The 125,140-nt window shown below is 44.9% G+C and overlaps 2 protein-coding genes across 7 annotated transcripts in view; one reads left to right on the top strand and one right to left on the bottom strand.

Annotated features, from left to right (window-relative positions):
- The first annotated feature begins 14,289 nt into the window (after window positions 1-14,289).
- On the top strand, window positions 14,290-111,315 carry ARHGAP17 (Rho GTPase activating protein 17). Of its 6 annotated transcripts, XR_009214163.1 has the most exons (22): window positions 14,297-14,452; window positions 50,819-50,858; window positions 52,522-52,626; window positions 59,264-59,337; window positions 61,071-61,182; window positions 61,416-61,492; window positions 65,558-65,669; window positions 69,931-69,999; window positions 70,158-70,239; window positions 75,171-75,298; window positions 76,861-76,972; window positions 77,537-77,618; window positions 80,440-80,520; window positions 82,330-82,443; window positions 86,083-86,174; window positions 87,805-87,961; window positions 90,352-90,585; window positions 94,294-94,463; window positions 98,545-99,165; window positions 100,300-100,347; window positions 102,219-102,267; window positions 110,458-110,583. XR_009214163.1 is itself a non-coding variant. In XM_032157159.2 (21 exons), exons 1-20 carry the CDS (start codon window positions 14,400-14,402, stop codon window positions 102,224-102,226), a joined length of 2,523 nt encoding a protein of 840 aa, XP_032013050.1. In that variant the 5' UTR covers window positions 14,297-14,399; the 3' UTR covers window positions 102,227-102,267; window positions 110,458-110,583. The 6 variants fall into 6 exon arrangements, 5 of the variants coding, with proteins under 5 accessions (XP_032013045.1, XP_032013051.1, XP_032013050.1 ...); XM_032157159.2 differs by lacking the exon at window positions 100,300-100,347; XM_058440839.1 differs by lacking the exon at window positions 102,219-102,267 and having other exon boundaries at window positions 110,458-110,486.
- A 7,502-nt stretch (window positions 111,316-118,817) lies between these two features.
- SLC5A11 (solute carrier family 5 member 11) overlaps window positions 118,818-125,140 on the bottom strand; it is a 65,466-nt gene continuing 59,143 nt past the window's right edge. The window contains exons 13-18 of the mRNA XM_058440277.1: window positions 123,627-123,734; window positions 123,214-123,364; window positions 122,245-122,413; window positions 121,285-121,500; window positions 119,917-120,088; window positions 118,818-119,087 (exon numbers count right to left, since the gene is read on the bottom strand). Of these exons, the coding sequence (XP_058296260.1) occupies window positions 118,882-119,087; window positions 119,917-120,088; window positions 121,285-121,500; window positions 122,245-122,413; window positions 123,214-123,364; window positions 123,627-123,734 (1,022 nt within the window). The 3' untranslated portion in view covers window positions 118,818-118,881. The remainder of the gene's footprint in view (window positions 119,088-119,916; window positions 120,089-121,284; window positions 121,501-122,244; window positions 122,414-123,213; window positions 123,365-123,626; window positions 123,735-125,140) is intronic.

Raw genomic sequence — 125,140 nt, 5'->3', positions numbered from 1 at the left:
AAGAAGAAGAAGAAGAAGAAGAAGAAGAAGAAGAAGAAGAAGAAGAAGAAGAAGAAGAAAGAAGAAGAAGAAGAAAGAAGGAAGAAGAAAGAAGAAAGAAGGAAGAAGAAAGAAGAAAGAAGAAGAAACCACCTGGAATCCCACTAAATTGAAATATGGTACACTGTCAGCACAAGTGGCTACACTTCAGGCAGTAAGCACTGAATGGCTATCTGAGTCCATTTTGGCTTCTATAACAAAATATCATAAACTAAGTGACTTATAAACAAAAGAATGGCTGGGCACAGTGGCTAATACCTATAATCCCAGTACTTTGGGAGACTAAGGTGGGAAGATCACTTTAGCTCAGGAATTTAAGACCAGTCTGGGCAATGTGGTGAAACCCCATCTCTACAAAAAATTTTAAAAACTAGCTGGGTATGGTGGAGTGTGCCTGTAGTCCCAGCCTTGGGACTGGGCTGAGATGGGGAGGATCACTTGAGTCCAGGAGTTCAAGACTGCAGTGAACTATGATTGCACCACTGCACTCTAGCCTGGGTGACAGAGAGAGACCCTGTCTCAAAAAATAAATACATACATACATACATAAAAATAAACCACGGAAATTTATTTATCATGGTTCTGGAGGCTGGCAAGTCCAAGGTCAAGGCAGATTCTGTGTCTGGTGAGGGCCTGCTTTCTGACTCATAGATGATGCTGTCTTGCTGTATCCTCACTTGGTCAAAGGAGCGAGGTGTCTCTCTCGGGTCTGTCTTATAAGGACACTAATCACATTCGTGATAACTCTGCCCTCGTGGCCTGATCGCTTCACAAGAGCCCCACATCCTAATATGCTGGGAGTTAAAATTTCAGCATTTGAGTTTCAGGGAGACAGAAACATTCAGACCACAGCAATGCCCTCACCAACAAATGACTCCATCTCCATATTTATAGCAAACTCTTGGGCTATTGTCTAAGAATTGTTCCCTTTGTGCTCATAAAGAACTCTGGGAATCTCTTGCCTCATAAATACTGAAAATATAAACCGAGGTAATAGATAACTCATGTTTTTAAAATGATCGGGCATGGTGGCTTATGCCTATATAATCTCAGCACTTTGTGAGGCCAAGGCAGGAGGATCGCTTGAAGTCAGGAGTTCGAGACCAGTCTGGCCAACATGGCAGTCTCTACTAAGAATACAAAAATTAGCTGGCTACCTGGGAGGCTGAGGCATGAGAATCGCTTGAACACAGGAAGTGGAGGTTGCAGTGAGCTGAGATTGTATCACTGCACTCCAGCCTGGGTGACAGAGTGAGACTCTGTCTCAATTAAAAAAAAAAAAAAGATATCTCTACATCTACATATACTAAGGCCACAATATAAGGCCTCACTATGGCACTCCATATACACTTGGAAGTCCTACACATTACTGGTAGTGATCAGGGTACTTATTTCACATCTCAGAATCCACAGTGCCTCATGGGCTCTTGGAGAAGGCATTAATAGAACCTTCCACTTCTCTGATATCCCCAAGCAGCAGGCTCGAGAGGCATATGTGCTCCTGGAAGAACTCTTATTTAAGTTACAAAGTGGAAAATGCACATCATCCTTTCACACCTCCACTCCTCTTTCCCTATCACCACAGTTATTGATTAGTCACACCCCAGTGGGGACCTACAATCCCTATACCAGTGCCACACAGGGCCCTCAATTGCCTGTATTGGCCATCCTGGGGGACATCTATAAAGCTCATGTTTTTGATGACTACTTCACTCTGCGGTCCTCTTTCTCGTAGTTAGGTGCTAAACCCAGGAGGTGGAGGCTGCAGTGAGCTGAGATCGTGCCCCACTCCACTCCAGCCTGGGTGACAGAGGGAGCCTCTGTCTCAAAATAAATAAATAAATAAATAAATAAAATAAAAATAAAACATTTCTAATGCAAACTTTGTTGAACGCATCACCTTGCTATGATTAGGCTTATGGGTTTAAAGTTATTTGGGTAATAGTCTGTTTGGGGTTTGCAAGAAGTGACACATGGCTGGAGGGTGGTCTATGAGTAGAAAGCAAGCCTCTAAAGGCAAGGCCTCAAATACCTTGTTAAAGTTTGGACTCCAGGCAGTGGGAACTCCTGAAATAATTTAAAGTAGGTAAGCAACGTTATCAGATTTTCATGCCAGAAAGTCCACCCTCATGGTGGTGTGGGGAATGGATTCAAGGGAGGCCAAGAGTGGAACCAGCAAGGTCAGTAAGGAGTCAATTGCCCCAGTCCATATAAGGACAGGAAGGAATGGACCACAGACATGGGGCCAGGGAAAAGAGGAACAAAATGTGATATATTCATTGGTTCATTGGATATGAAGGGGGTGTGAAAGAGAGAGAGAGAGACAGCACTTTGTTAGGCCGAGGAAGGCAGTTCACCTGAAGTCAGGAGTTCGAGACCAGCCTGGCTAACATGGTGAAACCCCATTTCTACTAAAAATACAAAAAAAATAGCCAGCTGTGGTGGTGCACAGCTGTAATCCCAGCTACTCAGGAGGCTGAGGCATGAAAACTGCTTGAACCCGGGAGGTGGAGATTGCAGTGAGCCAAAGTTGCGCCACTGCACTCCAGCCCAGGTGACAAAGTGAGACTCTGTCTCAAAAATACAAGGGAGAGAGAAAGAGAGAGATCAGTCATGGTTCTGAGGCCTCTTCCTTGGGTTATAAGAAGGCTATAATGGAAGATATTGAGTTTCTTTTACTTTTCTATTATTATTATTATTTGAACAGGGTCTCACTCTGCAGCCTCTACCTCCTGGGCTTAGGAAATCCTCCCATTTCAGCCTCTGGACACACACACATGAGTGTGCCTAGCTGAGACTACATGCATGTGCCAACACGTCTAGCTGATTTAAAAAAAATTATTGTTTTTGAGTTAGAGTCTAGCTCTGTCACCCAGGCTGGATGGAGTGCCATGGCATAATCCTGGCTCACTGCAACCTCTGCCCCCTGGACTCAAGCTATTCTCTTGCCTCAGCCTCCCAAGTATCTGAAATTACAGGTATGCACCACTATGCCGGGCTAATTTTTTGTATTTTTTAGTAGAGATGGGGTTTCACCACGTTGGCCAGGCTTATCTTGAACTCCTGAACTCAAGTGATCCACCCACCTCGGCTTCCTGAAGTGCTGGGATTAAGGGCATGAGCCACTGTGCCTGGCTAATTTTTTTGTAGAGACAGGGTTTCCCTATGCTGCCCAGGCTGGTCTCCAACTCCTGGGCTCAAGCAATCCTCCTCCCCAAAATGCTGGGATTACAGGCACGATGCTTCTTCTTTTTTTTTTTTTTTTTTTTGAGACGGAGTCTTGCTCTGTTGGCCAGGCTGGAGTGCAGCGGGGTGATCTCGGCTCACTGCAACTTCTGCCTCCCGGGTTCATGCCATCCTCCTGCCTCAGCCTCCCGAGTAGCTGAGACTACAGGCGCCTGCCGCCACGCCCAGCTAATTTATTGTATTTTTAGTAGAGACGGGGTTTCACCGTGTTAGCCAGGATGGTCTTGATCTCCTGACTTCGTGATCCACCCGCCTCGGCCTCCCAAAGTGCTGGGATTACAGGTGTGAGCCACCATGCCTGGTGATGCTTCTTCTTAGATATGTTGACTTTGAGATGCTTATGGACACCCTGATAAATGTGTTCAGCAGACAATTAGATAAACCAGTGTGGCATCAGGAGAATGAGGTGGTTAGACATAGACATTCAGATGTCATTGGCATACCAGTGAAAGCAGAATCATGGGAGTGGATGAGCTGGCCCTGAGACTGCAGGGAGAATGAGAAGATCCTGTTAGTTAAAGATGGTACCTTGGAGTATATTTACAGTTAAGAGGTGTCAGAAGAAGCAACCACAAAAGAGACTGAGAAAGAAGGGTCTGGTGTGAGGAAGGGAACCTGGGGAGAGTGGTATCACTAAAAATGAAGAAGGCAGAAAGAATTTAAAGAATGAGGCCGGGTGCGGTGGCTTATGCCTATAATCCCAGCACTTTGGGAGGCCGAAGCAGGCGGATCACGAGGTCAGGAGATCGAGACCATCCTAGCCAACATGGTGAAACCCCTGTCTCTACTAAAAATACAAAAAAATTAGCTGGGCTAGTGGCACGTGCCTGTAATCTCAGCTACTTGGGAGGCTGAGGCAGCAGAATCGCTTGAACCCAGGAGGCAGAAGTTGCAGTGAGCCGAGATCATGCCACTGCACTCCAGCCTGGGCAACAGAGTGAGACTCCATCTCAACAACAACAACAAAAAATTTAAAGAATGAGTATATGGAACATGTGGTTAACACTTATCAGACTTAAGTGAACCAAAGACAAAAATATATATACATTGGATTTTGCCATGAGAAGATTCCTGGGGCATAAATGAGACAAGATTTTGTAGAACTTTCAAAAAGAAGTCAATACAAAATGAGACAATTATAAAGAGTAAAGAATTCTTTCAGAAGATAGAAAGATAGAGAGATACGGTGGTTGGTTGCTGGAGGAGCTGAAAGGAGAATGTGATGTATCAGGAGAAACAGCCATGCTCGTGTGTGTAGGGATAGAGACAGATGAAAGACAAAGCAGAATGGGAGATCAGTAGAATGAGGTCTTTGAAGAAGTCTGAATAGATAATGTCCAGGGGACTGTTAGCCTTCAACTGCAAAGCTGGATCCCTTTCCTCTGAAACAAAAGGGAAGGAGGAGAGATGAATGAAGAGAGGATGGTGGGATACAGGAAGGGGTTATGGGGGTCTTGACTGCTGGTCTCTAACGTCTTCGAGAGGGTAGAAGGCATGATCATGCCTGAGGAAAGTGATAAAGATTTGGAGAGGCCCTCGAGGAAATAAACAAGGGAGTTGCCTATGAACATTTCCTAGGATTTGGGGCACAAACAACTTAAATGCTGACAAATAGGAGCTGGTTAAATAAATTACAGTATATGCATAGGATGAACATCTGCTTTTAGAAAGAATAAGATGGCCTGGGTCAGGTGTGGTGGCTCACGCCTGTAATCCCAGCACTTTGGGAGGCCAAGGAAGGCAGATCACGAGGTCAGGAGATCGAGACCATCCTAGCTAACACGGTGAAACCCCGTCTCTACTAAAAATACGAAAAAAAAAAATTAGCCGGCCTTGGTGGTGGGTGCCTGTAATCCCAGCTACCCAAGAGGCTGAGGCAGGAGAATGGTGTGAACCCGGGAGGCAGAGCTTGCAGTGAGCCAAGATCGTGCCACTGCACTCCAGTCTGGGTGACAGAGCAAGACTCCATCTAAAAAAAGAAAAAAAAGAAAAAATAAGATGGCCTGGTGTGGTGGCTATGCTTGTAATCCCAACACTTTGGGAGGCTGAGACAGGAGGAATACTTGAACCTGGTAGTTCGAGGTTGCCATAGGCTATGATGTGCCACTACACTCCAGTCTGGATGACAGAGACCGACCCTGTCTCTAAAAAAAAAAAATGATGATGAAATCATTTACATTTGAAAATCTGGAAAGATGTCCAAGATGTAGTGAGATATACATATGTGTGTGTGTGTGTGTGTGTACATATGTGTGTGTATACATAATACATACATAATAAAATAAGAATAAATAGAAAGCAAATCAGAGAATAATACACTGACATATATACAAATATGCACTTTTTAAATATACATACACACATATATACACACATATATACACATATATATACATACATATATATATATATATATATTTTTTTTTTTTTCCCAGAAAGCAGCTGGCACAGTGGCTGATGCCTGTAATCCCAGCACTTTGAGGGGCCCGAGGTGGGAGGATTGCTTGAGTTCAGAAGTATGAGACCAGCCTAGGCAACATAGGGAGACCTCATCTCTTCAAAAAAATAAAAAAATTAGCAGGGCGTGGTGGCACATGCCTGTGGTCCCATCTACTTGGGAGGTTGAGGTGGGAGGATCGCTTGGGCCTGCAATGTTGAGCCTGCGGTGAGCCATGATTGCGTCACTGCAATCTAGCCTGGTCGACACAGTGAAACTCTGTCTCAAAATAATAATGACGATGACAATAAAATAAGAATAAATAGAAAGCAAATCAGAGAATAATACACTGACATATATACAAATATGCACTTTTTTTAAAGATAAAAAAACAAAACAAGTAAACAATAAGGTGGTTTTCTAGGCAATGGAAAGGAGAGTGAGACGTAGCCAAAAAAGGGAACTTTAATTTTTAAAATGTTATACAACTTGTACTTTTGTGCTGTTCATCTTTTTTCTTACATAAGGAGTATACACCTATGGTGTTTCTAATATTTGATCCTTAACACAAATATATATATATTTTTTTCTTTTTTTTTGAGACAGGGTCTTGCTCTGTCGCCCAGGCTGGCGTGCAGTGGCATGATCACAGCCCACTGCAGCCTCGACCTCCTGGACTCAAGGGATCCTCTGCCTCAGCCTCTGGAGTAGCTGGGACTACAGGCACACGTCACCACGCACAGCTAATTTTTTAAATTATTATTTGTAGAGACGAGATCTCACTGTGTTGCCCAGGCTGGTCTTGAACTCCTAGGGTCAAGGAATCCTTCTGCCTCAGCCTCCCGAAGTAATGCTGGGATTACGGGCATGAGCCACTGTGCCTGGCCACAAATTAATATTTTAATTAACCAACATACACACAAATACCTGTTTCTTGCAAAAAAATAAAAGCATTATAAACCCTACCTGAAGTATCCTTTGACCACAACCTCCAATGTCACCAATACCCACTTTCACAAGAAGTAATCACAGTTTTAAGTTGGGTGAATACATTTACAGCCCTTCAAAGACACTTAAAATCATTACGAATATTTTTATTAAATTTAAAGAAGCTGAGTGCAATGGCTCACACCTGTAATCCCAGCATTTTGGGAGGCCAAGGCAGGTGGATCACTTGAGGCCAGGAGTTCAAGACCAGCCTGGCCAAAATGGCGAAACCTCATTTCTACTAAAAATACAAAAATTAGCTGGGCATGGTGGTGGGCGCCTGTAATCCCAGCTACTCAGGAGGCTGAGGTGAGAGAATTGCTTGACCCTGGGAGGTGGAGGTTGCAGTGAGCTGAGATCTCGCCACTGCACGCCAGCCTGGGTGATAGAGTAAGACCCTGTCTCAAAAAAAAAAAAAAAAAAAAAAAAAAAAAAAAAAATTAAAGAAAGCAAAACTGAGAACAAATAAATGACTATTTCCTAAAGGCGACTTAATGATAAAGTAGGTACACAGCATGGCTTGATCTTTCATAGTCTCTGAGAATCATCCATTGCTTTGACAGCCTTTCAGCCCAGCTCCTGCACTCTGGCCAGGTGAAGTCAGCAGAGGTGCACATGTGGGCAAAACCTCTGCAGCAGCATTTTACAGAACTTGCCCTGACCCACCCGGTCCTAGTCCAGTCAGCCTCATAAGAGACACAGCAGAGGAGCAGGGATTGGGTATGAAAGCTGGTGTGTTTCCTAAACTTTGTTGTATATTTTTATTTATTTATTTGCGATGAAGTCTCACTTTGTTGCCCCGGCTGGAGTGCAGTGGTACGATCTTCGCTCACTGCAACCTCTGCCTCCCAGGCTCAAGTGATTCTCCCGCCTCAGCCTCCTGAGTAGCTGGGATTACAGACGCCCACCACTATGCCCGCATAACTTTTTTTTTTTTTTTTGTAAGTAGAGATGGGGTTTCAGCATGTTGGCCAGGCTGGTCTGGAACTCCTGACCTCGAGTGATCCGCCCACCTCAGCCTTCCAAAGTGCTGGGATTACAGGTGTGAGTCAACGCACTGGCCCATATTCAGTTTTTCATTTAATGATTTCACCTGCAAGCTCGCTTCCTGGCTTGCATTTTTCATTCGATTTGCAGAAGAAACTAGATTTACCTCCAATACTGTAACTTTTTTTTTTTTTTGAAACAGTCTCGCGCTGTCATCCAGGCTGGAGTATATTATGGTCATCATAGCTCACTGCAGCCTTGAACTCCTGGGCTTAAGCAATTCTCCCTCCTCAGCTTCCAAAGTAGCTGGGGCTACAGATGCATGCTACCATGCCTGGCTAATTTTTTAAATTTTCTATAGAGAGACAAGGTCTTCCTATGTTGCCTAGGCTGGTCGTGAACATCTGGGCTCAAGTGTGACCCGCCTGCCTCGGCCTCCCAAAGTGCTGGTATCAAAGGCATGAGCCACCTTACCTGGCATATTAATCTCTTGTAATGCCTGAGATATATATATATATATATAATTTTTTTTTTGAGACGGAGTCTTCTCACTCTGTTGTCCAGGCTGGAGTGCAGTGGTGTGATCTCAGCTCACTGGAACCTCCGCCCCCCTCCGGAGTTCAAGTGGTTCTCTTGCCTCAGCCTCCCGAGTAGCTGGGATTACAGGTGCCTGCCACCACGCCCGGCTAATTTTTGTATTTTTCGTAGAGATGGGGGTTTCACCATCTTGGCCAGGCTGGTCTTGAACTCCTGACCTCGTGATCCACCTGCCTCAGCCTCCCAAAGTGCTGGGATTACAGGCATGAGCCACTGTGCCTGGTCTGTTTTTTTTGTTGTTGTTGTTGTTGTTGTTGCTGTTGTTTTGTTTTTTTTTTCCCCCTGGATGTTTCTACTATTTTTTTCATTGTCCTGTTTTAGTTTACCCATATGCATTTTTAAAATTGATATTCTCTCCTTCAGGTTTCTGACTGCCTGCCTCAAAAGCTCAGTTTTATTCATTTATTAGTGAGATTTTCTCTCTAAGAATGTAATTTACTACTTTTGGCTTTGATGAAAAGGTTTTTTCCCCTAAGTAACCTGTCTAAGATATTTTGTTTCTCCTTCAGCTGCTGAATTTCTGAATGCATTTATTTATGTTCTTTTCTTTCTAGCTCTGAGGTGGCATCAATGGAATCAGACCGTCTCTGATTGTCTCCTTGGAGGGATCTAATGGTTGCATCCTTTTCCTGCAGTGATTTTCTTAGCTCTTCAATATCTTGGAGCAATTTAGAAGACTTACTTGATAGAGCAGACTCACTTGCGTGAGGAGATTCTGCGGCATGTGAAGAAAGTGCTTCTCTGGGGAGCTGGGGTAAAATATCCAGCTGTGGGAAGAGACTGTCCTTGCCGTCGCAGAGCTGCGTGATGCTGTGCTGCATGTGTGCTAACTCCTGCCCCAGGTTTTTGAGTTGAGTTTCATTCCCTTCGTTTTTTTGGATCAGGTCACTACAGTTCATCTGAAGTTTAAAATCATTATCACTGTCAGTTAAAAGCTTTGCCTGAAGGTGACGAAGTTCTTCTTGGAGTTGGGCTGCCCCATGCTGCACCCACTGTGGTCACCAGCTGCTCTTTCCATTTTCTCTTTCTTTCTCTCTCTTTCTTTCTTTCTTTCTTTCTTTCTTTCTTTCTTTCTTTCTTTCTTTCTTCTTTCTTTCTTTCTTTCTTTCTTTCTTTCTTTCTTTCTTTCTTTCTTCCTTCCTTCCTTCCTTCCTTCCTTCCTTCCTTCCTTCCTTTCTTTCTCTTTTCTTTCTTTCTTTCTTTCTTTCTTTCTTTCTTTCTTTCTTTCTTTCTTTCTTTCTTTCTTTCTTTCTTTTTTTTTTTTTTTTCCTGAGATGGAGTTTCACTTTTGTCGCTCAGGCTGGAGTGTAATGGTGCGATCTCAGCTTACTGCAACCTCCGCCTCCCAGGTTCAAGCGATTCTCCTGCCTCAGCCTCCCCAGTAGCTGGGACTACAGGCACCTGCCACCAGGCCCAGCTAATTTCTTTTTGTATTTTTAGTAGAGATGGGGTTTTGCCATGTTGGCCAGGCTGGTCTCAAACCCCTGACCTCAGGTGATCTGCCCGCCTCGGCCTCCCAAAGCACTGGGATTACAGGCATGAGCTACCGTGCCCGGCCCACACTTCCATTTTCTTAACTGGCTGTTTTAATTCATTAGGTCCTTGTGGAAGCTCCTCAAACGGATTACCATTAACACCTCCAATCTCATGACCAGTGCTGGATGCTTACAAAATTGTCACTAAAGTCTGACATTTCTGACTTAATGCATCTGTTTCAATGTCTTTTTCTAGAATGAGACATGATGACTTCTGAAAAATGTCTTCAAATTTCTCCTAACCACTACTAGTGGACAGTTTTTTATTTTCCTCTTGCAGCTTATGGGGACCTGTTTCATTATCAGCAATAATATCCATTGTTTGGTGATCTTCCTTTTTGAGACAGCTATTTTCTTGAGCCACCTTATTCCAAACAGCCTATATTTGTTCTCTGTCCAAAGCAGGTGCTTGCAGTTGCTGCTGAAGGTGAGCAACGCCCTGGGTGTCAGAGGCTGAAGCTGTTCTAGCTTGAAGGCCCTGCACCTCCATATCTTCCTGACCCACTGCATTGATGGACAGCTGATCCATCTGTTTAAAGTCATATTATTTTTACTTATAAATTTATTGTCCAATTCTTTCTTTCCCCCTCTGGTCCTTGATTCAAGATTAATCTCCAATTCTTGCTCTTTCATTCCTTTCACTAATCTTTCAGTTTCAGATTTAAATAAACTATGCGTTTCACTTCTGTTTTCTATATTGGAACACTCAAGTTCTGTTGCTTGAAAAATGGCTCAGAGTCTTTGAATGTCTTGTCCTGTTTCATGCAGCTGGGTTTTGATTCTTTTCCTATTGTGTTTTTCAAATTCCTAATTTCTTCACCTTTTACTGAAAAGAGCTGGGTGTAGGTGATACTCATTTGCTTGTGCTGGTTTTAAAAATCATCCATTTCCTATTTTTTTCTCCTCTTTTAAAGACTGAAGCAGTTGCATCTTACTCTGTGTTTGCTCTTCAATTATGGTTATTTATTTATTTATTTTTGAGACAGAATCTTGCTCTGTTGGCCAGGCTGGAGCGTAGTAGCACAATCACTGCAACCTCTGCCTCCTCGGTTCAAACAATTCTCCTGCCTCAGCCTCTTGAGTAGCTGGGATTACAGGCACCCACCACCACACCCGGCTAATTTTTGTATTTTTAGTGGAGACAGGTTTTGCCATGTTGGCCAGGCTGGTCTCGAACTCTTGACCCCAGGTGATCTACTCGCCTCGGCCTCCCAAAGTGCTGGGATTACAGGCGGGAGCCGCTGTGCCCGGCCTCTTCAGTTGTTGTTGTTGTTGTTTGACGGATCCTTGTTCTGTCGCCCAGGCTGGAGTACAGTGGTGCGATCTTGGCTCACTGCAACCTCCATCTCCTGGGTTCAAGCGATTCTCCTGCCTCAGCCTCCAGAGTAGCTGGGACTACAGGCACTTTCCACTGCACCTGGCTAATTTTATTTTTAATAGAGACAGGGTTTCACCATGTTGGCCAGGCCGGTTTTGAACTCCTGGCCTCAAGTGATTTCGGCCTCCCAAAGTTCAAGTGATTTCTTGAACTCCTGGCCTCAAGTGATTTCAGCCTCCCAAAGTGCTGGGATTACATGCATAAGCCACCATGCCCGACCTTCAATTATATTTTGATGATACTTTATTCCTTCCTCAAGATTACCTTTGATTATTTTCAGTTGAAATACCTCCAATTCTAGTACCATAATAATATCTACCATTCTAGGCCCAGCCACAGGGGCAGTTCGACTTTATTGTCCTCTGAGTCATTTCAATTCTTCTATCAGATTTTTTTTTCTTTCATGGATGCAAGACATCTGTCTTTTTCCTCTATGGTTTGCTATGAAATTTCTTTCTTTCTTTCTTAAGGTTTTAGTATAATAATTCATCTGGAAGCTCTGAACTTGCTTTAAGTTTTTTTTTTTAAATTGCTTTCTCTCTTATAAGTTGTGTCAATTGCTTCTGCTCTTCTCAACTAGATGACAAAATCAAATCAGTCTCTGATTGTCTTCTTGGAGGGATCTAATGGTTGCATCTTTTTCCTGCAGCGATTTTCTTAGCTCTTCAATCCCTTGGAGCAAATTTAGGAGCACTTTTTCTTTAGTTTCTTTATGGTCAGTGTCCATCTAATTTTTTTTTTTTTTTTTGAGACAGTAACCTTGTCACCTTGACTGGACCACCCTGTCACCTTGGCTGGACCACCCTGCAGAGGCCAGACCTCAGTTCACTGCAACCTCTGCCTCCCAGGTTCAAGCGATTGTCTTGCCTCAGCTTCCCCAGTAGCTGGGATTACAGGCGCCCGCCACCACACCTGGCTAATTTTTGTATTTTTAGTAAAGACGAGGTTTCACCATGTTGACCAGGCTGGTCTTGAACTCCTGACCTCAGGTGATCCACCCACCTCGACCTCCCAAAGTGCTGGGATTACAGGTGTGACCCATTGCACCCAGCCTCAATATTCTTTTTGAGTGCTGATATTTCAGAGTCTTTCTCTTGGCTGAGTTTAATTACACACTTTTGCTCTAGCTGTAAGGCAGAGCGCTCCAGGTTAGCTTCAGTGGACAATCTTTTCATGGTTTTCTCAGAGTTGTTTCTTCCAACAGCCTCTTTTCAGCTAGGGGTCTCACTCTGTCACCCAGGCAAGAGTGCAATGGTGTGATAATAGCTCACTGCAGACTCAAATTCCTGGGCTCAAATGATCCTCTCGCCTCAGCCTTTCAACTAGTCGGGAGTACAGGTGCATGCCACTGCTTCTGGCCTTTTTTTTTTTTTTTAATTTTTCGTAGAGATGAGGTTTTAGTATGTTGTCCAGGCTAGTCTCATACTCATTAGCTCAAGTGATCTTCCCATCTTGACCTCCCAAAGTGCTGGGATTACAGGTGTGAGCCACTGCACCTGGCCCCAGAAGATAATTTTTCATTTGTCTTTTACTCTATATTCAAATTCTTCAATTTCTTGGTAGACTCTATTTTTTCAATTTGTAGAGCTTGCATGAATAGTGTTTTCCTTCTCTTGAAGTTTAGAGAGATCAGGTACTCTAATTCCTGAACCACCTTGCTGTAACAAATTTTCCAGCTCTTCAATCTTTTCTTCCTAATTGCTTAGATTTTCTTGATGCTTACAACTTGTTTCCCTCAATTTCTGTTGATGAACATTCTGTAATACTGATAATTCAAGTTGATGGTCATCAGTATCCTGACTTCTTTTTTGTTCGAGTTCCTTGATGATATTAATATTTGGTGTTTGTAGTTCGTAGATTTCATTTTCATCAAAACTAGTTGTTCCTCCTATTTTATAAGTCTGAGCAATACACTTCCAATGGCCAACTGGAGGCTCAAGTTTTAGAACTTCATTGGACTGTTTATTTCTTGTTATGATGAAATTATGTCATAAAAACCCATGTAAGCATCCTGGAACAGTGAAGCATGATGGGTACCACATGGAATGGAGGGGATGCAGTGTGGATGGGAACCTCCAGCCTTCCCCCAATGTGCTGACTCCAGGGCTGGCTGCCGGTCCTGCAACCGATCCTGTAGTGCTTGCTTTCTTGTTTTAGGAAGGCTTATTTCTACCCCTTTCTGTCGTAATTAATGTTGATAACTTTTAGTTTGCTGCTGTATCTGAAGCTCTGATGCTTCCTAGGTCTCTCCTAGGTCACTACAAAGATCTTGAAGTCCCTCATTCTCTGATATTAAGAATTCCAAACTGGCATCAGTCTCCTTTATCCCATAGTTAGGGAGCTCTTCCCTTTTTCTATGACATTTAGGAGCACATTTGAGATGTGGCTGATAAAAGAAGCCACATTGCTGCCCATCCACTGCAAGGAAGGGGCTTACCTGGAGCCAAGGCCACCAAACCAGGAAGACATGAGTGTGTGAGCACGTGTGTTAAGGAAAACGCACATTGACTTTCTTTTTATTTTTTTTTTTTCGAGACAGGGTCTCACTCGGTTGCCCAGGCTGGAGTGCAGTGGTGCCATCTCGGCTCACTGCAACCTCTGCCTTTCGGGTAAAAGCGGTTCTCCTGTTTCAGCCTCCTGCGTAGCTGGGATTACAGGCGCCCACCACCACGCCCAGCTAAATTTGTATTTTTAGTAGAGACAGGGTTTCACCGTGTTGGCCAGGCTGCTCTCGAACTCCCGACCTCAAGTGATCTGCCCCCTCGGCCTCCCAAAGTACTGAGATTACAACGTTGAACCACTGCGCCCTGCTAGAAACAGCTTTTCATACGTTGAAATAAACGAGAGAGTGACCGGGCAGCGTTGGGGTCGGGGAGGCCAGGCAGAGGAGGCCTAGTAGTCTTCTCGCCCGGGGCCTTCTAGCTCTTTGCCCGTGTCAGGTAGGGCACTGTTAACCTCGGCTCGGCTCGACTCGGCTCTACTCCGGCTCAGCTCAGCTCCGCTCGGCCAGACCTAGAGGGCGGGCGGGCGGCGCCACTGGAAGTGACGCGGAGAGGGCGGGGCCGCCGGCCCGGGGAGCCACCGCCACCGCCGCCGCCGCCGCCGCTTGGGCCGGGAAGCGATGTAGTAGCTGCCAGGCTGTCCCCCGCCCTGCCCGGCCCGAGCCCCGCGGGCCGCCGCCGCCACCGCCACCATGAAGAAGCAGTTCAACCGCATGAAGCAGCTGGCTAACCAGACCGTGGGCAGGCGAGTGCGCCGGGCCGCACGGGGGTCGCGCCGGGGCTGGGGGCGGAGGGCGGGGGGCGGGACGGCTCCTCCTCGGTCCGGCGGCTCTGAGCTGGGCCGCAGCTCCGCCCGAGACCAGCGGGGCACGGGCCCGGGGGCTGCGCCGCGCTGAGGCCAGAGCGCCGCGCTCCAGGCGGTCCGCCTGTCTCTCAGCGCCGCCGGGCCCCCGAGACCTGCAGGGGAGGGCCGCCGCCTCATCCGCCACACCGCGGGGTCCCCTGCCTATTGTCCCTGCCCCAGGAGCATCGCCCTCGGGGAGCAGACCCGGTCCTTCTCCTCCCCGGGGGCCGAGCCAGCCCGGATCGCTGCCCAGGGCTCAACAACGATGACTTCTGTCCCTAACGCTGTGCCGAGCGCTGTGCTGTGGGGAGCGGCAGTCCCGGGCTTTCCCGGTGCTCCCGCTGTTTGCGAGTCCTTCTCCTGTAAGTGCATGGCGGCAAGAAATGGCTAGAGGGACATGAAAGCCAGCCGGATTTGCTCAGTGAGTTCAGAACGCCCTTTGAGGGAATTCGGAGGTGGTGCTGTCTCAAAACCAGGGCTCCTAGGAACTGGACTGCTGCTGCCAGTTCTTGACATTTAGAAATTTGGAATTGGCAGAAAAGGATTATGGAGACGCCTTGCGCCAATTTAAAAAGTTTCACCTTAGGTTTGGAAACAAATACTTCTTTATCTTCCTTTGCCACGGCTGAAGTGCTTAACAAGAAACGTTATTGATTATTAAATGGCAGGCTAGACCAGAGTTGGTAGATCAGGTTGTCAGAACAAGAAATGATTTGTGGTTTTTGAGAGTTTCTGGAGGTGACTGTCGTGTGCTGTATTATCTGGGGCTAATATTTCAAGGTCTTTCAGGGCAGCTGGCTGTACTGTACCGATTTAGTGTTTATTCAGCAAAGAGATATGAAAGTATGAATTTTTCACAGCTCTTCTTTTGATTTTCTGTTTTTAACAGTTAAGGGGAGTTTGGTTTGGCTGAAGCACGTGGGACACTTCTTTTTTTTGAGTGTATGAAAATACTTTTACTTCCTCTCGAGTTTTCTAAATTTGCTTTTTACTGTTTCATTTCCTCCATCTTTTTGCTTAGTTTCCTTGTTTAATTTTTTCGATTCCCTACCGTATTATTGTGGTGAGAATTAACTCTTATTTTCAGGGTTAATCGCTGCCCCTAAAGCCCAGACAAACCTACTTTTCTGTTATTTGCAGGAAAATTAAAGAAATAATGCTGAGAGGAAGGTAGACGTGTGGTAATGGCGGCTGATGTTTCAAGGAACAATTTACAAGCACATGATAATTTCTTGTGAGTTTCGTACCCTTGTTAGTGTTCTGAGCAACGTGCATTGTGGAACTAGTATTTAGTAAGTGCCAAGATACATTTGTCAGATAGTCAGTTTGGCTTGTTTTTACATTGTTCGTGACAGGTAAGGGACTTTCACTCTTTTTATACAAAGTTCTGAGACTTAAGTCTACCAAGCTCTTTAGGGTCTCTTTGGCTCCTGGGTCATCTTAGAGGCTTCTCCCTTCATACTTTTTTTTTTTTTTTTTTTTTGAGACAGGGTCTCCCTTTGTCACCCAAGCTGGGGTGCAGTGGTGCGATCTTGGCTCATTGCAGCCTTGACTTCCCTGGGCTCAAGCGACCCTCCTGCCTCAGCCACGCATGTGGTTGGAATTACAGGTGGGCACCACCACATCCGCTAATTTTTGTATTTTTGTAGAGTGGGGTTTTGCCATGTTGTCTAGGGTGGTCTCGAACTCCTGGCCTCAAGTGATTTGCCTGCCTTGGCCTCCCAAAGTTCTGGGACTACAAGCATGAGCCACCTTGCCTGGCGTCTTCACATTTTAAAATTCTGACCATGCTTGCCTACCTTCAGTTTCCACAGGAGGGGTTGCTTTCTTACCTGCTAGCATCTACTTGGAACACCTGGAAGCCTCTCCCACCACACCTTTTCTCCAGGCACCTCTTGCTCATTCTTCAGCCTTCTGGGAAAGGTCTCTCTGCCTGTGAAAGGCCTTCTATGATGCTTCAGCATAGATTGGATGCCTCTCCTGGGTGTTCTCATAATCCTGTGTGGCACTTGCTTTTCTGTGCTGTGACTGCCTCTTGTGTGTGTTCTCCATCAGATTAAATACCTCGAGAGTCCTTGCTGTGTCTCCTTTGATTCCCAGGGTCTGCTGTGGTTCCTACCCCATGGCCAGGGTGCAACAGACATTGTTAATTCCGGTATTTGAGTTCTTACTAGATCGCCCTGGTGGTGTGGGCCCAAGTATGGGAAAACGTGAAGTGGATAGAGTAGATGGTGATTCATGCTGGAGCTGTAATTCTGGGCCTGACCTTTGACTGTCTTTAAAAATCTTTATTGCTAGATGCCAGTGGAAGCTGAAGCTATTACAGAACTATTAAGGGTGTGGCAATTATGCACCCAAAGTCAGAACATCTGTTTTTAACTGGGAAACCTGTTGCTTCCTTGCTGTTGATTTCCTAGATATTTGTGTGTGTGTGTGTGTGTGTGTGTGTGTGTGTGTGTTTTCTGCTTAAGTAATCAGAAAGGACTAAGGAAGATAAACGGAGGCCTGAGAGTGCCTAGAATTGTTACTGCGTGGAAGTAGGTGGTTGGTTGGCCCCAGAATCAGGATTTTGGGTGTTTTTAGGTCAAGATGAAGGCTACAAAGCAAAGGGGTTTTTTGTTTTTGCCCCTGTGATCTAGGTGGAGAAGGAAGTTATATATGTGAATGTCATGCCTATCGTGTTTTGGTTTATCAATTTGTGGAATTCTAGGTGGTGTCTTGAAATGAGATATTCTCCTCAGAAGGGAGACCTTTGAGTACTTTCACTGTAAGGTTCCAGGGGAGGGACTTGTAGAGAATTAGTAATGCCTGGAAGGAATGAGTTCTCATGATGCAGTTTGTTTATGATGGGTGGGTAAGTCTATTTGAGAAGATGGCCTGAAACTCACAGGGGCAAGGCTTATGAGGTGTTCTCATGGTGTGAATGTCCCAAAGAAGAGAAGTAGGATGGTTCTTTTAGTCCACCTGCCTTTTGTTGATTCATGCATTCAACAGACACTTGTTGAGCCTACACTGTGTCCTGTTATCCAAGGTATTAAAGAATCAAAGGTGAATATGGGCATGGTTTCTGCCCTGAGGGAGCTCAGGAGATACGTGGAAGAGGTAGCAAGCAAAAAATAATTATATACATGCGATAAGTGCTTAAGAGGGATGGCTAATGCACAGAGCAAAACCCAGCTGTCATTGGATTGAGGGAGGTAACAAAAGCTTCCCGGAGGAGAAGATTTGAGCACCTTTCTCTGCCTTCCTTTTCAAGCCCTTATTTCAAATATCTCTTGTATTGATTAGGTCTCTTTTGGTTGTAAGAAAACCCAATTCATAGTAAAGACGGGAATTGATTGGTTCATAAGTGACCAAAAGAGCCTCTAATAAGTAGTGTGGCTGCAGATTTGGCTTCTTCTGGGGGTTCCACTCTTTTTTTTTTTTTTTGAGACGGAGTCTGGCTCTGTCACCCAGGTTGGAGTGTAGTGGCACAGCTCACTGCAAGCCTCCACCTCCCAGGTTCAAGCAATTCTCCCATCTCAGCCTCCCAAGTAGCTGGGACTACAGGCCTGTACCACCATGCCCGACTGATTTTTGTATTTTCAGTAGAGATGGGGTTTTGCCATGTTGGCCAGGCTGATCTTGAACTCCTGCCCTCAGGTGATCCACCCACCTTGGCCTCCCAAAGTGCTGGGATTACAGGCATGAGCCACTGCGCCCGGCCTCAGTTCCACTCTTTAGGTAGGCACTGTGTCCACGGGGAGACTCCCACATCTTCCAAGTCTCAGAGGGAAAGAATACTCATCTGCAGTCACTGTGGCCCAAGTCCCAGGATTGGCTCTGAATGCTTCTGGGTCACATGCCTTTCCCCAGAAATGGACTGGAGTCAGCGCACCCAAACCATATGGACTGAGAGTGGATGGTAATGGGTGGTAATCAGGCAAGAAATAAAGGTCATGGTGTGTCTTTTGTAGTCCTGCTAAAAAGAGAGATGTTTTGTTTCTTGAAAACCCTTAGATGCAGATAATCACCGATGGTGTTTTCGGGGAGATGGTGTCTTGAGTAGAGGAAGGAGTACACTGGGATGAAGACCTTGAAGTTACAGAAGTGTCAAGGAGAAAAGAAATTTGAGAGACAACTAGGAGAGCATAGTACCGAGGCTCTGATAGGGAGTGTCTCCTTGGGTATTGATTTCCTCCCTGACTGAAGTTTCCCTTGGAGGTCTGAATGCTTTCACAGATAGTTGTTTTGATAATCCAAGGTAATAAACCCAAATGCCTAGAGGGCGAGGCCAGTAAAATGAACCAGTGACTTGGGCCATGTGAAGGCCTCAGGGGACCTGGAGGACTGTGTCCCACCAGAGGGGCTGCCGTGGTAATGTAGGCCCAGTGTGGACCACTTTTGGAGTTTTCCTGAAATCTGCATTTTAACTAGCTGGCATTTAATCCAAATTAAACTACGGGGACACTATATGCAGCTGAACAAAATATTTCTGTGGATCACCCAACTGCTTGTCTAGAAGGACTCAGAAATTGACAGTCCCTCTTTTTCGTTTATTTCCCTGTACCTTACCCTGATGTTTTCAGTTCTTTGGATTTGTTGAAAAACAGCTCATCCTTTCTTTACTAAAATCTTGAAAAGGTCTGATAGTAACAGTCTATAACATTTCTATGGTGGTTTAGTTTACAGAGTGCTGTACTAAACCACCTGGCTTGGATCTCGTCTCCTGACAATGATAACTTCTCTCTTACAAAGATGGAAACCTGGCCGGGTGGGGTGGGGTGGTTCATGCCTGTAATCCTGACACTTTGAGAACCCGAGGTGGGAGGATCACTTGAGCCCAGGAATTTCAAACCAGCCTGAGCAACATGGTGAAACCCGATCTCTACAAAAAATACAGTAAACTAGCCAGGAGTGGTGGTGTGTGCCTGTCTCCGCTGCTTGGGAGGCTGAGGTGGGAGGATCAACTGAGCCTGGAAAGTCGAGGCTGCAGTGAGCTGAGATCACGCCACTGCACTCCAGTCTGGGTGACAGAGCAAGACCCTGTCTCAAAAAAAAAAAAAAAAAAAGAAAAAAAAGAGGAGGAAACCTAAGTGTGCACAGCTACTGAGTAGTGGCTGAGGCATGGCTTGGGTCCAGGGCGTCTGCCTCTGGTTCCCATGTGCTTTTGAGTACAGGAACTGGGCTGCCTCTTCACCAGGGAAGGACTAGTGTTTATTAATGTTTGTTCAACATCTTCTGTGCTTATGAAGCTGCTGGGCTTGGTGCTTTGCATACATTTATTTCATTGCATTCTCATAGCAACCCTCTGAGGTGATGTTACTTATTTCTGATTTAATGATGAGGAAGCCGGAGATCAAAGAGGTCATCAAGCTCGCAAGAGACAGAGCCGTGGACCCAAACCCAGGTTTCTGATTCTGCAGCAGCTATAAATTCTGATGACAGAAATCTAATGACCTCTAGGAGTCTTCCACTCCTAGGAGGTATGTAGAATGGACCACTCACTAGGTAGTTGGATCCACTACCAGCAATGTGAATTCTCACACTGAGTCAAAATGTGTTTCTACCTACTGATCCCAGAACAATCTCCTGCTGCTGAATTGAATGAATCTCATCTCTCTTCCCCGAGTCAGCCCTTCCTGTATTTGATGATCACAAACCTTATCCTTACATTGCCAGCAGTAACATTCTGCATCCCTCACCCACTCCACTGTGTCCTTTTCCTCCCACTGATCTTCACTCTGCTTTTCCTTTTCCATTTTTTTTTTTTTTTTTTTGACAGAGTCTCGCTCTGCCACCCAGACTGGAGTGCAGTGGTACAATCTCGACTCACTGCAACCTCCACCTCCTGGGTTCAAGCGATTCTCCTGCCTCAGCCTCCCGAGTAGCTGGGATTACAGGCATGAGCCACCACGCCCAGCTAATTTTTGTATTTTTTAGTAGAGGTGGAGTTTTGCCATGTTGGCCAGGCTGGTCTTGAACCCTTGACCTCAGGTGATCCACTCACCTTGGCCTCCCAAAGTGCTGGGATTACATGTGTGAGTCACCGCGCCTGCCCACTCTGCCTTTTCTAGGGGAACTCTGAACAGTATTTCTGAGAAGGGATAGGTAATGTGTGCTTTGCTTCAATCTGAGTGGATTCCATCAACCTCTCCATAGAGCAGGGTGGAAAGAGGTCCTCTGTCGTTGCAGCAGCTTCTCAATCTCGTCTTTTATGGCCCTTATTATGTAGTTTACATGTTAAGAAATCCAGAAGTATTTATAGTTGAATGAAAATCCATTCTTCACTGGGGGAAAAAAAATGAACTCTAAAACCATAAAAATGATGAACCAGTAGGAAATTTTCATCTGTAAATTTGAACCATAAAAGGATATGTTCATTTAGCATCATTTTTATATGTGTAAGCGGCATGTTACGCTATTATGGAATTGCCGTTGTGGCAGAGTGGACGAGGCAAAACCTTCCAAGTTTGATTATGGCCTAGGGTGCTGCAGTCAGTACGTGCACCGTGCATTTTTGTCAGACCACAGGATGTTTCACCTTTATCATTCTATTTCAGTTTCTCAAGTGTAGGTAGATGTTGTAGTAACTAGTGAAGTACAAATCCATGTAAAAATGTTAAACTCTCATCTTTTCGCTGTGTTTGTATTTTCTTAAAGGTAGGGATTAAAAGTGTAATAGGCCTACAGTCCTTTATCTGGAATCATTGGGCCAGATAAGTTTTAGAATTCAGAGTTTTTCAGATTTTTCTAAAAGTAATAATACACATGTATTGTTGTTATATAATACTTCCAGTGGGGTCTGGGACAAAATCCCATAACCAAACATTATTATCAGTATAGCAAAATATATATACATATATTCCCACTGAATGGATATGCATAAAGATTATACATAGTTTAACATCAGTTCAGGTCAACTTTTGTTGCCAAATAAGTTACCAAAAAAGGCTTTTTTTTTAGAACTTTTTGGATTACAAAATGGTGATAGGGATTGTGGACTTGTCTTACTTTTAGTTATGTACCTATTGAGAGTCTGTTAAATTTTTTTACTGTAAATAATTTTTCCCATATTCCCAAAGGTTGGAAACCACAATCACATAAGCAGGGGTCACAAACCCAAGTGCCAGGATGGGTAAAATAAATAAGTGAAATAGGAGGTGGGTCTAGGACAGTAGGGAATGGGGGGACTGCAGTGAACTGGTGAGTACATGTTCATTCAAAGGGGAAAGCTGCTCTTCAGTTCTAGCCACTTGTTGCCATGGTGAATGTGGGAGTAGTGAAGCCACATCTTCCATTTTTGATGATAGTCCAGAATGTTGATTTTCATGTGAAGTTTCTTGATACTTAAATGTTGGCAACTAAAAAGAAAAAAACCCACTGTTGGCCAAAGAAAACATCTGCAAGCATTATCTGGCTGTGGGCTGCCTGCTTTCATTTATAGTTTAGAGACTAATGCTTGTGGTATGAAAAGTTGTCAGTGAGCCGGGTGCAGTGGCCCATGCTTGTAATCTCAGCATTTTGGGAGGCTGAGGTGGGAGGATCACTTGAGACCAGGAGTTTGAGACCAGCCTGAGCAACATAGCAAGATCCTGTCTCTACACACACAAAAAAGTTTAGCCAGGCATGGTAGCATGTGCATGTAGTCCCCAGCTACTTGGGAGGCTCAGGTGGGAGGATTGCTTGAGCCTGGGAGGTCGAGGCTGCAGTGAACTGTGATCCTGCCACTGTGCTCCAGCCTGGGTGATGGAGTGAGACCCTGTCTCTAAATAAATAAGTAAGTAATTTGTCAATGGCATTCATAATGAACTACTTTCTTGAGATATGGATGGGTACATTTGCTTTATTATTATTCATTATACTTTACATACATGCTGTATGTTTTTTGCACATAAAATATTTCATAATAAAAATCTAAAGAAGTTGATAAGCACTTTATTTTAGAACTGCCTTATTTTCTAGCCATTAGGAAATTTTCATCTGTAAATTTGAAACTTTAAACTTACTTATCTTGGAAAAGGGACTGAAAGCCCCACTTCAAAAATAGGAGCCCTCTTTTTAAAAAGTAGGAGTTAAAGGAGGTTAGATTGTAATGTTCATTCCTTTCCAGGGCCATAGTGATCTGAAGTAACATTGGGTATCCACTGTTATATTGCGACAGGGAAATGTCCTTGGTCTCCTTTCTTCTCAGACCATTCCCCTGGGTGATCTCAGCCCCATAACTGTCACCTCATGGTGACAGTTTTATGCCTCCAGCCCTGGGGTCTCTTTATCCCTAGAATGATGCTATCATCTCTCTCTCGAACATCTCTGCTGACATGGCCTGATAAAATTGAACCCATGAACTTCTTCCTCAAGTTGGCTTCATTTCCCTCTATCTTCTGATCCATGAGTCACCAGACTTTGGCCTGCAGGGTAAATCCAGCCCACCGCTTGCTTTGTGAAAAAGTTTACTGGAACACAGCCACTCACTACAGTAGCAGGGTTGAATAGTTGCAACAGTGACCCATATGGCCTGCAACGCCTATGGTATTTATCCTCTGGCACTTCATAAGAAGCGTGTGACTCCTGCCCTAGGGCATTAAATGCCCTCACACCCTCCCTAGTCACCTGTCAGTCCCATTCTTTCTCCTCCATCATCTCAGTCAGGTGAGGAGACTGGAAATTCTGCCTCTTTGATTATCTGTTTTTTTTTTTTTTTTTTCCGAGACGGAGTCCCTCTCTGTCACCTAGTCTGGAGTGCAGTGGCATGATCTCGGCTCACTGCAACCTCTGTCTCCCGGGTTCAAGCGATTCTCCTGTCTCAGCCTCCTGAGTAGCTGGGACTACAGGCGCACACCACCACGTCCGACTAATTTTTTATTTATTTATTTTTTAATTTTTTAATTTTTAGTAGAGACGGGGTTTCACCATGTTGGTCAGGCTGGTCTGGAACTAACCTTGATTATCTTTTGACTTCATCTTTGCTTCCCAGAGGCCATCCTTCCTGTTACCTTAATTAGGTGCTCATTATTTTTCACTTGGAGTCAAATTTGTCTTCCAGTTGGCTTTGCTGCCTTGAGCTGGCTTGAGCTGGATTGCATCTACAGTTCCCCAGTCTTTTGTTTGACATGGTCGGTCACCATTTTAATGATTATAGCTGCTCACCTCTAAATTACTTTTTCATAATGAATTCTCTAGAGGTTAGAATCACTAGATTTATAGGCAATTAATATTTATATCATGACAGTATTGCCAAGTTGTCTCCTAAGATGATAATGCCATCATTTAGTTTGTAGTGCAGAAAGCGATGTTGTGCAATAATATGTGTCATTATGCATGACATGATGAATATCACATTTCACCATCACCTTAGTTGCGTTAGATATTGTCCTTAAGAAATGTGTTATCTATTTAAATTTTTTCCACTAAGGTCAAAATGAATGTGTTCTTACATTTGTATTTCTTTATAATGAGTTTTTTCTGTATTTGTCATTTGTTTGTCATGGAATTAACGTTTAGTTATCAATTTCATTGCTCAGTTACCAGTTTAGTTCAACAAATGTCTCTTGAGAACCTGTCAAATGATAGGGGCTGGGGTTAAAAATATAATTGATACCTGGGGACTTGAATGCGGAGACAGAGCTACAAACAGATAATCTGAATGTAACCAGTTATATCTATTCTAGCAGATCTTAGGTGCTGTTAATGAAATCTTAATGCCATTCTTTGATGTATTTATGTACTTTAAACAAGTTAGCGTTCTTGTTCGTAGATACGTTCCTCAACAGATACAGTGATGAAACCTTGCACATTCATGACTAGATACAGATTTAATACAAGTTTCAGAAGATAAAGCTGATTCTATAAAAAATCTAAGATTTCTATAAGAAACTGTCTTTTAAATAGGTAGAGCCTATTATTTATAGCAAATAAAATAATAGGCATGTTTGATATAAAAACAATATTCAGGCTGGGTATGGTGGCTCACGCCTGTAATCCCAGCACTTTGGGAGGCCAAGGCGGGTGGATCTTCTGAGGTCACGAGTTTGAGACCAGCCTGACCGATATGGTAAAACCCCATCTCTACTAAAAATACAAAAATTAGCCGGGCATGGTGGCGGGTGCCTGTAATCCCAGGTACTCAGGAGGCTGAGGCAGGAGAATCGCTTGAACCCAGGAGGCTGAGGTTGCAGTGAGCCAAGATCGCACGACTGCACTCCAGCCTGGGCAACAGAGTGAGACTCCATCTCAAAAACAAACAATATTCAGTTCATTTCAGCCATGCATCTTGTGAGACTGTGTTTCCTCTGTGTTAATTACAGCTTATTGATTATTTGCATTGGCTACTTCCTTTTGATGATCCTAAGATGTTTCTCTCTTCCTCTCCTTTCCCACAGCTCTTCTTTTTGGACGTCTTATCAGAGATACCTTTTGGTTTAGTAGTCAATTTGATCTCTCCTTTAATGTTTCATTAGCATTTCTTCTGTAGTTACTCAGTGTTCTTCCACATGGTTTAGCCAAATTTATACTTATTAAAGAGTTTAAATCATAAATCACGGACCGAGTAAACAGGTGCTCAAATGAATATAAACCTTAAAATAAATAAATGTACAGAAATTATTAAAAGCACCCATCAGCTGTTACCTGTCAGTGTATGTATAAATCAAGCAGCTTGGATATCACGTGGTCATTGGATACTTTCACATGCCCGGGCTGGAGTGACCATTTGAAACCATGGCCAGCTGTACTTTGGGGAAATACACCGAAGTGTTTCTACTTCACCAGATACAGTGAGTGCTTGGATGGAGGGAGTGTGGGCACAGGCACAAAGCAGGGGAGTCTCTGAGATGTGCCTGGGGGTTCAGTGAGGACTCCGCTGGGCATGTAACATGTGAGCAATCGTTTTTTAAAAAATTTTTTCATGGAGGCAGAGTCTTGCTATGTTGCCCAGGCTGGTCTCCAACTCCTGGCCTCAAATAACTCTCCCGTCTTGGCCTCCCAAAGTGGTGGGATTACAGACGTGAGCCACTGTACCTGGCTTTGAGTGATCTTAATAACTGGCAGGTGATAGAGAATTCCAAGGGTAGAGATAGTCCTAGGGGAAACCTAACACTTGAGGAGTTTATCCTTTAAGTTAATATTTTTTTTGTTTGTAAATTGGGAAAAAGGCAACCATTATGTGATTCTTGGCAGGGGAACAACTCTCTTCAGCTCTTTTATTTTCAGATCACTTAGGTAGTGAATGCTATTTTCAGATCCATTTGTCAAGTATTTGTAGTATTTAAATTCACAGCCCCTGGTTGCATTTCCATCCAATAGAAGGTGTAAGTTGGTTCTTCAAAGCTTTTTTTTTTTTTTTGAGACGGATTCTTGCTCTATCACCCAGGCTGGAGTGCAATGGCATAATCTCAGCTCACTGCAACCTCTGCCTCCAAGGTTCAATTTTTGTATTTTTACTAGAGACAGGGTTTCGCCGTGTTGGCCAGGCTGATCTGGAACTCCTGGCCTCAAGCAATCAGCCCTCCTCGGCCTCCCAAAGCGCTGGGATTACAGGTGTGAGCCACCACACCCAGCTGGTTCTTCCAAGTTTTAAAAAGCTTTAAGGCCAGGCATGGTGGCTCATGGCTATAATTCCAGCACTTTGGGAGGCCGAGGCAGGCAGATTTGATGCCAGGCCAACATGGCGAAATCCTGTTTCTACTAAAAACGCCAAAATTAGCCAGGCATTGTGGTGCACACCTGTAATCCCAGCTACTCGGGAGGCTGAGGCACGAGAATCGCTTGAACCTGGGAAGCAGAGGTTGCAATGAGCTGAGATCCTGCCGCTGCAATCTGCCTGGGCAACAGAGTGAGACCCTGTATCAGAAAAAAAAACAAAAAAAAACTTTAAAACCAGCATACTCTTGTTTTATTTGCCCTGTATAAGCTGATGGACACTTTTGCCCCAAATAGACAATTTTGTTATACATTGAATATCAAGTATCATTTCTCACAATGTAACTTATTATTTTTTCTAATTTCCATTTTACTTGTATATCTCCTCTTAGAGCCAATTTTTTTTTTTTTTTTTTTTTTTTTGAGATGGAGTCTCGCTCTGTTCCCCAGGCTGGAGTGCAGTGGCATAATCTCGGCTCACCGCAACCTCCGTCTCCTGGGTTCAAGCGATTCTCCTGCTTCAGCCTCCCGAGTATCTGGGATTACAGTTGCCCACCACCACACCTGGCTAATTTTTGTATTTTTAGTAGAGAGGGAGTTTTACCATATTGGTCAGGCTGGTCTCAAACTCCTGACCTCAGGTGATCCACCCACCTTGGCCTCCCAGAGTGCTGGGATTACAGGCGTGAGCCGTCGCGCCCAGCCAGAACCAGTTTTAATACTCCCATTGCTTTTGCATTTTTGTACTTGCCAGGGTTCATAATAATCCTCAACCCCAACGTAGCAGGCCTGAAATACATGGCCATCCATGACCTGGAGCACCAACTTTTGAGAGCCAGGCGGTGTTGATTGGCTTCTGTTGTTATCTGTGGAAGTCCATCGTTAGAAAAGCTTCTGTTCCAGTTTTAGGGGGGATGATGGTTTGAGGGCTACCATGGTAGAACTTGGGAACTCTTTTCGGCAGAAGGTTGAGAAAGTTGGTGCTGTGGGAAGTCAGCTGGCAGCCGATGGAGTCAGGACCAGGGAGGAAGGGAAAGGGAACCCAGATAGGAAGCTACTGCAGTAGGCTCAGAGGGGTGATGACGGCGGGGCTAAGCCAGCAGCCTTGGGTGGTGACTGGGAAGAACATTGAACACCATGTTTGGGCTGAAGAAAAGAGCAAGGGAAGAGGTGAGGAGCTTCAGGTTAGGGTTGATGTAGATGTTATTTACATAGGGAACAGTAATTCTTCACTTTTTCATTGTTTTACAATGATTCCTTTTTAGAAACATATAATTGTGATATTTTCTTTGACCTTTTATTGGGCTTTCTATTCTATTCCATTGATTTATGGCTTTGGGTGTGTGTATGTGTTTGCATCAACTTTTTTTTTTTTTTTTTTTTGGATGGAGTCTTGCTCTGTCACCCAGGCTGGAGTGCAGTGGTGCAATCTTGGTTCACTGCAACCTCTGCCTCCTAGGTTTAAGCAATTCTCCTGCCTCAGCCTCCCCAGTAGCTGGGATTATAGCGCCCGCCACCATGCCCAGCTAATTTTTGTATTTTTAGTAGAGACGGGGTTTCGCTTTGGCCAGATTGGTCTTGAACTCCTGACCTCAGGTGATCCTCCTACCTTGGTCTCCCAAAGTGCTGGGATTACAGGCCTGAGCCACTGTACCCAGCCTGCATCAGTATGGTTTTAATACCTGTTGATCTGTAATATGTTTTAAATCGGGTAGAGCTGGTCTCTTACAAATACTCTTTTTCGGGCTGGGTTTGTGGCTCATGCCTGTAATCCCAGCACTTTGGAAAGCTGAGGCCGGAGGATCGCTTGAGGCCAGGAGTTCAAGGCTGCAGTGAGCTATGGTCCTGCCACTGCACTCCAGCCTGGGTGACAGAGACCCTGTCTCATTAAAAAAAATAATAAATATTCTTTTTCAGTATCTCTCTTACTTTTGTATAAAGGCGAGTTTTGGCATCTCATCTTCTCTAGTTTCTAGAAAAAATTATTTAGGATTTTGATTGAGTTGGGACTCATTTATTCAAATGATGTTTATTGGGTCCCTGCTATGGGCTAGGCTCTAAGGGTACAAAAATAAATAAAACCCAGGTTTTTATGGCCTAATAAATCTGTGAACTAAACCTTGAGAATTGATATCTACAAGATGAGCATTGCACATGACTTTGTGTGTACAATCTTTTATATGCTTCCCAGGTATTTTTTTGTTTTTTAAATTGAGAATAGTGCCTATTTACTAAACCATGCAACTGATCATTTTTGTTATTTTAGGTACATAATATTATCAGTGTTATGCTTCTATTTCTGCTTTTGCTATTTAGTTCAATGATTTCTTTTTCATCCCTTATTTAATTGGTTAGACTCCAAAATAGTGTGTAGCTGTATAAATGTTTATAGGAATATTGTGTAAAGGGCATATGATTCTACCTTTATTGGACATTTCAGGAACATGATAAGGACTATTTAAATCCTGCTAAAATACAAGTGTTTTAATATGAATTGTTCCCAATGGAAGTTTGCAAGCAACTTTCTCCTCATTTTCGAACCACACAACTTTTAGTGTGTCTGCTATTTGAGTTTTATTCTGTGTCTGTTTTGTGTCATGAGGTTGGCAGGTGATCTTAAATGCAGAATGCTGAATTTGTAGTAGTCCAACTATGTGGAGAAAACAATTGCAATGCACTTTAGATTTAGGAACAAATTGGAGGAGAAAAGAGGAGTTTTAATGGAGTGTATGTGGCAGTATGCTAATGTCACTTCTAAAGAAGAGGTGGTTAGCAGGTCACAAGGCAGTGGACTGAATTGTAGCCTCTGAATCTCAGGGCAGTCTTTAGGAATGGAAACCTTGCTGCCTGTAGATTTAGGTGGAGGTTTTAATAACCCCTCTGTTGCCAGAAAAAATCATCCACACACAGATTTGCGTATAATCTTATGGACTGCACAGACATCCTCAAGTGCATGGACAAAAACCCCAGGATTCAAGAAAAGCCATCTACATGGTCAGCAGCTCAAGAAAGCCTGCCAGTTGTCCGAGTGATGCTTAGTTACAGTTCCCATGCTGGGAGCTGCTCTCTAGAGAAATGTTATTTGCAGATGTGCACCTCGCGCGTCTGTGTATGTTGTTCTGCCTGTGTCCAAAATACACGCTTTTTCTAGATGAGAGCTTTTCCCCCACAAAGCAGAAATGTGTTCTGTCATGGGATTTGATGATCATCAAATTACTTTCCCTCAAGAATTGGCTTTCTTGGCGATTAGTTAATTCAGTTTTCAAAACTTTTAGATAAGGGCTTAATCAACCTAAAACTGCTTTAGGGCTATTGCATTGTAGTAAAAAGTGTATTGGACTTGAGTCTGAGGGCTTGAGATCCTGTGTGTACTGTTTACTCGCTGTGTCTCTGACCTTGGTCCAATCAGCCACTCTGCTGTGTTCCTATACGTGAGAAACGGCTCCTGATACCACCAGGAGCAAGCCCTGCTGTGTATAAGAAGGTGGCGTGTGCTAGGGAGGCGTCATGAGACAGTGAGGACATACAGTGTGACACAGCAGGTCAGCACTGGGGAAAATAGCCAGGTTAGCCTTCACTTCACTGCTCTATGCCAAAATACATTCCAAATGGGTTAAAGCTTTCATGTAAAAAATAAAACCACAAAATAAATACAAGAAAATATAGCTTATTGTGGAAAGTACTGCATGCCTTGGCATAAAAATGTGGAGAAAGAACAATAAAAGATAGCCTGTAGGTGGGACATGCGACTCACACCTGTATCCCAGTTGTTCGGGAGGCGAGGCAGGAGGGTCATTTGAGGCCAGGAGTTTGAGCCCAGCCTGAGCAACACAGGCCCGTGTCTGTAAAAGGAATTTTGGAAAAATTAGCTGGGTGAGGTGGCACACCCCTGTAGTCCCAGCTATTTCAGGAGGCTGAGGTAGAAGAATCCTTAGAGCCCAGCAGCTGGAGCTGCAGTGAGTCATGATTGTGCCCCTGCAGTCCAGCCAGGGTGACAGAGTGAAACCCCATCTCTAAAAAATTAATTAATTAATTAATTAAACACCTGTAGATTTAACCACATAATAACTACACTTCTGTCTGTTTTATTATATCAAAGTTAAATTTAAAATGATGATTAATTGGAAAAAACTGAGAGCAACCACCACAGAGGTTAATATACTGAATGTATAACGCTCTCTAATAATTTTAAGAACTCCACTCTAATGAGCAGATGTCACAGACAGAAACTTCTCAGATGAAATACCAATGACCAGGAAATCTGTGAGACGATTTTTAAAAAGTTTGAAGTCATTGAAGAAATGCAAAGCTTCCAGGCTCCACTTTTCACTCATGAAATTGGCAGAGTTCGGGACAATGAGATGTTGCTGTCCCGGGAGTGCGGATGGGGCTGTATCCTGCGCTGCTGTTGGGAATGTGCACTGGCACTCTTGTCCAGAAAGACATTCGCCACTGTGGTTTAAGAAGCACCTCAGAGGTCTTCACCTTGGTCCCTTGTCCACCCTCTGCCTGCGGTCTCTCCTTTGAGCTTCCTCTTTCCCACGCAGTACCTCCCGCTCTGGCTTGGTCCCCTTCTCTGACTGGGTCAGGCATGTGGGTGACTCTTTGACTTCCAAGGCCTGTCTACCTGACTTTTTTCTTTCACCTGTTCTGCGGAATAACAGCCTGATTCGTTCCTCTTTTTGGGTCCTTTACTTCCATACCTGGGATTCGGGGCATGGCCCAGAAAGATCCCGCAGTCATGCAGTGTGGGGCTGCCAGCATTTCATGGCCTCCAAGCTCAGCTGGGCTGAATGAACACTGCCGTCCAGCGCTTGGCTCAGTTTTCTGTCCCAGTTTCCTGAGTGCTTTTGCCAGACTTTCACTTTTCTGAAACCTACTCCACCCTACCCCAGACACCCACCCTCTCTCCTTGGATGACCTGCCTCCTAATTTCTAGAGAAAACTGGACATGGCCACCTTTCCCCAGTGTCTGAGGCCCAGGTTGACCCGTGGTCATGGTCGCCTTCACCACCCACCTGCCTGGACCCCGCCCTCTGTCCAAGGCCCCGCCACCTGTGCTGCTGTCCTGGGCGCTGCCTTGCCAGCCTCCCCTCTGTGCCATGCACCTTTCACCTCCCTCCGTCTGCTGCCTGTTTCTTCTTGGCTGCTCCTCATGGTCAGGCTTTTCTCAGCCCTCCCCTTCCTTCTGGGGCTTTGCCTCTTCCTCTGTCATCCATGTTCTGTGTCTTGGCTTCCCGGGGCCCTCCCCTCCCACTCTCCTGTCCCTGACGTCCCTGTGCCCATGGCCCAGTTTGCATCATCAGCCAGTCCCTCATCCATGCTTCGCCCGCACCTCGCTCCTGGCTCCTTCCCTGCCCTCCCTGGGGACTCCTTTCCTGTCCCCTGCCCTGGCTCTACTTCTGCTGTGTCCCAGGGCCTCCATCCTCAGCCTCCGTCTTCTCTGCAGGGTCTGCTTCTGCATGAACTCCCCCAGATCCGTGTTTGCTGCTGGTCCTCACGGCAGGCTCTTCGTTTCTGGACTAGATGCCTTTTCTGTGCTTCAGAACCATCTAGAAAAAAGCGAACTGGATATCTCCACCTGAATGTTCAACAGGTCCCTTCACCCAGCATTTCCAGAGCTGACCTCATTGTACCTTCATATCCTCCCAGTGTTTCTCTCTCAGTGAGGAAAAACACATGTTGTCCAACCAGTCCCTCAAGGCAGAAACCTGGTGGTCATCCTCAGCTCCTCCCCCTCACTTCCTGTCCACCCCCAAGTCACCGAGTCCTGTTCCTTTCTCCTTTGCAGTGGCTCTCTGCGTCCTGCTCTACCTACCCACTGTTTAGTGTGGACCCTCCTCCGTCTCACTTGGATCTCATGTTTTTGGGACTCTTCAGATTCTCCCCCTTGGCTTCCCTACCCGGCAGCATATCTTTCCCTCACATATTCCACACTGCAGCCAGAGGGATCTGCCAAAGAAGTAATTGTGATAATGATAGAGAATGTTGATCTTGGTGTGTACTGGGTGCCTTGCACTAGTCCAAGTGCTAATGACAGAGAATATATATCTGGGTGCGTATGGGCGCCTTGCACCAGTCCAGGTGATAATGACAGAGAATGTGCATCTGGGTGTGTACTGGGCACCTTGCAGTAGTCCAAGTGCTATGATAGAGAATATGAGTCTGGGTGTGTACTGGGCACCTTGCACTAGTCCAAGTGCTATGATAGAGAATATGAGTCTGGATGCATGACTAAGCCCCTTACCAGTCCAAGTGCTAGAATGATGAAGAATATGAGGTCTGGAGGTATGTACTGGGCTCCACACACCAGATCAAATGCTACTGATAGAAAATGAGGTCAGGGTGTGTACTGGGCGCCTTGCACTAGTCCAAGTGCTAATGATAGAGAATATGAGTCTGGGTGTGTACTGGGCACCTTGCACTAGTCCAAGTGCTAATGACAGAGAATATGCGTCTGGGTGTGTACTGGGCGCCTTGCGCTAGTCCAAGTTGTGTATTGACTTGTTTAATACCCACCAGACCCTTTGAAGTCAGTATAGTGTTATCCCTTTTATAGGTGGGAACCAGAAGCACAGGGAGATTGAATAACTTGTGTGACATGATTTCTCCATATTCTAGACAAAGAACAAAAACCCTTTTTTTTTTTTTTGGTTGTCCCTATGTTGCCCAGGCTTGTCTCCAACTCCTGGCCTCAAGCAATCCTCCTGCCTTGGCCTTCCAAAGCACTGGGATTACAGGTGTGAGCCACCACGCCAGGAATTTTTTGAGCTTTCTAGGAATCAGCACTTTGCTTATATTATCTCTTTCAATCTTTCCAATTCTATAAATTAGATATTCTTAATATCTCCATTTTTATGGGAAAGGAAATGGAGACACAGAGATGTTAAGTAATCTGCCCATAGTTACCCAATTCTTAGGTGGTGAATGGGGCTTTGACTCCCTGCATATATGCTCTTAGCCACTTCACCCACCTACAAGGAGCTAGCACCTTGCTTGGGGTAGAGGGAGGGCACCTTCTGAACATGCTTTAGGGGGGGTTTTTCTGTTCTGCTTTCAGAGTTGTGGGTGGCAAAGGAGACGTGCATGCATAAGATGTTCTCATTACTAAGAGTGCTTCTGATGATAAGAAAAGACCAATATCCTGTTGGAGCAATGTCCAGATATGATGAAATGCTAGATTTGCCTGGTAATGCTGAAGAAATTTTTTTATGAATGCTCCATCCCCAGAAGACTCTCCCTCCTGCCATTTGATCAATTGATTTTATAATATGAGCACTGGTAAATTCTTAGGAATACAACTATCATAATAACATGTTATGGCACAAAAAATTTAAGTTATTCCACTGGTAGGTTCCTGAAATTATTGATGGTAGGAAGATTCTCCAGTGCAGAGAGGGACTTAAGACGTTATGGGAGACATTTTAGTTAAGATGGTTGACTGAAGACATATTTATTTCCCTCCCCCCCCCAAAAAAAATAAAATTCACTGAAATGTTGGGAATTTTTTTTAAGTCTTAGAAGTTAAAAACCATTGTGCTGAAATCCCTGGGATACTTATTAAGAAGTAGGTGGCTTGCACCTGTAGTCCCAGATACTGGAGAGGTTGAGGCGGGAGGATTGCTTGAGCTCAGGAGTTTGAAGCAAACCTGGACCACATAGCAAAGACCTTGGTCTCTTAAAAAAAAAAAAGAAGAAAAAACTGGTCTATAGAGAAGTAAAGTGAGTGCAGTTTTATTTGTTCGTTCATTGTCCAAGCCTGGTTTTCCTTTGTTTAAATTCATGTAACAGCCTTTCTGAAGATTTTTTTTTTTTTTTTTACATTTGCTGCCTTTACTCATTTGAAGACCTGGAGTCCGGCAGAGTTCCATTCCGTGTTTTCCGCAGTCCTTCAGTGGGGTTCGCACACTTGATGGCCTAGAATTGGGCTGGCCCTTGGCTCTCCTGCCCACCCTGGTGGTGGATTGCCACTGCCTCCTACTCAGTACAAGGCCCAGATACTGAAAACTTTCACTTAGTCACTTATGTATTCAGCAAATAAGTTTGCTCACAATCTTCAGCAGTTCCCGTGTACCTGAGCTTCAATGGGGTGGGGTTCTCCCCCAGCCATGTCACCTGCATCTGCTCCTCCCTGCTCTCTCTTCCCTCTCTTCTCCCTGACCTGGGTGCTCTTGTACTATCCAGCCTCTGGGTTTCCAACTCATCCAGTAGGTCTCAGAAGCCATCACCAGTTCCAGGATATCTTTCTGATATCCCGGGTCTGCATTCAGGCCCCTCCTGTCATGTCTGTAACCCGTAACAATTTAATGTGCTTCTCTGTGCCTAGGTTTCTAAATCTCTAAAATGGGTATGACATGGTTTGGCTGTGTCCTCACTCAGATCTCATCTTGAATTGTAGTTCCCATAATCCCCATGTGTCGTGGAAGGGATCTGATGGGAGGTAATTTAATTATGGGGCGGTTACCCTTATGCTGTTCTAATAATACTGAGTGAATTCTCATGAGATCTCATGGTTTTATAAGGGACTTTGTCTCCTTTTGCTCGGCGTTTCTCCTTGCTGATGCCATTTGGAGAAGGACGTGTTTGCTTCCCCTTCCGCCATAATTGTTAAGTTTCCTGAGGCCTCCCCAGCCCTGTGGAATTGAGTCAATTAAATCTCTTTCCTTTGTAAATTATGGAGACTGTGGGTATGTCTTTATTAGCAATGTGAGAACAGACTAATACAGGTTATAATAGTGGTATCAGTCTCATGGTTGTCTTGAGGATTAGGTGGGTTAATACAAGTAAAGCGTGTATTAGGTGGTTAAGAACAGGGTCCCTGAAGTAATATTGCCGAGATTCAGAGCCTAGCTGGGAAACCTTGGGCAATCACTTAAGTTCCCTGGGTACATCAGTTTCTTCATCTGTAACATGGGGGTAATAATACTTATCCTGTAGAGTTCAATTCTTGCAAAGCACCTGGAACAGTGCTGAGCATGTGATAGGAGCTCAATAAATGTGGGCTGTGGTGATAGTGACAACTCCCAGGGGACCCTGCACTTCCCTGTTGGAACCGTCCTTGCGCTGGAGTATAATGGCTTATTTTCCTTGATTAGTCCTTGAGCTCTGTCAGAGCAGGGGCCCTATCTTACTCATGATGGCTCATGGAAGGGAACCCGAAAATATTTGTACAATGACTAACCAAATGAAAAGTTAGTGCAAAGTATGCATGACACCAGCCTGTGGTTGAATTTGTTGATGGGCTGAGTAGCTCCACTCAGTTAAGGCTTACTTATTCTGAAGAGCTTTTTGACAAAACACCTCATTAAAAAGCAATCAGATTTCTGTTTTAAGGTACTTACAGAGTCCTTTCGTCCATAAGGCACTCTTTTCTTTGACCTTAGAAAAGGGCAGGTGGAGATTTAGGGTTTTCCCCACCCAGAATCTACCATCATCCCTCAAAAACTGCCTCGCCCTGACTTTCCAGGTGACTATTTTTTCTTCATTTTGTGCACCACGCTAAGCATGGAACTTTCTGGGCCGCATCTGTGACGTGTATTTATTGTAGAATTCCAGAGGAGCCACCATTATTCAGATATTCAGCACTAGATGCCTGTTTAAACCATGCAACATTTGTCATTTTTGGAGTTACAGTCCTATATTTGCAAAGCCCAGTTTGGAAGTTTTCAAAATGTTCCCTTCTTTGCTATTTTGTTGTAGTCTCTTAAAAGTCCTGTGAGAATGTTGATGCAAATATAAATAAAGTAAAGGGCAGAAAGGTTAAGGGATGTATTTTTAGATGCTATGGTTAGTTTGTGGTGGAGCTAGGACCAGAACGTAGCTTGCAAATTTAAGAGAAATTTAACTTCGGTCCATGGCCTTGAAGGTACTCTTTCTGAAGGTTCAAAGACTGGTTCACATTGTGTAACTCACTTAATGGGTGTCTGCCTGCACACCCACGAAACAGGGATAATAAAAATTGCCCTATATGGGTACATGTTTTTGCCTATTACTTTTTTTTTTTTTTTTTTTTGAGACAGAGTCTCACTCTGTCGCCCATGCTGGAGTGCAGTGGTGCAATCTCGGCTCACTGCAACCTCTGCCTTCTGGGTTCAAGTGATTCTCCTCCCTCAGCCTCCCGAGTAGCTGAGATTACAGGTGCCCGCCACCATGCCCAGCTAATTTTTTTTTGTATTTTAGTAGATATGGGGTTTCACCATGTTGATCAGACTGGTTTTGAACTCCTGACCTTAGGTGATCCGCCCACCTCGGCCTCCCAAAGTGCTGGGATTACAGGCGTGAGCCACCATGCCTGGCCGCCCATTACTTTTAATGGGAAAAGCCACAATTACTTTTGCACCAACCTATTATAATGAAATAACACAGGTGAAAGTGCTTTCATAACAGAAAATAATGTATAAATGCAAAATATTATTATTAATTTTTTTTAAAATTTTAGTATTGGAAATTTGGTGTTAAGAAACTCTTTTGTCTGGGCACAGTGGCTCATGCCTACAATGCCAGCATGTTAAAATTTTAGACCTTGTCTCCAAAAAAAGGATTTTAGCTGAGGCAGGAGGATCACTTGAGGCCAGGAGTTTGAGACCAGTGTGGACAGCAAAGCGAGAACCTGTCTGTACAAGAAAATACAAAAATTAGATGAGTGTGGTGGTGTGTGCCTGTAGTTTCAGCTACTTGGGAGGCTGACACAGGAGGATTGCTGAGCCCAGGAGTTGGAGGCTAAAATAAGTTATGATCGCACCATTGCTTTCCACAGTCTGGGTGACAGACCCCGTCTCAAAAATAAATAAACAATAACGAAAAGTTTTTTGATTACATATGTTATGATCCAATTCCAGTTTCTATGTTTGATTACTTTCTTGAGCAGAGAGTACCGTATTTATGAATTTTTCTTGTACTTTTTTCAAGTTGGTAGTTTATAGTCAGATTCTGCTGTACTGTTTCTGTTAAAATAGCTATGTGTCAGGCCGGGCGCGGTGGCTCACGCCTGTAATCCCAGCACTTTGGGAGGCCGAGGCAGGCAGATCATGAGGTCAGGAGATCGAGACCATCCTGACCAACATGGTGAAACCCCGTCTCTACTAAAAATACAAAAATTAGCCAGTCATGGTGGCATGCGCATGTAGTCCCAGCTACTCGGGAGGCTGAGGCACAAGAATCTCTTGAACCTGGGAGGCGGAGGTTGCAGTGAGTCAAGATCGCGCCACTGCACTGCAGCCTGGTGACAGAGCGAGACCCTGTCTCCAAAAAAAAAGAGAAAAAATAACTATGTGTCATTGGCCAGGATGACTATTTGGGCTCTGGGTCTGTGTTCTTGTCTCTCCTCTAGATAGCCATAGATGCCTCCAGGAGTTTTCCCTACTTCCGTCCTGCTATTCGACTTTTCATTCTGAAACTCAAACCTGTTGCCATTCCATTACTGAAAAACCATCAGTGGCTCCCTGTTGCCCCCGAGTTCCATGGCAGGCAAGCCTTTCTCTGTAGCCACATTTCCACCTCCTGTTCTGTACCCTGCTAAGTACACACTCCTCCCCAAACCCCTTCTCCCCATGCCTGACTTATCAGAGGTACACTTGGACTGTTTCCCTGCTTTCCTGGCCACACAGTTCATCACTCTTCTATCCGTGCCCCCAAAGTGCTCATGAGACCTTTTTTTTCTCACGAGCTCCTCAAGGGTGGGGACTGTATCATTTCTGTCTCCTCTTTTCTTTCTCAGTTCCTGACATTTAGTGGGAGCTCCATAAATACCATCTGAATGAACAAAGATCTAAAATCTGAGGCTCTTGGAGTAAGTCCATCCTCGGATGGATGGCTTATACTTGGAGACTTGCTTTCGCGTGAATGCATGCTCAGCTGAGATCTGCTGGTGCGGGTGTTTCTATAGCTTCCTTAGTGGTGGGAAGCCCAGCAGCTTAAGACATTAGCTTCTGATGCAGGGTTTACTAACTCTCCACGTACTCTGTCCCTGAATTTCTGTTTATTGTTTGCCTGTGATTCTCTTTGGTGCCGTCCCACACAGTGTTGTCACAACCAACCCTTTGTTTTAATTGAACGTCCTGCACTACTCCTGCTCTAAGTCTGACTAGCTTTTTGTTTTTGTGTGGTCCAGGCTCGACTGTGACTTCTTCCAGAGAGAAGCTAGAACAGCTTGATAAGTTTGGAAAGGTCATTCTTAGATAAGACTTGGGATTTATCTGAAGGTTGTTACTATTTGTTGTAATTCTCAGAACGGCTAACACTCCATGAACCCTCACTAGGTGCCATGAAACACGTTAAATAAAGTACATAAGATGGTGTTCCTAAACAACCACTATGGTGGTGGTATCATTATTATTATTATTTTATGGTTATGATTATTCCCATTTCACAGTGGAGGAAATGTTGCTTAGTAAGGTGCACCTGTGAATGTCTAGCCTTGGGTTTCAAAGTCTGGTCTGTTTGACTCGAGAGCCCTAACTCTTAGTTCTGACTATATCCTGCATTCTTATTCTTTGCTGGGAGTGAAACTTAGAATTGGGTATCACTTTGTTTTTTACAACTGAGTTTACTCTGCCTGTGAAGGCCACAGAGTAAAGCCAGTTGTGAATCATGCACATCAGCTCCTTCTGAAATGTGTTTATGGCCTAGGGCACAGGGACCCTGGAGACTATGGTGCTGCAGTGCATTATGGCTGCTACCCTTCTAGTCTGTCCCGCTGCTCACTCTGCCACCTGTCAGCTGTTGCCACCTGAACCTTCTCCTTGCAGCAGTTCTCAGTGTTCTCTTTGCTTGGGAATTGCCTGGGGAGCTAAAAAACAACAACAAAAAAACAAAAAACGAGGCCCCACCTCCAGAGGTTCTAATTCATTTGTTTTAGGTTGGGGTCCAGGCATCAGTATTATTATTTTTGACAACCTTATGAGGGGTGTGTATGTGTGTGTGTGTATTTGTGTTTTGTGGGGGACATGGTCTCACTCTGTTGCCCAGGCCGGAGTGCAGTGGCATGATCGTGGCTCACTGCATTCTCTACTTCGCAGGCTCGAATGACCCTCCTACCTAAGCTTCCTAAGTAGCTGGACTACAAGTGCTCACCACCATGCCCAGCTAATTAAAAAAAAAAAAAAAAAAAATATATATATATATATATATATTATATATATATATATATATATTTGAGACAAGATCTTGCTTTGATGCCCAGGCTGGAGTGCAGTGGTATGATGGTGGCTCACTGAAGTCTTGACCTCCTGAGCCCAAATAATCCTCCCATTTCAGCCTCCTGAGTAGCTGGGACTACAGGTGTGCACCACCATGCCTGGCTACGTTTTTTATTTTTTGTATAGATGGGGGTGTCCCTATGTTGCTCAGGCTGGTCTTGAACTCTTGGACTCAGGTGATTCTCCCACCTTGGCCTCCCAGAGTGCCGGGATTACAGGCATGAGCCACTGTGCCTGGCCTTTGAGGTATATTTTGTAGATCATAAAATTTACCCATTTTCCCCTTTTATCTTTAGTTGGCTGCAATGTTTGTACATATTTATGGGATATAGAGTGATATTCTGCTATGTTTACAATGTGTAATGATCAAATCAGCATAATTATCATATCCATCACCTTGAACGTTTGTGCCTGTATTGTGAACATTCAAAATCCTCTTCTAGATTTTTGAAAATATACACTAAATTATTGTTAGTCATATTCACCCTATAGTGCTATAGAATACTAGAACTTATTCCTCCCATCTAGCTATAATTATTTATTCCTATCCGTTAACCTCTCCCTATCTCTCCTCCACCCTATGCTTCCCAGCCTCTAATAACCACAATTCTACTCTCTACTTTTATGAGGTTATTTTTTTTTGGCTCCCACATATGAATGAGAACATGTGGTATATATCTTTCTGTGTCTGACATATTTCAAAAAAGTCTCATTTTAAGTATACAACTCAATGATTTGTAGTAAATTTACAGAGCTGTGTAACCATCACCACAACCCAATTGTAGAACATTTTTGTCACCCCAAATAAGAGCCTTCGTACTCCTTTACAGTTAATCCCCATTCCCCCCACCTCCAAAGCCAACCACTCATCTACTTTCTGCCTCTATAGATTCCCATTTTCTGGTCATTTCATATAAGTGGCATCACCTGTATTATTTTCAAAGCCTCCAGGACTGTCATGTGTAGCTCTGGTTAAGAACCACTGTTACCTCCTAGATCTTTTTCCACTATTTTTTTTTTTTTTTACTATTTTTCTGAGTGGCTCAGAAAACTCAGTAGGCCCCTGCCAGGGCTGTCTCTTAGATAATCTGTGAGCTAAATCAGTCCTTGTAAGTTGGACTGAGAACTTAATGATCATTTACAACCTGTTTTTATGGGGATGAGCTTGTCAAAGTCCAAGTGTGCTGACCTAGTTTGGAAGGGAGCCTGCACAACCTGTCTTCAGACGCTGTGCGCCTCCCCAGCAGCCATCAGTCACAGCACTGAGTCAGAGCCGAGGTGTGGAGGGAGCCCCTGACATTGTGTGGCCTGGCCTTGGGCACTTTTGCTTTAGACTTTTTGTGTGGCGTTTCAGCTCCTCCTAGCCTCTGGCTGCCTCACCAGAGCAGTAAACTGGACTCCTCCTGAGCTCCTTTCCCTTAGGCAGTAGCTCTGTGTCGATGTACTGTCTGCATTGCAATATTTTGCAAAATATTTCTCACATATTTTTGCCTGCTTAAATGAATTTTAAAATCTCAAACTCAGCTGCCTCCAGGTCCAAGCAGGTACCATGAGTGACTGGAGCAGGCTGGGGAATGAGGCACTTGGAATGCCTGAGAGGCCATTGAGAAGGGAGATTTCTTTCAGATTTTGCTATAAGCAAGAATTGGTGGTGGAGCTTTGAGACAGGCCACGTGGTTAGAGCAGGGATAGCAAATAGATTCCATTTCATGTGCCAGAGGGGAAAAAGCCAACTGACTGAACAAAACGCTGCGTGGGGAGGCTTACATGTGCAGGAAAACGATAAACCTCAATTCAATTTAGGGTAAAATGTAACTGTTCATCTTAGTCACAGATTCAAATAATATTATCAAGATTAAGTTAAGATTGAGAAGGCTTTTATTGTCATTTAAAGTAAAAATTAAATGTTATAACCCTGTCCTAGAGAAGTTGTAAATACGTGGGCAAAATACCATCATTTGGGGAAATAATTCAGAGTATAGAACTATTAGATCTATTTTTCCCACGTCATTGCCAAAATATTTTCTGTTGAATCATTTCCCCCCGATAAGTATCCTTTTTCTTTTCAGTGTTAGGCATGGGAACAATTTTTTCCCAATAACATCCCTTTAGAGTTCTGTAAACTCTCTTACGGCTTTTAAACTGCTTTGTGGCAGGTATAACAAATTGCTTCATTTTTAAAGTTTCAGAGAGTCGTTTATTTTAAAAATCCAATTAAGTAGATTTTAGATTCCTTCCCAGGAATCTAAGACAACAGCTAATCTAATGAGATAAAACAGTAAAAACTCATTCATTAGTCCTCCAGCTCACTATGAAATCAAATTATTGCATCCAAACTGGGCTCAGAGGCTCAGGTGGATTTTGTAAACACTTGTAACGGGAAGTGACAGTGTTGCACAAAATCAGATTCCCAGCAGAATGAAATCCACTGCCTGGCCCTGGGTGGGCTCCGTAATTTCACTGTGAATACAAATCACATTGCATGCAGTAATGTTTATGTTGTTGCCCTACATACAATATTCAGATCCTTGGTAGATTAGTCACAGTCTGTCTTATTTCTCAAAAATGCATTCAGATATTTCCTGGTAACTAGCATTGAAAATGAGTTCATTAAAAATTCTCTCCATGCCCCATTTCGTTTTTTCATTTTAATTGACATATCAGTCAGTGTGCAAGTGTAAAAGCCAGCAGAACACTGATCTCTCACGTGAATTTGTAAACTGAAAACCAACGGCCCTGTGAGCCCAGGGGCAGTGGGAGCCATTGATGTTTGATGTTAGTGTTGGCACCTCGGCCACATATTTGCCATCCGTGGGTGGGGGGTGCCCTTGGTGGTAGAAAGATGAGCCCCTGCTCTCAAGGCCCCAGAATGGCTGAAAGGATTGAAAAGGAGCAATTTGGCAAAGTCTTGAAAAGCCAGCATCTCTCAACCTCTGAAATACAAGTTGGGAAAGCGCAGAAATCCCCCTTCTGAGTAAGAAGAATTTGGATTTGGGAAGTGATTAAAAAGGATTGAAGTTTCATGGGAAAATGGACTTCACTTGTACATAGATCAGGGGTCAGCAAACTGGTCTGTGGGCTAAATGCGGCTGCTGCAGGCTCAGAATGGTTTTGGCATTTTTAAATAGTTGAAAAACATTAAAAGAGGAAGAGTAGTTCATGACGTATGATAATTAGGCAAAATTCACATTTCATTGTCTATAAATAAAGGTTTATTGGGGCACAGCCAGGTCCGTTCATTTATACAATGTCTGTGGCAGCTTTTGTGCTGCAGTGGCAAGCTGAGTCATTACATAGAGACAGTATGGTCTGCACGCCTGAAATGTTTATTGTTGCTGAACTCTTGGGTAGAGAACTGTGTTTATTTAGATCTTGTCCTGAAATATGTTTATCAGTAGAGACCAGAAAGCAAACAGTGATTAAAATACTTCAGTGTTTTTGAGGAGGTGAGTGGATGGAGGTGCGTAGGTGCAGGAGGGACATAACTTCTGATTTCTTCCTGTCACCAGTGTCACCAGCACTGGACTGTGCCTCCGCATTTGGACTGAATTATCAGAGGCAGCCACGCCCGTTCACTTTGGCAGCTGCTGCTTACCTATGAGGCAGAATGTCGAGGAAGAGAAAATACACCTCCAGCCCAGCCTCACCCATCCTCAAAGTGATTCTAAAAAGTTAGCTATCAAGGTTTGCACCACATCCTGCAAGAGTTACTGATAGAGACCTGGGGTTGGCCAGCGTTTTCTGTAAATGGCTGGATAGCAAATATTTTGAGCTCTGCAGGTCATACGGTGATGTCTTTTGCAACAACTCAGTTCTGCTGTTGAAGCTCAAAAGCAGCCATAGATAGCACACAAACACATGAGCCTGGCTGTGTTCCAGTGAAACTTCTGTAATACACTGAAATGTGAATTTCATAAAATTTTCATGTGTTACCAAATACTATTATTTTGATTTTTTTCCAATCATTTTAAAATAACCACTCTTCTGAGCTTTCTGGACATGAAAAATGGGCGGTGAGCTAGATTGAGCCTGTGGGTATAGTTTGCTGACCCCTGGTTTAGATAAACTAAGTGTAGGCCTTGCTAGTCAGGCCCTCTGGGTTTGAATCCCACAATCCCACTTATTAGTGCTGGGGTCCTAGGCAAGTTACCTTTCAAGACCTCACTTTCCTTATATGTAAAATGGAGGAAATAGTGGTTCCTACCCAATAGGATTGATGTGAGAATTAGAATAGATGTAAGTGCCAGCCCAGTGTCTGGGGCATAGAAAGCACCCAGCAAATATGGCTGCTACTGTTGTTGGCTATTACGAAGGCTCAAGTAGATCCCTACAGCCTTGGAGGAATCGTTTGTGATGTGGAGGTTTGACGGTCTTGAGCTGTCTTCAGTCCACAGTTCAATTAGATTGAATATGAGGCTGGAGGGTGTGGTGGTGCTGCCTTGCTTTTGTGCAGTTAAGTAGAACATGGTATATCCACAGAATAGGTTAATGTACAGGCATAAAAAAGCAGGTGGTAGAGTTGTACAACTGTGTTCTGACGTGTAAAAATGCCCCTCGTGTCTCCGTCTACCTGTGTGCATCTGTGTGTGTGTGTATGGGTGTGCATGTATGTGTGTGTACGTATGTGCGTGTATGTGTGTCCTTTGAAATCAGCACTTCTCAGCCTTGGCACTGTTGACATTTGGACCTGAAGTAAGCAGAATAATGCTCTGCCGTCCCCAAACATGTCCAGGTCCCTATCTCCAGAATCTCTGAATGTTTTAGATTACATGGCAAAGGGGAACTAAGTTTGGAGATGGAATTAAAATTTCTAATCAGCAGAAAGGGAGATTAGCCTGGACTAGCCAGGTGGGCCCAGTGTAATCACAGAGGTCCTTAGCAGTGGAAGAGGGAGGTCGCAGAGTCAGAGGAAGATGTGACTGTGGCAGAGAGGCCCAGAGTGAACCGTACCGGCTTTGGCAGTGCAGGAGGAGGACAAGGAATGTGGCAGACTCAAGAAGCTGGAAAGGGCGAGGAAGCAGATGCTCTCCTCGTGTGTCCAGGAAGGCATTCAGCCCTGCTGCCACCTTGATCGTAGCCCAGGGAGACCTGGTCAGAAGTGCTGAACTCAAGAAGTGTGATATAATATACTTGTGTTGTTCAAGCCACTGAGTTTGTGGTGATTTGTTACAGCAGCAATAGGAAACAAATCCAGGGCTGGATCATTCCTTGTTCATAATTCTTTATATTATTTAGTGTGTGTTTGTGGGGGGTTGCATTTAGGATAGTCAGTAGCATCCTGGCCTCTAGCCTACAGAGATACCAGTAGCATCTCCCATCATGACAACCACAAATGTCCCCAGAGATTGCCAGATGTCCCCTGGGGACACAGTCACCTCCAGTTGAGAAGCACTAGTTTAAATTTAGAAAACAAATTGGGAAGGATATATAAGAAATTCGTAACAGTACCCTTTGGGATATGGGATTGGAGGAATGGCTTTCACTCCTCTTTTAACATAAAATTTTTAAAACTGGATTTCACCTCCCCCACCCCCGTAGACATTTTTTTTTTTTTTTTTTTTTGGTTTTCAACTGTGTTTTTTTTTCCCATTTTATAAAAAGATTAACCTTGAAAGGTAATATCACATTTCAATTTTAGTCATCATGGATTTTACTGTGGAAGGCAGTTCTATACACCTATGGCTGCTTTTCAACCTAGTTTCATTGGATTTTGTTTGACATTGTAAACGTCCTTTTTCCCAACGATGTGATAGACATCCATTCATTCATTCAGTGTGTATTTCTTTTTTTTTTTTCTTTTTTCTGAGATGGAGTCTCGCTCTGTCGCCCAGGCTGGAGTGCAGTGGTGCAATCTCGGCTCACTGCAAGCTCCGCCTCCCAGGTTCACGCCATTCTCCTGCCTCAGCCTCCCGAGTAGCTGGGACTACAGGCGCCTCCCACTGTGCCTGGCTAATTTTTTTTTTGTATTTTTAGTAGAGACGGGGTTTCACCGTGGTCTCGATCTCCTGACCTCGTGATCCGCCCGCCTTGGCCTCCCAAAGTGCTGAGATTACAGGCGTGAGCCACCGCACCCGGCGTCAGTGTGTGTTTCTTAAGTGGCAGGTGCTGAGCTTGCCGCTGGGGAGAATTGATGACTTTAGAGCTCTCTTCTCTGCCCTTGTGGAACCTGCTGTCTAGCAGGGAGGAGGACAGTAGTGCTCATTGCTTGGAAGACCACAGCCTGCATCGATTGTGGGGACTTGAGCATTTGTGTCCATGGTGTGGGAGTCCCTGGCTCCCATAGTACATGTTTTATGAAGGAAACTACCAGAAATCCATGATTAGAGATGGAAAATGTCAGACCAATTGGAAATTTTCCTTTGACTCTCACCTGGTCTGAGCATTTTCTGTCTTTTTGGTACAGTGAACTACTCCAGATTGAAAACATTTTTGTTTTCTCCTTGCCTGGCAAGTGAGCTCAGTGAAACATCCTATTAGCCACACTGCAGGGTTGGACATTGCCACACCAGGTCAAGGGAAAGTGACCCTATCAAGGCCTGGGCAGCACTGCTGCTTTGAGAATTACGAGGAGAAAATCTGTGCTTTACCAAAAAGTAAATTAAAGATCCTGCCTGGTATAAGCCTTGCTTGAGTGACTAGTGAAATTGCAGAATAGCTTCATAGGAAAAAACAAACCCCAGAGTAAAATGGCGAGTGGGAAGTTCCTTCCTGATTCGTATTGTTTTTCCAGTTGCAGACAGGAAACATTCAAGTGTGTTTTCAAGCCCAGAACGTTGGACACAAAGAAGGCTCTGACAAAGCAGAAAAAACCCATATACAAAAAGTTTAGGAACATGGAGCAAAATGTCTGATTCCAAACAATCTAGGCTGGGCTCAGTGGCTCACGCCTAGCACTTTGGGAGGTGGAGGCGGGAGGATGGCTTGAGCTCAGGAGTTTGAGACCACCCTGGGCAATGTAGTGAGAATCCATCTCTATAAAAAATATTTTAAAAATTATCTGAGCATGATGGTGCACATCCCTCGTCCCAGCTACTTGGAAGGCTGAGGTGGGAGGATAGCTTGAGCCTAGGAGTTCGAGGCTGCTGTGAGCTGTGATCAGGCCACTGCACTCAGCATGGGAGGTAGAGCAAAACTTTGTCTAAAAAAAAAAAAAAAAAAAAAATCCGGCCGCATGCGGTGGCTCATGCCTGTAATCCCAGCACTCTGGGAGACCAAGGCAGCCGGATCGCTTGAGCTCAGGAATTTGAGACCAGCCTGGCCAACATGGTGAAACCCTGTCTCTACTAAAAATACAAAAATTAGCTGAGCGTGGTGTATGCCTGTAGTCTCAGTTACCTGGTAGGCTGAGGTGGGAGTATCACTAGAGCCCAGGAAGCAGAGATTGCAGTGATCTGAGATTGTGGCACTGCACTCCAGCCTGGGTGACAGAACAAGACCTTGTCTCAAAAAAAAAAAATTATATGTGTATATATATATGATTTATCAAGTATTATTTTTTATGATTGGATCACTTTGTCTACTGGTTTTTTTTTTGTTTTTTTTTGTCTATAGATGTCTTGACGAATTCAGTCTCTTGCCCCCTGCCTTGCTTTAATGAATTACAAAAACTCAACCAAAGATAACACTTCTCAGTAAAAACCAGCACATTTCTGTGGCTTATGTACATGGCCTATTGAATGGCCTATTGAATGGGCACCTTGGCTGACAGTGGAATAATTGCTGGACTTTCCATATCTCTGGTAAAGGTGAACACTGCAAAGCAGTTCATGATAGGAAGCGCCAAGGCTTGGACCAGTCACAGTGATGAGGGAGATCAGGTCATTTGGACCACATTATTGGAATAGATGGAGACAGTACCAAGTCCTGAAAATTAAGATGGAGAGCCCACAGGACAGCAAAGGAATCTTTGTGTGAGGGAGCCATTCCAGTTTGTGTATTATACTCCATAGTCATGATTTGTCACTTAAAAGTAATTCTTCCCAATTATAGGTCACTTTTAATAATCTCGGGGAACTCTAGTTGGGTTTTGGATTTTTTTCTACACATTCTTTTTCTTTTTTGAGACAGAGTCTTGCTGTGTTGCCCAGTCTGGAGTGCAGTGGCACGATCTTGGCTCACTGCAACCTCCGCCTCCCAGGTTCAAGCAATTCTTGTGCCTCAGCCTCCCAGGTAGCTGGGACTACAGGTGTGTGGCACCACATCTAGCTAATTTTTGTATTTTTAGTAGAGATGAGGTTTTGCCATGTTGACCAGGCTGGTCTTGAACTTCTGACCTCAAGTGATCCACCCACCTCAGCCTCCCAAAGTACTGGGATTATAGGCATGAGCCACCACCCCCAGCCTCTAAAATTGATTTTTTTTTTATTAAATCTAAGCCTGCAAATCTAAAATTGATTTTTTTAGTGTAATTTATATAGCCTCCACAAACACAGGAAACAAAGGGGAAATTTCTTTTTAAACAGTACATTAACATTTTCATATAATATATTCAATATAGTTTTCAGCCTCCAGACCTTTTCACGTAAAGTACCTGTAAAGCAGAGGGTCCAGTTAATTTGAAAAAAATGGCTGGAAATACACTGATTTTCTTTACATTTTGGATACTCTGAGGTATGTTTTCTGTTGTGCATTTGTAGAGCTTGACATTGGACCGATTCTTTAAGTTAGGCACACTTCACCCCTGACCATATCAATCAAGCATGCTACTTAAAAATGTAAGTAACATGCTATTTTTAAAAAACCTCAAAATTGTGTATTCATGTAGTTTAAAAAGTCAAATAATATAGTAAAAGACTTATCACAAAATATGGTGGGTTCACTCCCTACTCTCTGAGATTTCCCAACTCCAGAAGCAACTACTTTGAAATATTAACAGTTTATTGTGACATTTATTCATATTCATAATTATAAGTAATATGTGTAAACTATCGTTTTGGTTATCAAATTAGTTATTGTCTATTATCTTTCTGTTCTGATAAATGGGGGTTTAGGGCCCTTTCCATCTGCTTCTGCTCCCCCCATCCTTTCAATACAGTTATAATTTTTCATTATATTACTATTTGATATTTATATTATTTCCAATCAATTATTTGCAGCTGAGCATACTAGTACTATGACTATCTTCCTGTTTCCAGTGGACTTTTTGTTTTCCTGAAGTTAATACTTGCCTCGTTTTTATGTTTGCTTTATTTTCTTTGTGGCTGTTGCAGCACTGTGCTCATAACTGTTTAACAACTGTCAAGCTCCTGTTTGAATTGTTTGCGGTTGTTTATGTTTTTGATTTCAAGTACCAGTGTGAGGTTACTGAGCAAGGAGTTGGAAAAAGATGCACATGGTTGGTTGGTCTGAGCTGGCTCTAGCATACCCCTGAGCTATTACTAACTTTCCCACATCTGCTTATCGCCCACATTGGGATTGTAGAGCAAGTTCTTCTCTTCTTCTGTTATTTTTTTAAAAATAATTTGCTCTGAAAAAGGACATATTTGTTCTGATTCTCAGGTTGAATCTCTTTTTTTGAACTTGTGAAAATTTTAATAGGCCTTGAGACTTTTCTGTGTATACTCGTACTTACAGAAGGAAGTCATTTTAGAGTTGAGGTGGATTCTGTCAGAGGTATACAGGGCCCTGTCCAGATTTGGGGGTTTTGGCTAGGGAAAAAAGGCAAAAGTTACCCATTCCCTGGTGGCATTTTGCTAAAGGAGGGATGAGGCATTGGCGAGAGGAATGGGGGCGTCTAATGGTGAAGCTATGACGATCTCATGCCAGGTGTGTTCTTGCTAGGCTGACTGTCAGGTTTCTTTTTGAGTCTGGTTCTTTGACCTCATGGTCAGCTGGGGCCCTGCTTCCCTTCCCTAACTGGTATGACTACCCGTGTTTGGCTCTTCAGCAATGCCTGGCACCGTGCATGCCAAGCAAGGTCTAGGGTGGCATATGTTGGCCTGCTGCTGGTGGAACCTTTTCATAGAGTTGAAAATTGGCTGCCTCTGGAAGCTGGGGCCTTGGCTTTGTCTCTAGGCCCTGATCCTCTGGCCCTGGGAGGTATTTGAGTCAGGTCAGCATTCCAGTTTCCTGCAGAAACTGGTGAGTGAGCCACCCTGTAGGCATCTCCAGGTTGACTGGGACAGTGCCATGATGACAAGTGTTAGAATCTCCCATGGCAATGCCCTGTTCTGGCTAACGTGCCATTGCCCTAAGTGTAGACTGGAGGAGCAGCGCGCTTCTTTCCCTTGCCCACAATTGGCACTGCTCTGAGCTTAGCAGCATTTCGAGGTCATTCTAGGGGTCTCATTTACTTTCTGGCCCAAGAGCTTTTCCTGCTCTTGCCTTGGTTCCTGGCCAAGATCATACAATCCCCGTTCTGAATTTCCGGTTCATTGACAGCCTTCCCCTGACTCCCTTCACTGTTCAGAGCTGAAACATACTTTTTCTTTCTCTTTTAAAAATTTCCTTCACGCCAGGTGCAGTGGCTCACACATGTAATCCCAGCACTTTGGGAGGCCAAGGTGAGCGGATTACTTGAGGTCAGGAGTTCGGGACCAGCCTGGCCAACATGGCAAAACCCTGTCTCTTCTAAAAATACAAAAATGAGCTGGGCGAAGTGGCACGCGCCTATAATTCCAGCTACTCGGGAGGCTGAGGCACGAGAATCACTTGAATCCGGGATGTGGAGGTTGCAGTGAGCCGAGATCACACCACTGCAGTCCAGTCTGGGCAACAGAGTGAGACTGTGTCTCAAATAATAATAAAAATAAAATAAAAATAAAAATTATTGTGGTCTGACAATTGAGACTCTGCCAGCTCAGAATGTCCCCTTCTGATTGCTGGCCACGATGTTGGTTTAATGGAAGGGTCGATGAAATTAGTAGTAGTTCAAAGCATAACAGAGAAAGTTGTGGAAACAGTTTCTTTTAAAAGTAAGGATGGAGAGGAAATTTGAAGGAGGAACTAATTGTTATTGTGTGTGATGGTCTAGGCTTGTATCTTTGCATAACGTTTCTGGTTGTGAACTGAAGTTTAAGCTTCTGTAGAACAGTGTTTTCTCAAAGCCTTGTCTCGAGACCTCCTGCAATGGAATTCTGAGCAAGGAGTGGCTGTTAAAAATGCAGGGTCTATTGAATTAGAATAGAATCTCCAGAGGGACCTGGGAAATGGCATTTTATGTCAGCGCCTACTGCACTTGGTGATTCTGTGCCTGCTCAAGTTTGAGAACCACTACTCAGGATCATTTGTTCTTGTTTTGGGCTGCTATTCCCCACAAAGTTTTGCTTAGTTATTTTTCTTTGGTTTTGCTTAAATTGCTCTCTGATGTAAAAATTGGTGAACTGCCCCTGCCAACCCTTCTAAATTCATTTCTGCCTGTTTTGCTTTAAACTCCAGGCTAATGATTATTAAATTTTAGGAGTTGCCTTTCATTTTTGGATTTCTAACTATGAACTTTTAATTTTTCCCACAGAGCTGAGAAAACAGAAGTCCTCAGTGAAGATCTATTACAGGTAACAAAATATAGTCTCCTTTAAATGATCTGTTTAAAGGATGGAAAAAAATTCCTATGTGAGAATTGAGGCCTGTGGGCTTTTTTTTTTTTTTTAACCAGAAACAGAATAAAATTAATTAGTGTGATTTTGAGCAGGAAAGAAAATCAGTTTTGTTGCATGATGATAAAAAGGGGATCTGAAACCCAGCTACCTGGGTTCGAATCTCAGGTCTGCGCCTGGTTAGCTTTGTGGCCTCAGGGATTTACTGAACTTCCCTGCGCCTCAGTTTCCATTTATCTAAACTGAGGGAAAGGCCTTATCCACCTCACAGGTTGTTAGGAGGGTTTAATGAGTTAAGCAGGAACAGCACTGGGAACGGAGCCTGGCACGTGGAGCCTGGCACGTGGTAAGTGCTAGATATTAGTGATCTATTGTTATTATTACCGCCACTGCAAGCCATAGAGACTGTCTGTTTCTGACGTGAAACATCCCTTGATTTGCCCTGTGTTCTTCTGCCTCTTTTTTTCAGTCTCTGTTAGAGCAGTTGTGTGGCATTTCCCCAGGGAGCTGTGCCTCCCACGGGGGCAGAACCAGCATTTCTTTGCTGTTGATTCTTGAATACCTTGCAAAGGGACTCAATAGACATGGGTCCTCTCAACGAATAGTAAATGAGCACCTTCTGTTTCTGTGAAAGATAACGTCCCAGACACTGGGAGAAATCAGTGAACAAAACAGATCAAGGCTTCTGCCCTTGTGGAGTTTACATTCTAGTGGAAATTGGAATCAAAATTAAATTATGGAATTTGTTTGTTCGTTTTTTGCTTTTCTCTGGTGGCAAATGAATGTGCATTAGTTTTCTAATGTTTGAAAATCTGGTCATTGCAAGATTTGGGGAAGGTAATGTGGAATCTGCTCCTAAATCTCCCCTTGCCTGCCAGCCCTGAGTCCTGGGGCTATGGGCTTGGATCTGAAGAAACGCTGCTCTTTTGAGAAAGAGGCACAAACCATCTCGATGCATAAAATGGTTTGGGGTCAAATGTATTCTGTTTTGAATTTGTTGATTTATCTTTAAAATAGAAAGCATCCCAAGGGGCCTGCTCTCATTCTTCATGAGTCATCAGAATACACATTTTTGGCATTCCTTTCTGTAAAAAGCAGCTCTCTTTGCCATAAACAGCCATATTCTAGCAATAGTATTTTGGGAAGTTGCTTATGATGCGTGGGTCCCCTAAGTCAGTGTTTCTTATTGCTGACTGTCCATTCTGCTTTAGAGGTTTATTTAAAACACACACACACACCCCAAACCCAATAAGGAATTATTTTGAAAACACAGATCTTGCAGTTAAATTGTGGAACATTTATTTTGCAGCTTCTGTCTGATGTACATTGTGTGGAAGGCTCTGTTGACATGAACTGGAGAGAGCTCTTTGGCATCTCTGGTTTTTTCCACTTGGCAGTGGGTCTGGGCCTGGATCATTCATTCTCATTTCTGCCTGGTCCGACCTGGTGCTTTTCTGGTGCTGTAGTGTAAACCGACTGGCGCCACTCAATGTGATAGCAAGGTGTAGCCAAGATCATCCCTTTTGCCTGCACGTAGATTCAGCCATGCTTTTCCTACCAGCATGCAGACACCACAAAAGAAAGAGGATGAATTTGTTCTCTTTTGTCTCTGCCTTGTCAGATTGAGAGACGCCTGGACACGGTGCGGTCAATATGCCACCATTCCCATAAGCGCTTGGTGGCATGTTTCCAGGGCCAGCATGGCACCGATGCCGAGAGGAGACATGTGAGTATCAGATGTGACTCAGACCCACAGTTCCTGCATCTCTCTGAGGCTTTCCAACACCTGGATTGGTTGGTTGTCCTAAGTGGCATCAGTGGATCAGCCTTTGGTGACTTCTGTCAGCAAGCACGCTCATGACAACTGCATGACTATAGCATTCTTTTGTGTTTAAGACATCGCTGGGCTGGAAGCCCTCCTTACACGGAATCTTCTCCAGGTGCTTTTAAAAGCTCCACGATCACGTGTCATTGATAAGAGAATGGCTGTGTCGGTTATGCATCTTTTGCTGGCAGAAAGTGGAAAGCCTGTCTTAAATTGACATTGAAGTAGAAGTAATGTATTGGTTTGCTAACTGAAAAGTCCGGAGGTTGGGATGGACTTGAGGTCAGGCTTCATCTAACATTTCAGTAATGTAATGAAAAACCCAGTTTCTTTCCTTCTCTCTCCTGTGCCCTCAGTGTCTGCTTTGTCCCTAGACAGGCATCCTCATGATGGCAAGTTGGCTATTGGCAGCTTCTATGGGCTGCTTGTTCCTTGAGTGTGGCCAGTGGGAGTAAATAGCCTCTCTCCCAGTAGTTCCCCTCCCCTCCCCTCCCGCCTCTTTTTCTTTTTTCTTTTCTTTTTGCTTCCCTTCCCTTTCCCCTTTCCCCTTTCCTTTCCCTTCTCTTCTCTTTCTTTTCTTTTCTTTCCTGTCAGGGTCTCACTCCATGACCCAGGCTGTAGTGCGGTAGTACAGTCACAGCTCACTGCAGCCTCAAACTCCTGGGCTCAAGAGATCCTCCCGCTTCAGTCTCCCAAGCAGCTGAGACCACAGTACACACTACCATGCCTGGCTAATTTTTAAAATTTTTTCGTAGAGATGGGGATCTTGCTTTGTTACCCAGGCTGATGTAGAACTCCCGGCCTCAAGCAGTCCTCCCACCTGGGCCTTCCAAAGCGCTGGAATTACAGGCATGAGCCACCATACCTGGCCCCAGTAGTTTTTCTTGATGGAGTGAGAAAGCTGCTTTTTCCAAGCTCTTGGTAGATTGAAAGTGCGTTCCATTGCATTGATTTGTGTGGAGTTACATTCCCCATTTTTGACTATTTCTGTTCCACCGTAGTTACCATGGATAGGGGGTGAGGTGGGGTGAGGAGATGGGATGTGCCGATTGGTTTAAGGTAGTTGGGCCCAGGCCTAGAGCATGGGCTATGGTCCTACCTCCAGCGCATAGACTTTATCAAGGCCAGGATAGATCCCTGAGAAAAATCAGGATACTAGTATAGAGACGAAGAGGGATGGACTCTAGGAGAGCCATCCGGTGTCTGTTCCAAGGTCCACTTGTTCAGAGCGTTCAATTCCTAGGTAGAGCCAGTGGAGCACAGCAGCCTTTGTTCATGAGGGAATTCCATCCTTGCTTTTACAAGTTCCCAGCTTATGAGCATGCAGTAAACCTTAGAGCCCATGCAACATTGAAGTGACAGTTTCGGTGACACACAGGGAAGCTATGATTTGCTGTATTGTCACCAGGTGTCTCAAAAGTGAGAACTATTAATAGTATGCAGATGATCTGTGTTACCCTTTTATGTTTCCTACAGACTTTTATGGGGCACCCTGGCAGCAGGGTTTTTCCACTCTTGCACAACAGTGACGATTCTGCAGTCATGTCTGTCATAGGGATGGAAGTTTGCATACACCTATGCTTCCACACTTGCTGCAAAGCTCTGTCCCTCGGAACCAGACCCAGCCTACTGGTTCTGCTTCCTGGAGCTCCTTGTCCTTCTGTTGCCTTCTTCTGTTCTGCTTACCCTTTTCACATTGTTTCCTTAAGTTCTCTGCTTCTCTTATTCTCCAAGTCATATTCTCTGGGCCACCTCCTCTGTTCTTACGGCTTCTAACTGATGTGTTTATGCCAGTGACTTCTAAGCCATTTTCAACCAAGCAAAAAACTTCCTCTCTTAGATGTCTATTCTAGCATGCATGATCAGTTCTTCCTTCTGTGTTGACTCTCTGAATTCCATCCAACCTTTTATGCAGGCTGGAAACTGGGGGGATTTCTTATATTCCCTGTTATTTTTTATTTTTTTATTTTTATTTTTTTCAAGACAGGGTCTCACTCTGTTGTCCATGCTGGAGTGTAGTGGCATGATCCCGGCCCATTGCAACATTAACCTCCTGGGCTCAAGCCATCCTCCCACCTCAACCCTTAAGTAGCTGGGACTGCAGGCTTGGGTCACCAAGCCTGGCTAATTGTTTTTTTTTTTTTTTTTCATTGTAGAGATGAGATCTCATCTGTTGCCCAGGCTGATCTTGAACTCCTGGGCTCAAGCAATTCTCCCGCCTTGGGATTACAGGCATGAGCTACTGTGCTGGGTCTCCCTTTTATTTTATCCTCCAAACCGCATAACTGCCTGATTTAGCAAGTCCTTTGATTTCTCTCTGTGAATATTTTAAATTGCTGATCTCCATTGCATCTCTACCACCTTGGCCTTAATGCAAGACCTGACTCCCTCTCACCTGGACTATTGTAGTCACCTCTTGAGCTACATTTCCTGTCTGTAATTTCCTTTCCAGTCTGTCTTCAAGATCACCTGAGTCAATTTCCTGAAATACAAATCAACCCTATCATCCTCCTGCCTAAAAGAAAAATCTTGGCTTAGTGGTTCTTAACAGGGACCAGAATTACACCCCTGGGGGCATATGGAAATGTGTAGAGACAGTTCGGTCATCATAGGGACTGGCAGACACCACTGGCATTTAGAGGGTGAACCGAGATGCTAAGCGTTTTTTGTTTGTTTTTTGAGATGGAATCTTGCTCTGTCGCCCAGGCTGGAGTGCAGTGGTCGATCCTGGCTCACTGCAACCTCCACCACCCAGTTCAAACGATTCTCCCGCCTCAGCCTCCCGAGTAGCTGGGACTACGGGTGCATGCCACCAAGCCCGGCTAATTTTTGTATTTTTAGTAGAGACAGGATTTCACCATGTTGACCAGGCTGGTTTCCAACTCCTGACCTTAAGTGAGCCTCCCTCCTCGGCCTCCCGAAGTGCTGGGGTTATAGGCGTGAGCCACCGTGCCTGGCCAAGATGCTAAATGTTTTGTAGTGCCTGGTGAAATAGTTCCACACAGGAAGTATCTTAATGTTAGAAGTGCCTCTTCTGAGGGACACTGGCTGGTTCCCATTGCCTGGGATAAAGTCCACACTCTTTAGATGACTTAAGCCCTTTCTCAGCTGATTCCATTTCTCCTTATCAGCTTCATTGTCTCCTGCTGCTTCCCATTCACACTTTGTGCCAGCCGCATAACACTCACCAGTCCCCAAATATGTCACTGTCCCTCACAGTTCTATCTGGTTCCTGTTGTCTTCCTTGAGACACAGTCTAAGACATATATTCAATAGAAACAAATATTTATCAAACACCTACTGTGTACAAGTGCTGGAGATATAAAATGAATGAAATGTAAGTTTTCATGGTCTTGTGGGGGAGATACATACAAATGGATCATTATAAAACAAGATGCTCAATAAAACATGCACAGGGTTTTATGGGGGGCCCAGAATGGGTACCAGAGGAAGAGGGAGGTAGTTAGGTGAGGCTTCCTGGAGGAGGTGGTGTCTGCCCTATAAAGGAGGGAAATTAGTGGCAGGTGGTGGGAATATTCCAGGCAGCTGGGGCAAAAGTGCTTGGCCCTCATTTCTGAAACCTAATGCTTTAGCTTTCCTTTTCCAACGCCAAACAAAAGTGCCAAAGACAGGGCTTTGAGGATACCTACACTTTGCACTTGAGAAGAGGAGTTACCACAACAATGGTGAGAGAAGACTAATATGGAGAAAATTGCAGCAGTCTCCAGGGCTCTAGAAAACACAGGAGGAACCTCCCAAAGGCCTCATAACGTGCTCCCTGCATGGGAAGAGGCAAGAATGGAAGAGAAGAGAGAGACATGGGGCAGGTGACCTTTGCAGCCCAGCCACCATTGACATGGCAGAACTGTTGTGGGTCAGATAAGATAGATTATTAGATTAGAGAATTTCTTTTAGTGCGATTGGCATGCATTTTACAAATTAAGTCTTTAGAGCATGTAAAATTAATCCCTGGCCAGGCATGGTGCTGCACTCCTGTAATCCCAGTACTTTGGGAGGCCAAGGTGGGTGGATTGCTTGAGCTCAGGAGTCGATACCAGCCTATGCAACGTGGCAAAACCCCGGAAGTGGGTTGCAGTGAGCTGAGATCGCATCACTGCCCTCCAGCCTGGGCCACAGAGCCAGACCCTGTCTTAAAAAAAAAAAAAAAAAAAAATTATCCCTGATGATAGAAAGCTGTTCACCTCTAGGAAGCACAAAGCCCTCCCTGTGGAGGAGTTCAGTGTTGATAGTTGATTAATGAGCCCATATGTTAAGCAGAGTTTCCTTATTTATGTACATAGGAAACAAGATTGTTGTGGCTTTGGGGTCAGGTTAGGGAAACCACAAAACTATTTACAGCTGCCATCTTGAGTGATGCTTGTCAAAATAGACTTCACTATTATTTTTTTTCCATAGACTCCTAGAGTTCCAGAGTTGCACAGTATATTTGTCTTGATTATTGCATTGATCTTTAATAGGTATTTAACCTCCTCTAGAAAGGCAGCATAACCAAAAGGTAGGAATTATCCCCTATTATTCTCATGTCTTCCTTGTCCAGAAATGGGGCAGCTGGGAATAGTCTCCTTGTAGCACAGATAGAGCCCATTACTTATTTTTTTGAAAATAATTTTGTGGGAAGCCGAGGTGGGATGATTGCTTGAGACCAGGAGTTTGAGACCAGCCTGGGCAACATAGTGAGACCTTGTCTCTACAAAAAATTTAAAAATCAGTAATTTGGGGAAAGGGGAAATGGGTAAGTGCCTCTGTTTATTTTTAGATTTCAGTTTACTGTTTCGAATAGGTTCTACATTTACATGGTCAAAATTCAGAATATACAAAAGAACTTATAGTGAAGTGCCTCCTAGCCCATTTCCCCAGGCACCCGGTTCCCTCCTCCAGAGCCACTGCTCTTAGTAGTTTGTTGTATAGCCTTGGAGAGATATTCTGTCCAGTACAAGCCAGTACGTATGTGATTGTATCAGATGGAGCCCTTTGGAGGCAGAAGAGGCAAGTGACATGTCAGGGGTGGACCCTGTGTTTTTAACATGAATGCCCTTTCTACTGGGCAGGTGAAATTACATGGGATGCTGCAGAATTGAAAGCGTTTTTTGTTAGCAGATTATGACATTATAACCAGCCCACTTGTAATTGTCAGGCCTCTCCTGAGATAAGCCATTGGCCCGTAGGGAAGACACTGAACAGAGGCCCGGGCCATCAGCTCTCAGGTCTGACTTTCCTGCCTCTCCCTGGGATGCCTGGCCAGGCCACTTAACCTCCTGCAGCTTTGGGTTCCTTGACTGTACGATTATAACATTAGATCAGGTGATTCTGTGGTCATTGCCAGCTGAAAAACAAATCTCTGTTAGGAAAATGAGTGGCTTTGTATTTAAAAATATTACAAAAACTGTTTGGCTCTTTAGCTAGAAGTTTTTAGGTATTTAAATAAAGCTACATTTTAGAATGATAGCCAAATTAAGAGCCAGTTTAGACTGGGTGCAGTGGCTCATGCCTGCAATCCCAGAACTTTTGGAGGCTGAGGAGGGCAGATCACTTGAGGTCAAGAGTTTGAGACCAGCCTGGCCAACATGGCAAAACCCCGTTTCTACTAAAAGTACAAAAATTAGCTGGGTGTAGTGGTGCATGCCTGTAATCACAGCACGGGAGGCTGAGGCATGAGAATCTCTTGAACCTGGGAGGCGGAGGTTGCAGTGAGCCGAGATTGCCCCACTACACTCTAGCCTAGGTGACAGAGCAAGACTCTGCCTCAAAAAAAAAAAAAAAAGCCAGTTTAAGAATGAGTGTTCTAGCAAAAGCTTTTGAAATTGAGCACTTCATTGCATTTACCTGTCAGGATAACCATTTAGAGAGCAAGGTCTATGTCTCTCTCATGTCCCCAGTGTCTTGAACATAGTGTGCTTTGATTCATTAATAATAATATGAACAGGCTGGGTGTGATGGTTCATGCCTGTAATCCCAACACTTTGGGAGGCTGAGGCACACAGATCGCTTGAGCTCAGGAGTTCGAGATCAACCTGGTCAACATACCCCATCTCTACCAAAAATACAAAAATTAGCCGGGCGTGGTGACGCAGGCCTGTAATCCCACCTACTTCAGTGGCTAAGGCAGGAGAATTGCTTGAACCTGGAAGGTGGAGACTGCAGAGTCAAGATCATGCCACTGCATTGCAGCCTGGGTGACAGACTGAGACCCTGTCTCAAAAAACCAAACAAAAATAATAATAAGCAGAACAACAACAACAGTAATAATAATAATAGCAGCTAACATTTACTGAATACTTACAATGTGTTAGGTACTTGATATATTTTCTTTAGTCAACAGATAGCCCCAAACTGAAACAGAGATCATCATACAACTAATTAATATCTGTGAGACCAGAACCTGAACCCAGACAGGCTGTCTCTTACCTGTGTAATTTGCCTGGAGGGAGAAATTAATGAATGATGATCTGAAAAAGATCATTGAGAATGGGTATCAAATAATAATGAGAAAAAACACACACTGTCTTCTATCTTCCAGAAAAAACTGCCTCTGACAGCTCTCGCTCAAAATATGCAAGAAGCATCGACTCAGCTAGAAGACTCTCTCCTGGGGTAAGAGTTGCTGCCTTCAGAGTGCCAAGTACCATGTAGGTTGGTGGAAGTGGCTGGGCGGGGTGGTGTATGTAGGACCTGTGAGAGGAACTGTGAGCGTTGATGGCATGGCTCATCTGCTAGGAGACCGGCTCAGACTCCTTGGGAGAAAGTGGGGTCAAGGCCACCAGGTTGCTGGAAAATCTTTCTTTTAGAAGGTGTCGGGCTGGAGCTGGATGGCAGAAAGGGCCATAAACAAAAAAGCAACTGATAGGGTCAATGCCTATTCCCCTAATCTTGGACAGAAAGAACGTGGTCCCTTCTGTGTTCTAGGTGTTGGCTCAGATTTAGAAACTCTGACCAGACCCTTTCAGTTCTTAGAGTCACATCCTTTACAGGCGGTCACCAAAACATCCATGGTAGTTATTAAAAAGAGTATATTTTCTGAATTACTTGGATCTTTTTTTTTTTATAATTGGCATGTTTAAATAATTTATATAAGTAAGAACAAAGCAGTATTTATTGTAGGAGGGAAGGTATACCCTTCTGTCTGCTCCTGCAGCGAGGCTGGTGTTCTCTAGCCCTGTCTGCTCTCTCTGGCTGTGACATGGGCCTTGCTTCCCCGCAGGACAAGGCCTTCAGACTTTTCAGTCCATTTCTCAGCGTCTACAGTTCTCTCGCTGTCCTTTGGAGAACAGTTTCCTCCCATTCGTCACCATTCCTTTCTCCTGTCTGCTTCCATGTTTGGGGGCCCTGGGAGGAGGGTAGCCTGTGCCCACCTGCCGGCATCCTCCTTCCCTTCCAGCCTGGAAGTTTTTCCTGTTTGTGCTCCCACATTCTATGGCCATCCTCATCACACCAGAGTGATACTGTGTGCTAGCATGGTTATAAGTGTTTTCCAAGTAATAGCTCATTTAATCCTTAAAACAACCTAGGAGATAGGTCATATCAGCACTTAGAACCATGTTAACACACAACATCACTCCCATTTTACAGACGAGGATACTGACAGAGAGGGCAGGGAAATTGCCTGAGACCACACAGTGGGAGAAGAGCAAAGCCTGTATTCAGACTTGGGCAGCTTGGCACCAGAGAGGATGTTCCTGACTACGACACCATGGCCACCTCACACCAGGCAACATGCATTTCTGGTGTCAGAAGAACCCCATAGAGAGCTTGCAGGGGTGGAGGGGAAGGAAAGGAGAGAGGGAGGAGGGAGGGATAGAGACTGTGGAGTTACATCACTGCACGTGTACTTTGTATGATATCAGCTGCATGTTCGCAAGCAAACTAAAAGGAAACATGATATTTATGTAACAGGGCCCTTAAGTGTTAGCCAGCTAGCTCATCTGCATAGCAGAAAGGGAGCCTGGCCGAGGCTGGACCCGCAGACATAAGATAACATGGAATGAACTTAATGTCTAATTTAAAAGATTTTCAGAGTATTTTGTGAACACTTGGCTTTCACCTGACTTGAGAATCTAATTCTTGAGTAATTTGTTATCTCACTGTTCACACATCCGTCTGCCACCCACACACACAAAGTACATCCCCGAGACAGTCATTTTTATTTTAAAGCACAAATCTGTGGACTTATGTTTTAGGCAGCACCCTACATTTATAATATTTTCAAGGCTCGTTAGGTAGCACCCTAATGCGTTCCTGTTGTATGGCAAGCAGCACTGATCCACACGATAATCCAGTGCCTGATTTAATGAGCACGTGCTTGTTGTTGGGGGGTCTTGTTTTTAAAGGAAGATGCTGGAGACGTGTGGAGATGCTGAGAATCAGCTGGCTCTCGAGCTCTCCCAGCACGAAGTCTTTGTTGAGAAGGAGATCGTGGACCCTCTGTACGGCATAGCCGAGGTGGGTGCTTCACCGTGCAGCACGGAAGAGCCGAGAGTGGTGTGGGCTAGACAGTGAGTGTTAAAATTTTAACAGTAGTTGCTGGCTTTAACATACACTTCTTTTTGGAAATAAGGGGAGTCAATTCAAGGTACAAAACCCTTTGCCTTAGAGAAAAAACATTTGTAAATACTTTAAAATGGTTAACCTAAAAGCCCTGAAGTGCATCCCATTTGGTATGTTCTTATTTTTAGGTGGAGATTCCCAACATCCAGAAACAGAGGAAGCAGCTTGCAAGATTGGTGTTAGACTGGGATTCAGTCAGAGCCAGGTAACAGACAGCTTGAGCCAGCCATGCAGCATTGTGTCCCATTCCCACCACGGGGGAGAGGAAGACCACTGACAGTGGACACAATGGAAGTGCTCACCAATTCGTGCATTTGACCCCCAGACTGGGTGCCAGCCTGCCAGCACCTCCTATAGGCCTTGTTCTCCCAAGCGTGGCAGTGGGGATGTTGTTAGAACATCCTGTTTTTAGTGAGCCAGCAGTAAAAGGAAATAATCTAAGGAAAATGAAGTGAGTATATTTAACGGAAGAGGGGATGGTGGCAGTTCTGAGAGCACAACTCAGAGTGGAGGAATAAACACATCTGTGGCCCTAACAGCTCATGAGGGTCCTGCTGTGTCACAAACCCTGTGTACTTGTAATACCTTCAGTACCAAGGAAGGAGGCACTCACATGGCAGGAACTCATGTAAACCTACGTAGCCAAATCAGCACTGCTGATGTGGGGACTGATGTCAGGGGAGAAGTCTGTCAGGATTCAGGGCAGGACTGCTGCCTCTGCTCTGTCCTCGATGGAGTTTTTTGTTTTTTTTTTTCTTTTCTTTTCTTTTCTTTTTTTTTTGAGTCAAGGTCTTGCTCTGCTACACCAGGCTGGTGCGGTCATAGCTTACTGCAGCCTCAGACTCCCAGGCTCAAGGGATCCTCCTGCCTCGGCATCCCAGGTAGCTGGGACTACAGGCACATGCCACAGCGTGGAGATGGTGTCTAGCTGTGTTGCCCAGGCTGGTCTTGAACTTCTGGCCTCAAGTGATCCTCCCACTTTGGCCTCACAAAGCGCTGGGATTACAGCCATGAGCCGTGGTACCTGGCCCTCAGTGGAGTTTCTATCAGTGACTTACATGGCTTCCTTCTCAGGCATGTGACAGTTGGGAATAGGGAAACAGGCACCACCAGCCTCAGTCCTGTTTCCTGCTTTATCACAAGGGTTGACAAACCTCTTCTGTAAAGGGCTGGATAGTAAATCTTTCTGGTGCTGCAACCCAGTTGCTCACTGTTGTAACTGCTTAACTCTGCTATTGTAGCATAAAGGCAGCTATAGGCAATGCATACATGAATGAGCATGGCTGTGTTCCAATAAAACTTTATTTACAATGTGTACAAATCAGTTGTGAAGATGAGTCCTGATTTAAGAAATGTTGAGATGAGAAAAGGTATATTTAGGAATTCACACATGGTGAAGACTCTGCTAGTGCAATTATCAAGTAACTTACCTCTTGCCACATGCCAGGGATCGAGCTACTTTCATTTTATGTCAGCCCATTTGATTCTCCCAGCAATCCCTATTCATTTATTCATCTGTGTTTTCAACTGATATCAATTAGGTGCTCAGTGTTCACCAGACTTTGTGCTAGACTCTAAATGCATAGGCCTTTCCATGTGACTTGGAGGGAATAGGGTAGAGGTTAGTGTAACATTCTCTACTTTTGAGAGGAGACTTGTTTTACAGATAAGGGAGGGACCTGCATATATTATCTATATGACTTGCTTTGTGCCTTCAAGAGCATACATTGCAGTGTTAGGATTCTGACAGCAAAGTCCACAGTCTCCTGGTCATGTGTACATGTGATGTTCCCTGTCACCTGGGCTGGAGTGCAGCGGTGTGATCATAGCTCACTGCAACCTCAAACTCCTGGGCTCAAGGGATCCTCCTGCCTCAGCCTCTTGAGTAGCTGCACACCACCACACCCAGCTACCATATATATATATTTTTTAAGATGGAGTCTCTCTCTGTCAACCAGGCTGGAGTACAGTGGCACAATCTTGGCTCACTGCAACCAAGATGCTGGGTTCAAGCGATACTCCTGTCTCAGCCTCCTTAGTAGTTGGGATTACAGGCATGCGCCACCACACCTGGCTAATTTTTGTATTTTTAGTAGAGATGAGGTTTCACCATGTTGGCCAGGCTGGTCTCGAACTCTGGATCTCAGGTGATCTGCCTGCCTTGGCCTCCCAAAGTGCTGGGATTACAGGCGTGAATCACTGCACCCAGTCCCAGCTTTTTATTTTTAGTAGAGACAAGGTCTCGGTATGTTGCCCAGGCTGGTCTCAAACTCCTGGCTGCAAGTAAATGTCTCTTCTTGACCTCCCACAGTGTTGGGATTACAGGTGTGAGTCATCACATCTGGCCTGTACGTGTGATTGGAATCCTGTGTAGCTGGGAGTGCAGGCCACCCTGCGATACATCTTTGCTCAAGAGAAGGAAAAATATTCTAATGATTAATTAAACAAGGCAGCAAATGCTCCCTCACTAGAGTTGGTGGAGCAGTATTATAGATGTTTATCTGACAGGAGTTTTGCATCTTGAGTGCATGTATCCCATAGGTGATTTTAATACTGATTCTTGATCTTGCATTCATGGTCTTGTTCACTTAATCACAGGAGGTGTTGGAGAAGCTGAAACAATTGAATATTTCCACTTTTTCTCATTCCTCTTGCTTTTCCCTGGAGAAAAAAAATGGTAATACTTAAGTAGGAATCTATTACATGCCAGACATCATATGCGTGTGCACACGCACACGTATTTTTCTCGCCTTTCCTCCTTATGACAATTCCATAAGGCAGACAGTGTTTGTGATAGTTTTGTAGATGAGGCAACTGAGATGCATAGAGGCTAAGTCACTAACTAGGTCACATAACTAGTTAAGATAAAGCTGAGCTCCAAACTTAGACATGTCAGACTCTGAAATCTATGCTCCTTTCACAATATAGCATCTCCAGTTTAGCTTTGGCGGACTTACTGAGCCTTTTGGTGGAGGAGTGTGTCACGTCAGGAACACGAAGTGGGCAGAACATAGCATTTTGGGGCACTGCAGCAGTCTAGAAAGTTTAGCAAGTAGCTAACTGTTTTTTGTTTGTTTGTTTGTTTTGTTTTTTTTGTTTTTTTTGAGATGGAGTCTCACTCTGTCCCCAGGCTGGAGTGAGGTGGTGCGATCTCGGTCTCGGCTCACTGCAAGCTCTGCCTCCCGGGTTCACGCCATTCTCCTGCCTCAGCCTCCTAAGTAGCTGGGACTACAGGCGCCCGCCACCACGCCCAACTAATGTTTTGTATTTTTAGTAGAGATGGGGTTTCACCGTGTTAGCCAAGATGGTCTCGATATCCTGACCTCATGATCCGCCCACCTCGGCTTCCCAAAGTGTTGGGATTACAGGCGTGAGCCACTGCACCCGGCCAACATGGGCTTTCTTGCTGCATTTTATAACATCTATGTTTACATTTAAAGTGATAGAGCTTTCCACAACACCAGACGTACCCATTTTCAAACAGAAGGTCAAAGCACATTTGAAAATCCAAACAAGTTGTTTTCTATGATTATTTCCCACTCATCCCCTATTATTACTGTAGTTTCTTTTTTTTTCTTTGTAGTGCTTTCGTAGCTATTGATTGATACCTACATTATTATTGTTATTGTTGTTTGTAGACATGGAGTCTTGCTGTGTTGTCCAGGCTGGTCTCAAACTGCTAGCTCAAGTGATCCTCCCACCTTAGCCTCCCAAAGTGTTGGGATTACAGGTGTGATCCACCGCACCCGGCCTCGTAGCTATACTATTGAAGTTCTGGCTTTTACTTGCTGAAAGTAATCCCAGGTCACAGATGGTATTATGGTAGTAGAAAGAGCCACAAGGAGTTCTCAAAAGCAGGAGCTGATTCCCAGTGGCACAGGGAACATTTCAGCTCAAAGCAAGAGAGCAAGGAGAGCACCTTGCTCTCCTCCAGTGGCAAGGATTCCATGATTGGCCACCACAAGAAAGGGGTTCCATGGATTTCTCTCCAGTAGTGGAGTTTGTGTGAGATAAGATGTGGTTGGTTATGCTCAAAGCAGACCACTACTCCCAGCACTGTGAGAGTCCTATCATGGGGGGAAGCTAAAGTCTCCTTTTGCCTGCTTCCGTTCTTAGAGGATAAGCTCAAGAGAAGTTGGCATCGTGGGCAGTTATACCCCTTCCAGGTAGAATCAGTTTTGAGGAAGGATCTATCTCCAGTAGGTCCTGCCTCCAGCTGTTGAGTATACATAGCTGGTTCTCAGATGCTGGCGACCCCTTTGTTTTGCAGGTGGAACCAAGCTCACAAATCCTCAGGAACCAACTTTCAGGGGCTTCCATCAAAAATAGATACTCTAAAGGAAGAGATGGATGAAGCTGGAAATAAAGTAGAACAATGCAAGGTATGAGAATTCCTTGATAAATGTATCTTTTCGGTTTTTGCAAATGAGGGGTGAAAGTTCAAATGCAAGTTATTTAATGTTTTAAATAATTTCTATCCGAATATTTTGAATGATTTTAAAGGTAGATTTTATTTTCTTCTTTCTTATTCTCTTAAGACTGTATTATTTTATGATCAGAATAAAACATTTTAAATTTCAAATAGGATATTTTTGTGTTTTTTTTTGTTTTGTTTTTTGAGACGGAGTTTCGCTCTTGTTGCCCAAGCTGGAGTGCAATGGCGCGATCTCGGCTCACTGCAATCTCCGCCTCCCAGCTTCAAGCAATTCTCCTGCCTCAGCCTCTGGAGTAGCTGGGATTACAGGCATGTGCCACGACGCCTGGCTAATTTTTTTGTGTTTTTAGTAGAGACAGGGTTTCTCCATGTTGGTTAGGCTAGTCTCAAACTCCCGACCTCAGGTGATCCGCCCGCTTCGGCCTCCCAAAGTGCTGGGATTACAGGCGTGAGCCACCGTGCCCGGCCTCAAATGGGATATTTTTAAAAACTTGACAAGATGTCTAAGCTTACTTAAAGATGAAGTCAGAAAAAAGGAAAGAAAACCATAGCAAAACATAAAATAAAGTTACAGCAATTAAAAATGCATAAGAAATACAAAAGTAAGAAAAAAGTAAAACTGTATAAGAAGCATTAAAATAGATCAGTGAAATAGTATAGGTTTTCTGGAATGAATGCTATAATGTAAGATTTAATATACAGTAAATGGCTCATATGTCCTCCGAGAAGATAAGGATTACTTTTAAAATGTTGCTTGAACAATTGGTTTGTAATTTGGGAGAAATAGAGCTTTTTATCTCATAAATTACAGATTAATTAGATGGTCAAGTGATCTCATTCTCTTTGCATCCACCTGTGTAGATAGATGTTCATTCTGAATGTTATTTGAGGTGGAATTATTTGAAATTGTAAAGGAATAGGGTCTTTGGGGACTCTCTAGACAATCTAGAGTCTAAGTCTGGATTGACTTAGACTTTTCCTGCTCTTATTTTTTGTCGTTTTAAAAAAATTGTTTTTTTATTTCCTGCTGATATTAAGACTGTTATATTTTAGTTCATTTAGGTCATGACATACTTTGCTTTTCAAAATAGCAAACCTTGATCAGTTAACTGCAATTAAATGACTTGTTTAAAATAATATAGTGGGTAGAAATATAAGAAAAATGTAAAAATAATATAGGGGATAGAAATTAAAACTAAACTCACAAAGTTATACCTTTGTTTTAAAAAGTTTTTATGTTTAAAAGATGATATGCAGATAAATGCTTCTACTAAAATAATGTCACATTGGCTTATTTGTGGTCTGAAGAGTTGTAGCTTTGTCAGTGTCATTTACCCAGCAGTCTTCTTAATATCTGGTCTAACCTAGATCTTGGCTATTGCCTACTTATTGCACACAAATTTGGGTAGAGGTTTAGGAAGTCATCGTGGTCTGATGTCTCTTCTCTCAACTTCCACGCTTGTCAGTATTTCAAATGGTAAAAACTTATGAAAATATTTTCTGCCTCCTCTCTTTATGCTTGCCTTGTGGATAATTTCCTCAGATCTATCTTCTGTTTCACTGATTCTCTCTTTAGCTGTGTTTGATCTGCTACTCAAATAATGTTGAGTTTTTAATTTCATTGACTATATTTTCCATTTCTGAAGTTCTAATTATTCAAATCTGCCCTTTTTGATACTATATTATTCTTTTCTAGTGTTTCTTTTAAATCATTTTAAATATACTTATTTAATAATCTCTGTTAATTCTGTTTTCTGAAATTCTCTGTGAGAGTGGTAGGAGTCTGCTTATGGTGGATTATTTCCTCATGTGTTTCGTAATTACTGTGAACTCATTTTAAGAGGGGCTTTATCTGTGGGACTATCAGGGATTGGAAATGAGACTTCCCAGAGAGTATTACCAGTCCAGGTCCATTTTTAATTAAATCAGTTTGGGGTTTCTGGGACCACATGTCAGTAAATTTAAACTTTAAACCCTCCTGAAAGCAGGCCTATGTTTGTGAAATCTCCTGGCCAATGTTTCTCAGACCTAAAGCCCATTCCAAAACAGACATACTTCCCCATGATTTCCATGTGATGCTAAGTGCATTTGTTCTAATCTATTCTTTCGTTGAGAGTACAGTTCTTCAGGAATCTTATCTTTATGCATGATATATGTGTACTTGTTTCTCCTTACCAGGCCCCAAGTCTTCAGACACCTTGGTCACCAAGACTGGCACAAATCTGCCCCAGGTCATCCCCAGCTTCCATTGATGCTTAGCATTCCGATTTTTTCTTTCTTTTTGCTTCTTTTTCTTCTTTCTCTCTTTGTGTGTGTGTGTATGGTGGGGTTGAGGGGAATCAAGGAATTTACTTTATTGCTTTCCCAGTTATTATAAAAGGATGTTCATTACTTCTAACTAGCATTTCCAAGTTTTTATCATAAATGGGAGGCCCTTCACATTAATTTGTGTACCTTGATGCCAAAAACAGAAGTCATTACATTAAAAAAAAAAAAAAAAAACTCTCTCTACATGTATATTTTCTGGCATATAAATTTTCATACATATATATATAATTCCTATGTATATTTATATTTGAAGATTGGAAATATGTACCTAATTGCCTAATCTGTCACTTACAAATTTTTTTTGGCCGGGTGCAGTGGCTTACATCTGTAATCCTAGCACTTTGTGAGGCTGAGGTGGGAGGATCACTTGAGGTCAGGAGTTCAAAACCAGGCTGACCAACATGATGAAACTCCATCTCTCCTAAAAAATAGAAAGATATTAGCTGAGCATGGTGGCATGCGCCTGTAGTCCCAGCTACTCAGGAGGCTGAGGCAGGAGAATCGCTTGAACCCCGGAGATGGAGGTTGCGGTGGGCCAAGATTGCGCCACTGGACTCCAGCCTGGGCTACAGAGCAAGCAAGACTCCATCTCAAAAAAAAAAAAAAAAAAAAATTTTTTTTTTTTTTACTTAGAGACTAGGTCTCACTCTGTTGTCCAGGCTGTTCTCAAATTCCTGGCTCCAAGCAATCCTCCCACCTCAGCCTCCCAAAGTGCTGGGATTGTAGGTGCGAGCCACCACACTCAGCTTGTCACTGTTCACAAAATTATTTAATTTTTATATATGTAATTCATTTACATTAGGTAAGATATGAAAAAGTGTAAAACAGTATACTGTGAAGTCTTTCTTCTACCATTATCCTCCTCCTGCCTAATTTCCATTGCTCCCAATAGGTGATAACTGCTACTAATTTCTTGTTTTTTTGTCAAGACATATTTTTATACATATGTGACAATAACAATATGACATTGCTGAGTGTGGTGGCTCATGCCTGTAATCCTAGCACTTTGGGAGGCTGGAGTGGGCAGATCACTTGAGGCCAGGAGTTTGAGACCAGCCTGGCCAACGTGGCGAAACCTTGTCTCTACCAAAAATACAAAAAGTGTGGTGGCGCACGCCTGTAATCCCAACTACTAGGGTGGCTGAGACAGGAGAATTCCTTGAACCCAGGAGGTGGAGGTTTCAGTGAGCCAAGATTGTGCCACTGCACTTCAGCCTGGGTGACAGAGTGAGACTCTGTCTCAAAAATATAAATAAAAACAAAATAAAAATATGACATACCCTTCCACCCACCCCCCGCCTTTTTTTTTTTTTTTATAGACAGAGTCTTGCACTGTTGCCAGGCTGGAGTACAGTGGCGCAATCTCAGCTCACTGCAAGCTCTGCCTCCTGGGCTCACACCATTCTCCTGCCTCAGCCTCCCAAGTAGCTGGGACTACAGGTGCCCGCCACCATACCTGGCTAATTTTTGTATTTTTAGTAGAGACGGGGTTTCACCATGTTGGCCAGGCTGGTCTCGAACTCCTAACCTCAGGTAGTCTGCCCACCTCAGCCTCCCAAAGTGCTGGGATTACAGGCGTGAGCCATCGTGCCTGGCCATTCCACCCCTTTTTTAACCCAAATGTGAAGACACCATAAGTAATGCTCTGTACTTTGCTTCTTAAACAGATGTGTTAAAATATATCTTGGAGATCTTTCTTTGTCAGTCATGTAAGAAGCTTCCTTATTCTTTCTGTATAGTTGTACCAGGCAGTTGATGGACATTTACTCTGTGGCACTTTCCATCACTTTTTCATCTAAGAGCTCACAGAGATTGTTCTCAGATGCCATTTTGTTTCACTTCTTTTTTCTTCAATAACCTCTCCTCTTCCATTTACCCAGGATCAACTTGCAGCAGACATGTACAACTTTATGGCCAAAGAAGGGGAGTACGGCAAATTCTTTGTTACGGTAAGCACCTTCCTTTGAGAAAATGTTAAAGCATTGTTAAAATGGAGTCATTTTAGCTGTTTTGCAAAAGATTTCATTTTTAGTTTTGCTCAGCCATTGTGTGTGTGTCCATCCGATGCTAACGTTACTTTTGTTTTTGAATGTGGGTCTGTTCTCAGTTATTAGAAGCCCAAGCAGATTACCATAGAAAAGCATTAGCAGTCTTAGAAAAGACCCTCCCCGAAATGCGAGCCCATCAAGGTAATGTAACCCGCGTGCGGCTGATGCTTCCTTCTTGCCTCTGCCACCTCTGCCTGGGTTCTTCTTCACCCTGACTCCTCTGCATGCACGTCCTTGGGATAAAGCTTCTCTGCCTAGGAGGGTACTGTTTCCCGGCATAATTTCATCTTCCTTGCTGCATTCTCTAATTTCTTCCAAACCCAAATTAACACACTAATGGAACATTTGTAGTTCTTCTGAAACCTTCAGTTGAAGAGAAAGCTGGCCTCTTTGGGGAGTGCCTGTGTGTTTTCCCATCTTCTGTAGGCTTGAAAAAGTCCAGCATTGAATGATCCTTTTCCACATCAGTTATTTGTTCCACAGGACTTAATTCTGGCCATGTGACTCCAAGAGCATCCATTCTAGGGAAAATATTTTGGACTTTCCAAAAGAGAAGCCAGTACTTGATGCCACTTCATGCACGTCACACTTAATAATAAGTGTGATTGAATCCTAAGACCGTGGTCGCCTCTTTCAGACTCCTCCTTTGTCTTTATACTAAGCTTTTGTTCTTATCAGCATTAATATTTCACCTATCATATTCAAGCACACTGCAGATTTTATCTGCAAGTTAGGTGCAGACTGAACTTTCCCTTTATGTTGAATTTTAAGTTGGGCATCTAAAGCTGCTTTTTTTTTTTCTCCCTAAAGCTTTTGATGCTATGTCTCTCTGATTTACCATTAGAGCATTTACCAGCAGAGATGAGCACAAGCTGTTGAATCAGAAATTGCTTGGCCATCTTTGGATCTATTTCACCTCTGGTGTAGACCTGACATTTGGAGCTTATGCTCCTCTGCAGAACCATTGGTCTTGAGCTGAAAGGGGATCAGGCCAGGTGCTGAGTGGGATGACTTTGTGATTTTGAGACCAAGCGTGTGTGTGTGTGTGTGTGTGTCTGTGTGTGTTGGGAGGGATGCTTTGTGGATGTGCATACATACCAGCACCTTCAAGAATGTGACTTTTTCTCCCCCTAAGTTCCAGGAGATCCTCACAGGTTCTGGCTTTGTGCCTGAAAATTTTTGGATCAAGGAATTATAAAATTTTATGTCTTGCCTGACTATATAGTCAGATCTTCAGCATTCTCAGGAGCAGTGTGTCTGATTTTCTCAGCCATTGCCCTTGCCTTCCCAAATAATCAAGATTATTAGTTCGTGGAGGATGGTGTTGAGTCACAGTGCAAAGGAATGGGGTCTCTGGAAAATGTTCCCACCCTCCTAGGGACAGACTCTTGCTCGGCAAGTTCAGAGCACCAAGAAAATATATTTATGAGATATCTGCTGTGGGCTGAGCCCCGCATAGGACAAAATAGTAGACAAATCATCATTTTAGCCTTTGAGTGGCTGAGAGTCTGATTTGAAAGAGTTGATTAACAAGAGGAAAAACGAGAGATTGGATTTTTTTAGCATTTTGTTTGTTGTTTTAAAGAGACAAGGTCTCACTCTATTGCCCAGGCTAGACTAGAACTGTCATTTTGTTTTTTTCCCAAGGGTATTTTCCCTAGAGAAACACATCAGGAAGCCATGGAGAGCGGGGATGGGGCAGGAAAGAGGTTAGGATGGAACAGCCCGTGGAGGAAGTGCGATTTGTCCTTCTTGCTGAGGTCACCCTTCACCGAGTTGCAATTCAACCCCTCCCACCTCTGCCTGTCCTTGTACCTGCCTCTCATCTTAGTTCTGTCTCTTCTTTCCTTGCTGTCTTCTCTGTTTTCGGAAAGACTTAGCTTGTCCTTACTATATAAAAAAAGTGTGACCTCCCCCCACAGCCCCCTCACCTCCGTGGACTCTGGTGTCACATTCATGGTCAGTTGGTGGTAATCTGGTACCTTCCTGACCTGAACACAGCATCCCGTTTAATCTGGTTCTCCTTCATTTCTTCTGGTGGGTACTTCAAGTGACCCCTTCCTGCCTGCCACCTGCATTTTCTTACCACCTTCCTACCCCTGAATCCTTTGCACTCTTGTGTCTACCCGCAATCCTTCTGCTGTTTAGGAAAAAAGAGCAAAGCATACTGCAGTTTTCAAAGGACCAGCAACCACCTGTCAGATCTTGGCATCTGACCTGGCATGGGCCATCTCTTCCTTATTCATTTTTGTCTCCTCACGCCACTCGACTGTCTTCTTTCATTGTGAGGACTCTGCGTTGCTCCATTTCTTTTTAAAAATTTTTCTTCAAGAAGGATTATATATTGCTCTATTTCTGTCTCCACCCCAGAAGTCAGCCTTTTCTGAGGTCCAGTCCTTGCACCTCTGTTCTCTCCCACCCTCACTTCCTCGCCCCTTTTTCCCTAGAAATCCCCTTACTTGGACAGCTTTGCCTCTTACCTGCATTTTAATCCTTGCAGCCTCCTAAGCATCGGTTCCCTTTGATGAACAGCACTCACCTTAAACTCAAAAAGCAAACCAGTCCTCTCCCCACACCAACTGTCCCTTTCTCCCTTCTTGTCTCCCTCGTATCACCTTTCTCCAGGTGATTCAGGTCTTAACCTTGGAACCCTTTTCTCCTTCCTCTCTTCCATCCACTGCCTGAGTTCTGTCCATTTCGCCCTAGGCTCTGCCATCCTCTCTTCCCCTGGCCCACTCTGCTTCATGCTCTCACGGCCTTGACGTGAACTTGGGATAAGATGTAAATTCCCAGACTCACAATTCCTGATCTTTTCTCAGCTGATTGCCTCTCACAAAGATGTGTTTGCCCATTTTTCAGCCTGTTTCTCTGTCCGTCTCATGAGACCCCCTCCAACCTCACTTCCTTTGAGAAGCCTTCTCTGACAACTGAAGCCAATAGCAAACACTTTGCCTCCTGAATTGTGCCAGCATTTATGGTCTACACCAGAAGTCGCAAACAGCCATATCTCATTAAAAATTGTTAAAAGTTGGTTGTCATCATGTGAAAACCAGATGGTTTGATGTAACAATCCCAATTTCTGGCTTCTCCTGAAAGTTGAGAACATCTGGCAACACTGGCTTTGCTTTCCCACGTGGCAGTGTTGGTTTGGTACGGAGGAGTGGTTATCTCCTGTCGGCAGATCGTGCACTCCCAGCAGGATTCGTGCCCCTGTGCTACCTATCCGGCTCCTCTAGACAATTGCATTTGCAACTCTTGTACCATCGATCTGCCATGACTTAGCAAATATGTCTTGTCTTGTTATTGACTGTTCTGTATTTACATGTGTGTCTTATATTCCCTTCACAATTCAATTGCCCTCTCCCTGAGGGTGGGGAGTCTCTGTGAACTTTACATGCCTCCTGCAGTACCTGACACATAGTAGGTCTGTTGTTTGAGAGGCCAGTCCCTGAGGTGGAATTTGCCTTATGACTTGCTTCTAGGTCGGTAGTTCTCACTTGCACTCTCTGTCAACATTATACCAGGCTTGGGGGTGGGGTACACTCTGTCCAGTGTTTACTAGAAAGTTCTAGCAGAGGTTTAAATCATGCCCACCCCTTAACATTACAGGGTTGGGCTTGTGGTGAAGGCAATGGCAGGTGTCATTTGCAGAACTCTCCTGGGTGATTCCAGGGCATCCCCTAGTGGAAGGCTCACGTGGCCATTTTCAGCCTGTGTTGTAAATTATTGCTTTAGATAAAAGGGACAAAGAATTTCAGGTAAGATTTGACCTCTGGGAAGGTCCAGACACCCAGATGTGTTTTCTATTGGAAATTCCCCTGGCTGGGGCCGGGCCAGAGACGAGGAGGGCTCCCCACAATTCTGAGAGTGGCTGGTGGCCTGCACCTCATTTTTGTCCCCCACCTTCCTTTCCCTCACCCCTTTCTTCAGTCTCTACCTCTCGCTCTTTCCATCCATTTTTACCTTTCCGCAAGCTCTCGGTTCTATGGATTTGTGGGATTTTATTTTTCTTCCTTCCCCATATGCAAATCTACCCCTGCTGTAACATGGTAGAGAGTGTAAGAGGACACACCAGAGTACATACTGCCTTCTTCCAACCCAGCTTTCTAACAGCAGAGCTGTTAAGGGACCAATGGCCAATAAATGTGCAGAGAAGGACATGAACCCTTCCTGTTGTTAGAAAGATTTAACTGTTTCTCCCTGGAGCAGTTTTCACAACTGGTTTGCCCTCCTTTGCTTCTGCAAGCTGCTCAGATAGCACTAGATCTCTGCAGCTTGCACAGGCAGGCCAAACTCAACCAGATACTTCTTATTCTAATTCATATGTCTGTTCTCTAAATTCTTCTTTCTATTTTACTGCTTCATTTTATTTGTGCTAAGCTGCCTCATGACCTGAAGATAATCTAAAATATGGCTTTCCTGCCGTCAGCATAGCCTTCAGCTGCTTTAGGGCTATATTCTTTCCACGCAGAATTTTTCGGAGCTGTTTGGGGATGCGGTGTTCTGAAGCACTGCATGCCGCAGAGATGTCGCATCTGATGGAGAGTAACTGCAACGTGGAGAGTTCACGTTGGCCATCTCCAGTCTCGTATGACAGATGCTTAACTTGTGTTTGAAATTTTCAGAGATTATTTCCATTTTTGTATAGCAAAGAATCTATTTCTTGTCCTCTAGCTAGAAGGCTTTGCATGGCTAGAATAAATTTCTTTTCAACGAAACAGTATGCTCTGGCGAATCTTCCTTTTGGTGCAAGGCAGCCCACTAAACCCGCTGTTGTGTTAATGAGGTGTGGTGCAGGTGTGCAGCGCGCCACTGCAGCTTCTGGGCAGCCTGAGTTGGTGCCATCTAGGTGCGCTCAGGCTTCTGTTCCACAAGTAACCGCCCCAGCCTGGTCCATAGTTTGCTGCTCCAGTAGATGGCAAATAACAAAAGCAAATAGAACAGATGTATCCCCTCTTCCCACAGCCTCAGCTACCAGTCGGCTAGAAAAGCCCATTGGGTAGTTGGGGAGAAAATAGCTTGGTAATGCCGTGAGTTTGTTGGGTATCTAACTGAACAATTTGCTGCTCTAGATAAGTGGGCGGAAAAACCAGCCTTTGGGACTCCCCTAGAAGAACACCTGAAGAGGAGCGGGCGCGAAATTGCGCTGCCCATTGAAGCCTGTGTCATGCTGCTTCTGGAGACAGGCATGAAGGAGGAGGTGAGGGGAGCTTCGTGATCCTGTGCACCAAGTCTCCATGCCCCTTGTTCTGCCCAGAGCGCCATGCTCCCCGCCAGCCCCCGTCCACCCCCACTTAGTTATACAGCCATTGTCCGTTTTGTGTAAAACAGTGGCTTTCAAGCTTTTGTCACCACGATCCATATTTTAAATTGCAACCCTGTTCCTTATGATACCTATCTGTCTATGAATGAAACAAAGGTTTTACAAAACAATGTTTACCTTTCCTGATTGTGGTACACCCTGACCTCTTTATGTCCTGTTTGATTGTTTCATTTAAAACTCTGGTTGTGATTTGTGACAGATTTCATGACGCAATAATAGGCTAAAGAGCTTTAGTTTACATTTGCATAGTATTATGTAATTTTTTTGAGTGGAGATCATTTACATACTTAAGTTTACGGGATTCTTACCCCAAACCCCCCATGAACCAAATAAGGGAGTTTTTATTACTCTTCTTGTATAAATAAGGAAGTCAGCATACCGGGAGTTTACACCAGGTCAGAGCCAGAATCAAAATGCAAGGCTTTTTTTTTCCTTTTTAAAACTTTGTATTGAAATAGAACGTACATACAGAAAAGCATACATATCATAGGTGTACAGCTCGATGCGCTTGCATGACTAAACCCACCCATGGAATCGGCACTCAGATCAAAGAACACCCCGGAAGCCCTCCTTATGTTTGCTTCCAGCCACTCCCCTTCTAACAGCCTACGTTTGTGCTTCTTGTCTGGGGCCAGATTTGCTCCCCAGGAGACATTTGTCAAGGTCTGGAGGTATTTTGGATCATCACAACTGAGAAGAGGAGGTGTTACTGTCATCTAGTAGTAGAGGCCATGTGTATTCGTCCATTCTCACGTTGCTATAAAGAACTACCTCAGCCTGGGTAATTTATGACAAAAAGAGCTTTAACTGACTCACAGTTCCACAGGCTGTACACGAATCGTGGCTGGGGAGGCCTCAGGAAACTTACAGTCATGGCGGAAGGCGAAGGGGAAATAGGCACAGTGTTCACGTGGTGGAACAGGAGGGAAAGAGTGAGCATGCGCACAAAGGGGGAGTTGCTACACACTTTCAAACAACCAGATCTTGTGAGCTCTCACTCACTGTCACAAGAACAGCAAAAGGGAAATCCACCCCCATGATCCAGTCACCTCCCACCAGGCCCCGCCTTCAACACTGGAGATCATAATTCCACATGAGATTTGGGTGGGGACACAGAAACAAACCATATCACCATGGATGCTGCTAAACATCCTACAGGGCACAGGACAACCTCCAACAAAAAATCATCCAGGCTAAAATGTCTGTAGTGCTGAGGTCAAGAAACCCTGCCTAGACTAATTTTCTTCCTGCCTGTCCCTGTGCTTGGGTACATGCTCAGCCCTCGTCATTCCTCCTGACAGCCCTGCAGGGCAGGCAGTAACACCGCTTTCATAGACAAGAGGTGAGCGGCAGTCAGGAAATCCCCATCAGAACACACTGCCAGTTAGTCTGAGTATCCCAACCTGCACTTGATGCTGATGGCTTTTCATTATCTTTAGGGCCTTTTCCGAATTGGGGCTGGGGCCTCCAAGTTAAAGAAGCTGAAAGCTGCTTTGGACTGTTCTACTTCTCACCTGGATGAGTTCTATTCAGACCCCCATGCTGTAGCAGGTGAGCGCCAAAGAGTGTCTGCAAATCAAGTCACTCTCAAGGCGGTGGGCAGGTTCTGTCTCAGACAGATGGTCAGTTAAAATCCAATTTCAGTTATAGGTTTAAGTGACAAAACCGAAGTGGCCTCTTGCTACAATTCCTTAGTGTATATACAATGTAATGTACACACGTGTCTTCTTTACTCCTTTTTTGTTTTTCTATTTTCATGATTAAAGGAGAGAGTAGCTTATAATGCAAATATTAGGAGACGTATTTGTATTTTCTTCCCATCTTTCACAGTCTTCCCCCCGCCAAATTCCTGTCTACCTGGAGAAATTATGTCTGTTAAGGGGATGACTTTAAAACTAATTTTATTTGTAATTGATCTCTTAAAACTTTTTTTTTGCAAGAGATTTAATTTGTTTTATGGACATTTTAGTCTCTAACAACTCTTGCCAACTTATGATTTGTTATATACACCTTGGAAGATCGTAATTGAGATCATTTCAATTTGCAAAATAGTATGTCCCAAGATTCCTAGCCTTACCCCTTTTTCATACTCAAAGAGAGTGTTAATGATTTCAGGTGCTTTAAAATCCTATTTACGGGAATTGCCTGAACCTTTGATGACTTTTAATCTGTATGAAGAATGGACACAAGTTGCAAGGTAAGTTTAAAGAACACAGAGTTGTAAATGTTAAAGGGAATGATGTGATATTGTGCGCTATTTGCAAATCATTTTATTCTCAGGGATCATAAGATTAAAATAGCATATTTGTTAATGCATGTCTCAGCTCTTATTTATGTTTAGAATAAAAATATCAAGTATTATAATTATTAGTGTAGGAAAGTCACCACGTAGGCATTGGTTTAAATTTGTGTTATTTATGTGGATAAAGACATAGAGTGGTACCCACGTTAATGGATTTGCAAATTTCCAGCCCCCTTTATGTTGAAGAAAGCCCTGTAACTGGGGATAGGGGTCATACTGACCCGTGGCAGTGTGCCTTTTGAGCTGTGTGCGGTCTCACCTGTGCAATAATACAGTTGGCCTTTAAACAGCATGGGGATTAGGGGCATTGATACCCTACATAATTGCAAATTCAAGTATACTTTTAACTCCCTCAAAACAACTAATAGCATACTGTTGACTGGAAGCCTTACTGATAACCTAGTCAATTAACACATATTTTGTATGTTGTATGTATTATATACTGTAGTCTTACAATAGATAAGCTAGAGAAAAAGTACTATTAAGAAAATTGTAAAGAGGAGACAATCTGTTTACTATTCATTAAAGGGAAGTGGATCATCTTAAAGGTCTTCGTCCTTGTCTTCATGTCGAGTAGGTCGAAGAAGTAGAGAAAGTGAAGGGGTTAGTTTTGCTGTTTCAGGGGTGGCAGTTCATCTGTGAGTTTTTTCAGATTGTCAGAGATCTCCAGGAATTTTCCTATATGTTTATTGAAAAAACTTGCATATAAAGTGGACCTTGTGTTGTCAGCTGTATAATGATGACATTAATATTTACTGAGCATTTTCTTGTGCTAAGTACTGTGCTCATCCTTGTAGCTATTACCTCTTGTAATCTTTAATTAACGTTATAAAAGGCAGATGATGTTGTGATCTGCATTTTACAGAAAGGAAACTGAGGCTTGGGAGGGAACAGGGCCAGGAGAGTAGCAAGTAATTGGCAGAGCTAGAATTCAAACCAGACAGACCCAAATGCTATACTCCTCTACTTTGTCCCTTTCCCTCCACCGTCAGCTTCAGTCTGTCTAGAAACAGTTGATTTTAAGCAGGACAGCTTTGTTTAAAAAGCCTAGAAGCTTCTGCTTGGCTGGCCAGCCCATCTCCTCGTCTTTTTTCTCATGGTACTGACTCCCCTCCTCTCCAGAGTGCCTACTCCTCACCACTAAGGGAAGAGGAACAAATCTCACCTCTGTTCTGTCCTCTTCCCCATCTATGGACACTGCCCCTGTTCCCTACAGGCAGGCCATGATCAAATAAGAGCCACTTATTTCTGATCAGTTACACTTCAGTGGATGTGAGTCGATCGCTTGTGTCTTTAACCAGGTTTTGCATTTGAGCTTTTTTCTTTTCTTTTCTTTTCTTTTTTTTTTTTTTTTTTTGAGTTGCAGTCCCGCTCTGTCACCCAGGCTGGAGTGCAGTGGCGCAGTCTAGGGTCACTGCAACCTCCACCTCCCTGGTTCAAGCAATTCCCCTGCATCAGCCTCCCGAGTAGCTGGCATTACAGGCGCACACCACCATGCTGGCTAATTTTTTTGTATTTTTAATAGTGACAAGGTTTCACCATGTTGGCCAGACTGGTCTTGAACTCGTGACCTCAGGCAATCCGCCTGCCTCGGCCTCCCAAACTGCTGAGATTACAGGCATGAGCCACCACGCTCGGCCGCATTTGAGCTTTTCTCTGTAATTGTGGAATGAGAGACTTTGTCCCTGGTAGATGGTGAGGTTTTTAAGTTCAGAGACAAGTTCTTAGTCATCACGTATCCTTGGAACCCTGCCTGGGGCCCAGCCTGCTGTCAGTATTAATGTTTATGGGACAGAATTCAGTGGAATCCAACATCAGTGTTAGGTGGAGGAGAGTTGTGGGATTTCTTTATTGGCTAGCCTCCTACCCAATAAAAGATTTCCTTGTTTATTACAAGGAAATAAACTTGTAAAAGAAGGTGTCTGTCTGTTGGTATATTGATTCCAAATTTGAGAATTGTCAATATGGGTGGGCTTCCATCCCAGTAACGCATCGACTGGCCTCTAAAGTGTAATTATGTTTAATCCCTATCCATGTTCTCCAGAATGGTTCTGTTCTGGAGGATATTTCAAGTTCAAAGTGGTGTTATAGAGGCCCCTCTAACACTCTTGGTCCCTAGTGCGCAGAGTTGGCCATGCTCTACAGGCTTCTCACTGCCCCCTTTTTTATGTCTCTGCAAGTTTGTACGTTGCGCCTGTGGAGTGCAAGAGCTTTTACAGTTGCTTCACAACAGAAATGGGCTGCTTGGTGTGCAGCCAGTTTGCAGTATTGCAAGCAAGAAAAGACCCAGAGGTCTGGGTGCCTGGGAGCTCAGCCCCCTGATCTGTGGCTGGGCTGCTTGAGGGTAGGAGAATTTGGGCTCCGTGAAGCCATACGTCAGTACACACTTTTTCTAGACAGAATTTTCAGTAGTGTCTTGTCTGTTCTGTGCCAAGCATTGGTGGAGGTGGTTTTGCCACAGACGCCTCAAAATCGTTCAGCAGTATCAACACTTACCCTGCTTTGCACATCCAGAGATTGAAGGTTAACCAACTGCGCAGAGTTAAACAGTTAATTGGTATTTGACTCTAAATCTGTTTATTTCCATAGCCTGGGCTGTTTTCCAACTGTGCTTTCTCTGTCAAAATGGAGGCCTCATTTTTAATATAGCATATTAATAAGATATTACTAATTGGTGTCTTAATAAATTGTTGTACTTAAAAGTTTTTGTTCTCAGTGTGCAGGATCAAGATAAAAAACTTCAAGACTTGTGGAGAACATGTCAGAAGTTGCCACCACAAAATTTTGTTAACTTTAGGTATGTATGATTGAGCTATAATCACTCTGGAGTGAAGATAAGTTTAATGCCCAGCAGAGAAGTCATTTAATTCAGGCATACTTGGCACATTAAAAAACAACAACAACAACAACAAAACACATCACTTTGGAGAGTAACTTGGGGCTACTGGGAATGGGATTTCATGTATATTATGATGAATTTCAAGCATCAGTATCATGCCTGACATTAATACGTAAGTTGGCTTATCATTTTCCCACTACAGCTATTAGCAATAAATTTCTTGTGAAAAGTTTGAGTGACTGTATGTTGGGTTTGGAGTCCAAATCATCCAGTATGTTAAAGGCAAAATTAATCAATAGTTGTACATTCTGTAATGTCTTTTGTATGTGCTACTTAGTTTATTTTAAAGTATAAATCATCTTAATAAAATTTCAAGGAATGGAGATTATGTATTACTTTGTGGAATAACTATGGTTTTAAGAAAATTTACCATGGGACAAAACTTCCGTAATGTAACTTCTGTTTTCCTTTTGACTTAATATGTAACTTTGAACAAGTATAGAGAAAAGGAAAAAGTGGCCCCAGGGGATAAAGTCACTCAAAACCAAACAAAGAAAATTTTCTAGAAAGTCCCCCTAGAAAATTTTCCTTGTTTGGTTTTGAGTGACATTAAGTGACCAGTCAGAATACTTTACAGGTGATATGTCTGGAATGTTACTTGTCCTTAAATTCTGCCTTGGGCTCTCCCACTAAGCTAAGCTACATATTCCCTTTTAAATATTCCCTTTGATTAATTTAACTCACCCAGCTTGGAATTACAGATACTCTTCCTCTATTCAGTGTATTTGGTGAGAACTCAGTACTTCTTAGTATGTTGAGAGTTTGGCTCTTTATTTTGTTTATTTTACTCTGTAATTGTTACTAATTGATTTTTGAATAGGGAGCACATTCCCATGGTTCAAAATTCAAAAGGTATACAATGAAAAATCTCTCTCCTGTTCCCATACCCCAGCCACCCAGTTCCTCTCCTGGGATGCATCCAGTGTTTACAGTTTCTTATATATCCTCTCAGCAAGAGTTAATGTAGACATAAGCAAATACAGTCATGTGTACATACTTGCCTACGTATTTTTTCTCTCACACCCCCTTTTTAAAAAACCAAATGGTAGTGTATGTTGTATACATCATTCTCCCCCTCACCTTTTTTGCTTGACATCTTAAGGTATTTGCTTAATACATCTTGGAGATTTTTCCTTCTCAGTACATTTTGTAATGATGGTTGCATAGTCCTCCACTGTATGGATATACTGTGATTTATTTAACCAGCTCCCTATTGATAGTTGGGTTGTTCTTACGTTTTTGCCTTTATACGACTGTACTTATACATAAGGTATGTATATATGATAAATTGGATATTTTTATAATTCCACTGTAAAGTATTTTCAAATACAGTTTCCTTTAAGCAGTATAACTGTGTCTGTTTTTGTATTTAAAAATATTGAGCTCACTATTAACACATTATAACTTATAATAGGGGTATAATAGATAGGACATAAAGGAGAAATTGATTAGAAATATATAGCCAATAGAGGTTCAAATCACTAAGATTTATACTTAACTATTTTCTTCTTCTAAGCCCTAATTAGTCTATGATCTGAAGCAAAGAACACAAGAAATGTATAAAATGCTTCACCTGAGCCAGATTCTGATTTAGGAACCCTCTGCAGTTAGCACCTGAGCAACCTGGGATTGTGCACCTGGCCAGGAAGAGAACATTCTAGCAGCTATTTCAGAGGAGAAACCCTCCCCTTCTCTTTTGACCCCTAGATATTTGATCAAGTTCCTTGCAAAGCTTGCTCAGACCAGCGATGTGAATAAAATGACTCCCAGCAACATTGCGATTGTGTTAGGCCCTAACTTGTTATGGGCCAAAAATGAAGGGTAAGTCATCTTTCTCTGTATCACATCATTTGAATTTCTTCTTTCCCACCTGATGAGATAGATGCATAGAAATGTAACTCAGTTACACATTCTAGTTTATGATCAAGGTATTCTGAAATTGGTTTTCTCATTCAGCCGATATTCTTGGAACACAGCTGTGAGCTGGGTGCTGTCCCAGCTGGTGGTGACACAAAGATGTGTGAGACATTGTCCCAGTTCTCAAAATGCCCCTGCTCTTAGGCAGTTAGATAGCTCGGTGGCTACAGTACAGTGATAAGAAAAATACGCAGCCGGGCGCGGTGGCTCACGCTTGTAATCCCAGCACTTTGGGAGGCCGAGGCGGGCGGATCACGAGGTCAGGAGATCGAGACCACGGTGAAACCCCGTCTCTACTAAAAAATACAAAAAAATTAGCCGGGCGTGGTGGCGGGCGCCTGTAGTCCCAGCTACTCGGAGAGGCTGAGGCAGGAGAATGGCGTGAACCTGGGAGGCGGAGCTTGCAGTGAGCCGAGATTGCGCCACTGCACTCCAGCCTGGGCGACAGAGCGAGACTCCGTCTCAAAAAAAAAAAAAAAAAGAAAAGAAAAAGAAAAATACACATATTTGTGTGTGTGTATATATGATATTGTAGGAGGGGTAGCACTTCCAGCCTCTTAGGATGTCTGGCTGGGCCTGAGAACTAAATGGACATAAGACAGGTTAACAGGAGAAAGCATACAGATTTTTACATTTTAATGCCCAGCAGAGAAGTCATTTAATTCATGCCTACTTAGCACATTAATAAAAAACACATCACTTTGGAGGGTAACTTGGGACTACTGGGAATGGGATTTCACATATATTATGGTCTGGGAATGGGATTTCATGTATATTATGATGAATCTGAAGCATCAGTGTCATGTCTGACATTGGAGTTCCCACAGGAAAATGAAGATCCAAAGAAGCAGTTGGAGCCGAATGCTTGTATATGAAGTTGGACAAAAAGTAAATTGTGAAAACATGACCAGACAAAGGAGCGTGGGCTAGGGCAGTTAGTTGTGGAGAAGTGACTAGGAAGATAAGGATTCGTTCAGCAAGGTTTGTTTATGGAGGTTTCCCTCAGCCTTGCCTTCCCATCCCTGCTGTTAGGAATGTTTCTTTCTTCCTGGTATAAGGAGGGCATCCTTCACGTTGGAGTTTATCTCCTGCTTTCAGGATGAAAAAGGAAGGTCGGAGCCCTCTTCTTGCATGTGATGGTTTTCAAGTGTCTTTAACTCAAAATAATCCTATGCCTAAGGGGCATATTTTGGGATAGCATATTCTGCCCCCTTTATCAAGTATGGCGGCAGCAGAGGTAAAGAAACATAATTCAGGCTGAGAAGTCAGGGAAAGCTCTGGTTAGGGAATGGCACTGGAGCTGTACCTTGATGAGTTAACAGTTTCCTACAGCCAGGACCTGGATGGGCCAAGACACTGTTGAAAGGGCCTAGTTTCCATTATTTATGGGCATGTCACATGGCTTCGTGAAACTTGAAGACAGAGAACATGAGGCTGTGACTGGGAAGGCCAGAGCCTTCAAGGGCCTCACACATTCTACTGAGGTGTCTGGGACTTATTTTCTGGGTGGTGGGGAGTCATTCATTAAGGTTCCTAAGCAGAAGAGTGTCTGAAGTTGCACTTAGATAACTTTACTGGCATTGCAAAATGTAGATTGAATAGAGGAGGGGTCGGGGGATCCGCTGGAAAGCTTCTGGGAAATTGCCACTCTGTTGATGGCATTGTGATGATCTCATTAGTAATCAGAACTAACCTTTTGAATAGAGGACATAAAGGAGAAATTGATTAGAAATATATAGCAAATAGAGGTTGAATCATTGACATTTATACTGTTGTCCTGTTTTTGCAGATGAGGACACTGACTCTTAGAAAGAAAAAGTAATCTGCTTAGGGTCACACAGCAGGGAACTGGTGTACCCAGGTTCTGGGTACAGAGCCTGTGTCCTTATTAACCTTTATTAGCTTTCCAATACTCTCCTAAAAGAAAAATGGGAAAGGATATGAGAGGACAGTTTCTCCCTAATCCAGCAGGGTTTTAAGGCACACAGACTGATCAGACTCCATATGGGAGGAAGGCTGGGAAGGATCATTTACAGGCAGAGCTTCAATTTTAAGCTGGAATTTGAAAGGAGCAAGAAATTTTACTTGGTCAGAAAGTGGGTGAAAATATTCTGGTGGGGAGAGAGGTCAGAGTGATAGGAGAGGAGAGGTTTGAGGCAGTCAGACCTGGGATCGAGCTTGGGAACCCAGTGTCCTCATGTAGGCCTCATAACAGGTTGTTGTAAAAATTAAGCGAGGTGAAGAACCTGAAGCCTGGTAGGTGGCCAGAAAGTGTCAGGCCTTTTGCAGGTGGTTTGCTTTTGTGGTGTTCTGACTCCCAACTGAAACAGGAGCTTGACAACAGTGATAATAACTCTTACTTATTTTTTTCTTCTTCTTTCTTTTTTTTTTTATTTTTTTGAGACAAGGTCTCGCTTTGTTCTCCATGCTGGAGCACAGTGGCGTGATCATGGCTCACTGCAGCCTCAACCTCCTGGGCTCAGGCGATCCTCCCACCTCAGCCTCTCCAGTAGCTGGGAATACAGATGCATGCCACCACACCTGGCCAATTTTTGTATTTTTGTAGAGACGAGATTTCACTGTGTTGCCCAGGCTGGTCTTGAACTCCTGGCCTAACTGCCTCAGCCTCCCAAAGTGCTGGGTTACAGGTGTGAGCCACCGCATCTGGCCTACTTATTTTCTTCTTTTTGAGCCTTGGCATCAGACACTATTAACATCTGAACACTCATCTTGAGTCAAGTCCACATATATGACGACCGTAAGTGTGAATGGGAGGCTCAGGTTTCAACATAATAAAAGGCACACTGTAACAATGCATGTTCTTGGTGACATCGTAGGCAAAATTGCTTTTTAGTGATCTTTAGTCTTAGCACATAGCTACCACCCATGTGTGATGCTATTCCAGTGGGAAAGTGCAACCCTTGTTCCAGACCAGTTTAAAACTAGCATTTGACACAGCATTGTTGACTGACTGGTTTTGCTGCCCCCAGGGTCTGTGTGTAGCAGACACTATGGTTGTTATCACAGTGCACACTAAGGAACAGCCAAGCCAGAGTCATTTTTTCCTGGGTGATCACGGCCACATTCATAGACCAGGACCATGTGAATTTGATTTTTTTTTTTTTTTTTTTTTTTTGAGACGGAGTTTTGCTCTGTCACCAGGCTGGAGTGCAGTGGCCTGATCTCGGCTCACTGCACCCTCCACCTTCCAGGTTCAAGCAATTCTCCTGCCTCAGCCTCCCGAGTAGCTGGGACCACAGGCACGCACCACCACGCCTGGCTAATTTTTGTATTTTTAGTAGAGACAGGGTTTCACCATGTTGGCCAGGATTGTCTCGATCTCTTGACCTTGTGATCCGCCCGCCTCAGCCTCCCAAAGTGCTGGGATTACAGGTGTGAGCCACCACACCTGGCCAGTGAATTTGATTTTTGCATCTTTTAAATATTTTATCCTTTAAAAATAATTGAATTGCCCTGACACAACCAGCAGAAATTAGATGCTGCCTACAGGAAGTATTTTAATTTTGTGAACTTCCTTTGCAGAACACTTGCTGAAATGGCAGCAGCCACATCTGTCCATGTGGTTGCGGTGATTGAACCCATCATTCAGCATGCCGACTGGTTCTTCCCTGAAGGTAATTCTCATTTCAGTTTCATTGACCGCCAAAGCAATGTGATAATCATACAAAAAGTCTTCTTAAGAAAATACATCTGTAATCCTTCTTCATGATTACAGAATTGGTTTCAGTTTTTCATGTTTCTTTCCAGCCTTTGTTCATTGCATTTGTATTTTGACATAATGGTAATCATATTGTATTGTATTTCACTTAGTTTCACCAAAACATAGCCAGTCAGTGTACATTGAATACCTGCTGGTGCCATATGTTTGCTGGTGAAACATGCTGTCTTACCTGGGGGAACTCCAGCCGCTGAAGAAGACGGCCACATGAACAGATAAATTATAACACATGGCAAATTAGAAGATAGGTGGATGGAGAAAGATTTGACAAACTCAAGTGCTGGGAAAAGGGAACCAGAGATTCGTTTTTAGAAGAGGCGATGTTGAATCTGCAGGAGTTTTTCACTTGGAAGAGGGCTTGTTTCTCTAGCTAGATTATGGATTTGCCCATAGATAGGAGATAAAGCAGGAAAGGTTGATCGGGGCCAGTTGGTGAAGGCCTGAGTTGGCTGTGTCAGGGAATTAGTATTTCATCCTGCTGGCAATAGATTTTCAAACTAGGTTTGTTGCAGTCCTGGGATCCACAGAGGTTCCCGTGGCCCCCTTTGGGGATGCTGGCCAGGCAAGTGTTGGAATTCTGGATCCCCCGCACCTACTTCCCCCAGAGCAGCCCTGCTGCCATGTCCTTTGGGGTGCAAGCCCCATGATACCCATCTTTCCCTCACCACTGGGCCCATCTTTTCTTTACCACTGTTTTGTCACCATCAAGAATCACACGCCTCATTCATATAGGTTGCCCAGTGAAGATGGGATGGATGAATGAATGCTAGCATTCTGTTCAAGATTTCCTTTGAGGAAACGATTCTTGCAAAAACTGCTAGAGGCAGTATGAACTTGATGTTGCCTTTTATTTCTATTTTATATCAAAGTGTAAATACCTCTCTTTTTTTTTTTTTTTTTTGAGACAGAGTCTCTCACTTTGTTGCCCAGGCTGAAGTGTAGTGGTGCGATCTCAGCCCACTGCAACCTCTGCCTCCCAGGTTCAAGTGATTCTTCTGCCTCAGCCTCCTGAGTAGCTGGGATTACAGGCATACATCACCACGCCCAGCTAATTTTTTGTATTTGTAGTAGAGACGGGGTTTCACCTTCTTGGCCAGGCTCGTCTTGAACTCCTGACCTCAAGTGATCTGCCTGCCTCGGCCTCCCAAAGTGCTGGGATTGCAGGCATGAGCCACCACGCCCAGCTAAATATCTCTTTTTGAGTGATTCAAATAAGTGATCTGTGCTCATCGTCCTCTTCTGCATTCTAGATTTGTTTTTATTTATTTTTTTCCCACAAAAGAGAAAGCACACAAGCGTGTAACTTATATTCTGACCCATACTTCTTCCCCTGTCTTGTCCTCTTACGTTACTTCCCACTGGATTGATGGACCATTCTTGCGATGTGAGTGCCTGGAGCTTCCACCTTGAAATAGTGAGGGCTGTGGACTGAAGAACGAGGTTCCCGTTCCAATGAGGGGTGTCTTAGAGCTCCCTCACCTGCTGTGTTCAGTGTCTCATGCACTTGTTTATTTTTCCTCTTGCAGAGGTGGAATTTAATGTATCGGAAGCATTTGTACCTCTCACCACCCCGAATTCTAATCACTCATTCCACACTGGAAACGACTCTGACTCGGGGACCCTGGAGAGGAAGCGGCCTGCTAGCATGGCGGTGATGGAAGGAGACTTGATGAAGAAGGAAAGGTATGATTTGACCGTTCACTTCCAAACCAGCAGTAAATATGTTGTTAGACCCGTGGTATCTGGTATCGCTCAGTGGACTTGGGATTTGAGAGTGGTCCCCATCCACCCATGACTGATGGTGTCCAGATAGTGTCTGGAATTCTGCTGTAGGTCATTCCAAGCACTAATCTCACCATAAAATCGGTGTGTAGCTTGTCAGTTAACGTTTCTTCCACATGTATTCCAGCTTAACTTGGTGGTGTGCTTGGTAAGCCCTGCAGTGGAACGGCATCATACACATGTTAAAATTGACCCAAATGTACTTGAGTGGGGGGAAACAGAAAGGAAAATAAATTTAATAGTGTGGACTTTTGTCCAGAATTGAGTGTGAGAACACCCACCTGGCACTGTGAGTTGAGTGATTTGGTGTTTAAGGAGACATACTTCTGGTATAATGTGGCCCCACAATGGAAGCCAACTATTGAATTTGATGTTCAGTGGGAAAAACCTCAATATTTGCCAATTCTAGAAGAAAAAAAAACGGTGGTGTTGAACTTAGTGAGAAGCGGTGTGTCTCTATATATTCTTTTCTATGGGCAATTCATGGGATTTTCAAGGGTGAATAAGACTATTTGTGATTTATGCCTTTAGATGCCAACCTGTCCCGTGTATGATGAAATGCCACTGTACTCACTAGGAATGCTAACAGTTAAGAGGCCTGTTGGAAGTAGTACACTTTTCTTGGTATATGAAATAATATTACTAGAAATAGTTTTACATTAAAACGAAGTGACAAGCTCTTATTTTAATTGTTCAATCTTACAGTGAGGTGTGCTGTTTGTTTCTTTTTCTTTGTGTTGCATTTTTTACCCCTAGCAAAGGAGAATGCATTATTCTGTCCCTATTCTGTCCTTCCAAAATCCACATTTATTCTATGCGGACATATTACCTCTCTGAATCCTCATTCATACAGTTCAGTAGTATTTCCTGACGACAGACTCTACCCGTAACAGAATTAGCTTTCGTATATTTTAAGTTACAGAATACGGTGCATGAGTCCAGTTAGCACGTGACAGACAATTCTCAGTTACCTGCCTTGTGTATTCTCCTGCCAGCTGACCTAGTAAGCACGAGCTCAGGAAGCCAGGTATCTTTTTGCTTTTTGAACTGAAAGAAAAAGTTGTTAAGTTCATAGATCAGTGGCCTTAAGTGAAAAGTCAGCCTTCCTTCCACCCTATCCAGCCACATCCAGCCACCATTCCCTTCCCCAAAGCAACAGTTTTTTCCAGTCTTGTTTTTTGTTTTTTTGAGACAGGGTAATGTGCCCAGGCTGGAGGGCAGTGGTATGATCATGGCTCACAGCAGCCTTGACCTCCTGGGCTCAAGCAGCCCTCCCACCTCACACACCTGACTAGCTGGGACTACAGGCACGCACCACCTCACGCAGCTAATTTTCTAAAAAAAAGTTTTTTGTAGAGACAGGGCCTCACGATGTTTCCCAAGCTGGTCTTGAATTTCCAGGCTAAAGCGATCCTCCCACCTTATCCTCCCAAAGTGCTAGGATTACAGGTGTGAGCCACCGCGCCCAGCTTTTCCAGCCTTATGTACCTTTCAGATGTAGTCTGTGTATGCACATAGGATTGTTTCTACATCTCATCTCGGTTAAGAGGCAGTGGGGTGTGATAACCTTACACTGCCATTGGTAGGCCTTCTGGACTTCTGTGTCATTCCCCAAAAACAGATTTGAGATGGGAACTAGGAGGTATGGAAATAGGTCGGATGTGGTGACTTATGCCTGTAATCCCAGCACTTTGAGAGACCAAAGTAGGAGGAATACTTGAGGCCAGGAGTTTGAGATCAGCCTGGGTGATGTAGTGAGACCGCGTCTCTACAAAAAAAAAATTTTTTTTTAATATCCCAGTATGGTGACATGTGCCAGTAGTCCAAGCTGCCCCAGAGGCTGAGGCTGGAGGATTGTTTGAGCCCAGGAGTTTGGCACTGTAGTGACCTGTGATTGCTCCACTGGAGTGCCAAGCACTCCAGCCTGGGTGGTGGAGTGAGACCACGTGTCTAAAGGGGGAAAAAAAAGGCAGAGGAAGTATGGGGATAAACACACTAACATGATGTCATTCAAGATGAGGTCTGCCTGTTTGCTTTTAGCTGCTCACACCCAAATTGATCAAAGACATTGAACAGTACCAGGTTCATTGGCTTTGCTCAGGCTCGAAGCCGAGTGGAATTGCTTGCCTTGGTATCAGGGGTGGCCATTAGTCTGGTCCTTGCCGCTTCACTGCATGTCAGGCAGCTTGGGTGGCTGTCCCCATGTGTGGTTTTAACACATGTGGACCGATGGGCTTCTGTCTCAGTAGTCTGCTCGCGTGGTGTGTTGACTGTTTCTTCTCTCTGTGTAGCTTTGGTGTGAAGCTTATGGACTTCCAGGCCCACCGGCGGGGTGGCACTCTAAATAGAAAGCACATATCCCCCGCTTTCCAGCCGCCACTTCCGCCCACAGATGGCAGCACCGTGGTGCCCGCTGGCCCAGAGCCCCCTCCCCAGAGCTCTAGGGCTGAAAGCAGCTCTGGGGGTGGGACTGTCCCCTCCTCCGCGGGCATACTGGAGCAGGGGCCGAGCCCAGGCGACGGCAGGTAAGGAGGCTGACTTCTGCTGGCAGTGGAGGCTGGACGCCCCAGCCTTCTTGTAGGTGGTGGCCTTTGAGCACGGCATCCACGCCCTAAGAACTGCTCCAGCATGGAGTGCACAGATTTGCTTTCACTCCTCTGGTTGGCAAAAGATGGAAAGAAAGACTATGAATGGCTCGCTTCTTTATATGTTTTCCAAAGAAAGCTACATTGGTTTGCATTCTTTGCCACACTGCTTTGGTGCTGGAAACCGGAAGCTAGTGGGTGTCTCATGGTGTGATAAGCCTCTGTCACCTGTTGGATATATACTGTCAGCATTCATGTATCTTCTGTTCGTTGTCATCCAGTGTGCTAACCAGGAAGCATTTGAATGTAGCAAGTTGGTTAAATGTTCGTATTCCTGGCATTTATTCACCCATTCATTGATTGATTCAGTCAAACAGATTTACTGAGTCACTGATATGTGCTAGGCACTGTGCTAGGCACATGAGGTGACTAATACTCCACTTGATTTCGGTCTTGTAGGGCAGTTGATCCATGAGTCCAAGGTGGAAAATGAGATGGTAGCTTTTCTTTTTTCTTTTCTTTCTTTTTTTTTTTTTTCTGAGACTGCGTCTTGCTCTGTTGCCCAGGCTGGAGTGCAGTGGCATGATCGTAGCTCACTGCACCCTCTGCCTCCTAGGCCCAAGCAATCCTCCTACCTAAGCCTCCCAAGTAGCTGGGATTACAGGTGCTTGTCACCATGCCCAGCTAATTTTTTTATTTTTGTAAAGATGGGGTAAACATAGATGCCCTAGGTTGCCCAGGCTGATCTTGGACTCGTGGCCTCAAGCGATCTTCTTGCCTCAGCCTTCCAAAATGCTGAGATTACAGGCATGAGCCACCATGCCTGGCTGGTAGATTTTCTTAAAAGTCTCTTTTAGTTGCTTAACCTTTGGATAAGCCACCTGGAGTGGGCTGCAAATGCATAGCAACTTTTAAGAAAAGTCACCTTGAACATGAGGTTTTTTTTTTTTGGAGACAGAGTCCCACTCTGTCGCCTAGGCTGGAGTGCAGTGGTGGGATCTCGGCTCACTGCAACCTCCACCTCCCGGGTTCAAGTGATTCTCTTGCCTCAGCCTCCAGAGTAGCTGGGATTACAGGCACACACCACCATGCCTGGCTAATTTTTTTGTATTTTTAGTAGAGATGGGGTTTCGCCATGTTGGTCAGGCTGGTCTCAAACTCCTGACCTCAGGTGATCCGCCTGCCTTGGCCTCCCAAAGACTGGACTTACAGGTGTGAGCCACCGTGCCCGGCCAGAACTTGAGATTTTTATTTAATTGACATTAATTCAGTTCTCCACACTGATCCAGGCAGATGACCACCAGAGGCTACTTCAGGTGGCATCTCTTGTGGTTTGGAACTGACAGCTGCTTAGCTCTGCATACATGTGTGCCAAAATTTTTGTTGTCATATGTTCTGCGTTGGCCATCCACAACACATTGAGTGATCATATATGAAGTAAAATAAATGTGCACAAAACAAGGACAGGCTGTTTATCCACACATTTATTTCCCACAGAGAGAGATGAATTTGCCTTGAAAGAACTCCTTTCTCATTGTCCTTGGGATGAGCAAGGGAGAGCCTCATTGTGTGTGAAGCTGCTCATGAGATAGGAATCTTGTTTCACCATTAAAACTGAATGCTGAATGCTTTGTGCATTCCTGAATTCCGTTTTCTTCACCTTGGGAAAGTTTACTGTGGAGTTAACAAAAAATTAAGACTTCAGACTTCATAGGGCTTCCCATGCATGTCATAGGCTCCACATTAGCTTGTTAATAATTGTGCCCCATGCATGTACTTGTTTTGGTTTAAATTTTTTTGTTTGAAGGAAAAAAGTCTAAGCGAATTCACTTATTTTCTTTTTCTTGTTTTTTATTTTTATTTATTAATTTATTTTTTGAGACGAAGTCTCACTCTGTTGCCCAGGCTGGAGTGCAGTGGTGCAATGTCGGCTCACTACAACCTCTGCCTCATGGGTTCAAATGATTCTCCTGCCTCAGCCGCGGGAGTAGCTGGGATTACAGGCATGGACCACCATGCCCGGCTAATTTTTGTATTTTCAGTAGAGACGGGCTTTCACCATGTTTGCCAGGCTGGTCACGATCTCCTGACCTCAAGTGATCCACTCGCCTTGGCCTCCCAAAGTGCTGAGATTACAGGCGTGAGCTACTGCCCTGGCCTGTTTTTTTTGTTTTGTTTTGTTTTGTTTTGTTTTGTTTTTTTCAGACAGGGTCTTGCTCTGTCACCCACGCTGGAGGGCAGTGGTGTGATCATGGCTCACTACAGCCTTTTAATCTCCCAGGCTCAAGCAATCTTCCCACCTCAGCCTCCCAACTGGGACTATAGTCATGCACCCCTATGCCCAGCTAATTTTTAAAAATTTTTTGTAGAGATGAGGTCTCACTGTGTTGCCCAGCTGGTCTTCAATCCTGGTCTCAAGCGATCCTTCCTCCTCAGCCTCCCAAAGTGCTGGGATTACAGGCATGAGCCACCACACCCAGCCAATTTATATATTTTCATTTCCTTGTGACATTCAATTTGTTTAATCAAGGCTCAGTGTATTATTTAAGACAATAATTAGTCAATGCAGAAGGACAAATGGAATGTCAGTTATTTTGCTTTTTTGGTTTTTTTTGAGACAGCATCTCGCTCTGTCAGCCAGGCTGGAGTGCAGTGGCACAATCTTGACTCACGGCAACCTCCGCCTCCTGGGTTCAAGTGATTCTCCCACCTCAGCCTCCAGAGTAGCTGGGACTACAGGCGTGCGCCACCACGCCTGGCTAATATTTGTATTTTTAGTGGAGACAGGGTTTCACCTTGTTGGCCAGGCTGGTCTTGACCTCCTGACCTCAAGTGATCCACCCGCTTCAGCCTTCCAAAGTGCTGGCATTACAGGCATGAGTCACTGCGCCTGGCCTGCTCTTTGTTTCTTATACTGTATTCTGTAGGTATTTTTATGTACATTACACTAATGTTATTCACTCTTTGGTGACCTTGACAAAATGGAGCTATAATGTTTGGTATAAAAAGTTCTGGGCCAGGAAACAGGAAGCCTGAATTCTGATCTCTATCCTGCTGCTACCAACTCTGGACTTCGAGTAGTCATTTAGCCTCTGAGTTCTCCTTCTTCAGTCCAAGTTATTGATAATAATCAAGCCCTTTATCATTTAGGGTCTTATTTTGCCATGGCTTTTGCTTAGTTTTGTACAGTGTATATGTCAACATGTAAAAGCCCTTTCATGGTATTAAGTACTGCCCAATTTCAGTCCAAACACAGTAGAACTGAAAACTCCACATTGGTTGCTTTGAAATGGTCTCTCTCATGATACTGGAGTGGCAGAGTCGTTGGAGTCCAGTCTGATGCAATGAATCTCATAAAATAAATAGTCCTATAGTCCCAGCTACTTGGGATGCTGAGGCAGGAGGATTGCTTGAGTCCAGAAATTTGAGACCAACCTAGGCAACACAGCAAGACCTCATCTCTTAAAAAAAAATGGCACCAAGTAAACATTAGCTTTATAAGCCCAGTGTGAGCTAGTTAGAATTTCAGATCCTTTTCCTGCCTGCCGAAGTGAAAACTCTTCTTGGAATCTTATGTTTTATGTGCAGTATGTTCAGATTTTCTAGCTGGGATTGTCCAACGTCTAACTTGACTTTTACTCCTCTTAGTCCTCCCAAACCGAAGGACCCTGTGTCTGCAGCTGCGCCAGCACCAGGAAGAAACAACAGTCAGATATCCTCTGGCCAAAACCAGGCCCAGGCAGCTGCCAGCTCCCACCAGCTCTCTGTGGGCCCACCTCACAATGCTGCAGGGCCCAGCCCACATACACTGCGCCGAGGTAAGCAGCCACCCTCCTCCTTGCCCTCAGGGAAGGCTGTACAGACCTCCTTAAGTTAGTGCAAGGATTCAGATGGTGAGGCTTGTGGCCAGATCTTTTCTGTGTCTTGTAAAATCCCAAGCAGAAAATTCAGTCATTCAAGAGAAAAGTCATTAAAGAAAAAGGAAAAAATAGACAATAGAAAAGCAGACTTTTAGTTTTTCCTTAGGCGTGACAAAGCTTAACAAACAAACAGTTCTGCAGAAATGCTCCCAGTTTTCCTGGTGTCGCAAGCCCTCGCTCTGTTTGGAGACTACCACGGCCTCTGTACTTCTCAGCTTTGTGGGTCTGGGAGCCGGTTTTGCCTCGGAATTGGGGTGAGGGCTTTCTAGGTCCTGATTAACAGAATCTCAGCTGCTTCCACCTGTCTCCCCTGCACTCCTCCACCCAGCAGCCAGGGGAATTGCTTTAAAACTCCAAGCAGATCATGTCGTCTCTTGGTTAAACTCTTCAGTGGCTTCCATGCAAACTTCTCACCCTGTGTTCTCTGTGCTCTGGTGGGGCCTACCTCTGAGCCCAGAGCTTACACTCCCCCCTCTCAACACACTCCGCTCTTGGTTCCTTGAATGAACTAAGCTCATCCCCTCCTTAGGGCTTCCAGAACATTCTGTCCCATGTCTTCATGTGGTTTCTTCTTACCATTCAGGTCTCACCTCAAAAATCACTTCTTCCGGCTGGGCATGGTGGCTCACACCTATAATCCCAGCACTTTGGGAGGCTGAGGCAGGAAGATCGCTTGAGGCCAGGAGTTGGAGACCAAACTGGTCAACATAGTGAGAGCCCCCCTCTACAAAAAAAATTTTTTTAATTATCTGGGTGTGGTGACACACACCTATAGTCCCAGCTACTCACTCAGGAGGCTGAGGCAGGAGGATCACTTGAGCCCAGGAGGTCGAGCCTACAGTGAGTTATGATTGCACCACTGCATTCCAGCCTGGACAACAGAATGCAGACCCCATCTCTAAAATAAGAGAGGCCAGGGTGTGGTGGCTCACACCAGTAATCCCAGCACTTTGGGAGGCCAGGGTGGGCAGATCGCTTGAGCCAGGAGTTCAAGACCAGCTTAGCCAACATGGTGAAACCCCATCTTTACTAAAAATACAAAAATTGGCTGGGTGTGGTGCTGCACGCCTGTGGTCCCAGCTACTCAAGAAGCTGAGGCAGGAGAATCGCTTGAACCTGGGAGGCAGAGGTTGCAGCGAGCCAAGATTGCGCCACTGTACCCCAGCCTGGCCAACAGAGCAAGACTCCGTCCCAAAAAAAAAGGATTAAATTCACTGTGTCTGTCTATGAAAGCATGGTCTTTATAAAGCACTATGCAAATGTTAGTGGAATTTCTACAAATTATAGGCAGGGAGGCAAATTCGGGTCCACTGCTTGGTTGCAGACCTCCACTTTATCCTTCTTAAGGCTGCCTCTCTGGGCCCCGTCATCTTATCAGGATCTCAGCTGATCCTTGAGGGAAGTTAGTCTTCTGTACCTAGATTCCAGGTGTGACTCTGGTTTTGGATTAAGAAGACTCTTTTCCTCATAGCCACATTCAGAGTCTTTCCTGCTTCCCGAAATCACAACTCCCAGGCTTCTTCACAGGATGAGTTTGATTCTTTTTGCCTTCCCCACCCCCTGCGCCTCTGAGGTGGTCTCAGACAAGGCCTCTGTTTCAACCAGCCCCCTCCCCCTGACACTTTGCCCCCATGCTCCCTCTCCTCATCCTCTTCACACCCTTAAATGTCAGGAACGAGCTTTTATTCAGTATGAATTTACAATTAGTATTGCTTAGAACAGAAAACTAGACTTTTTTTTTTAAATGCTGGTGGCAGTCTGGAGTACAGCTAATGTAAGCTGGTTGGTGGTTTCTGAGTTCCAGGGTTGAAAGTTCCAGACCAGTGTGGCAGAGTAGACTTTACCCTTTTTTCTTTCTTTTTTTTCCCTTTCTTATGTTTTTTAGAGGCAGAGTCTTGTTCTCTCACCCATGCTGGAATGCAGTGGCGTGATAATAGCTCACTGCATCCTCCAGCCACTGGACTCAAGTGATCCTCCCACTCTGGCCTCTCAAAGTGCTGGTACTACAGGCACACGCCACCATGCCTGGCTGCTTTATTTTTTTGTAGAGTCGAGGCCTCACTGTGTTGCCCAGGCTGGTCTTGAGTGATCTTCCTGCTTCAGCCAGTTCAGAGTGCTGGGAATACAGGCGTGAGCCACCAAGACTTTACCCTTTTTAATCCTGAATTCTGGGCCCTGTAAACAGGCAGCCGGGGAATAGAGGAAGGAGGAAGCGGAAAAAGCATTCAGGGAGTCCACATGTCATGGGCAGGAGTCTCTGTTCTGCCCCTTACTAGCTGTGTGACCTATTACCAAACACTGGCCCTCTTCAAGCCTCAGTTTTCTTCTCTGTGAAAATGGGGATAACAGAGCTTGCCCTGCAATGAGCTTATGAGGCTTGAATGAGATAATTTATATAAATTATAATGTGCATAATTTATATAAAAGGCCTTACTTGGTACTGGTGATAAGTGAAGAGTGATACATGTTCATTTCTTTCCTTCATTTCCTTCTCTTTTTTCTTGGGGAACCAGTAGGATCTTAGCAGAGTTTGAAAAAGGCTAAAGTCTCTCCTTTCCCTATACCCCTCCCAGCCCAAAACCAGAGCCCCAGATCTGTCGTTTTCCCTCCTGCCCTCCTCAGTACTAGGTTCCCATCCCTGATGTCAGCTGGTGTAGGGAAGAGAGTGATGTGATTCAGCTCTCTTTAGAGAAATAATTCTAAGGCAACTCTTCCAGATTTATTCATGCTTTTGTCCAGGACATATCTATTAACTCAAATGGTTCCAGAATTGGTAGAAATTCTGTTATTAAGACCAATCAAACTCTCAAGGAGAAGGTGGCTTGGGGTCAGGGGTCATGTTATAGCTGGGTGAACCAGTCATGCTTGGTGGTCCCTCCTGGCTGTTCTTGCCTCTTTCTGCGTCTTCCCATGGGGCCCTAATGAGGAGGCTGCTAAGTGGGCTGAGGGCAGCACGTCCGTGTCATTGGGGTGGCCTCTGTTAACAGTTTTCTTCTTATTGAACTTTCAAAACGATAGGCCTTTAAAGCCCTTTCAAATGTGCATAATGTACTTAATTTTTTTAATAAACTTGTTAGTTTGGAGTAATTTTGAATTTATAGAAAAGTTGCAGAGATAATGCTGAGAGTTCCCATATGCCCCTTACTCAGTTTCCCCTGTTGTTAATGTGTTACATGACCATGGTACCTTTACCCCAGCTCAGAAATGAACATTGGGCCAGTCCCTCCACAGCCCCCTGACCCTTTTTTTTTTTTTTTTGAAATGGCCTCACTCTGTTGCCCAGGCTGGAATTCAGTGGTGTAATCACAGCTCACTGCAACCTTGGACTTCCCAGGCTCATGTGACCCTCCCACCTCAGCCTCATGAGTAGCTGGGATTACAGGAGCATGCCAGCACGCCTGGCTAATTTTTGTATTTTTTTGTAGAGATGGGGTTTTGCCACTTTGCCCAGGCTGGCCTTGAACTCCCGTGCTCAAGTGATTCGCCTGCTTTGGCCTCCCAAAGTGCTGAGATGACAGGCGTGAGCCACTGCACCTCACGGTTCATTATCATTAACTAGACTCCACATTTTGTTCAGATTTCCCTAGTTTTTCCACTCATGTCCATTTTCTGTCCCAGGATCTCATCCAGGAGCCCACATTGCATGTAGTCATCATATCTTCTTAGTCTCCTGCTATCTGTGACACGTTCTCCGTCTTTCTGTGCTTTTCTATGGCCTTGATGGTTTTGGAGAGTACTGGTCAGGCATTTTGAAGAAAGGCCCTCAATTTGTGTTTGTCAGATGTTCTTCTGATGGTTAGACTGGGGTTATGGGTTTTGGGGAGGAAGACGCAGTGTGGGGCCCTCCTAACCACCTCTCATCAGAGGTGCATGATGCTGGCGTAGCTTATTACCGGCGAGGTTCAATTTGGGCTCCTGGCCAGGGCGGTGTTGCTGCCTCACTGTTCCTACTGAAAGGTGTTTTTTCTCTTTTGTGCAGCTGTTAAAAAACCTGCTCCAGCACCCCCGAAACCAGGCAACCCACCTCCTGGCCACCCCGGGGGCCAGAGTTCTTCAGGAACATCTCAGCATCCACCCAGTCTGTCACCAAAGCCACCCACCCGAAGCCCCTCTCCTCCCACCCAGCACACGGGCCAGCCTCCAGGGCAGCCCTCTGCCCCCTCCCAGCTCTCAGCACCCCGGAGGTACTCCAGCAGCCTGTCTCCAATCCAAGCTCCCAATCACCCGCCGCCGCAGCCCCCTACGCAGGCCACGCCACTGATGCACACCAAACCCAATAGCCAGGGCCCTCCCAACCCCATGGCATTGCCCAGTGAGCATGGACTTGAGCAGCCATCTCACACCCCTCCCCAGACTCCAACGCCCCCCAGTACTCCGCCCCTAGGAAAACAGAACCCCAGTCTGCCAGCTCCTCAGACCCTGGCAGGGGGTAACTCTGAGACTGCACAGCCACATGCTGGAACCTTACCGAGACCGAGACCAGTACCAAAGCCAAGGAACCGGCCCAGCGTGCCCCCACCCCCCCAACCTCCTGGTGTCCACTCAGCTGGGGACGGCAGCCTCACCAACACAGCACCAACAGCCTCCAAGATAGTAACAGGTAACTAGGACATCAATGCCCATATTTCCTCGTCTGCTCTACATTGCTTTTGTACTACTCCATTTTATTTAAGCTTTGATTTATGCCAGGTGTCATCAAACTACATCTGCAAGCCAAACCTGTCCTGCAGCCAGTTTTTGTCATTAAAGTTTTATTGGAACACAGTTACACTCATTTGTTAACATATTGTCTGTGGCTGCATTGGCTGCATTGGTGCTAAAACAGCAGAGTTGGGTAGTCGTGACCAAAGATCCTATGGCCCACAAAGTTGGAAACATTTACTGCCTGGTCCTTTAAGTTTGCTGACCCCTGACTTATAGTTGCTTGTGTGTTTAAGACCTATGTAGGTTTACATTTTTCTAAACATAATGACTTTTAATCCAGGTGGATTTTATTTTACGACACGAGCATTAACTTTCTTAGTGAATTCCTCATTAAAATGCTTAAACAGTACTTCTAAGAGTAAAAGTGTTCATATTAAGTACAAAATTTCAGGTATAACTTTAAAAAACATGATTTATGCCAAATTGAATGCTCCAAAAGGGAGATCTCAGGGCACTGTCATATCAGAGTGCTGGCCTCTAATGGCTTGGGAGGGAAGAATCAAGATTTTCATGTAGACCCAGTGGGAACCTGTTTGGAAGTGGTGGTGATTGTACAGGTTTTAGTAGGCTACCTAATGGCATATTTTTAATAGTCTAGAACGTGACCATTTTATTTAAGATTTCAAAAATATTTCCATCCCAAATGCTCTAATTTATTATTTAAGGATGGATATGGGAGTTTCTAGTGTGTTTTAAAAAGTGGTAATTAGGGGCCTCAAAGAATTTCTTACAAGAGCCTAATTTAAATTGTTCTAAGTGGGGCACTTTTGGAAAAGAAGCTGAAATATACCTCTGGGCTTTCCAACCATATTGAGTGACTTTGCAGCTAAAAATGTGCCAAGGTTTCCATTAACCCAAAGGGTGACGGTTAACTGATTCTAACAATATCTTTTAATAACTTTTTTCAGGAATATAATACATAATTTGCACATGTTATAAATGGTTAATAACTTTTTTTTCTGATGACATCAGAGCTTTTATTTTGAAAACAACAAAGCCATGTTGGTTTGTTTGTTTTGTTTCCCAATAGATGCCCTTACTAGTGCCCTCACAGGTGGGGAAGGTTTCCAGGACTAAGGTCTGTAACGGCCCCGAGCAGCTTGCCCCACAGCTCCAAATGCTCCTGCTTACCCGTGTTTTGCATATGTGCTTTTCACCGTGTGCTCAGGAGCAGCCGTTTGACCCTGTGCCCTGACAGCCAATGGGCCATCCATTCTGTAGCATATAGACATTTCTTTATTTTTATCAGAAGCACTTTGAGCTGCAGTGCTTCAAATTCAAGGAGTAGATGTCAGTAGATCAAGAGCCTGATTTCAAGCTGCTCTTGAAGAGTATCTTCTTTCTTAGGGGCCAGGCACAGTGGCTCGTGCCTCTAATCCCAGTACTTTGAGTGACTGAGGCAAGAGGATTGCTTGAGCCCGGGAGTTCGAGACTGCAGTGGGTAGTGATTGTGTCACTGCACACTGTAGTCCAGCCTGCATGACAGAGTGAGACGCTCTTTTTTGAAAAAAAAAAAAAAAAAAAAAAAAGGAATATGTTCTGTCTTTTTGGTGACCCTCTTAGCAGCAGTCTACTCTTCCCAGTGTGATTTACCTGTCACTAATGGGCTAACCAGCATCCAACCAAAGAGGTCCTGGGTGCAGTCAGCATGGGAGGAAATTGTGTCCTTTGTGTCTTGAGCTTTAATTTTAAATTTTTGTATCTTAAGTGCAAGTTAACTGCATGGAGCTTCTTAATTTGATATTTTAAATTCTCAAGACCAAAAAATTAAAAAGAAAAAAATCTTCCCCCAAATACCCTACACTGAATTCTTTTAAATTCCTTTGCATTCTAGCATGCTTACGTTTTGCTTTATTAAACCATATGAGCTTTTTAAAAGGCACTGTGAGCTCATCTAAGTCTGCCGCTGGGTCCACATGTGGGCAGCATAAGGCCCTCATTATGTGTACAGCTGCTTTAATCAGCTGGCCTGAGCCTTACGCCTGTTGTGGGCCCCTTAGCCAGAGGGCTCACAGCTTAGTAAGACTTTCTGTAGGAACCAGAAGTGGAAAACCAGAGCGTAACCTTCAAAACAGGGAGGAGGCCCGGGTGCGATACCACAATTTCATGCTTGTGACACACCAAAATGTTATTCTCAGATATTTCCTTTTATTTAAATGAAAGATTCCAAACCAGAATTATGCCTATTTTTTAATACCATTGTTACCTGGGGTGTATTTATTCCACAAGTTTAGTTTACTGATCTGCTACAACACTGTAATGTACTGCCTGTAATTATTAGATAAGTGAAATTTTACATTAAAAATGTGTTTCCCTAAGATACTAGCTATTTTAAAAACCGGTCTATGCTATGAATTCTCCTAACTCAAGAAATTCCAGGTTACCAGAGTTATCTTTGTATTACAGAATTAACCTGTACTATCTTAAAATCCCCTAGCCTGCCATTGAAAGTACACAGAAGGCCAACATTTAGAATTTTTGAATCTGCTAGTGTTGATCATACTGCTATTAACCATTCTTGGATATAGCCATTGGGTTTTTCAAGGAGGAAAAAATATATAACTTCCTTGGACAGGATGGTCCTTTATTATGACGTAATGTTTTCACTTAGAAAAGTTTAGATGGACAAATTCCTGAAAACAGGTTATTCCTTTAGAGTTGGATTAAGTTAGAGTTTTAAAGAGTTGGGTTAAGGCTAATGGGATTAAGATAAACTCTTGGGGGAGATTATTGCTGCCAAGCAGGTTTGGCAGCTAACTTCTCACAGCTCAGCACCAGCACTGGAGGATGCCGAGATTCTGGCGTCATTTTGAGTCTCCTGTTAATTGTGACTCTAGAGAGCAGGAAGAGTTTTAATTCCCATGTAGAAGAGTTTATATCTTGCTATTTTTGAAGTAATAGATTTTAGCAAAGAGTATTCTAATTTAAACATTTTATTAAATAATTTAGATGTATGACCTGCCATATTCAGTAAGAACTGAGATTGGAATATTTAATGGTAAGGAAAAGGCACCTGATTGGCCAATGCATTTTTGCTACTTGATGATCATATTTGTGCACTCATGCCTGTTACTAACCGGCCACCCTAACCCTGCCTGCTTGCATCCCTACTAATAGTGCATGCACTGAAGGAGGACTGGCTTTGTTGATGCTTGCTGCAATCATTCGGAATACTAAGTGTGTACCCAGATGTGGAACAGGTGGTCACAAGGCTGGCCTTGTTACTTCTTTAATTTCCATTCTTTTCCATATTAGGCAAGCTTGAGGTATAGTAGAAAGAACATACATTATGGAGTCAGACCAGACTGAGTTAGAATTTCAGCTGTTGGTATAACATAGGCTAGGCACAACCTGGCTGATCTGTAAAGTGGTGACATCTGTCTAAATTGTTGAAGATCAAATAGAGAAAGTCCAAGGTTATTCTGTTAGCCAATTACAGTTCTTAATATATAGTGGATCTAAATGAAGGCTAGCTATTTCTCTCTCTCTCTCTCTTTTTTTTTTTTTTTTTTTTTTTTTTTTGAGATGGAGTCTTGCTGTGTCACCCAGGCTGGAGTGCAATGGCGCAGTCTTGGCTCACTGCAAGCTCTGCCTCCCAGGTTCAAGCGATTCTCCTGCCTCAACCATCTGAGTACCTGGGATTATAGGCACCTGCCACCACATCTGGCTTTTTTTTTTATTTTTAGTAGAGACGGGGCTTCACCATGTTGGCCAGGCTGGTCTTTTTTTTTTTTTTTGAGACGGAGTCTTGCTCTGTCACCCAGGCTGGAGTGCAGTGACACGATCTTGGCTCACTGCAAGCTCCACCTCCCAGGTTCACGCCATTCTCCTACCTCAGCCTCCTGAGTAGCTGGGATTACAGGCGCCCGCCACCACGCCCGGCTAATTTTTTGTATTTTTAGTACAGGCGCCCGCCACCACGCCCGGCTAATTTTTTGTATTTTTAGTAGAGACAGGGTTTCACCGTGTTAGCCAAGATGGTCTCGATCTCCTGACCTTGTGATCCGCCCACCTTGGCCTCCCAAAGTGCTGGGATTACAGGCGTGAGCCATCGTGCCCTGGCCAGGCTGGTCTTGAACTCCTGACCTTAGGTGATCTGGCCGCTTCGACCTCCCAAAGTGCTGGGATCATAGGCATGAGCCATTGTGCCTGGCCTGCTATTTATCATTTTTATCTAGTAGAAAAAAATACTTTTAATCAGATTTCTATGTTAGATTCACATGTCAGGGTTTTAAAAACTCATACGCCCGGACCCGGCCTTCTAGGACCCAAGCACAGGAGACCGGGGGTGGAACCCAGGTATCCATATTTTGATTCTGATGCACCACTTGGTTTTTTGAATCTCACTTCTTTCATGGGTTAAAAAGACAATGCTCTGCAGAAGGAGATAACAAATACATTCATATAATTTAGTGAGCCTGAGACTGTCTGTGAGGCGTTAGTCCACTGTACCACAGATAGACCAAATCACTCACATAGTAGCCATAAGCCTGGACACTTTGCTGGCTAATTTCATAGTGTTTGCCTTTTAAACTCTCACCCTTCTTATGTCATGGAAGTAATGCTTTTTTAAAAATAAGCATGAGCTGGGGCACGGTGGCTCATGCCTGTAATCCCAGCACTTTGGGAGGCTGAGGCGGGTGGATCATTTGAGGTCAGGAGTTCAAGACCAGCCTGGCCAACATGGGGAAGCCCCATCTCTACTGAAAATACAAAAAGTTAGCTGGGTGTCGTGATGGGTGCCTATAATCCCAGCTACTTGGGAGGCCAAGGCAGGAGAACTGCTTTAACCCAGGAGGTGGAGGCTGCAGTGAGCTAAGATTGTGCCACTATACTCCAGCCTGGGTGACAGAGTGAGACTGTCTCAAATAAATAAAAATAAGCATGGATATTAAAACTCTTGAGAAATGGAAATAATAAGAAATCAACTCTAGCTATACAATTGAAAAAGTCTGCCATTTATATTCTACTTTTTTTCTTTTCTCTCCTCCTATTCTCTTTTCTCTTCTCTTCTCTTCTCTTCTCTTCTCTTCTCTTCTCTTCTCTTCTCTCTTCTCTTCTCTTCTCTTCTCTTCTCTTCTCTTCTCTTCTCTTCTCAGACGGAGTCTCACTCTGTTCCCCAGGCTGGAGTGCAGTGGCGCAATCTTGGCTCACTGCAAGCTCCGCCTCCCGGGTTCACGCCATTCTTCTGCCTCAGCCTCCCAAGTAGCTGGGACTACAGGCATCCGCCACCGTGCCCAGCTAATTTTTTGTATTTTTAGTAGAGACAGGGTTTCACCATGTTAGCCAAGATGGTCTCGATCTCCTGACCTCGTGATCCACCCACCTCGGCCTCCCAAAGTGCTGGGATTACAGGCGGGAGCCACCACACCCGCCCCTTTTATTCTTTTAGTTTTTCTAAAAGGCAAGGAGGTACATGAGCATAATTATTTGACACAGACAGATTTGGATCCTTTTGTTTTACTTTACATCATATGCCCGTTCTCATGTGATAATGTAATTTTTAGAGCCATGTTTTTCAGTGACTACATAATGTTTCATCAACCAGATGTATTATTACTCCTAGTTGGATATTTAAGTGGCTTCTGTTTCTACTTGCAGTTTATTTTTAATAAGTAGATAATCAGAACTGTGTCAAGATAACATCCAGTGAGACTTGAACAGAATCACTCCTGAATAATTGACTCAAAGTCTCTCATAGCCCTAGAAAACTGACGAGAAATCATCAGTTCTGATAAAATTACACAATTCTACTTCGACCAAAGAGGATCAAAGCCAGATTGGTTGGACTGTCATTCTTCTGTTTATTTATTTTATGTATTTTTTGAGACAGAGTCTTACTCTGTCGCCCAGGCTGGAGTGCAGTGGTGCAATCTTGGCACACTGCTACCCCTGCCTCCCTGGTTTAAGCAGTTCTCTTGCCTCAGCCTCCCAAGTAGCTGGGATTATAGGCAGGTGTGGCAACACCTGGCTGATTTTTGTATTTTTAGTAGAGACGGGGTTTTGCCATATTGGCCAGGCTGGTTTCGAACTCATGGCTTCAAGTGATCCACTCACTCCTGCCTCCCAAAGTGCTGGGATTACAGGCATGAGCCACCGCGCCTGGCCCCATCATTCTTAATCACCCTAACATTTTCCCTCTTTCCCAAAAGAGTTGTGTATATCTTTGGGTGAGGATCCTGAAAGTGAAGACATTATCTGAGGAAATAATGGTTTGGGTCTTAAACACTCTGGTTAGAGCTAAGTTTATATGACAGGTATTACATTGTAAAAAGGAGGAAAAGTTTATTTTAAAAAGACACCTGTTAGAACCTGCTTTTTTTTTTTTTTTTTGAGATGGAATCTCACCCTGTCGCTCAGACTGGAATGCAGTGGTGCGATCTCAGCTCACTGTGACCTCCACCTCCCAGGTTCAAGTGATTCTCCTGCCTCAGCCTCCTGAGTAGGTGGAATTACAGGCACTCACTACCATGCTTGGCTAATTTTTGTATTTTTAGTAGAGACGGAGTTTCACCATGTTGGCCAGGCTGGTCTTGAACTCCTGACCTCAGATGATCTGCCTGTCTCGGCCTCCCAAAGTGCTGGGATTACAGGCATGAGCCACCGAACCCAGCCAGAACCTGCTTTCTAAAAGCACCCTAAACCTCTTTGGTTGCGAATTTATATATTCTTTGCCTTCCAAGGGCTGGTCTTTGAGGATATTGCTTGGAACTAAGTTCATACAGTAGATATTTTATTTAAAACAAAAACAAAAACAAAACAGAAAAGAGACCTCCAATAAAAGGTTTCTTTTTTGTCTGGTTTTTTGCTTTTTTTTAAATTTCAAAATATAATACTTGTCATATAAACTTAGCTCCAAGCAGTATGCTCAAAGACCAGCCCTTCTTGGAATGCAAATAATATATAAATTCATAGCCAGAGAAGTTTAGAGGTGTTTAAAGAAAACCAGGTTCTTACAGGTGTCTTTCTAAAATAACCTTTATCTCTTTTTTACAACAATCAACCAGAGTGTTTAAGACTCAGACCATTCACTGGTGAAGGAAGGCATTCCCTGAGACCCTAGGTCTGAGAAGAGGGATGGGTGGTGGAGAGGGGGAGGGAGTTTATTCGCCCTGCAGTTGTGCCTGCGCCACTTACTTTCAAGGGCATATTTGGATCTGTTACTTGTCAAAGTGGCTATCAGAATCACCTTGGACTTCTTGAAGGGTGAGTTCACAACCGAAAGCACATATTCAAAATTGTTGAAGTAATAAGTAAATCTTCTAGAACCATACCCTTAGTGATAACATTCCACTTCTAGCTCTTAAATATCCACTTCTGTTTCCTGGATAAGATACTCAGTTCAGGAAGGAACCTGGGTTACATTTGTCAGAGCCCCAAATCTGTGATGAACTGTATCAAGTTCTGTCTTTGGGCTGAGGCTGGTTACTGGAGGTCATCCTCTGTTTCTCTTCTTTTTGTTGTTAAAAAATAAACAAAAAGAGACAGGGTCTTGCTCTGTTGCCCAGGCTAGAGTGCAGCGGTGGGATTATAGTCCACTGCAGCCTTGACCTCCTGGGCTCAAGCGAACCTCCCAAGTAGCTGGAAGGTGGAACTAGAGGCATGCGCCACCACACCCGGCTAATTTTTGTGTTTTTCTTATAGAGACGGAGTCTCATGTTGCCTGAGCTGGTCTCGAACTTCTGGGCTCACACCATCATCCTACCACGCCCAGCCTATTTTGTTTTTTTAAATACAATATCTTTTATATGAACTTAGCTCCAAGCATATGCTCAGAAACCAGCCCTTCTTGGAGTGCAGTTAATATATGAGTTCATAGCCAGAAAGATTTAGAGGTGTTTCAGACAAACCAGGTTCTTACAGGTGTCTTTCTGAAATAACCATTTTCTCCTGTTTACAACAAACCAGTGTTTAAGACTGAAACAATGGGCCGGGCGCGGTGGCTTACGCCTGTAATCCCAGCACTTTGGGAGGCCGAGGCGGGCGGATCACGAGGTCAGGAGATCGAGACCATCCTGGCTAACATGGTGAAACCCCGTCTCTACTAAAAATACAAAAAATTAGCCGGGTGCGGTGGCAGGTGCCTGTAGTCCCAGCTACTCGGGAGGCTGAGGCAGGAGAATGGCGTGAACCCAGGAGGCGGAGCTTGCAGTGAGCCGAGATCGCGCCACTGCACTCCAGCCTGGGTGACAGAGAGAGACTCCGTCTCAAAAAAAAAAGACTGAAACAATGATATCAGATAATGTCTTTGAGGGCCCTCACCCAGGGATTTACAGACTCCTCTGGGGAGGAGGGAAAATGTAATGTGAAGAGCCAGAGTGCAACTGATCTGGCTTTGATCCTCTTTGGTCCACACTGGCTGTGTCACCTTGGGCAAGGAATAGAGCCTCTGAGTCTCCCTTTCTTATTTCTGCTGCCTTAGGATTAGTTAATGGGGGTTCAGTGAGACGATGTGATAAAGTGTTGGTGTATAGTACAGTCTGTGGTGTAAGTAAGTGCTCTATAGTAATGTCAGCTACCGAGGCTGGGTGTGGTGGCTCATGCTGGTAATCCCAGCACTTTGGGAAGCCGAGGTGGGAGGATTGCTTGAGGCCAGGAGTTCAAGACCAGCCCAGTCAACATGGTGAAACCCTGTCTCTACCAAAAATTAAAAAAAATTAGCCAGGCATGGTGGTGTATGCTTGTAGTCCTAGCTACTCGGAAGGCTGAGGTGGGAGGATCGCTTGAGCCTAGGAGGTGGAGGCTGCAGTGAGCTGAGATTGCACGACTGCACTCCAGCCTGGGCAAAAGAGTGAGACCCTATCTCAAAAAAAAAAAAAAAATTTTTTTTTAATGTTAGCTACTGTGATGAAGTCTCTTTCTGAAAACTAGTTCTGTACAGGTTGCCATAATTCTTTCTCCTTTTTGTGTGTAAACAAAGTCATCGTTTCTTTCAGGGACTGATTCATGTAGGAATAGAGAGGGGCTGGGGAAACCAGATGGGGCAGGTGGGCAGCAGAGTAAGGGATTTCCTTTACGCCCCAAAACACCTTTTTCCCCCTTGAATAAATAATGTGTGTGGATCATAAATAGAAAAATTCAGAGAGGTACAAATCTAAAAATTATGTATATGTGATGTATAAGAAAAAAAGAGCAGCTGTGGAAGGGCTTGGTGGCTGATAGACGTTAGCTCGCATGTGAATACAGATATTAACAAGTAGAAATCTCATCCGTATACACAGTGCCTTTGCATCATGCATTCCCCACCAAGTCATGTCGGTTCCATAGTTTCTGATAAACTCTGGGCTGAGAAGAGACACGGGCTGGTAACCCCTTCTGTTTTTGTGGGCCAAGATAATGGGGAAAGGATTGCATTTGCAGTGATTTTCTTATACGTCGTCTTCAAGTCACAGCTACTTCTTTGCCTGAGGATGTAAGAACGGAGGATTGGAAAGATGGTTGCTCTAGATGACTCTTTATGCATCCATCCAACCATCCAAGTGTGCAGCTACAAAATTTATTGAACATCTGCTATTTGCCGGTCACTGTTTTAGGTACTGAGGATACATTGTGAACAAGACAGACACAGTCCCTGCCTTCGTTGACTTCTGTTCTGCTTAGGACAAATCCAAGACAGCCCCTATTCTGTGCATATAGACCACCTTTGACTGCACCATAGGCTGGTGCAATTCTGCACAGTGTCATTGGTTTTATAGTTATCACAAGGCCTGAATTGTCTGAAATGACATTCAGCACCTGAACTTTTTGACACCTTGGCACCTCCGTAAATCTAGAAATTTCTCTGAGTCATGGTGCATAGGAAACCCTGAGGGACAACCCAGGAGTAACTGTGAGAAAAAGGATGTCCCAGGGAGTGAATAGATCTCACAGCTCAGAACTGTAGGGACAGGAAGGTGGAAGGGGTGGGAGCTGGAACAAGTCTTCAAGCAGTGAGCTTCCCCAAAGTGCACCAGCGTTTTCAAGCTGTGCCTGCGTAGACGGGAGCGGGTCGAACAGAAATATGGTCAAAACTAGCTCCCGCCAAGGACAGACAGGATGTCATTTTGCACCACAGAAAGTGGAGGAAAGCAGCTCTCAAGCCTAACTGTGAAACGCCCCCGCAAACCACCTCCTCCTCCCACTCCCTCACTGCTGCCTGCCATGGCTACCTCTAACCCAGCAAAGCAAAACTACAAAACATCTCTCTTCTGTCTTACACCAGCCCTAAAATACCTAATGAGGCTCTCATAATTTGCCAGAACCCACATCTACTAGAGAAGCCAGCCCTTTTGTCTTAACCTTTAGGATCCCCTTGGTTCGCCTACTTGACTGTGGGCTTCATTGAGGCTGTGCCTATCTTGTTCGCTGTTGCGTCCTCAGCAGATAGAATGGTGCCTGGCACCTGGGAGGTGCTCAGTAAATATTTGTTCATGCATAAATGAATCTGAGACCCACTGGCCTCTGGGAAGAGCATAGGAGAGGGGGACAACAGCAAGACATGAAAATGGCATTTGAGGTGTATTAGACAGAGAAGGGGACGTTAATGTTTGCAGGAGACTTGGTCTGCCTCAGTGATGTCAGTCAGCAGTGATTGTGATTCCCCAGGGGACACTCGGCAGCATCTGGAGACAGTTTAAACTTCCCCAGTGATCTGTGATGTACAGGAGACATTTTTGGTTGTCACACTGGGGGAGGAGGCTGCATGTCACTGGCATCTGTTGGGTGACACCTACAATGCACAGGACAACCACAACAAATAATTAAGGCCCAAATGTTGCTGATGCTGAGGGTGAGGTCCTAGTGTTAGTAACAGGAGGAAAACCCAGCAGTCTCGAGGAGAGACCTCTTCCCAGGGCAGCCCAGGGGCCATCAGGAGGGTTCATCTCATGCATTAGAGGCCTTGGGAAGAATGAGGCTTCCTTTCCTCCATCAAAGCAAGCAAGTCCTTTAAAAGCTGCATCTCCAAGGGCTGCTCCGGGCTCATAGCAAGCAACATCAGAGCCCAGAGGCGAGGCTGTGCCACTCAGCTGCCCTCTGGGGTCACAAAGGCTTCACTTGGCTTCTAAGAGCTGATGAAGCCTCTCGCAAGGGACCCTGTGTGCATGGGCTGACCCTGAAACTTCCCAGCCTCTCCTTCTCAGAGCACCCTCAGGTGGCCTCTTGGGGGTTACCCCTCATTGACACCATGTCTCCTCGTGTTTTTGTCCAGACTCCAATTCCAGGGTTTCAGAACCACATCGCAGCATATTTCCTGAAATGCACTCAGACTCAGCCAGCAAAGACGTGCCTGGCCGCATCCTGCTGGATATAGACAATGATACCGAGAGCACTGCCCTGTGAAGAAAGCCCTCTCCCAGCCCTCTACCCCTTCCACCCTGGCGAGTGGAGCAGGGGCAGGCGAACCTCTTCCTTTGCAGACCAAACAGTGAAAAGCTTTCAGTGGAGGACAAAGGAGGGCCTCACTGTGCGGGACCTGCCTTCTGCACAGCCCAAGGAGAACCACTAAAGCTGAATGACCTGTGTCTTGAAGAAGTTGGCTTTCTTTACATGGGAAGGAAATCATGCCAAAAAAATCCAAAACAAAGAAATACCTGGAGTGGAGAGAGTATTCCTGCTGAAATGCGCATAGGAAGCTTTTGTCCCTGCTGTTAATGCGGGCAGCACCTACAGCAACTTGGAATGAGTAAGAAGCAGTGCGTTAACTATCTATTTAATAAAATGCGCTCATTATGCAAGTCGCCTACTCTCTGCTACCTGGACATTCATTCTTATGTATTAGGAGGGAGGCTGCTCTCCTTCAGACTTGCTGCAGAATCATTTTGTATCATGTATGGTCTGTGTCTCCCCAGTCCCCTCAGAACCATGCCCATGGATGGTGACTGCTGGCTCTGTCACCTCGTCAAACTGGATGTGACCCATGCCGCCTTGTTGGATTGTCGGAATGTAGACAGAAATATACTGTTCTTTTTTTTTTTTTTTAAACAATGTAATTGCTACTTGATAAGGACCGATTATTCTAGTTTCATGTTTAATTTGAATTAAATATATTCTGTGGTTTATATGAAAACTTCATAATTCTCGGAGACAGATTGTGGAATGTGTGTGTGTGTGCGCATGAGTGTGTGTGTGTTGCCACTCAACCAGATAGAATTGTGGCTGGGACATCTTGGGGGAGAGGGTCTAATTGTAGCTGTAGGAGTTTGAAGAAACAGAGAGCAAAGTTGCAGCAGTGAAAAAGGCCACCAAGTGCCCCAGAGATCTCCTAGCCTGGCCATCCTCAGTGCAGGTTCTGGTCAAGGCTGCACCCTTGGTCCTCCCAGTGCTGGCATCCCTTTCTTTCCATCTAGAGATACTCAGACTCCCGGGGGCAGCTCACAGGAGCTCAGCCCCACCGGGTTGGTGCATTTGTCAGCAGTTGTGAATTGCCATAGAGAGCTCTTTTTCCAATGGCTGGTGCTTTCATGCCCTATCCAAGGCGTGAAAATTATCCCGTCTTTCCCAGGATTGAAATACTAGGGAAGAGCCGATGGGGAATTGGAGCAAAGCGAGACTGAGGCTCTGGATGGCTGGTCTAACGATAGCATGACCCCTGTGGCCCAGATAAGGCCATTTTCTCTTGGGAACAGAGTGGGACATGCTGCCAGAGTTGGCTGCCCTGAGCCTTCTATTGATCGAGTTTGCTAGGTGTGTCAGTGTCTAAGTCACTGCTTAGAAGACACTGGGCCTCTTTCCACTACGAACTGACTTAAGCCTGATTTAAAAAGGGGAACCACAGTTTCCTTTTGTTTTTTTGAAACAGATCTCACTCCGTGGCCCAGGCTGGAGTGCAGTGGCACAATCATAACTCACTGCAGCCTCCAAACTCCTAGGCTCAAATGATCCTCCCAACTCAGCCTCCCGAGTAGCTGAGACTACAGGTGCATGGCAATACACCCAACCAATTTTTAAATATTTTTTTTTCTAGAGACAGGGATCTTTCTGTGTTGCCCAGGCTGGTCTTACAATTCTGGCTTCAAGCAATCCTCCTACTTCAGCCTCCGAAAGTGCTGGGATTACAGGCATGAGCCACCATGCCCAGCCCACATTTTCATCTTTACTCAGTTTCCTATGCCCTCAAAGTACTCCCTATACTTATTAATTACCTTGAAAATTTGCTCCCATATCTTGAATTTTCATCGGCTTAAGGCTCACCCTTCCCCTGTGCCACCTGTGTATTGTTAATTTTCTATACCCTCCTTTAGCCACAGAACAAACCCTGCAGAGAAAGAAGCCTCCGTGTAGGCTGATGCTCCATGTTGAGCACCTTCTCCAGGAGCCTGGCTGTCCACGGTCAGGTGTCTCCGTGGAGCCTCGGAGATGCTCCCATGGTGATGCCTGAGCTTGTCCTCCAGAGGAAGCAGGGATGTGGGCGCTTGTCAAGGAGATGCTGTTGGCACCTGGGGACGAGCAACATCCATGCTGACACCCTGCCCAGAATGTAGCATGTGTTCATCATTGCTGATTCTGAAATACAGCAAACCATACCTCAGTATTTTAAGAGCCTCATTCAGTTTTTACTCTCCTATTGTTTGCAGCAATCTTCCTACCCTGACAGCTGCAAACTTCAAAACAATGAAAGTCATTTGACTCTGTGTATGTGTCAAAGGTAAAGACCACACTTTGGGAGGCCAAGGTGGGCAGATCACTTGATGTCAGGAGTTTGAGACCAGCCTGGTCAACATGGTGAAACCCCATCTCTACTAAAGATACAAAAAATTAACTTGGCATTGTTGTGGGCGCCAGTAATCCCAGCTACTTAGGAGGCTGAGACAGGAGAATCACTTGAACCTGGGCGACAGAGACTACAGTGAGCCCAGATCAAGCCAGTGCACTCCAGCCTGGGCAACAAAGTGAGACTGTCTCAAAAAAAAAAAAAAAAAAGGACCAAACAACTGTCTGGAGCAGGATACGTGGCTCAGCATCCCACCGGCAGGGCCAGGAGAGGCACTTGGATCCTCTGGATCCTCTTTCTTTCCCATTCCTGTGGCCTGGGATTCCTTCTGCTGGAGGCGTTGTACTGTGTTGGCACTGCACATTAGGTACACCATTTCCAGCCTGCCCACCGTCAGAGAGGCAGAGAATCTGAATCCGCAGTGGCCATTTCTGGCCATCCAGAAGGACACTGGCCACCTGCCCTTCAGATTGTTTCCTTCCCTTCTCTACACAGTAGTTTCTCATAGAATGTTCTAGGCCCTTGCGCTCAGACTTCGTGTCCCTGCTCCCCCACCTGCACCAAACCTCCCTGGTCAGGCACCGGTTCCTCTCACTACCCCCTGTGGTTTAGCACTCACTTAGCATTCTGGAAGGAGCTTGCCCTGCACCCAGCACTGGAGACTGCAGAGGCTCAGAGTAGACCCCTGGCTGCCTTGGTTTTGCCGAGTTCCACCCTGTGGTCATTCCAAGAGTTCAGATGCGCTGGGTGCGGTGGCTCATGCCTGTAATCCCAGCACTTTGGGAGGTTGAGGTGGGTGGATCACAGGGTCAGGAGTTTGAGACCAGCCTGGCCAACATGGCAAAACCCCATCTCTTCTAAAAAAAAAATTATATATGTGTGTGTGTGTGTGTGTGTGTGTGTGTATACATACACACACACACAAAATTAGCCAGGTGCAGCGGCTCATGCCTGTAATCCCAGGACTTTGGGAAACTGAGGTGGGTGGATCACTTGAGGTCAGGAGTTTGAGACCAGCCTGGTCAACATGGTGAAACCCCACTTCTACTAAAAAAAAAAAAAAAAAAAAAAATTAGCCTTGTGTGGTGACACATGCCTGTAGTCCCAGCCACTTGGGAGGCAGAGGTTGCAATGAGCCAAGATCATCTACTGAACTCCATCCTGGGTGACACAGCGAGACTCTGTCTCCAAAAAAAAAAAAAAAAAAATTCAGATGCCATTGGAGTGACCCCATCCCTGGACCATTGTGATGGCCCTGGTTCTCTGGGAGCTCCGTGGATTGACCCCCGTTCCTCTGTTGGGGCTGCAGTTCTCAGTGCTCTCCCAAGCCCAGTGAGTCCCACAAGTGCTCCTGTTTGCAGGTCTTAAGACAAACCCTCCTGGTTTCTCCCTGAGGTCTCCTCCCACCATTTTCCCACCATATTCCAGCGCCTCTGGCCTCTGGGACCCACAGTCTCAGGGTTTTGCATCAGATTGGGTAGCAAGCACCTCACTCATAGGGATGCTTCTCAGCCAAGTGCTTGCACTTTCCTCGTATCTCATCGGTGGAGCTAGAGAGGAGATGTGCTGGTGCAGGGAAGCCACAGGCTCTGGTGCAGCCAAAAGACAAGTGACCAAGACCACTAGAGCTGCCAGCTAAGGGAGGGGAGCAAGTCAAGGACCCCCTTAGTTTCCCTCCTGCCCACAGCAGGCTGCACACGTGGCCATCCCCACCCTGTCCCACATGGGTTCGCACAGGCGTGGGCCCTGAGTCTCTTCCCCAGCAGGCAGGACCCCTGTCTCCCGGCACGGAGCTGTGAGTGTCCTGCCACCACCATGGATTCTGTGGAGTAGAGAAAACCTGCCTGCAGAGGGAGAGGTCAGCAGATATGTGGAGAGGCAGAGACAAAAGATAAGAGGGAGAGAGTGCAGGGCTTGGTTTTTAAAACCACCCCCCCAGCTCCCGGTTTGTGTCCCTGAAGCCATTCTGCATTTCTTGCCTTTGTATGCTCACAATAAAGTGCTTGATTGTTTTTGGCACAAACGTTCCTCTTTGGGTTTGTTTCTCTTACTGGCAACCAAATACTTCTACTTGATACCCTCCAAAGGAGGTACATGGCTGTGTAGACCCCACACAGCTGTGCAGGCAACTGTCCTCCTCCCATACCCTCTCCAGCCAACCCCTCCTTTACATCCACACATGCATTCACACACCATGCCCCTCATGTCAGTTATCCAGTGCAGCATGACAGATGACCACATACTTAGCAGCTTACAACAACACATGTTCATTTTCTCATAGCTCCTGTGGGTCAGGAGTCCAGGCACAGTTCCTCTGGGTCCTCTGTCCAGGATCTTCATCTGCTGCAGTCAAGGCAGCAGCCAGGGCTGGGGTCTCATCTCGAGGCTGGCCTGGGGAAGGATCCACTTCCCAGGAAGTAGGGATGACTGCGGGTCACCTTAGGGTCTATCCTTCACACACGAAACATCATCACAAATGACATGTGGGGAGGGGATATTTGATACAAGGAAGAACCTCCCCCAACCTAACAAAAAACATCAGGGTTCTGTTTTCACTCTTTCTACTTGTATTTGAATTTGGGGTTTTTTGTTGTCATTCTATTTGTTTAAGATGGAATCTTGCTCTCTCGCTCAGGCTGGAGTGCAGTGACATGATCTTGGCTCATTGCTACCCCCGCCTCCCAGGTTCAAGCCATTCTCCTGCCTCAGCTTCCCAAGTAGCTGGGACTACAGGCACCCACCACCATGCCAGGCTAATTTTTGTACTTTTAGTAGAGATGAGGTTTTGATATGTTGGCCAGGCTGGTCTTAAACTCCTGACCTCAGGCGATCCACTCACCTCAGCCTACTAAAGTGCTGGGATTACAGATGTGAGCCACTGCACCTGGCATGAATTCAGTTTCTATGCATATCTGTAAATTGTATTTGCACTGCACTGGTTTTTTAAATTGATAAAAGTTATGGTATATGACATGTTTTTGTATATGTATACGTTGCAGAATGGTTAAATCAAGCTAATTAACATATCCGTCACCTCCATTATCATTTATTTTTTGTGGTGAGAACATTTAAAATCTCTCGGCTGGGCACAGCAGCTCACACCTGTAATCCCAGCACTTTGAGAGGTTGAGGTGGGTGGATTGCTTGAAGCCAGGAGTTTGAGACCAGCCAGGGCAACATAAGACCCCCATCTACCAAAAAAAATTAAAATTAGCCAGGTGTGGTGGCCAAATGCCTGTAGTTCCAGCTACTCAAGAGGCTGAGGCAGGAGTTCAAGGCTGCAGTGAGCCATGATCATGCCAATGCAGTCCAGCCTGGGTGACAAAGTGCAAGACCCTGTCTGTAAAAAAATAAAAATAAAAATAAAAAGTCCAGATGTGGGGGCTCACACCTGTAATCCCAGCACTTTGGGAGGCCAAGGCAGGTGGCTCACATGAACCCAGGAATTGGAGACCAGCCTGGGCAATATGGCAAAATGCCCTCTCCACAAAATACAACAACAAAAATTGCCAGGCATGGTGGTGCATACTTGTAGTCCCAGCTACCCAGGAGGCTGAGGTGGGAGGATCACCTGAGCCTGGGACTTCGAGAATGCATTGAGCCATGATCGCACCCTGTGTTCCAGCCGGCAAAAGAGTGAGAGCCTCCCCCCTCAAAAAAAAAAAAAAAAAATGGAATGCAAAGGATTGCAGAGTTCATCCTGAGAGTGGGAAGGTCTCTGAGTCTCTGAAGGATTCCAAGCAGAGGATTGGCTTGATCCAAGTTGCTCACCCTGCCAGTGGCTGGAGAATGGGAAAGACTGGATGTGAGAAGGCCAGTCAGGAGTCCGGGCAGAGATGGGGGTGGCCTGAGCTATCATAGTGACAGCTCAGTGTGTCCCCGCTGAAACACACTGTTGACCCCAGCCAGAGGCAACAGAGGTCTTGGTGTGAGGGGCAGGCTTGGACAGGGAGCTCAGGACTGTAGTGGAAGCCTCCCATGCCGCCCACTCCCTTGCTTTGGGCCTTGGAGGCAGAAGCTCAGCCTCCCTGGTGAAGACTCCTTCTTGAGCCCACTTGCTCCAGAACCATCCCAAACTCCTGCCTGGAGCCATGTTAGCAGCCAGTTCCCCGCCCATACCCCTTCCCAGGAGGGCTGGGGGTGCCCTTTGTCCAACCTACCACTGCTATTTGGATTCGTGTAGAGAGCTGGGCCTATGAGCAGAGCTGAGGCTGGGCCAATACATTTGCCTGTGCACCAGGCCAGTCCCAGCTGTTGGCATCAAGTAGGAACCAGAAAGACATCACTGGAGGATGAGGGCGGGCAGCTCCTCAGCCCCAGGGGGTCCTGTTTATTTTCCTCTCGTCTGGAAATTGGGGTCCCTCGAGAGACTCCTCTGCTTTCCAGCTCTGTTGGGCCAGGAAGGGGTTCTAGTCCACCCCACCACCCCACCTTATCCCAGGCCTGGATGGTTCATGGCCCTGAGCTACTCCAGAGATGGTCTCAGGGCTCACTCCGTTGGCCCTGTCCTACTCTTAGCTCTGCACGTGGCAAACACAGCCCTCATGGCTCATTCCATCAGACTCCAACGGGCCCAAAGTGGGGAAGCTGAGGAGGCTGGCTCTACCCAGAACAGGAGGCCGCTGCTCTGCAGGTCAAAGCCTTCCTGGCTTTTGGTGGGGAGGTTCATTGAATGCACATCCACCTGGCTGCTGCTTTTTAGGGAAGCATCATCATGGGGAATTAAGCAAAGAAACACAGTCTAAGGCTGGGTGCGTGGCTCATACCTGTAACTTCAGCACTTTGGGAGGCCAAGGCAGGAGGATTGCTTGAGCCCAGGAGGTTAAGACCAGCTCAGGCAACATAGGAGAGACCTGCCCCCCATGTCTCTGCAAAGAAATTTTAAAAATTAGCCAGGCATGGTGGTGCATGTCTGTAGTCCCAGCTACTCAGGAGGCTGAGGTGGGAGGATCACATGAGCCCAGGAAGTCAAGACTGCAGTGAGCTGTCAGGGCACCACTACACTCCAGCCTGGGTGACAGAGTGAGACCCTGTCTCAAAAACAAGAGTCTAAGCCAGAACTTGAGAAGTGCACACAATTCCCTGATTTCTTACAGCACAAGATTTCAGAGTACCAACTCGGGTCTCTTTCCAAGAAATATCTAGGAGGAAGTATCACAGTGAGAAAACTCTTGGGGACCTTCACCCAAAGCCAGCCACAGTGGAAGGCAAGAGATAGAATGCAGGTCCCACTCTTTGCACTGTGAAGGTGAGCTGGACAAGTTCAAATGCTGAATACCCAGCCCCAGAGATGTGGCTGCTGTCAGCCTGGGAGGTCCTGTGAGTCCCTTTGCTTCTTTATCCCTTTGAATTTGGGTATTGATGTTGCACAACGGATAAGAAGAATGAATAACTAGTCTTTTGCGAAAGGAAGTTTTTTACATGTCTCTCCTCTTTCCATCTCCTAACCTTCATTATTTTCAAGAAGAAAAGAGGCTGGGCATGGTGGCTCATGCCTGTAATCCTAGTACTTTGGGAGGCTGAGGTAGCGGGATCACTTGAGGCCAGGAGTTCAGGACCAGCCCGGGCAACATAGACCACATCTCTTAAAAAAAGAAAAAAATTAGCCAGGCATGGTAGTGTGTGCCTGTAGTCCTAGAAACTTGGGAGGCTGAGGAGGGAGGATCACTTGAGCCCAGGAGTTTGAGGTTGCAGTGAGCTATGACCATGCCACTGCACTCCAGCCTGGGTGACAGAGTGAGACACTGTCTCAAAAAAAAAAAAAAAAAAAGAAAAGAAAAGAGCTAAGTGTCATGTTGAAAATGGTCTATAAACACTTGGAAGCCTTGTGGTAAACAAACAAAAGCTTTATTATTTTTTCTTTCATTAAAAAAATGGAGCATTGAAGAGAAACAGAGTTTGGACCCCTGGGTTCACCCCACACTAAGCAAAATAGCCCCAGATAAAGATGGCGCAGCTCACGCAGAAAATGAGGTTGACGTCCAGGAGGGTCTTCACCAAGGGGTTTTCTTCCAGGGAAACTATGATGGCTTCTGCTCTGGCCGGGAGCTCTTCCTTGCCCTTCCCCTGTATTCCGCAGAGCCACAGGATGGCCTTCACCACTTTGGACTGCTTCGGGGTCATGTCACCTAGAAAGAACCCAGCAAAGGAAGACCGTAGAGGTGGTCGGTGTCTCCCAGAGAGGCGAGATGGGGACACTCACCAGGTGTGTTCAAGTGCTGGGATTACAGGCGTGAACCACCATCCACCATGCCCGACTGAAATCTCCTTTTTTTTTTTGTTTTTGAGACAGAGTCTCACTCTGTCGCCCAGGCTTCGGCTCACTGCAACCTCCACCTCCCAGGTTCAAGCGATTCTCCTGCCTCAGCCTCCCAAGTAGCTGGGACTATAGGCATGCGCTACCATGCCTGGCTAATTTTTATATTTTTAGTAGAGACAGGGTTTCACCATGTTGGCCAGGCTGGTCTTGAACTCCTGATTTCAAGTGATCCACCCACCTCGGCCTCCCAAAGTGCTGGGATTACAGGCTTGAGCCATGGCGCCCGGCCGAAATCTCCCAGTTTTTAAATGTTAACTCACATTTTATTGAAACTGTACGTGGGCTAAGCCAAAATATGTCTGCAAGCCGCCAGTTTAGAAGCACTAACTGAGAGAAGGCAAGTCGTGTTCCTGCCTACCCATGTGCAGAGAATAAGGATGAAATGAACCAACCGTGTCTTCGTAGGCACTCAACAAGTGTTTGTTTGCTGTTAGTGCCCGTAGGAAGCTTGCTGAAAGTTACTGAAAACTCCTTTCCCATGGCCAGAGTGTGGGCACAGAGCAGACACTGGAGCCAGAGGATGCTAAAACTCCAAGTCTGCCCACTTTCCTGGCTTGTGATTTGATAGAAAAAAAAAAAAAATCAATCCCCTTAACACGTACTGCTTCTTGCTGTAACTGAGGAGAGAGGCTACTCACAGCTGTGGGTTTTAGACATGTTTTCTTGAACCATCTCGAACTGGATGCTGCTACTGCTGCTGGCCTCTGGCATCCCGTTCTGAGAGAGGGTAAGAGACAAGGGAGCTGCTGGTGGCACTTGTTCCTTCTGGACCACGGGGTCATGACGAGTAAACCAGGTCAGGTGGCTGACCTAAGGAACAGGGATGAATGATGAGATTTGTGGTGGAGGTGGGGCCGGGGTTTTCCATCCTTTTCTCACACTCCCCGCCCAGCCCCACACTCAGCCTTTGTGTCTGAATCTGCTCCCAGCCCCACCCTGCCACCCCATCCTCCAACAAGCATCACGTCCCTGCGCTCTTCAACATCAGCGCACAATTCCCCTGCTCATTCCCACGTCTTTCTCCGATAAACCCCATCCTCCTGTTGCTGGGATGTGATTATCCCTCATTCTAATCCTCAGAGCTTAACCCTCACCCTAGAGTATTGCAGGACCCCAGAATTGGTCATTTCAGCTCATCCATTTCTCTGGCCACAGGGATTGACTTTGTTCACGGATAAGCATGTGTCCTGAGCTGACTCCATCAATGGGAATCTAGAAATTCTCTAGAAATTCTGGGACAGAAATATTTATGCTTATTTTTACCTTTTTTTTTTTTTTTAAAGACAGGCTCTTGTTCTGTGACCCAGGTGGGAGTGCAGTGGCATGGTCATAGCTCACTGCAGCCTTAAACTTCTGGGCTGAAGCAATCCTCCTGCCTCAGCCTCCCTAGCAGCTGGGATTACAGGCATGAGCCATCACGCCCTGCTAATTTTTTCTTTTCTTTTCTTTTCTTTTTTTTTGTGAGACAGGGTCTTGCTCTGTCACCCAGGCTGGAGTGCAGTGGCATGGTCATAGCTCACTGCACCGTCAAACTCCTGGGCTCTGGCAATCCTCCCACCTCAGCCTCTCTAGTAACTGAGATTACAGGCATGAGCCATCACGCTCTGCTAATTTTTTCATTTTTTTAAGAGATGGGAATCTCACTATATTGCCCACGCTGGTCTCGAACTCCTGGCCTCAAGTGATCCTCCCACCTCAGCTTCCAGAAGTGCTGGGATTACAGGCATGAGCCGCTGCACCCCAGCCTTATGTTGACTTAATGACAGTAAAAGAGGATGTATCTCTAGAAGGTACTGGGCTCCATATGGGACCTAAGAATTGAAGCAGAAGTGCAGATAGATTCTGATGACCTTTTCAGAGTCCTGAATCATCCAGCCTCTGAACCTCAACCCTGGACTTTTCAGCTTTTTGGACAATCAGTCTACTTCGCTTAAGTCAGTTTGAGTCAGTTTTCTGTCACTTCCAACAAAAAGCCTCAACAGATCTAGCCATCAGCCCAAATGTACCATCTCCTTGGAGGGCGCCTCTGTGAACCAGCTCACAGTGGAGACAATGATGAGGGTGACCGTGGACAGGATCATGGAGAAGTAGAGGTAGTGAATGCTCTTCACCAGGACCGGGCGCTCATCTGGCTGGTCGCATCGAGGCTGCACGTAAATAAAGTCCAGGACCAGCCTAACCAAGCCGAGGAGCAGGCCCGAGATCAGGCCCCAGAAGGCACCCTGCAAAATCAGAGCAAGATCGTCTTAGAGACGCCAAGGGCTCTGGCCTCCAGGAACCTCAAGAAGCCATCCCCAGGACTTGTCTTTCTTGTGGTGGTCACTGCAAGCAGGAGTCAGCAATTTGGAAAGGTTCTGCAATACTTAACCATTTATCTTTTTATAATGAATTGATTACTAATAGTTTACTAACTCCCTCTTAATTTAGCTTCCCTGTTCAATAACAAAAAATGCATCAAGACACTTTTGATGAGAATCTCTCATTGCTTTTTTTTTTTTTTTTTGAGACACAGTCTCACTCTGTCGCCCAGGCTGGAGTGCAGTGGCATGGTCTCAGCTCACTGCAACCTCTGCCTCCCAGGTTCCAGTGATTCTCCTGCCTCAGCATCTGAGTAGCTGGGATTACAGGCACCCACCACCACACCCGGCTAATTTTTGTATTTTGAGTAGAGACGGGCTTTTGCCATGTTGGCCAGGCTGGTCTCGAACTCCCGACCTCAAGTGATCCACCCACCTCGGCCTCCCAAAGTGCTGGGATTACAGGTGTGAGCCATCGCAGCAGCCCCCTCATTGCTTTTTTGCAAAGGTCAGATAAACACCCTCCCTGTATCTTCCACCGTGGAACTCACCCTCTCTCAACACCCAAGTCCAGCCTGTGTCTCCCTCCAACACCCTCCGCTCCCATCCTATCCCAGTCCTCAAGGGGCAGCACTTGGTTCTGGCATAGTGGGAGCCATCCAGAGCTACCTTTTCATTGGTCCTCTTCCAGAAACATCCCATGATGAAGACCACTGCCACAGGCGGCTGCAGGTAGGAGCTGATGGATTGGATGTAGATGAAGAGCTGGCCGCCCTGGCTGGCCTGGACCACAGGGATCCAGAGGATGGAGACCAGGACCAGCAGCAGCACAAACACCCTGGTGCCGGCAGCGAGAGGCACAAATTAGCATCATCTTCCCTGAACATTTACTCCTCTTTCTCTGTCTCTTTTTTTAATAGACAGGGTCTTGTTCTGTTGCCAAGGCTGGGGTGCAGTGGTGAGAGCATAGCTCACTGCAGCCTCCAACTCCTAGGCTCAAGTGATCCTCCTGCCTCAGCCTCCCGAATAGCTGGGATTACAGACACGTGCCAACACTCCAGGCTTATTTTATTTTATTATTTCAATTTTTTTTTTTTTTTTTTTTTGAGACAGAGTCTCACTCTGTCACCCAGGCTGGAGTGCAGTGCGCCATCTTGGCTCACTGCAACCTCCGCCTCCTGGGTTCAAACGATTCTCCTGCCTCAGCCTCCTGAGTAGCTGGGATTACAGGCACACGCCACCACAGCTAATTTTTGTATTTTTAGTAGAGATGGGGTTTCACCATGTTGGCCAGCCTGGTCTTGAACACCTGACCTCAAGTGATCCACCAGCCTTGACCTCCCAAAGTACTGTGATTACAGGTGTGAGCCATCTCGCCCAGCTGGGTTAAAATTATTTGCTCATTCTCCTCCTTCCCTAGCTCCATGAAGGCAAGAACTGAGCCCTTTCATGGTTATGTGCCCTGTGCCTGGTACACAGTAGGTGCTCGTTCAGCATCTCCTGAATGAATGAATGTCTTGCACCTGGAGTCCTAATGCTCTTCAGGCTGGATAAGTTGCTGGCTGGACCTGGACTTTGCCTCTGGGCGGGCTCAGCTTTCTCTTCCCCCTGCCCCAGCCCCACCCAGTGGGGACTTACCTGCCCACAATCATGAGCTCCTTCTCAGATGCCTGAGGCCGGAGGTGATTCCAGAGGTCCATGGTGAAGATGGTGCTGGCGCTGTTAAAGATGGAGGTGAGGGAGGACATGAGAGCCGCCACCATCACAGCCATCATCAGCCCACGGAGCCCTGGGGGCGGAAGGGAGGTCATGGGCCTCGGTCCTTTTCTGCCAAAGCAGCTGATCCCAGTGGGCTCAACTGGAGGAGGCAGAACCTCAGGGAGGACGGCGGGGCAGAGCTTCCTGCAGGACTTAGCCTTTCTTGGGGAGCCCAGAGTCTGTTCCTCCCCCCCCAGCCCTCCCTTCTTGACCCTGCCTTGGATCAGAGCCCATCTGGTGATCTCCTTTCTGGGTGCTCCAGGGGACTTGATTCAGAGGTAAAGGGACATTACCTGTGGGCAGGAGTTCCAGCACGAGTTTGGGATACGCGATGTCAGAGCAGCCTGAGGGGTTGCTGCAGATCTTCTGGCAGATCTCTGGATCTGCACAAGCCACTTGATCTATGGAGGAAACACAGGCCCAGAGGTGAGCAGTCAGGCCCCCAGGGCCCCAGGCCCAGGCAACATGGGGCCGGACACAGGCTTGTCATATGGAAGTTTATAGCTCAATGAAATAAAAGAGAGTCCAGACTTCATAAGCTGTGACCTTGTTACTTAACGCTTTCTGAGACGAGTTGCCCTATTTGTAAAACTAGGATAATAACATGACTTTATAGGAAGTGCTGGAAAAACTTCAGCTATTGTTATCATAACCCAGATAAAGCTGGGACACCTAGTGGCCAGTCTTACAATAATGTCTTTTTGTTGTTGTTGTTGTTGTTTTTTGAGACGGAGCCTCTTGCTCTGTTGCCCAGGCTGGAGTGCAGTGGCACGATCTCAGTTCACTGCAACCTCTGCTTCCCAGGTTCAAGTGATTCTCCTGCCTCAGGCTCCCAAGAAGCTGGGATTACAGGCACCCACCACCATGCCCGGCTAATTTTTGTATTTTTAGTAGAGATGGGGTTTTGCCATGTTGGCCAGGCTGGTCTCAAACTCCTGACCTCAAGTGATCTGCCCGTGATCATTAACTCACTGTTCAGTAACATCTGCTCACCTGTCCTAGTTAATGAATCATTTCCTATACGGAGTAGATTCTCTTGTCAGAATGCTTCACACCCTCTGATGCCTGAAATAAGATGCCTGTAGCCCGGTTAAATCCAAACATAGCACAAAACCTTCTTCTTCCACAAACCCAACATTTACTGAAGGTTTACTATGACTCAGGAGCTGCAGTAAGCTTTGTACATATACCTCATTTAATTTTCACAACTCTATGGGGAAGATACTGTTATTATCCCTATTTCAAAGACAGATAAACTGAGGCCCAGAGGTTAAATAGTTTCTCCAGATTATATTGCTAGTAGGTATTACGGCCAGGAGGCAAACCCTTAGTTTATTTCAAAGCTCAGGTAGAGAAGATTGGCTTTGTAAATACTGCATTTCTAAACTGTGTGTGTGTGTGTGTGTGTGTGTGTGTGTGTGTTTGAGACAGGGTCTTGCTCTGTCGCCCAGGCTGGAGTTCAGTGGTGCCATCTTGGCTCACTGCAACCCCAGCCTCCCAGGCTCCAGCCTCCTGAGTAGCTGGAATTACAGGCATGCACCATCACACCCAGCTAATTTCTTTTTCTTTTTTAAATTAATTAATTTTTTAATTTTAATTTTAATTTTTTCTTGAGATGGAGTCTCACTCTGTCCCCCAGACTGGAGTGCAGTGGCACAATCTCGGCTCATTGCAACTTCTGCTTCCGGGTTCAAGCGATTCTCCTGCCTAAGCCTCCCAGCCTGTAGCTGGTATTGCAGGCGTGCCATCACACCCAGGTATTTTTTTTTTTTTTTTTTTTTTATTTTTAGTAGAGACGGGGTTTCGT

The sequence above is a fragment of the Hylobates moloch genome, unplaced genomic scaffold (genome assembly GCF_009828535.3).
Source record: "Hylobates moloch isolate HMO894 unplaced genomic scaffold, HMol_V3 SCAFFOLD_6, whole genome shotgun sequence".
NCBI classification, from domain to species: Eukaryota; Metazoa; Chordata; class Mammalia; order Primates; family Hylobatidae; genus Hylobates; species Hylobates moloch.
The sequence above is the reverse complement of the archived record's forward strand: the minus strand, read 5'-3'. Positions and strand labels throughout refer to the sequence as shown.

What these genes read in the sequence shown, in the direction of transcription:
- ARHGAP17 (XM_032157154.2), top strand. Translation starts at nt 14,400, where the DNA reads ATGAAGAAGCAGTTCAACCGCATGAAGCAGCTGGCTAACCAGACCGTG. An exon ending in GAATGGACACAAGTTGCAAG is followed by an intron (nt 77,619 to 80,439) that starts GTAAGTTTAAAG and finishes TTTTGTTCTCAG; the next exon opens with TGTGCAGGATCAAGATAAAA. An exon ending in AGCCTCCAAGATAGTAACAG is followed by an intron (nt 99,166 to 110,457) that starts GTAACTAGGACA and finishes GTTTTTGTCCAG; the next exon opens with ACTCCAATTCCAGGGTTTCA.